This window comes from Mauremys reevesii, linkage group 3, assembly GCF_016161935.1.
Source record: "Mauremys reevesii isolate NIE-2019 linkage group 3, ASM1616193v1, whole genome shotgun sequence".
NCBI lineage: Eukaryota > Metazoa > Chordata > Testudines > Geoemydidae > Mauremys > Mauremys reevesii.
In genome coordinates this window covers 52,506,441-52,607,870 of record NC_052625.1, presented here as the reverse complement: position 1 = coordinate 52,607,870, position 101,430 = coordinate 52,506,441, and the positions used below count along the sequence as shown (strand labels likewise).

Here is a 101,430-nt window from a genome sequence, read left to right as displayed (position 1 = left end):
CATGTAACCTTTTTAAAGTCCATTGTAAGAGGCTTCCATCTTTTCTGATGTGTACATTTGTCCTACTAAAATATTTTGTGGCTATGTACTTGTCTACACATAAAGTATTCAAATACATCTCCATATAAACTGTCCTGTTAAGTGATCATCAGTTGTAATGGGGGAAAAGTTAAAACATACTCACACCCTCTCTCTGTTACATTGACTGCTGGGGATAATCCTTTCAAAGTTAAGAACTATTTAAGATGTTAATTGAGGGGAATTAAATGAAGTGGAATAAACTTGCTGGGGGGGGGGGAGATATAATAGGTTAAATTTTAACTTGAGGGATCTGATTTTCAAAGATGGGTGTCCTTAAAATGCATATGTAATAGATGTATACAATTAACCAGTTACATGTCTACTGGTGAATGGTTAATGAGCCAATGTGTACACTAGTGCCTACAAATTAAACATGTTTTCATGTGAAACAGATCCAAACTATCACCCTTGAAGTCCCTATTAACTGCAATTGTATGGAATGTCAGGTGCAGTACAGTTTGAAACCTTGTTTGTTTCAATATACAAGTAGAGCTTTGTATTTAACTAATTGTAGATGAATGTTTGTAGAAAGTCCATTCTCTCTACATTTTTTTCATCCTTCATGATGTAGCGATCCCTGAAAGACTTTCCCAAAAGTGAAACATAGGATGCTGCTTGTATAGCTATGCACAGTGGTGATCTACAATTCTGCTGTATCAGTCAGAGCTTGTTTAGCTAAAAGGTCATTTCTTGTTATGGTATTTGAATAACCTTCCTACAGTTACAAGCAGCCATTTATTTGCCTTGTATGTGGAAAGTAAAGATGTAGTTTCTGAAATTGGCCCTGCACTAGATTTTTTGCTATCCCTCTCCCCTAAAGCGGAACTATTCAAAGCTTTGTATGGCAGAGGATTCAACTTTGCTCCCTGGAATGGATCTAGCTTCCCACTACAGTAGAACCTCAGAATTATGAACACTTCAGGAATGGAGGTTGTTTGTAACTCTGAACATTGACTTAATACAACTTTGAAACTTTACAGAAGAAAAATGCTGCTTTATTTTTTAGTAGTTTAAGACAATACAGTGCTTTTGGCTCTAGTGCTGCCTGATTGTTTACTTCTAGTTCCAAATGAGGTGTGGGGTTGACTGGTCAGTTTGTAACTCTGAGGTTCTACTAGTCATACCTTTTAAAACAGAGGTATGAGGATTTCACTTGAGCTATTCCCTGTCTTCCCTTGTAGCTGTTTAACCACCTCACCCAAAGCCTAGTAGAGGCTACTGATGCTCGCAAACTAGCACCACTTCAGCCTACAGGAAACTTACTTTTTCCCTCCTAAACCATTTGCCAGGGGGAGATCCTGTAAACTTAAAATATAAATCTACCTGCCCTGAAGTTTGATTTTGAATAGTTCCATTTGTTTAAACGATTTGCTAAACTCCACGATTACACAGGCTAGATGTAAGTACTGTTAACTTCACAAGTGGCTTACATTAACCCAAATCACAATGACTAAGTGTCTTTATAGAGAACCAACTGGCTCAAGTTGCTTCCATGACAGATTCACTTGCATGCTCAAACAAGATCTAGCAAATTTATTTTGCTCTTTATTAGTAGAATTTTCCTTCAAGTACAGGGTAGCTTGTCTTTGATCTTTTTGACCAGACATCTTAAAAAGGTAAATATTTTTACAGTCCCTGTACACCCTTGGTCTACGATAACTGCAGGTTAATGTGAGGGAGAAGACAAGGTGGGTAGCATTTTACTTACAAAAATATTTCCACAGGAAATGTTTTGATTACATTTTTCATGAAATTTTAAGTCATTCAACAACTGGTTACATAGGCTACATTAATTAAAACCAACCACACAGGTACTTTTGTATTGCACATTTAAAGAGCTGCAGGTGGCCCACAGCTGTAAGAAGCAGGCTTCAAGTCCATCATAGCATATGATTTTTGCATCCCCAGAGGGTGTGTGTTCTTTAAAGTGATCTCAAATGCACATAGCTAGGGAAATATAATTCTGCAAAAATTAATATTCTGAAACCAAATCTAAGAATAAAATTAAAAGATGGTTGTCTTTTGAAGCCATTTAAAGTCCTAACTGCATGAAATGTGCTAGAGTCCAGTCCACAGAGCTGCCATCCAACAGTTGAAGTTACGGTTTTTGTTCTGGAGGATGTGTGTAGTCCCTGGGGCCTGCTGGTGATGGTGGACAAGGAGGGGCTGGTGGGTAGTCTCTAGATCCTGGTGGAGGCAAGTCTCTACTTGGAGGAGGGGGATAGTCCCTTAAACCTTGTAGGGGTAGCCGTGGGCCAGGAGGGCCTCCAGGTCGAAAAGGAGGAGGGAAACGTACATATCCTCTTGGATCAGGAGGCGGTAATGGGCCAGGAGGCAGGGGTCTCATTCCTAATGGTGGGCCAGGTAAATAGTCTCTTGCAGCTGGAGGTGGTGGACCACGAACTGAAAGGAAAGAGGGAAAAGACTGAGTGATGCTGGAAGCAGCACCTACATTGAAGTAGTGACTACACCCATTTAAGGAAAATGATACAGAAGTTTCCTAATGTCCGCCTGTTCGCATTTTAGCTAAAGAAAGATATGCACCCATCAGAAAGAGGTGCCCATAGAAACTGCAACCACAAACATTCAAGGCCACAAATGCCTGCTGGGGAGATTTTTGGGAGTTAGGAGTTTTTTTTCCACACTATTACTACTGTATAATAAACAAATGATGCTCAGCAAAGTGATACAGGAACTCACAAGATATGTCTACAGAGCAATTAAACACCTAGGACAGGATTGGGCTGCAAAATTCAAGTGCAGACAGTGAGGGCTGGGCTCTGGGATCCTCCTCCATTGCATTTAATTGCAGTGTAGACATGCCTACAAGGTGTTTAAAGGAGACACTCTCATTGCTTCAATAGGATATGGAGGAGCTACTGGAAGTACAAAGTTAAGTTAAACTCAAGCATAAGGTAATCATACCTAAGGGTAGAGGAAGGGGCCGAGACCCATAGTGCCCACGCAGTGGAGGTGGCAGTGCTCCAAATCGAACTGGAGGTGGCGGAGGTCCGGTCACTGGAGAGGTCATTATGGGTGTCCCAGGAAAAGATGGGAGACCTTTAGGACCTAGGTTCACCTGTTCAAGATGTTGGTTTGAAACTTTATTAAAAAGAATATGATTTGTGACACTAGGCAAATATACTGATGCTGAAACACCAGAACTAACCCAAGTGGCAAGAGGTAAAAACACACAAGTAAGGGCAAACAGCCAAAGAGCAGCAAGTTGTCAAACCTCGCCCAGCCCTCTGAAGAGCATGGTGTGCGCTGCCTTTTGAAGAATCCGGTTTAGGCCACTCAAACGCATACAAATTAAACATACCTTTGGGATGACTGCTCCTATGGTACAGCACAGTTCTGACTAACCCCAGCTGCTTACCCCCTTTAAAATGACAGTAGGCCCAAACATTGCTGGATGTTAAATGCTAAGAAACTACTCCTTTCTTCCTGTAGTACAGGCTGAGAAAATCTCAATCCTGATGTACTACACATTTCAGTGAATTACTCTTACAAGTTCTCCTCAAAGATAAACGTTTGCATGCAGTCCTTGACAAAAGCAATAGGGTTTTCATCATATTGCAATAAAAATCAGACACAGTTACACTAACTGAGCCATCAACAGGAGTAAAGAAACCTTTAAAAACAGAGCACCCATGGTTAGTTTTGCAGAGCATTTAGCTATTCAGCAATTTAAAACACCATGCCCTTGATTCCTCACCATCAAAGCAAAGAGTGCACCAGCACCATATCCAGCTGCCAAATACTCACTGCTACTGCTTCAGAAGATGAAGGTGGAACAGTAGATACACAGGGGGCTTCAGAGTCTTTGGGAGGGTTTTGCTTTTGTTTTTGGAAGTAAATGACAGACAGGGGATACAGACAAGATAGAACATGATACACAATTAAGAAGAGAAGTGGCAGGTACAGTGGGTCACAAGAAATGCTGCCTGAAGTGTTCTTGTGGCAGAAGAAAAGTTTTCGTCTTACCACTCCATCCATGGATGTGGAAGGTGAGGAGGTTCTTGGCCCACTATTGACCAGGGCTGCTATAGCAGGGCCGAGATCTGTAAGAAAAGCAGAAGTTTCATATGACTTTACTCTGCTTTGGAAGAGGAATCCAGGCCTTCAGTTACATGTTTCCGGTCAATAGCTAACCGAAGGGGTTGGAGGTTGCAGCTCACGTTACTCACCTGGAACAGATGATCTTCCAGACAGCTCAGGTGGCCTCCTTGGAGCTGAAGGGCCATCCACTACCATACATTAAAAGAAATATAAAATACAGAGCTCAGACACTGACTTGTTAATTCAGCTAGCTACTTCTATAACAAATCCATATCTCCTGTACACTGGCCCTTACAGATCACGAATTGCATACAGGTTCAGTGACATCACTTGGGGTAGAGAGAAAACTAAAGTTTGAGAGCAGTTTCCTTTTGAACCCTTTGATAGAGACAGAATTTCCCAGCACTATCCCCCTATGAGCCAGCAGTGGAAGTGCAGGAAACCCTTCCTTAGGCAAGGGGTTGACACTTCAGCACCTCCAGAAATAAAACAGCATAGGTTTCCAAGAATTTTCACAAGGTGTAGCATTTTGGATTACCTGCGTAAGAAATGGATTTTTTTTTTTAAAAAACAAGTGAACCCTTACAGTGAAGGTAAGCTCATTACTTAATCTAATGCGGACAGATGCCGTCTCTCCAGCCACTCTTCTGCATGTGAAAAACTCAGAGGTGTAAATGTGAAAATGTACAAGCATAACTGATGGAATCCCTAGCTGAAACCATGCTGATTAAAAACAAAAATGCCAAATGCTGCCACCAGGCCCCGCCTTTGATCTCAGTAGCACTGAGACTTTCAGACTGCAGATTCTTTTCAACAAAATTTGCATTTGGACTAACCCATACGTTAAACGACAAGCTTCAAAGCTAAAATGAAAATTAACATGAACCCGTAAACTTGTGCTGAATGAATTCTCTGGCCCTTTCTGGTTTGCCAGGGACATCCCAGAATGCATTGTTCTGCAACAACACAGATACAATTAACTATCCGGAGAATTTCACAAGACGGAAATAATAATTTCAAGAACGAGAATCACACAATCCCTTTTCGTGCTGACTGCCCCTCTCAGTGTGATTAAAGTGAGGGCATTCAATGTATATGCCAGCTTTACTCAAGTTCTCTCTTGCAGTTCACTGTCTAGGGACAATTAAGCACTAGTAAAAGGCAATATTTAGCATTTGAGTATTTCTCCAAGAGCTCCACCAACAATAATACATTCTCAACATCTCTCTCAAATAAGGCTAGACAGGCACAGAAGTCAATTGACTTGTTCAAGGCCACAAGTGGGAACACAGATTAGACCTCGGAATTCTTGTGTTCATGGCTTCCTCCCATAAATGTCTATGGCTGCAGGAGAGGTTTCACTCCTTACCAAATTCACTTCTTGAACCTTCCCTTCGTGTGGCAGAGAGGGGCTGACCAGGAGCTTCCATCATCAGTGGCGGGGAAGGACCTCCTCCACTCACAGGTGATGGCCCAAAAGAGCCATCATGGCTCAGTGGACCTGTGTAAAAGGTGCAGCAATACTTCATTCATCCAGCACAGTTATTTCACTCTATCAATATTTAGAGCAAATACACCCAGGACTTCACAATCTTTATAAGGAGGGAAGAGCAGTATTTACCTCTCCGTGCTGGCACTTGACGGTCAGGTCTGCCTGCAGTCGGTTTTACAATTAATGGTCTTTGAAGCATTGCAAGTTTTTGGTTCACTTCTATTAATCTAAAAAAAAAAAAAAAAAAAAAGTTCAAAAATAATTACTTTGAGTATGCTTGGTCTGTTATTCAGGCCACCTGCATTGTAAAAGCTTACTAATGTCTTTCAGCATGAAGATATATTTAATAGTCAAGTGAATTTTTAAAAGGTGCATCACTGATTCAAATAAATGGTATGGCTGACCTGCCTGTTTAATCTAGGAAGTGTAAGCTACTTGGGACAGGACTGCGACTTCCTTTCATTTGTGCCCAAATAGTGCTATGCACACTAGACTGAGCTCCACGAATAGCTTGTCACATGCTTACTTTTGCCTCAGGTTGGCAGCTTCTCTCTTTTCTTCAGCCAGAGCTCTCTCCGCAGAGCGGGCAATGAGCTGTTCAGGGAAAGAGCAAAACAGGTACTGTAGAAACTGAATGCACTTGGGACCAAAAAAATAAGCCACCAAAGTTTCAAACTGCTCCACTCAGGAAGCTAAATGCAAATTAAATAAATCTAACATTGCAGACTCTTTAGGAATTGTATAACAAGGGTCAGAAAAAGGAACACACTCTTACCCAATTGTCATGGGCCTTCTTCTCATGACCAGCAATCTTAGATTTAAGAAAAAGGAAACAAGTGGTTTTAGCTTGGTTTATCCAATATTTACTCTATCAAAATAATAATAAAAAGATGTAATACAATATTAAAAAGCCAACTATGACCAATGAGCAGGAATATCTTTTACCTGGTTTTTATAAGATCTCTCTGTTTTTTTCAGTTCTTCCTCCATTTCCAGAATTCTTTGCCTGTAAAACATGAAAGGTTAAAAAAAAAAATTCTCCCCAATATCCAAAGTTAGAACACTGTGAACCTCCAAGTAACTGAAATTACTTGTGAACTTTCACTTCCTCGACAGCCAACACTGCTTTTTCATCTGCAGCAGACAATTTCTGCTCCTTCTCTTGACGCTCGTACTCCTCCTGGGTCAGCTTCCTGGACGGGAGAGAGAGAAAGTTACTTCGCTATACCACACACCTAAGATCTTACAGTGAAAACTAGAAACCCGGCTGGCTGTATCTCATGCCTTCTACCTACAAGAAGAAAGGAAACACTAGAGCAGTGGTGGGCAACCTGCAGCCCATCAGGGTAATCTGCTGGTGGGCCGCGAGACAGTTTGTTTACATTTGCACAGCTGTCCGCAGCTCCCATTGGCCAGGAATGGCAAACCACAGCCACTGCGAGCTGCGGGTGGCTGTGCAAATGTAAACAAACTGCCTGGCGGCCCACCAGCAGATGACCCTGACAGTTGCCCACCACTGCACTAGAGAAACGTGTACAAAAGAGGAGAAAAATGTTCTAGACCCAGAATATTCACAGCCTTCTGAGCCAGACAAGCAAACCAAATCTATATCCTGAGAACCCAAAATCTCAGGTGCAGAGCTGATCAGGAGTGAGAGCCTCAGAGGTCTGTTCTACTAGTAGGCAGCTCAGCTCTACAACTCCCAATTTCTCTGTTTGTGGGAGAGTTTTCCCTATCTAGAGCTGTGCAGATGACAGGTGTTAATTCAACTCTATAGACAGACACTAATAAGGAGATGGACAGATTCTACACTTGACATCCAAATGGCTCAAGAAGTACAATAGTGTGTGTAAGTACAAGTAGACAAGGATTTTGGGGGTCTGGGAACAGAGCAGATAGAAAACATCCTCTCTACGCAACAGTTATTTAAGGGAACTGAAGCCTCTGGTAAACAGTCTCTCTGCCAATTACTATTATGTGACCAGTTACCAGTGCCCCTTGTTCACCTGGTGTTTAGTTCCCACCCGCCTTCTTTCTGACTCCTTTGCAATCAGTCTGAAGTATCCAAGTTACAGGCAACTCTAAAAGTAACTCTCTCAAAAAAGTATTAGCATTTAAACTGGTAGTAACTCTAAACCTAATTACTACTAGCAGCTGCTTTCAGGTGAGTGATTTCCTTATTAGTAAGGCTCAGATGTTATCACAGAGGTCATGGAAATCACAGATTCAGTGACTTCCAGAGACCTCTGACATTTTTGCTTCAGCCCCGGGGCAGCGGGACTGGAGCTGTCAGCCAGCAGGGCCCCCCACCCCCCTTGCAACTCCCAGCTGTTGCAGGCAGTGGGCCCCTCCTGCATTCCCCAGGGGGGATGCCGCCCCCAGCCGCAGCAGCAGGAGGCCCCCACAGCTCCCAGCCAGCGTGAGCAACTTCCTGCAGCTCCTAGCCATCACAGGCAGATCCCACAGCTCCAAGCTGCTGCTGGTGGGGGGGGGGAACGGGGGACGGGACCTTGTGCTCTGAGCCACCAGAGATCGGGGGAACCTTTCAGCCCCCAGCAGCAGTGGGTGCTGGACCCTCCTCTCCTCATTTTGTCATAGTTATTTTTAATAAGGGACAGGTCACAGGCTTCCATGAATTTTTGGTTATTGCCTGTGACCTGTCGTGACTTTTACTAAAAATAACCATGATAAAATCTTTGCCTTACTTATTAGCTATATTTGGAAAGACTTCCCAGAGGATGAGCGTTGTCCACTGGAAGTGTTTCATTCAAGTCAGTTTTACAAAGAGTATTAGATGGATGAGAGGATTATCCTGATTTAACAATAAATTCATTTTAAAAAAAATCAGTTTTGGAAAGGATCTGAATCCTCATGCTTCAGGGCATAAGCCAACCTTGAACCACTGGGGGCTAGAAGGAAACTTTCCCTGGGGGCAAGTTGTCCCATAACTGCCTCCTGCAGGGTTTCCTACACTCTCCTCTGAAAGAATTGATGTTGGCCACTGTCAGTTACAGGACTCTGGACCAGGGTCCATCTACTCCAATCAGGTAAGGCAATTTCTTTGGTACTATGTCCTGTTTGTGATGGCCTTATAGTACCTTAAGCTTCCATCCCTTACTGATTTTCTTCCACATAAACAGCAGAGTTTTAAACATTTGTCTCTTCCAGAACTGTGTTATTAGTCACATTTGCCCTTTAGCTGAAAGTGTGACTCAGAGTCCAGGTCATGTCCCCCTACCAAAGAAGCAGGTTTGTACTTTTAACAACATTTCTGCAACTTTAAAAAAATCCAAACGTTAACAAATGGGAAACGAATAGTTAAGGGATCTAACTAACTTCCCAGTGCTGCTTAGGGGCATATCTACACTGTAGCACTTCAGCGAAGAGGCTACTACACTGACAGGAGAGCTTCTCCTTTTGGAGTAGTTAATCCATCTCCGCAAGAAGCGGAAGCTATGTCACTGGGAGAAGTCCTCCCATTGACAAAGCGCTGTCTACACCGGGGGGCTAGGTTGGAATAACTGCGTTGCTCAGGAGTGTGGATTTTTCACATCCCTCGGTGACATAGTTATACCGATGTTAAACCACATAGTTTATAGTGTAGACCTGGCGTAATCCTTCACCACTCACTCTACCAGACATTGCCTACCCATCTTAACTTTCCTCCTAGAACCGCAAAAATAGATGCAAGAGGCAAAATGCAATGCTGAAAAGTTATTGGAAAAACTGATCACCTGTTCCTAAAAAGGAACTTCTCAGTAAGAACACCATCACAAATAAGGAGTTTGTAAGACAAACTGTTCAGAGAGAAGATAAATCAAAAGTTTTCAGCAAAACTTCCCCCCAAAGGCTTCTACTCTAGGAGCAGATGTGTGAAAAAGTCAAGTTTCTGGGGAAGCTGTGGTCATATACTGGGCTTATGACCAGAAGCTAGCTTCAACCTTATCTAAGCAGTGTCTATCACCACTCCATTAGAGTTTTGTATATAAAAATTTAACCAAGCAACCCAAAGTGAGGATAGAACAGAGAAGAAACAGTTAGATGGTGCATCTTATATAGGCAGATGGGAAAGAGTAACTACTCCACCTTTAGGAAAGGAAACAAAGCTTACTTTTGAAGTGCCATCTCCTTCTGCTGATAGAGCTCATTGAGAATTTCCACCTTCTGTTGCAGAGTTTTACATTCATTTTCAAATCGAGCTTTGGCTGTCTGTAGAGAACAGGAATCATGTTCCAGCTTTTTTATTTGCTCTGCAGGAGACAAAGAGGCACATAAGGCAGTGACAGGAACTGCTATCAAGCAAATTTATAAACCACACAGAGTATTTCACAGTAAGTGGGTCTTTTGCAGAACTCACCTTCTAGCTCATGCCTTGCTGCTATTTCATCACTCAATTTGGACTGCAAAAGATCTCTATCTTCTTCAACTATAGATAATGTTGTTTTTACCTGTAAAGAGGGAAACAAGAGTATTTTATAAACTTAGATAGAATTAAAAGTTATGTGGGAACTATTTGTTAAACAACATAATATGGTATACCCTTGAGACATCCATCATCTGCTTAATCTGATTCTTCATCTTCTCACTCCGGTTATCTAGAAGAGAAAAGTAGTTGTTTTTCTTGCTTTGTATTCTCTTCTCTAATATTGTTTAGAAAATACAGAGTTTTAAAAATATCATCTGACAAATATTTTAATACTGAAACAAAAACAGAATCAAGACTTTAAATCTCTCATATCACTGTTCCAGGACCATCATTTGGGACAAGTTTATTAGCCCTTAAAGACATTTTACTGATCCAAAGAGTGAGTTCTGATTACAATTCCACTCACCCCCAACACTCTTTAGTTCTAACATGAATTTGGTAGCTGTTCTTGTGGACAGTCTTATTCCTAGCACCTAAAATCATGGTATTCCAGCCTCCAAATTGCATAGGATGCCACGGTTAAGATTTCAATGGCACACTGGGATTTGGAAACCAGTGGAGCATCCAAATCCCCAATGCTGCTTTGAAACATCTCAGTCTAAATCTCTAAATTGAAGCTGCAAGATCTCAGCTGCTAAACAGTTGGAAGCGACCAGATTAAAATAACTCATTTCGATTAACATCTTGATTTTTTTAAAAAGGTCTACTATCTTGAAGCACTCACATTAGAAATGAATGCAGCATACTATTGCCAAGCTGAGATCTTCGTTTTCTGAAAGTTACTAATTGCTAGTCTTGCTACACTAGCCTTTAAACATGCTCCTCACTCAGGCAACTCCTCTTAAGGATTATAACAAATCCTATACTTTGACCAGTGACCATTTTAGTCCTGAAATTAGGAGACAGATTTAAGCCTCAAAGCAGAGCATAAAACAGATGCTCATAACTCATTATCTATTACCTAAACATATTCTGTACCTCTCCCTGATATGATGTGAGAGCACTACCTCATCACCTATATATGTTTAATTACTGCATGCACAAGCCAGCCATTATTTAAGATCTCTATACCTGGTAGTTCTCCATTGGCCAGATCGTCTCCTGCGTCCCATCCATTTCCTTCTCCATCCTTCTTGCCCTCAGAATCTGTATCAAGTTGCTTTAGCTGCATAATGCAGTTAGTCAAAACCTAATGAAGAAATCAAAGGAACAATAAATAGAAGCCACTCTACTTTTGCAGAGTAGTTCAGCCATTTAACATATGGAATATTTAAGATGGTTGCTCTTTAAGAAAGAACATACTTCGATTTCATTTTCCTTGTAGGCGAGTGCTTCTTCTATGTCCTTCTGAGACTTCTGATACAGTTTGATCTGTTCACTGAGCTCAGTGTGTCTCTCACTCCAGCCTTCTGCTTCTTGTAGCAGCTAAAAAAAGCAACAAGTCAACATGATTTTTGGCTTTAAGTATGTAGAGTGTATTGCCAACTTTGAAATGGTAACTGATCACCAGTGACTATGGAGAGTGTGTGCTTATATTAACTTGAGAGGACAGATCATCCTCAGACTACTTGAAAATCTAGGTGCTAGAAAATTTTCTGCAACTTGTATTGTTACATAGTTCTACAAATGTTAGTTTTCTTCACACATCGAATATTCAACACTAGAGTCAAAGTGCTCATTTGCTTCTAAATAGTAGAAATTAACCGAAGGTTACCAGCATCCCAGCCACACCCCTAACATAGTAATCAATCTAAAGAGGGGCAGAAGACAGACACACAACACAAGAGGTAGCTTTTGCTACAAAGATGGGTCACTTTACAAGATGGGTCATGTTTCAGGACCAAGGAAAAGACAGCTTCAGAATGGCCTCTTGCATTCCAATATCTAGCAAGAGTAGCAATTCTTCACAACGGCTTCACTCGGCCCTGTCCATAAGTGGTAACATTAGCGTCTGAAATTTTGCTTCTGATCAGACACCGGCCATCACATCAACATAGCAACAATTTCACAGAAGGGTTAGCAGCTGGCTCACTGGAACTGGTGAAGCTTTCACAACATACAAATGGGAATCAACCTGCCTGCAAAGCTTTGTAAGACATCTGTCAATCAGGGCTAACTCTGAAATAGTGGACTTGAGTTTTATCATACCTCTGACTCATATCAGGATGATCCAATCAACATAAGATAGCATATTCTTTCCTATCATCCTAATATTAGTAAGACCACAAAGTGTGGAAAGGCTTGGTGTATCAGTGTATAAATACTTGAAAAGCAACAGTTTAAGATCTGCATGTGCTGTGGAAACCACCTTAAAAATCCTATAAGTTTATTTATTCTAGTATTTGACAACAAGAATTTATTGCAAGAGAAATAGTTGTGGGACAATTTTTTTTTTTTTAAAACAACAAAATACTCAGTTTTCCAACAGACCTAGTGCACAGTGTAAAATATTACAGAATTCAAGGAAGAAACACAGGTAACATCAAAAGACTAGTGAGCCTGAAATGCTTACTTGCTCCTTTCTCTTTTTGAGTCTAGCATTCTCTTCCTGTACATGACGAAGCTCAGACTTCACTTTTTCTTCACTTAGTTTAGCTTCATTGAGGACTATTTGAACCTAAAAAATTTCAACATGTCATTTAAGAATTGTATGTTATGGATTATAGTATTTTAAAAAGTGTTAAAAGCAACCTGTCCCCCACTCCAAAAAATCTGGTAGGTTAAGATATGCTGTCATATTTGTGACGGTCTGGGGGTGCAATCGAGACTGGTGAGGGGTCATGTCTCTGCTTGCCCTGCAACCCTGGGTGCCTCACAATGCTTTGCTGTTGTAGTTCCCAACCTGGGATGCTTACAACCAAACTACAAGCATTCAGTTTGAAGTGTCTGTGTGGTAGACAGCCCTGGTTCAGCAGCTCTGACCCCAGGAGCCTGTCTAGGGTCCCACTCTGGCTTCCACCCACTTTTTTTTTTTTTTTTTTAAATAACAAGCAAGGTGACACCAACACACTCAATATCCTGAATTTTCCCAAAACCATTTGCTCTGTAATGTCCAGTCATTTCCTCGATAGTTCAGAGAAATAGAAGGATTGTTTGTTCCTCTAAAGACACAAAGCACACCACACTTAACTGGGATAAATACACCCTTCCATTTCAACACAGCACTGAGTTGGTTTATAGTAAGAATAAAACACATTTATTAGCATTAGAACATAGTTTAAGTGATGCCATGTAAAAGAATAAAGTTAGAAAGGGTTACAAGTAAAGCAAAAATGAACACATGCATCTAAAAGTCTAAAGCTTAATCTAGCAAGGTACAATCTTTGCCTACGCAAGTTTCTCACCTATATTCAGTTCCCAGAGATGTCAAACACCCGCCCATTTGAAGGATTAAAGGACTCCTTTTTCTCAGCTTGCAAGAGCTGTGTTCCCTTATGTCTGTCTAGTGATAGATGCCAAAGATGGCCTCTCTCCTTACTTATATCTTCCAAAGTTCAATTACTTTGTTTGAGGAGGAATAGTAACCTCATGCAGTTCTTCCCTTCCTGTGGGCTTCCCATCCCCCTGCATGTAAATGGGGTATCTACTGTTTTGTTTCCACTATGCTTAATTTACACAGAAGACAGGTAAATAGCTGCCTTCTCTCTGGTCTAGTAGGGAACCTGTTTCTCCCTGTTTTGCCACAGTCTTTAAAACATCAAGTCTCCATATTTCCTCATATATAGTGTTAAAATATATATATTTCACAATTCTATCACCCACCAGTGTGTCATTAGCATCTAGAAAAGACCTCACTCGATGCACTTTGTATACAATATTACTGTATTATAAATCAGTTGATTTAATTGTTTATCACTTGCGGTTCAACCCCCACCTTTGTACCCCAGAAAAAACTTTGAAATGAATTCTTCTGAGGGTTACTCTTCAAAGTAAAGTTTATTCAAGCTGTGAAAAAGGTGACATGGAGTCTGGTGATAAAGGAAGCTCCATACTCTTTCTTCCCTACTTGTTAGCTTAATATGTAAAAATGGACCTTCACTGTCTTTACCTGAAGACTGGGCTGGTCAGAAAATCAAACACACATTTCTTTGTCTGATGTTGACTTGTTTACTATCTTTCTCTGACTGGCCTGGTTTAAACACACTTTAATCAGAATTCCAGTATATATCCTTAACTCTTAATAACCACTGTGTACATATATCACACCAGAACATTAACCATCAATGAGTTACCAGATTTAAAAATATTTCAGAAAGCATATTTTGTACAAAGATTATTAAAACAATGTGTAAGGTGCAGTGTTCCCTCTAATCTTTCCCACCCATGTGGGGAATGAATTTTGATATGTGCACCAATATGGAGGTGATGTGTGACACATCTCCATATTAGTGCACGTAACAAAATTATTGTGGCGGGAGTGGGGCGGGGCAGAGGGGTTCAGATTGTGGGGGGGCTCAGGGCTGGGGCAGAGGGTTGGGGTGCGGGGGGTGAAGGCTCCAGGATGAGGGGCTCATGGCTGAGGCAGAGGATTGGGGTGTTGGGGGGAGGGGTGACAGCTCCAGCTGGGGATGCAGGCTCTGGAGTGGGGGTGGGGATGAGGGGCTTAGGGTACAGTGGGGCTCCCCGGGGCTACGGTGGGGAAAGAGGATTCTCCCACAGCGCTCTCTCCCAGCAGCAGCACCTGGGCTGGGAGAGAGAGGCACCTCTCCCCCGGTTGCGGCAGGTCCAGGCTGAACTGGATCAGGGTGCCTGCCCCCGGCAGGTCTGGGGCCGCGGTCCCCCGGCTGCGGCAGGTCCAGGGCTTGGGGAAGGGCATCTTTCCCCACCACAACCCTGAGCACCTGCGTGATGCTTATTAGGCAGCTGCGCAGCTTAGAGGGAACTTAGGTAAGGTGTGAATACAGGAGTGCTTAAGGTCACAATCTTAATACATGAAGATAGCTGGTACAAAAACCAGCTTCTGTGAATGACTCTGAAGGAAGATCTAGAAAGTGCTTTACCTCCGAAAGCTCTACAGAATGCAGCATGATAACTTCTTGGAGTTTCTCCAAAGACTTCTTCATTTCAAATATCTGCATAAGATAGAATTAAAGGCGACTCCATTTTAGCTTCACAATTGAAATTTAATTTCAGTTACCATTAAAGAATATATTTTTGAGGTATCTGAACATACCTGAAACTCCAACTAAACTAGATTTTCAAAGCCAGCCATCAGACTAATTGGTGCACAACACGTTGTCACACCAGGGGCAGGGGAATTTTAAAAAAAGTATTAGTTTGGGACCAAGCTTTCTAGGCTAATAGTGTTTCAGGATCAGTTTCTCCAGCCTGAAGTAAAAGGTGCAGTTTGCTGCTGCCACCTAGCAACAACTTTTGACCAAATGAAAAAGTAACACTGGAACTCAATGGAATCTGAGTTTAGCCATCTTGGGGTATGTCTACATTGCAGCTGGGCGCATGCTTCCCAGGACACACAGAGACACACTTGCTCTGCTCAAGCTAGCATGCTAAAAATAGCGATGCAGATTTTGAGAAACAGGGCTAGCTGCTGAGTACATGCCCACCCTGCTCCTAGGGTCTGTACTCAGGTGGGTAGCTCATGCAGCCACATCCAGGCTGCTGCTTTGAATATTCTAGTTCAGGGGTTCTCAAATGTCATTGCACTGCAACCCCCTTCTGACAATAAAAATTACTACATGACCCCAGAGGGGGGGGACTGATGCCTGAGCCCAACTGCCCCGGGGACGGCTGGAAAGCTGGGTGGATGACAAAGTCAAGCCTGAGACCCTGGGTGGTGGGGCTCGGGCTTTGGCCCCAGCAAGTCTAATGCCAGCCCTGGCAACCCTATTAAAATGGAGTTGCAACCCACTTTGGGTTCCCAACCCACAGTTCGAGAACCACTGTGCTTGACCAGAGCTAGGGCATGGAGACATATCCTTTGTGCCAGGAGGATCAACATGAAAAGACTTGGATAAGGGCAAGGGAGACCTTAGAAAATTTCATCCTCGTAACAAAACTGAAGTTCCTAGGGAGGTGGTGAAATTTCAGATCAGTTAGGATAACTATTGGAACATAGTCTGAAACCATTATTGCCAGGAAATCCCAGAACGCAGTCTCTCTCCTTGAATTTCAGTGTTTCTGCTTTTGGTTGAGACACGGAAGTGCAGAATCATGTGAATAAAAAAAAAAAAAAAGTCAGCCAAAACTCTACTTTGAATTTTGGGAGACGGTTTACCTCAGTTCTTTTTCTGAACTAGTTCACTCAGCCCTCCTCCCCTTGACAATTCAGGCACAGCGACCCCAAGCTAAACCCCTTTAGGGCACCACCGGCCATTACTGATATCTTACTTGGTCTTCTTTCTTCACATTCTGCTGTCTCTCTGTTTCTAGCATTGTGTGCAGGTTTCTCAATCTGTCATCTAGGAGATGGTTTGTTTCTTCAAGCCCCTTGATAACATCCTGTAATAGAAACAATTCCCAACCAACTAAAGAACGGCATTTGTATATTTTCATGCACATCATAGAAAGCATGAGGTGCTCCTTACCTTAAGTCCTGCAGCTTCATCTGTGAGACTAGTGTTCTGTTTCTGGGCCACCTTCACAGATTCCTTGGCTTCCTTAATCTAGGTGCACCAAAAGAATAAAATTATAACACAGAAGGTACAAACAACAAATAGTAATACAAGTTTTCTGCATGTTATTTACAAACTGTGTCCCAAATGCCAAACAGAGAAACATGACAGAAGACAATATGCCATGTAGGTTACAGAAATAATGCTAAGACATTAGCTGTTTATTCACTGTACAGTAAACCAATAACAGAAAATTAAAAGGCATGAAGTAGGCAAATAGTGCAATACCTTTTGGTCATATTCTGACATCTTCTCTAAGATTTCTGTTTTTTCTTGTAGGAGATTTTTAATCTTTTCAGCAAGTTGCTTTTCAGTCACTAAGGGAAAAAGAATAAATCTAATAAGTGTTCTCCACGTCCTGAGAGAAAACTCAAAGCAGCTATCACCACTTTGTAGACTGTTTTCAAGTGAGGACTATATCACAAAGCAGGGCCTTGTGCATGCCACCTTTCCATGGCACTCACGTCTTCCTGCACAACTTTGCTATAGAACGTAAGCTTTCATTTACATAAAAGGGTTGGAAAGCAACTGGACACAGAGTTAATAATTCCCCTGCCATGGGGAAACTTCAGTTGGTGCAGAGCTGTGTACCTGGCTCCTGCACATCCTTCTTCACAGAGCACAGGAAGCCTGGTCAGAGCAGGACACATTCTGCTTATGCCCAGACAGCACGTTTCCTTGGGAACCACTGCAACCTCAGACAGCTCTAGCTTATGTGGGGGTTGAGGTGGGGGCACAGATCTGCCCTGAGACTCAGGGAACTGCAAATGGCTCCCTGATAGCTGGCTCTCTCTACTGCACCAAAACTAAAATCTGTGCAGCAGAGAATCTAGGCCAAGGTTTCTACTGTCGGAGAAAAACTCAGTTCTCGCTTTTTGTTTGGGTGCAGCAAAATCAAATACTTTATTATTTCTCCAGTAATTACAATGGAGGGAGAGAGTGCCATAGGACACAGGGTCGCCCCAGTCCTGGACAGGTCTCTCAACTGGTAAACAATTACAGCAAGCCTTTATAACTTTGTTACAGACAATTTCTAGCAATAATACAGATGGTAAAAAGAAACAATTGCATTTGTTTATACATAAGCCTTTCTGCTATCTTATTTGTCTCACTACTAGAAAAAGCAAGCCTGCATATTTGGTTATCAATGCAAGGTCGTAATAACTTTTTACACAGTTCGTTCGTCTGTCCCACACTATCTTTGCTTCTACAAGTCTCACGTCATTAGGGTTACAGCTAGGCTAACTCTTGCTAACTGACTGACATGCATTAAAATCCCCTTCAAATCCTTATTAATTCTTTCCCTGCTTCCACACTACCTCTCATGGCTGTGAAGGAAATATTGAGAACATGAGCAGATCCTAAACTGGTGAGCGGTGCTGATGAGCTTTATGAAGCGGCGTTTAGTCCTCATAGGGAGTATTTCTCTGATGAAGCAACAGCCTGGAGAGGTGTGAACTTGCTCCTCCATCTAAATTGCTTGCTAAAATTATCATCTTTAGGTTTCAGTGTCAATATTATTTTGATGTTAATCTTTTGCACAGAAACATCCAGCTAATATGCTTATCCAAGTCCCAAATTGCCTCCCACATCTCCCTAGGTGTCATAAGCACCAATTCTCCCGTTTCCAGTTTTCAAAACCTCCAGCTTTCTCTGTGACAATTTCTGCAAGGACGTTATGCATCCTACCCCTCCATGGCATGGGGCACCAGTTATTGCTCCAGTAACCCATAAACTGCAGTGCAACTGCTGCCCCTCTCCTCCCCACTACACATGGGGTTTTGGCACCCAACCTCCGCCCTACTGAAGGTGGCATTTGAAGTGTTGCTTGTGGCTGCCACCTTTATCCTCAACTTGGAGGTGTGGGCTGTAGCGATGAGAAGCCCTAGTATCCAATGTTTCATGTTAATCCAGGCATGCACCTTAATATTAAAAAATAAGCACTGCCACAACACAGTACACATGGCTCATGCTGGCTTCCCCTAGCATACACAATAATTTTAACTATGTGTTCTCTTGAAAAGGAAAAGTCGACTAATACTTAGCCCTCATAACACGTGTTCAAAGTGTTTAAATGACAGTAAGAACACTGAAAAGCAAAAAGCATCTTACCTTGATACATTCTACTCTTTACCTACAGGACAAAACAAGAACAAAAGGAATTGGTCACAAAAAGAGTTATTCAAAGGCTTCTATGAATCCCTCTCCAAAGGGGGGAAACAACTGTGAGATGGAGATAGTTAGCCTTAAGTGTATGTGCCCTGAATTAGCATATTGAAAGATCTACATATATCTCTCTGTCAATTAAAATGTCAACTAACATTGAATAAACAAGCTTAGCTAATAAAAGCTTCTAGGCTAATGTCCTATTTCAGAGCCTGGGTAAAGGACTGTTTATTCAACTATTAGGAAGGCACAAATAACCCAAATTAGAATAAATTAATAAAAAATTAACTGTACAGCAAATGATCATCCCTAATTTGCAGCTGTTAAAGGGGGGGCACACAAACCTAGCTGCAATAAACTAGTTAAAATGAACTACATTTGTACAGAAATTACTATTTTCCAAGCAAATACTACTAACAAAAACAACGAAAAAACTCTCCTTCTTATGCCCTTATAAATTAACAAGACTTTGCATGAGATCCAGAATCAGTGTATTAAGCAACAAAGCTAGAGTGATGAAAAATCAATGCTGTCCCAAAACATGTTTGTTTTCCATATTATTCTACTTTACACAGTAAGAGGCGTTGCCAAATGCATAGAATTTTTAAGTGCTTATTCTCATTTAATTTAAAAGTTGCAAAATAAATTGTCACTTTAGCAATCTAATTTTAAATACTAATTCCCAAATGGATGACACTGGAAAAGTAAGTACATTTGAAGGCTGGTCAAGGATAAATACATTGCCCAGGGATTTGTTTGTGGAAAAGGGAAATGTGAAATATTCTGTGTGGAGTGGGCAAGAAGTGGGTTATGGAGGGGCTCTGCAGCTGCAATGAAGACTAGATCTCCTACCAGAGAGCTGGAAATGGTCAGCTGAGTGGTCAAATGCTTGTTATGTAGGTGGTTGGGGATTGGATCAGGCACTTAGGAGGCACAATTTGCATAGACAATTTTACTCTTCCTCAGCATTCTAAGGTTTCCATAACAACTCTGCAATCTTGGAACTATACATTAACTGTTACTGAAATTTTCACTGTGATAGTTTGATAGACTCACTCCACAAATTAAAGAATATTAGTTTCAGTTTTTAAAAAAACTGTTAAACATTAATTTAATGTTTATGATCTAGATGGGAAAGGAAAGAAAAATACTGCTTTGATACTTGTAGCATTACAAGTATTCAGCCATAAGGGCCCAACACCACAAAGTACTAAACATCAGTATGCTTGTAAACGTAAAGTGTACTCACTGAAAGGCAGGTTCTCCAGAACAGTATACCTAGAGTAGCAATTCCCACCAAGGCAGTGATAATGATGGGCTCCCATGGAAGTCCATGGAAGTCAGGCCCAGGCCGAATGTCCTCAGGCAGCGTGGCAACCAACTAAAACAACAGGGTTGACAACCATGAACAATTTTTTTTAAAAGACCTTTTAATAAAATACACAGAAAGAGCAAAAGAAGGAAAACTCAATCTTCTACTCATAAAACCAGAGGGGACTATCCAAAACCTTCTAGGGTAGTCATAACTGTCTCAAATTGCCTGAAAAGAGCTCAGTGCTAGAACAGGCCAAGGAAATGAAATTAGCCTAAAGAAGCATCTCTGGAGCCATGAAGAAGCTTGATGGTTGGGTTTGGCAACACAGATGCAAGCAATCCAATCACATTTCTACTTGAAAAAAATGTTTGAATATCTGAAGAACCGGGAAGTAATGGGCTTCTATACAATTTAACCATCAAACACTCCCTAGAAGCCACTGGCTTCTTTTTAAAAACAAGGCCAAGTGGATCACATTTGTAGTTATAGATAACTAATCAATTAGCTCTTCAGCACATGAAGTCATTCCTTTTTACATTTCCTGTCATTAGCACTATACTAAACCCTAAGAAAATATAATGAAGCTTGATAGTCTGAACATTTTCTCAGTCCCCTAGCTTCATCCTTGCCAAATGGTCTCTTCCCATCCCTGATATAAAAGTTAGGTTGGATAAGTCAATTTTATTTTAAACACATTTAGCCACTGAATCCTCTTTTTAGCCCACAACTAAAACATGCAATCTTCCATAACCTTTGAAAAATTAAATGTTAAAGGCCAAAGATCCAGCTCATCCAGAGATCTGTCTTGTTTCAACAGTCTTTTTGAATATACAAAGCACTTATGTGCAAAAAAATCATACCACCAACTCACAAGCCCAAACGAAAGACAACACACCCCAAAATAGTCCATCTAATGTTACAGCGACAAAAACCTCTACCGATTTTCCTACTTTGTTTCTCATACGTGCAAGCTTTAGGTAAAAGTGATTTGTGAAATTCTGGGAGAATGAGAGTGACCTAACAGAAAGCCGAGCTCCATGACAGCATTATAATGGGATATATGTAGCCAACGGTGATAACACAAACCACAGTAAAATGGAAAGAACAAGTAATCGCAAGAGAATTTGTTCCCTGGCTGGGAATTACTGAACACTGAGGAAACGAAGAGTCTCTTGCTTCCCCCAACACCCCAAGGCCTAGCTCTCAATAACCAGCCATCTTCTCCTTCCCGCTCCCCTCCCCCAGTGACAACTCGCCCACCCCCCGCGAGGACGGGCCAGCCCCGCTCCAGGCCTGGTTTCCGCGCTGGCCCACCGCCCGACGGGTCAGGGGAACAGGCCGGCGGGTGCTGCGGTGATCACGGCCCAAGCTCACAGCGCTCGTTACCCCGGCGGCCCCCGCCCCCGCGGGGGCGCCGCGCAAAGGGGGGGGGGGTCCGGGCCCCGGCTCGGGATCCCGGGGCGCGTGCAGGGGAACCCACGCGAGCCGCCCGGGAGGGGGAGGGGGAGGTGCCGGGAGGCCGGGGCCCCCCACCCCGGCTGCCCGCGCCCCGCGCCCACCTGCAGCAGCCGGCCCATGAGAGCGGCGTATCCGCGGGACAGGGGCCCCAGCAGGAGCGCGGCGGGGCTGGAGGGGGCCGCGGGCTCCATGGGGAGGGGGCCGCGGTCGGCGGCGCTGGGCGAACTTCGCCTCCTTCGCTCGCCTACAATAACACGTCACCTCACGGTGACCCCGGCGCCGGCCTCCGCGTCATCACTCGGCGCCGGCAGGGGAGGCGCGGGAACCCGGAAGTGGCTCCGACTCTCCTGCCTGAGCCACCGGGGGGGGGACACACCTCTTCCTCCTCCCCCTCCCCCGCCGGGCGGAGCTGGGTAGTGCGCGAGCCGCGATCCCTTGTGCTCCGCGCGCAGCCTGGCCTGGGGCTGCAATTCCCCAGCCGGCGCCCGGCCCGGTCAGAGGCCAGACGGCTCCGTGTCCTGAGCTGCCGGGCGCGTCTGCAATCGCAGTCCGCTCCCCCTGCCTAGCCTACGCAGGGGCGAGAGAGCCTCAGCCCGCGCTCTGACCGGGCTGACCTGTCCCGCCATCCCCGGCTACGCCCAGCGGGCACCGAGCAATAAGGGGGATGATTTGGTATCATTTTAATTACCCGGTACAACTTGCGTGTGGGCACATGCCAAGTTTAGCTTGTGCCTATAGATATAAAAATACAAGCTAAATAGATTTCAGAGTAGCAGCCGTGTTAGTCTGTATCCGCAAAAAAAACAGGAGTACTTGTGGCACCTTGTCTTTAAGCTAAATAGAGACAGTTTTCAAGCGATGTGAGCCCATACCCAAAAGTAGTTGGCATAACTAAACCCATTCAAGCTAAAGTGGTGCAACATCTCTCTTTATACCAGCCCTCAGAACTCTCACACCGAATTTAATTTCATGTATTCCTACAATACAATCATCTTTATAAACAATTTTCAATTTGGATTGGGTCATTTTAATGCCACGGGTATCTGCTTTTCTGAAGTCAGTCTATAGTCCCCTGCTCCCTAAACAGCTTTCTTTGCAAACAACTCAAATTTTATGCATTTTTTATACGTTTCACAAAATTGTTTTGGAGATACCTCAGGAAGCCAACTATGAATGCTCAATTTTTAAAAAAATCAACATAAAATTAAATAATTTTAAGAAGTACATGCCATACTGTACTTACAATATCTGTGAATGGTCGCATGTTTTCTTTAGCTAAAACAGCCACATCATTGAGAGTTATATGCGGTACAGCAGGATCTGCTTCTAAGTGAGGACTTTCAATCTTTGCAGTATCATCCGCAGTAGTAACTACACCTTAGTTAAAAGGAGGAAAATGTTAATTTCAGAAATATTTTAAGTAAACATACAGTATTGCCTACAGTACACCTTAGTATTTATTCCTAGGCCCTTTCTACAATATGGAAAGTTTTCTAAAATTAGTGTCCATGTGGTTGAGAGACCAAGGATTGGACCTCAGAAGTACCTGTCTCAGACTTCTGATCTAACAATGCTTCACCATGGAATTGTTGCTGTGGCAAGAGATGCATGTGTAAATTCTTTCTCCATCATTACCTGGAATTCCTACTAATAGCACTTGAAAGTGATGTTTGACCACTCCTGTTCTAAAATTAGGCTATCATGCATATATACTCACATTCAGCTTTATGACAGGTTTCAGAGTAGTAGCCGTGTTAGTCTGTATCCACAAAAAGAACAGGAGTACTTGTGGCACCTTAGAGACTAACAAATTTATTTCAGCATATGCTTTATTATTCAGCTTTATGTCAGCCAAAAACTCGGGCTGATTTTTTGGGAGTGGTTGTCTTATATCAAAGTCAGATTGGAAAGAGCGGATGATAGAAATTAACTCTGCAGAAGTTGAGTGGCAGAGGTACAGAATCCATAAACTCCCCATGCTCCCTAGTGGCTCATCTCTTGCCTGTCTAAGGCTATGTCTCCACTTCCACAGTAAGTTGACCTAAGCTACGCAGCTCCAGCTACATGAATAATGTAGTTGGAGTAGATGTATCTTAGGTCAACTTACTGCAGGGTCCACACTACGCTGGGTTGACAGGAGACAACTGTCGACTTATCTTATTCTTCTTCGGGGTAGAGTACCGGGTCGACTGGATAGCGATCTGCAGTTGATTTGGCGGGTCTTCACTAGACCTGCTAAATCGAGCCGAGTGCATCGATCCCCTGAGGGTGGATGGGGGGGTAGTGTAAACAGAGGCTCAGGGTTGGTGATCTCAGGCAGGACTACTGTATAAACTCATTTCTAAGCTTACTTTGCTTACAAGCAAATAAATAATTTTTAATTTAATTTTACATGGAAGAGAGTTGAGGAGGAATCTCTGCTAAGTTCTTTCACAAAAGGTGATGCTTCTGTTCTGTTGGTGAAAAAGCAGGATTCCGAAGGATTTAGTGTTCTTAGAAGGCAATGTTAATATACACCTCTACCTCGATATAACGCGACCCATATAACACAAATTTGGATATAACGTGGTAAAGCAGTGCTCCGCGGGGGGCAGGGCTGTGCACTCCGGTGGATCAAAGCAAGTTCAATATAACGTGGTTTCACTTATAACATGGTAAGATTTTTTGGCTCCCGAGGACAGCGTTATATCAAGGTAGAGGTGTACTAAATTTAGATGAGTCTGGCCTGAATCCGCTTTAGTTTTAGGACCTTTCACTCTGGATCCAAACTTAACAATTCTGACCCATCTCATAGAAATCTAGGAATTTTCAGACTGGCAATCTGGTCCGTATAGTCCAGTACCAGAGGCTTCAGAGGAAGGTGCAAGAAACCCATATAGAGGACAACTGTGGAATCAGCAGGCCATTAGCACAGTTTTTTCCTAACCCCTTTAAATTAGAGGTTGGTTTATGCCCTAAAGCATGAGCATTTATATTTTTCTCTCCAACATACCTCTGGCTGATCTTTAACTAAAATACCTAACATGATTTTTTACTCTTACTGTCATTACATCATAGATATCATAAGGCCCTAAGCAAAATAAGCAGTCATGAGATAAGAGGAAAGGTCCTCTCATGGATCAGTAACTGGTTAAAAGATAGGAAATAAAGGGTAGGAATAAATGGTCTGATTTTACAATGGAGAGAGGTAAATAGAGGGGTTCCCCAGAAATCTGCACTAGGACTGTGCTGTTCAACATATTCAGAAATGATCTGGAAAAGGGAGTGAACATGAGGTAGCAAAATTTGCAGAATCACTGAACATAGTTAAGACCAAAGCTGAATGCAAAGAGTTACAAAGAGATCTCGCAGATCGGGGTGACTGGGCAACAAACAAACAAAAATGGCAGATGAAATTCTATACTGATAAGTGCAAAGTAATGCACACTGGAAAACATATAATCCCAATAATACATACAAAGTGATGGGGTCTAAATTAGCCATTACCACTCAAGAAACAGATCTCTTGAGTCACTGTGGATAGTTCTCTGAAATTTCTGGCCCAGCAGACTGAAGTCCTCTGTGTAGCCACAAATAAGAGAAAGGCACAGATGGTACCATTGCAATTTACAGTGCTCAGCCATTGTGACTCAGTCCTAACCGGGACTCACTTGTAGGAGTAAAAGGACAGCTCCAGGCCCATTCAAGCCTTAGCCTCTCCACTGAGACTGCAAACAACAGGCTTGGCAATGTGGACATTTTGTCCACTGGGAATTGAATAGTTGCCACCACATTTCATATATGCCAAACAGTCATCAGACCGTCCTGTGAGCCTGGGCTGAATTCAGAAAAGGACAGGCTCCATTCCCTAAAGCCAATGGGAGCTACAGGGGTAGCACCTGCGGATGGGGCAGTGTGCAGAGCTGCCCGGCCACACCTCCACGTAGGAGCCGGGGGGCACACGACATGCCGCTGCTTCTGGGAGCTGATTGAGGTAAGCGCCGCCTGGAGCCTGCACCCTTGATCACCTCCCGCGCCCCAACCCCCACCCCAGCCCTGATCCCCCACCCACCCTCTGAACCCCTTGGTCCCAGCCCAGAGCACCCTCCTGCGCCTCACCCCCATCACCAGCCCCACCCCAAGCTGGAGCCCTCACGCCTTCCCGCACCCCAACCCCCAATTTTATGAGCATTCATGGCCCGCCATACAATTTCCATACCCAGATGTGGCCCTCGGGCCAAAAAGTTTGCCCACCCCTGGTCTAGTGGTTAGGGAGCTAGCCTTGGGAAACCCTCAGAGGGGTGTTGTGAGGATAAGTACATTAAACATTGGGAGGTACTCTCAAATACATGGTAATGGGAGCCATATAGGTACCTAAGATAGAAAGTTAGATTCAGCACACCAGTCTGAGTATTAATATTAGAAACTGCATTTGTGCTATTTTTGTAGTGCAGAAACACAGCAGAAGACTTTCTGTTGACTTCAACAGGAGCTGAATTGTGCAATTATCAGAATCACTGGAAGATTTAGGCAGGATTTGCCAGCCATAACATATTAATGTTACTTCAACCATACACCTCTTGAAAAAAAATTAAAACATCAAGAAAATTACCTGCAGCCAAATCTTCTCTGTTACTTTGAATTGGCCCCAGGGACGTATCTGCCAGTGGCAATCCCTTCTCAGTATCAAGGACTTCCTGGGTTTCCTTTTTATCCAGGAGCCCCACCTGTTCCAAAATATTCAAATCTGGATCAGGCTCCCTCAGTTTAAGAGCCTCCTCCTCCTCTTCAGTATGCTGTACTGGCCTCTCATCTTCAACTTGTGGGAACTTCTGACCAATTTCTTCAGCTGAACTTGGGCTTCCCACAAGATGGCTGTCATATTCAGTTTCTTTTACAGTATCTATAGTAGAGAGAAAAGCATGGATGTGGTATAGTTGGCTTGTCTTTCTCACTGGCAGCTGTACTGAGCAAAAGTTATTCAAAGACTGTGACTGACAAAGCCTTACCAATATCCTCCACTAAATATATTCTTCCAGATGGCTATTTTTTTGTTCTAGCATATTTTTAGGCAAATTTCAGTGACACGCAATTAAATATTTGCATGGAAGTTATGCAAGGTAAAAACACTGACCAGATGGAATAATTTAGTTTTACTGAATCTCAGTAACAAGAACGTATCAGAAAATAAATGGCTATTTGCTTCTGTTAAAAGGGCCCTATTTATCCTAGGGTTTTGTACTGCCCTTCATCTTTGTCCCCATTACTATTATCTGACTAATCAGTCTCTGGTGGACTTCATGAAGCCTATGGCTCATCTTCCTTGCCAAGGTTGGCATGCTCAGTATTTCCTCCACTCATTCCCTGTGTTTTGATGATATTGTGGTGATGGGATTCTTATCTAGATAATTTTTCAATGCCTAAGTTTAATATAAAATCATTGCACATAGATAATGGCACACAAATTACAGGAAAATGCTATGGAAGTTCAGCACCTACTACATATTTCTAAAAATTCACTACATGCCTGTATTTTTTTTTTTTTTTTGCCCTGTGTGGATGCGTCTTTCCTGCCACATCCATTCACTTCAGTCTCATATGCAGGAGGCCTGTTAATCAGAATGAAGCAGATGGTTGAGGCTCAGTAGCTGTCATCTCTCTCTCTTAGGGTTTATACGGCCAACCATCAGCACAGTATCTGAGCCCTTCCACATAAAAATTGATTAGCAATAGTGAAGTCCCAAATGGAGTCTGGGTTTCTTTCCTCCCCTTCCCCTCCTCCCACCTTACCACCCCCACCCAAGTATGCTATAAAAACTCTACTCAGAATGGGGGGGGAGGGGAGTCCTCTAGAGGCAAGCAAAAAAATCCCTCAACTTCCCCTGAGCAATTGTCAAATATAAGATCCTACCTGTACCATGCATGCTATAATCCTTCTCATGTTCTGGAATGGACACAAGAGGTTCACTCTCACTAACAGATGTGTATTTGTGCCTTAACGAATATATTAATTCCTGAACATCATCCATCAGTGCAGCTTCTTCATCCCACAAATCTATTTCTTTCACCACCTCTTCTTTATTTTCTGCTTGCCTTGCATCTAAAACATGTTCCACAATATCCATTATCCTAGATTCTGAAAATGTAAGGATCTGGTCCAAAGCTTGTTCAATATCCTCATAATCATGATTACCCTTTTGAGCAAGATCCAACTTCAACTTCATGTTGTGAAACATGGCTTCTACCCTGACAATGTGCTGGGGCCCAAGATACTTTTGTAAACGTGCCACTCGCTTTTCATCAAGAAATTTTTTTATTATAGTGAGCTGCTTCACAGCCTCTCCGTATTCTGGCTCCACGGCTTCATTTGTGGTTACAGAAGTATCAGCAGGCCCTGTCTGCTCTATTACGTTCTGAATATCTTTTAGGTCTTTCTGCACAAGATCCTCTAGGAGAGGATCTTCTGTTTGATTAAAGTCATTTTTGCTGTCCACTGTTTCAAGAGACTTGTCATTTGGCAAAGTCCTTTCATCCTCTTCTTCCACTTCAGGTGCTACTAATGTTTCTTCTGTTTCTGGAGACTCCTCATCTTCTTCCATCTCATTCAGTTTAGCTCCACTGAATTGTATATCCTCCTCTTCATTCTTGGTCTCACTCAAATCTTGCATGCTGTTCTTTCTGGCATGCTTAAATGTTGTGTTTGCTTCCTCTCCTGTTTCATCCATCTCATAAACAGGATTAGCAGTTCCTGAAATAGCTCCATCTGGTATTTCCAATTCTGGGTTTGTACTTTCTCCATCTAATTTATTACCCTGTCTATTTGCAAGCCTCTCTTTTGACAATTTTGCACTTGCAGCATTGTCATCTTCTAATAGTTCTTCCTCTGCTTGACTTAGGAGGTCATCATCATCTTCAGCTTCCAACTCTTCAGACTGAAGTTCTGGTTTTACTGTTTTTTCTCCAACTATATCATCAGTTCCAAGAGCTTTGTTTTTATTTTCATCCCCACTATGAGCAGTGTCTTGTTGGGTCATCCTCTCTGTGTCAACATCCTGTGTAGTGTCTGTGGATATTTCTTCAGTTGCTATTTCACCAATACTTTTTTCTAGCGTCTTCTTGCCTGTGTTTCTGGAAAGCTCTTGTTCTGCATCTTCCTCCGAATACCTGGTCTTGTTTTCTTGTTGCTTAGATTGCTCAACAGCTGTTTTACTTGTATGCTGATTGTTCAGGTCTTCTTCCTTTTTTCCCCTTAGTATTTCAGTTTCTTCCTTAATAGCAACATTTGTTTGATTCTCATTCTCAGGCACCCTTGTTTGTTCAAAATCCTCTCCATGTTGTTGAATATCTTGTTTCTCTGTAGCAGATGTTTCATGCTCTCTTTTGCCTTCTAAGAGGTCAATATCCCCCAGGTCACTTTGGGATGCACTTTTTTGCTCCTCCAGTGGTTCTGGTAGGAAATTAATGGATTGCTGGTCCCCAGATGCTTTTTTTCCCTTTATTTTCTTCCATAATGTTTTGGGTTTTGTATCATTTTCCAAGCTGTCCTCCAAAATCTCCTCCTCTGCCTTTTCTTTATCGTTCAATATTTTATGAAGAGTAATTCCTTCTGGGTCATCATTGATGTTGCCTACAGGTGGTTTTAAAGCTTCTTGCTTTTCTTCAATGGATAGTTTAGACTCCAGGCTAGGAATAGCGCTAGGCTCATGCACAGATGTGCTGTGCAGTTCTTCAGTAAATGATTCTGTCTTATCATCCATGAACTCTTCCTCATACTGTTTAGTTTTGTTTGTTTTTTCCTTTGGATCTTGGCCATCTACAACATGTTTTTCCTTTTTGAGAAGGTCTTCTTCTATTAGATCTTCAAGCTGAACTGTTGCTGCTGTTTTATCCTCCTTACTAACTGGGATTGCCTCATCCTCTTCCTCCTTTTCTTCCAATGAATCAGACTTGCCCACATCTGTGTCATCATTTGTTCTTGCACCCCCTCTGTGAGTTGGAAAGATAGTGTCCTCTACAGTTGTTAACAAACCCAAATAGTCTTTTTTCTCATTATTTCTTTGGGTAATTAACTCTGCGGCATCCTCAATTGTTTCATAGGGTTTATTCTTTTCTGACTCATGGTCAGCATATTTATCAGCTGAATGCTTTTCGGCTTCTGAGTCCACTGGAGTTTCTTCTTTTGTAAATGACAGCAAAGGAATTTCTTCAGATTGCTCCTTAAGATCTTCTAGCAACTCTGTGTAATGAGAATCAGTATTCAAATCTTCATTAAAATCATCCTCCTGTGATGTCACAAGGCTAGTCATCTCATCATCAGACACAAGGGCATCTGCAGTTGAGCCAAATTTTGTTTTCAAGTCCATAGACAGTTCTCTGTTTAAAAGTGTATAGGCATCAATCTCTTCACTCTCCTTATCTGATTCTTTGGCTGTACCCTGAGGATTATTAGAATATTTGGCATTTTCACTTTCTAGCACTTTTAATTTTTCTTGTAGCATTCCTTCTGAGTGAGGATGTGCAATTTGTTCTCCCTGAGACTTTTTTTCATGGCTATATATGTTGAGGTCATCCCTCTCAGATTTGAAGAGTCCCTGTACATTCTCAGTATTTTCAGAAAGAAAACTGCCTTTTTCTTCTGTTTTGGTGAGGACTTTCTTGTTTTCTTCTGGACCTGGCTCAGGAACATCAGTCTCAGAAACATCAAGGGGCTTTACAGTATCAGACCCTTCTGTCTCCTCCTCCTCCTCTTTGGTTTCTTCAACAACTTCTGTCCCTGGAGCATTTAATTCAGCTTTGCCCGTGTTCACCACAGTTTCTTCTGAAGATTTTAAAAGCTCATCCACATTATAGTTATCAAAATCATCTTTTCCTCCATCAAAACAAACAAAATCAGTTTCCTGGAACAAAGAGGGAAAAAGCATTGTCAGTTGTCAGAAATTTTTTTCTATTACACTGATGTAAAAGGTTCAAACAATTTTCTTTACCATTACATGTGTCTACACTTTTCCATTAACTGGAGACTAAATTGTGAAGTCCATAATCAAAACTTCCATTGATTCAATGGGAGTTTTCTTGAGTAAGGACTGAGTAGAAAAACCAAGTAAGGACCTTAGGATTCCAAGCAGTGGGCTAAATCCTAAGTTGTCATGAACAGATAGGGAGTCAATGGCAGAGATGGTTATATTTTAAATAATCTATCATGTGCATCTTTGAAATTGGAACTATTGTCAGTAAAATGTCAAGGACAAATTCTTCTTTATCAAATGGTTAGCATATAGCGAGGTGCCACCATAAATAAATAGTGATACAAACTAAAGGTTTGTACTTACACGATACATATGGGCCAAAATTCAGTCTGATCCTGCAACCTTACTCACATATGTATTTCCAGTCATTACAATGGCGTTACCCATGTGAGTAAGAGTTGCCGAATCAGACTGATAATCTATATGCTAATAGAGTTAAGCAAACAAAGAGGCTTTCACAGTTCCAAAGTTTTTCTCTAAGTTCCAGAAGTTCTGGGAAACAAACCTATTAATTCAGAGTTTGTATGAAACAGCCTCCATACAACCCAGCCAGTAACATTTCTTCGGGGATTCTGAGACCATTCTACGTATAGTTATTTAGTCACTTTTGTCAGAAGAAAGAATGCTTCATTTAAGACAAGTCCAGTGTTCAAATTATGGTGGATATAGACATATATACACACAATATTAGTTGACTTATTGAAAAGTAATTAGTTTTTTCCTTCTAGGGTTATTGAGATCCCAGTTAGCTCTCTCACTGATTTCACTCACAGTTCAGGAATGAGCCCTAAGTGTAATAAAGCCAGTCAAAAAAGTCAATCAAAACTTACATCTGTTGGTAGTTCTAGCTCATCACTGGTATTATAAGTATAATTTATTTCAAGTAAATCCTTTGGAAAATATCCAAATTCACTGCCAACCTGCCAGAAAAAAACAACAAAACAAAAAGAAGTTTCAATGTAAAGAAGCTTGTAAAGCCACATTAGGAAAAATGTAACTTTAAAAATTACATTTAGTAGTTAAGAATACATCAAGTTAGATATCAAACCTAAATATTTCTAGACATACAGGTTGTTACCACAATACATTGGAGAAACAGAACAGTAATACATTACACTTGACTGGTTTAATCTGAGATTCTAAACTAGGGATTGGCAACCTTTGGCACACGGCTCGCCAGGGTAAGCCCCCTGGTGGGCCAGGCCGGTTTGTTTACCTGCCCGTCCGCAGGTTCGGCCGATTGCGGCTCCAACTGGCCGCGGTTCGCCGCTCCAGGCCAATGGGGGCGGCGGGAAGCGGCAGCCAGCATATCTTTTGGCCCATGCCGCTTCCCGCCGCCCCCATTGGCCTGGAGCCATGAACCACGCCCAGTGGGAGCGGACATGACAGGTAAACAAACTGGCCCGGCTGGCCAGGGGGCTTACGCTGGCGAGCCATGGGCCAAAGGTTGCCGATCCCTGTTCTAAACATTAATTAAGCCTCACCACACCTTTGTGAAGTAGGGAAGTACTTCTACTCCCCTTTCAAGGACAGGGCCAACTAAGGCATAGGACCACATAGCAAGTTATGGGAAGAGTTTGGAATGAAACCCAGGAGTCATGGCTCATAGCACACTCTCACTGACTTCACAAATGCTCCAACCACTTCCTTGTGCACAATTAGCAAAAATATCTGTTCGTGATAAGGCCTACCTGTCTGCAAAAATGTCACATTTTTAAAGCAGACAACCAACCTCCTCCATAACTTTATACTTCTCCCTTCACATTTTGAAAAGACTTCTTAAAGCCAGCTTTTAGAAAACACAAAATTGCACCTGAGCTATTGTAAATTGCTGAACAGTAGCCTTTTATCACACTAGCATTATCTACCTTAGTATCAGTGTATAAAATGTGACCCTCTTTGCAAACACACTTGTTCTTCAGTAGCTACTGTTTCCAGGTGAGCAATAGCTGCAGGTGGTCAGTAAAGAGTAAGGTGATGTGGTGATCAAATGCAAACAGTAGGAGACAAAAGCTCTCTTATCACTCACTAGTTAAAGATCCACAGAATAATGCTCTCCCTTGGGAGCTCTGATAGCTGCTGTCAGGAAGCCAATATGAATAGCGCAGTATTGCTTCAAAGATTAGATAGCCAAAGCAATGAGAAAGTGGCAGACACCCTATTAAGAGTACAGAGTCCCTAGAAAGCCAAAATATGCTCAAGAATAAAACACTGCTCATTTCCTTGATATCTTGATGTTTTTATTGTAGGAGCAAGAAGGCAATTGCCAATATTCTTGGAGAGTGTGAGTGAATATCATTCAATTAAGGATCAAAATGAAAAAAGAACATAGTTCACTCTATCAAAATAATTAGATGGGACACATTCTGATACCAATTACACTGGTTTATAAATCCAGAGTAGTTTTAAACAGTTCAGTGAAGCTCTCTGGATTTGCCACAGTGCAAATAATAATTAGAACTTGGTCTAGGTGTGTAATACATAGATATAGTAATACACACATCAATGAATAAAATACTGAAGGGATATGGAGTTTCCTTTGTTAAATATTTACCATTTAAATCCTAAATTAAATAGCTGTGGAAACTAGTTACATAACAGTAATGTTTACAGAACTGATGATAATTTTCTGTATACGCTAAAGGGAGAAGTAACTGCTACTATATTAAAAAAAATCCTGTGTATTATATTTGAGATAGGAGCAAGCCAAGTAACAGGGAGTGTGCAATTAGCCTAGAAAGGCTAGTTCTAAATCCCTTTCCCTTTATTCCCATAGAATAATACTATCTTTTTCTTCACCAGTTAATATTCCATTTTTCAAAGACTCTTTCAAGTGCAAAAGCCGAAGCCTCAAAGTAGCTTCCTTATAGACTAATCTTAATGACAACAATTAGGCATCACAATTTCACACTACTTTACTATAATCCAAGCTTCCAAGCATACAAGTCCCTTGCCATGACCCAGTTTGCAATTTAACATGGCCTATGACAGAAAAACGTACTCCTATATATTGCCATGCATGCAAAGAAAAATATTCTTTATTCTATTCAGTAGTGATTGAGGCTTGAAAGGAAAATAGAATCTCATGGCATAGAATGGAGGGGGAAAAAATGCATCCTGCAGCCTGTCTGGGAGATGCTCCCAATTAATTGGCAGCCGAACTGATCTGCAAATGAGACATGGGTTTAAACACACTTGCATCTAGAATTAAAGAACGGGCAGTCCCTGAAGTCTGTATGTGTCTGAGGTAAATGTGCTTGTAGTGTTTCCTTATGACAGCAACCTCCAGTAGCTGATTCACAAAATGATACTGACATCTTGATACCACAGAAAGCAATCACTTTACACCACCTGCTGAATACCACGACAGAAGCCAGAAAGAGGAAATATTCTCCTGCTATGTCTGAGTTACAAGGTTCAGCTATTATTTAAAAAAAAAAAAGAAAGAAAGAAAAAAAAAGAAATCCACAAAAGCACAAACATCAGGAATATTCTCACTTACAAGGATCTAATACAGCAGGAGAGTTGGTGCAAAGAGAGGGTTAGTTTGCTCTACCTTTTTGTGCAGCCTTTGTATATCATTCAAAAAGATTAGAACCAAATGTTAAGAGCAATTCCTGAACTCCATGTGGATCTTCCAGAAATCAATTCTCTCTCACAATTCTCTCTCTCTTTGTTTTTAAAGTAACTCCATCCACAACCACGATTCCAGAGAAAGGTGGCCACAAGCCAAGTCCTTTTTTGGGGTGTGAGGAAAGGAAACAGAAGGAAACATCTGGTGCATGACTAAATAATGTTCCATCCTGCACCACAGAGTACCGTATATACTCGATCATAAGCCGGTTCGTTTATAGGCTGCCCCTCCCCCCCAAGATGGATAAGTAAAAATGGAAAATTTTTATAACCCGTTCATAAGCTGACCCTATAATTCAGGGGTCAGCAAACTCTGGCTCCTAGGCCACCAGGATAAGCTGCTGGTAGGCTGAGATGGTTTGTTTACCTCGAGCGTCCGCAGGCACAGAGGTAAACCTAAGTAAACAAAGTGTCCTGGTGTGCCAGCTGCTTACCCTGATGGGCCGGGACAGCAACTGGTGGGGAAATTTTTTGGCGGGGAGAAGCTGGGAGTCAGGGGAGTAACCCCTGTGACCACCCCCCACATGACGCCACCCCTACCCCGGGACCCCCACACTCTCCCCATCCCATCCCTTACCACCTTATCTGGGGAGGGCCAGGGGAGAAAGTCTCTGGCCTGACTGAAGCTGCTCCGCCAGGTTGGGCAGTGCGGCCGCAGCCTGCTCCGGCGGGCCAGACCGGGCGGCGTGGCCGCAGCATGGTCCAGCAGGCTGGGCCAGGCAGCACAGCTGCAGCATGCTCTGGCGAGCTGGGCAGCACGGCCACAGCCTGCTCTGGGGGGTGGGGCCAAGCAGGGCCTCCCAGAGGATTCAGGGGGCCTGGGGCAAAGCAATTTTGGGGGCCCCTTCCATAAAAAAAAATTACAATACTATATTCTCGTGGGGGGCCCCTGTGGGACCTGGTGCAAATTGCCCCACTTGCTCCGCCCCCCCCCCCCACCCCCATGGGCGGCCGTAGGAAAAATAAACCTTCTGCATCTCGGCACAAATCCAGTTTTGAGAAAACTTCTTTACAAGGTATCACTGGTTCTCAGCATCAGCTAGTGCTAAAAGGCACGAAAGCTCATTAAAAGGGTTGGACAAATATGTGCCATCAAAACCATTTCTGGATCGAAAACTAGGGGTTTTTAAAAAGCAGAAAAAAATCATGGACAATGTCTGCTTTCCTTCAAAATTTGTTGTGGTTTTTTTAATTGAAAAGCTGAAATTAGTCTGCCATAACCCGAATGTGGTTTGGGGTTTCAGAAGTGTGTGGCCAAATATCTGCTGCTTGCTGTGTTTGATTGTTTAAAGAAACAATAAAAAAAATCTGCTTAAAAAAAAATCCAAAACTTTTTGAACCACCTAAGCTTGTGACCAAACGCCTGAGCCCATCCAGTCAGAGATTTTTCCAGGTTTCTGATACTCTGCTGGCTTCCTTGACTCATATCTGTCTCCATAACTTTGGGTTCATTTAGGTTAGAATATAAGAACAGCCATACTGGGTCAAACCAAAGGTCCATCCAGCCCAGTATCCTGTCGACCGACAATGTCCAATGCTAAGTGCCCCAGAGGGAGTAAACCTAACAGGCAATGATCAAGTGATCTCTCTCCTGCCATCCATCTCCACCCTCTGACAAACAGAGGCTAGGGACACCATTCCTTACACATCCTGGCTAATAGCCATTAATGGACTTAACCTCCATGCATTTATCTGTTTCCTAGAGACTGGCTCCATGGGGTCCCTCACAAACTAGAGACGGTTACTGTGGGTTTGTCTTTAATACAGCTTATGTACCCACGAACTGAGCATTTGAGCTTGTTCCAAATCTGGAATGAGCCTATGCTGTGAAAACTGAAATGCTCAAAATAGCACATTCATGTGAATGGACATAGGGTGTTAAAATTAAATTACCCCAGGGGTTCTCAAACTGGGGGTCGGGACCGCTCAGGGGGTCACGAGGTTATTACTGGGGGTCATGAGTTGTCAGCCTCCACCTCAAACCCTGCTTTGCCTCCAGCATTTATAATAGTGTTAATTATACAAAAAAGTGTTTTTAATTTATAAGGGGGGGTCACACTCACAGGTTTGCTATGTGAAAGGGCCACCAGTACAAAAGTTTGAGAACCACTGAATTAACCCCTCTGGAGCCTCAGGAAATGTGTGTGTGGGGGGTCTCCCTTGGTAGGGTTGGGAAGGAGGTAGGTGGTGTAGGATATTGCTCTTCTCATGTGATCCCGCCTAATTTTAAATGAAGCTACCCTCCCCTAACATGAATCCCCCTATGGCACTGAAATTAAATATAGACTATAATTTGGCATTTGAGAAGAGAAAGGGATGGTAGCCCTAATGGAAAAGCTAACAGCTTGGCTCTTTTGCAAGCCTCAAACTGCTGAATGAGCTTTAGGGTAGGGAAGGCTGTGCCTCCCAAACAACCTGGCCCTGCCCCCTATCCGACCCCCACCCACTTCCTGCCCCCCCGACTGCCCACCCCCCCTCAGAATCCCTGACCCATCCTTGCCCCCTCACCGTCCCCCAGAGACCATCCACTACCACCCCAGGACCCCACCCCTGCTCCCTGTCCCCTGACTGCCCCAACTCCTATCACCCCCTCGCTGAGTCCTGACAGACCCCTGGAATGCCCACGATCCAACCCTCCTGTTCCCTGTCCCCTGATCGGCCCCCCCAACCTCTGCCCCCTCCCTGTCCCCGGGACTCCCTGCCCCTTAGCCAACCCCCCCAGCCCTGGCCTCTTACCCCTGGCTCCCCTCTCACCCGGAGCCTCAGCGTATTCGGGAGCTTCGCTCAACAGAAGCAGCGTGTCTCCGGCGGGGCCTGAGCTCTGCCCCACTCAGAGCCACGTGGTGAGGGGGCGGGGCTGGGAGCTCCACGCTGAGCTCAGCTCCCTCCGCTCAGCCTGGAGCTCGCAGCCCTGCCCCCTCACCACGCCGCTCTGAGCGGGGCGGGGCTCAGGGGCCCCGCCGGAGCCACGCTGCAGCTGTCCAGGATGCTGCTGGATGGGCTGAGGCTCCGGGAGAGGGGAGAGAAGGAGACAGGGCCGGGGAGGGAGCCTCAGCCATGCTCGTGGGGGCCCCTGCGGAGCCCGGGGTCTGGGGCAAATTGCCCCACTTGCCCCCCCCCCTCTGGGCGGCCCTGGGGCCAAGCGGCACAGCTGCAGTCTGCCAGCCCCGGAGCTGCAGCTGCTTCGGAGGCTGGGGGGAAAGCAGCATGGCCAGAAGCAGAGAGACTCTGGCCCCACCTCTTCCCTTCTGGCTTCGCTGGATGTGCTGCCTCTCCTTACTCCCTCTGTTTGGGGTAGGGGCTGTGTTCCACCTCTCCCTCTCTATACCCATTCATAAGCCGACCCCCTACTCTGGTGCTTCCCTTTTTTACAAAAAAAATTCAACTTATGAACAAGTATATACGGTAATATATATTTTTGTGGGGTAGAAATAAGTCTAACACTGAAAAACTGTTACTTTAAAAAGTGGCAGCTGTTTGAAGCTGCTCAGAGATTTGGGATATTAGATAAAATATGTGGGCATATTCTGATAAAAATGTGGGAATGATAATAAATGTGGGGTATTTTTTATTTTGGTGATATGGACTGTTCACGGAGGAGGGGCAGTGGAGGAGGATACCTTACAGAGACAGTAATATATAGAGTTAAAAACATGTGATGTATGAAGTTTGACATGGGCATCAACTCTTCGTGCTTTGAGGAAAACCTGGCAGCAATATTTTCTCTGAACTGATGTTTCAATGGAATTAAAAACAGAATTATTCTTTAACACTCTGAGCATCTTCCATTGTACTAACAACAGCGTAGATCCTACAAACCCTCCACATGCAGAATTCCCCTTGACTTCAATGAGAAATCTGTGTACAGAGGGCATCCAGGAATGAACTCCAGACTAAGATTCTATTCTTGCAACAGCTTGAAGGATTTTTGCAATCATCAACAGCATGAATAGAGGGATGAGTTAATAGACAAGTAAAGGAGCATGTAAAGCAGTGAACAAGTGCTTTAGATTTTCCAACCTACATTAATCCTTGCTCATCTGATCATGGTCCTTCAAGTCACCCATATTTATTATGGCCCTGATCTTACAAATGACTCCACTTGGGCACAGTCACTTGCAGGATGGGGACTACATGTATAAATTTTGTTTTGGAACGAGACCAGTTCTTTAGTAATTCCGATCCTTAAATACAGTTTCATCTGGTGGCCCAAAACAAGGACAGAATAACTATAAGTGGGTTAGAAATAGCTATACATTCTTCAAACAAATCAAATTCCCCATATTTAAGAGCCAATAAAATTAAAGTTTATGGTGGAAATGTGTAGTATTACATTTCAGATGATAAACTGTTTATGCAGGTTGCAATATAATCAGCTTAACTCCTTGTATGATAAATAAGTACAGTATCCCTGCAGTTACGTCTTGGTTTTATAACTCCCTCTGATCCCTACATAAAAGGGCACTGAAATCAAATTTGTCCCAAAATTTAGTAGTTGTTTTTAAAGTCACGTTTACAAAGCCCCAGTATCAACAGAAAAGGTTCTATTTGCATACATTAATTGACATTTTAAAAACATATATTAATAAGTATCCCTCTGAAAAGCTTGCAACCTAGTTATTGCAGCATTGTGTTACCAGGAGAAGCTGGAAGTGAAACTGACTAGAAACTAAAAATACAAAAATTAAACTGATTAGTCTTTTTTCATTGTTGGCTAGACATGCAGAAAGCCACCTAAATAGCAAAAAATGAATTGGATTTTTTAAATTCTTGCCAATCTAATAATGTAAGGTGTTATTTTTTAACACAAATTAGGACTTTTGATTTGGGTTTTTTTTAAGTATATTACCTCAAGCTTGACAATGTGCCTTTAAGCTACTGGTGCTAGCTCTGTTAATGAATATGGTTAAAATGTTGATTCTGCAATTTCTTGTCTGTTGAATAATCTGTGGGCCTGATCTTGCAGCCCTTGCTATCTTGAGAGTAGGAGCTGCAGGATTGGGTCCATGTGTTAGCTGTTTGTGTTTGTGGAGAGCTGGCAGCCCTGGAAACTGGTGCCATCTAATTATCCAGGTTATTTATGGCACAGTACGTGTCAGAAGGGAATTGCCAGCATGATATAATTATAAATTCTGCTTCTTTCACCACATGGCACAGCTTTCCATTTTCTTCTATGCTATTTTAATTGGATCTGACAATTACTATGAGGCTGCTTGTCCCCACCCTAAGCAACACCTCCTGCCAGTGCATGAAGCCAGTAGTCACACAATAACAGCAGGCATGGCTTTGCGAAGGCCCAGTCCAGCTTGCTGAGGCACAAGGACTTAGTTGTCAACAGCAGCATTTATCTTTGGGAGCAAAACAGTAAAGACATGGAGAAGAGCAGGGGAAAGACAGGAATAAAGAATTTAAGGGCATGACCCTGCAAGATGCTGAGCATCATTAACTGCCAGAAATACTAGTGACATCTGAGGCTGATCAGCACCTTGCAAGGTTAGACTTCTTGTATTTTTTAATAATCTTCTTTCCTCTTCTCTGTGAGTGCCCCCATTCCACAGCTCTCATGTAAGCAAAACTTCTTCCCACTGAAGTCAACAGGAGTTTGCCATGTAATGACTTCAGGATCAGGGTCTGAGAGGGTTTGCTGAAGGGGTCTTCTTTTCCTACTCAAGTGACTTAGGCCTGGTTTACACTGGGGGAGGGGGGTGAGTGTCGATGTAAGATACGCAACTTCAGCTACAGGTATACCGTAGCTGAAGTCCAAGTATCTTATTCCAACTTACCTCCCGTCCTCATGGCACAAGATCGACGTCCGCGGCTCCCCTGTCGACTCCGCTACCGCCGCTCGCTCCGGTGGAGTTCCGGAGTCGACGGGGAGTGCGTTCGGGGATTGACATAGTGTGTCTAGATGAAACGCGATATATCGATCCCCGATAAATTGATCACTACCCGCCGATACAGCGAATAGTCTGGACGTACCCCTATCATCTTTAAACAGAATAAAATAAGATGACAGCCTTGTCTAAAGGTCTGTCACAGTTTGATTATGAAAAAATTACTATCATGAGTAGTCCCCCAGAGGACCCTAAGTTTTACAAATACTTCCTTATTAAAACTGAAATAATTTTCAAAGTCCAATTTACTTTTCACTCTTTATGCTTCCCCCCCCCTTTACTTAATTTGGACAATAACAACATCTAGTCAATTGAATAATAAAATGATGAGTACATAAAAAGCCATAGGCCACCGTCCTGCAAAGACTTATTCACTTGCTTAAGTTTATGCAGTGTGTGTTGTGTCACTGAAACCAATGAGACCACACACAGCGTGCAAAGTTAAACAGATGCTTTACAGGACTGGGACCTTAGTTTCTAGTCACTTTCAGGTTCTCCTGTACTAGCACAATGTTCGGTCCGCAAACACTGCAGGGGAATTTTTTAAAAATGGAAAAATATTTCTCTTGCTTTATTTAATATATGAAAAGTTAATTCTTACAAAACCTAATGTTTGATCCAAATATGACCCAATAGCATCCCTTAAAAATAAGTGTGTTAAAATCTTGTCTCAAGTGAAAATTACATCTGCTACATTATCTCTGCTACGTAAAAAAGTGAAGTGTTTTCAGATTTTTTAAAAGGAGCAAAAGAAATAAAGATGATTGAAATGTACGATGCTAAAATGGTCAATACAACTGAAATAAAATAAGTGTTTTGCAGTACTTACACTTCCAGCCCAAAGCTCAGTCGATTTTCCTATTAATTTGTAATACACATACACTGCTTCTCCTTCTTTCAAATTTATAAAGCGACAGTCTGGACCTTTAAAATCCTGCTTTGCTTTCCCTCGATACATCAACACTGTACAAAGAAAACAAAAACAAAATACATCATTCTAAATAAAGCACAGTTCCCTGAACAGTATCTGTATTAATTAGCAGGAAAGAAGGACTTGTTGTATGCAGAATATGGGCATCTGGTCAAGGGATAAGAATATATGACTGATATAAGAGACAAAAACTTATATGGTAATATTAAGATTGTTTCATGATGTGACGTTAAAAGTTACAACCTTTATAAAGAACTTTTGAAAATGTTAAAAGCACAATAAGAAAGAGGTATTTTTATTAATAATAATTTTAAATTAGATGGATCCAAAGATGCCACGTGCTTCATGACTAATCAGCTTTCATGTTATTCAGTGCAGAAATTATACCTGTAGAGGGTGGAGGTTTGTTTTGTTTCTGAAGAGGGTTTTTGCAGGAGGAAGAGAGCTGGGGAAGCTAAAAAAAACTGGTCAAGATCATCAATTTATGAAATGCAAATTTATCAAGGCAAGTCTTTAGCAAGCCTATGCAGCCAGGCAAAGACTTTTTGTTATACAATTATTTAAAATTGTATGATTATTTGTTGTATAAAAGTAAAAAAAAAAATCAGATTCTTGCATCCTTATGCCACAACAATTCATTTTTTAAGTATTTTGGAATGCTTATTCTTGCAAATCTGTGTCAAAGATGATGGGAAATTATTTCTGCTGGACTGTCAATATGCCAAGTGTCAGGTACTTTTTCAGACTGAACTCTGGAGCATAGCATTCCCTGTCAGACAAAAGAAATACAGTAAGTCCCCTAGGGAGACTGGAAATGCCTGAATATTTGTATATTTCCAAGAACTCAGGTTGCTCCAGTTTAAGAAAAAGAATGGATCCTCTCTGCCTGGAAGACACGGTTTTGTTTACATGGAAGGGAAATTCAAACATTTGATGTTTACTCAAAATCTAAAACACAAACAATGTAATACATCAGGAAACTGGGAGGGGGACTTGGCTACCCTCAGACCTACAAGGTTAGCAAACCACTAGAAAGGGTAATAACCCGAACGCAGGAGCTTTCTACCAGCACCGAGCTCCGCTTTGACACCGGGCCTCCAGAAACCGGAGTAGTTTTTAAACACATTTCGTCCCATAAGATGAGGCAAAAGCTGAGACAGAAAACAAGAGAATGTCTCCCTCCCTAGCCAGATCCCCTAATAACCAGCCCGGGTCCTTGTCCCTCTCCCTTTACACGACACAGCAGGCGGGGAAGGCAGGCGGCGTACTTGCAACCAACTATTTGTAATAAACTAAGCAACAAGTTTCCAAGCAATCTCTCGGAAGCTGTGGGCAGAGGGAAGGGCACCAGGCATCCCTCCCTCCCCCCAAGAGAGAGGCAGCGCTGGGAGAGGGGTAACCTCAGCATCTCCCTCCCCACAAGAGGGCGCCTGGGGTGGAGCAGGGTGGTAAACCCAGCATCTCTCCCTCCCCGCAGCAGGCGTGAGCCCAGCGGGCCCCCAATCACTGGGAGGGGCCCCTGAAGATGCCAACAGGTCCTGGCCGCCGCCGAGCAGAGTCACCGGGACCGCCCCCGCGGGGACCCCAGCGCCCCGCACCCACTTACTGCTGCACTCCGGGTCGGCGCAGCGCTTGCGCTCGGCGAAGCGCCGGTCCAGGTGCTTGGCGGCCGAGCAGAGGGGCCGCTGCGCGGGCAGGAGCAGGGCGACTAGGGCGAGGAGCAGGAGGGAGAAGCGCGGCCGCGCTGCAGCCATGTTAGCAGGGCTGGCGGCGGGGGGAGGAGGGAGCGGGGCCGACACGTCAGCAGAGCCGGGATGGAGGAGGATGTGGAGGGAGGAGGGACCCGGGTGGGAGGGGGAAGAGGAAGAAATCCACCGCCTGCCCCAGAGTAGAGGCGAGAACCCCTCCCGCCATCCCAGCCCCAGAGGACAAGGACCCCTCCCCGTCACCCTAGCCCCAGAGGAATTTAGGGACCCCCTGGTGATCCATCCAAGAGACCGGCTGCTTTCACCAGACTCCTACCACGTCCATCTAACCTCAGCCACGTCCCACCCCATTTCCCCTCCCTCCTTCCTACGAGAGCCTCCTGGCATGACGCCCGATCCCTACATAGCTCCTACATGCAGATTTTAATAAGAAGGGAGCAGAGATATCATGGATACTGCATGGCAGAGGAGCTCCTTGCAGAACTTTTTTCACATTTGAAAGAGGTGGCGAGTCGTTGCTTTTGTTCAGAGCCTGGGAGTTGGGGTGCAGTGATTATTTTTTCCCTTTAAGGGCTGAATCTTTTCCACTTATGGAAAAAGTGAAGTCTTGGGGGTGGAGAACTTGTATACAGAAGTACAGAGTCCTGCTAGATTCCGAAGGGAAATTTGGTTGAAAGTACATGTAGTCTAATGCATTCCAAAAGCAAAATGTTTTCTGTTCGGAAGTAGTATTGAGCCAAAGTCACTGTCTGGAGCTAGGCTGGGTTAACAGGATAAGAGGCCTGGAGGTGGGGAATGAACTCTTTCAGAAGTAGAGAGGTCTCCTTTAACCTTTCCCCTCCTTTTCAGTTCACTGTAAGGAGTAATCCTGCCTCCCTTGGCCAGGGGGGACTAGATAACTTAACAGGTACTTTCCCTCTTCCAGTGTAAAGGTGAAAGAGGTTCTATCTGTTGTACACATTTCTGGCTGGTAGTGATGCTCAAAATGAGGCAAGAAGTCAAGCAAAAATAATGGTAACTCTTTATATTATCTTTAAGTACATTGTATCTATATACAAGATGGGTGTACCTATATAACTGTCACAAGAACACATCAACATTGTGAATATGGTACAGTAAGGAAATGTAATTCTGAAAGGTTAACAGTAGCAATGAGGCTGAAACCAAACACTGGATCTTAATACGATCCCCATCAATCCTTGCAGAAGTTCAGATCTAGATCTGAGCTTCATGACTCCATCATTGGAAAAAAAAGCAGTATCATGCATTCTGTCCTCACCCAACTTTGGCTGAGTAGGCTCCAATCTCACAAATGCTTAGGCACATAAATGTATGTGAGTAGTCCCATTGAACTAAATGCAACTACTCATGGTAGAACTTACTCAGGTAAGTGCTGGTAGGATTGGGCCCTGAAGGTGCTTATTATAACTGTTCTGTAAATTCTATTTGCATTTGCTGCTACATATTAACGTGAATTACATTAGGGCTGTTTTGTAAATAAAATACATGCTCCTTACATTGGTACCTGTACCTTGTATGCATTCTTCCATTACATTATAGTTATTTAACAGTCTAGGGCAAGAGGGCTGCAAAGAAAGTCACAGAGAATTGTCTGAAGGGTAAAGGTGGCTACATGGAATGTCTTTTCCTCCCTCCATATACTTAGCTTATCTGTAAACATTCAACCTGGCTCCTAGGCTGCAAGCAGACAAAATGATATGGTTCAGGGGGAATAGATGATGGACAATAGATGCTTGTTGCTGATTCTATTGAAGTCAATGGCAAAACTCCCCTTAGCTTCAGTGGGAACAAATGGGGGGCAGGAGGATTCAAAATCAGGGAGGGCAAATTCTGAACTGTATCCTGAAATGAGAGGGGCTATTGACCAAGTGGGGAGAAGTAGTAGATGTGATATCCTTTCATTTTAGTAAAGCTTCTTACAGTTTCACATGACATTTTCATAAGCAAACTAGGGAAATGCGGTCTAGATGAAATTACTATAAGGTGAGTGTACAACTGATTGAAAGACTACACACAGAGTAGTTATGAATGGTTTGCTGTCAAACTGGGAGGGTGTATCTAGTGGTGTACTGCAGGGGTCAGTCCTGGGTCCAATATTTTCATTAATGACTTGGATAATGGAATGGAGAGTATGCTTATAAAATTTGCCAATGACAAGTTGGGAGGGATTGCAAATACTGTGGAGGACATGATCAGAATTCAAAATGACCTTGACAAATTGGAGAATTGGTCTGAATACAAAAAGATGAAATTCAGTAAAGATAAGTGCAAAGCAACTTATTCAGGAAGAAAAAAAATCAAATGCAAAACTACAAATTGGAAAATAAGTGGCTAGGCAATACTGCTGAAAAGGATATGGGGGTTATAGTGGAACACAAATTGAGTCAGTCAACCATGTGATGCAGCTGTGAAAAAGGCTAATATAATTCTGGGGTGTATTAAGTGGAGTGTCATATGTGAGACATGGGAGGTAATTGTCCTACTATACTTGACACCGGTTAAGCCTTAGCTGCAGTACTGTGTCCTGTTCTGGGCCCCACACTTTAGGAAAGATGGGGACAAATTGGAGAGAGTTCAGAGGAGAGCAACAAAAATGATAAAAACTTTAGAAAACCTGATCTATGAGGAAAGGTTAAAAAAATGGGCATGTTTAGTCTTGAGAAAAGAAGACTGAGGGGGGACTTAACAGTCTTTAAATATATTAAGGGCTGCTCTAAAGAGGATGGTGATCAATTGTTCTCTATGGCTACCACAATTAAGACAAGAAGTAATGGGCTTAATGTGTAGTAAGGGATATTTATATTTAGGTTAGATAGTATGAAAAACGATAAGGGTAGTTAAACTCTGGAATTGACTCCCAAGGGAGATTATGGAATCCCCATAATTGGAAATCTGTAAAAACAGGTTAGCCAACTACTTGTCCAGCCACAACATGGATGTCTAGACTTGAGGACTTTTTGAAGTTCCCTCCAGCCCTACATTTCTATGAATGGGGATGCCTAGTGTCTGATGATCAAGGTGGAAGAGTTTTGTTTCTTTGTACGTGTGGGAAAATGGAGTTGGCAAGCTGTGATTTAGAGTCCTTTTAAACTAATTAACATTTGCAAAACACTTTGAGATCATCGCTGAAGCACAAAGGATTATTAATAATTAAATGCTCAGGGGGTTACTCTGTGACCACAGAAAGTGCAGTCCTTCGTGCTCTTCCATTTATTATCAGCTCTTATCTCAAACTATTAGCAATCATCACCAGTACTAATCACATTAGAATTACTGTTCATGTTCTTATCATATGCTCATGGTTATTGATTTTTACTTTATATACCCATTTCTACATTCCCTTAGGAGAACTGAGAGCCCAAAAGATGTAGCAAAGTTAATACTACATATCCTTGGAAAAATATCGATCCTATATTTTGCCCCACCCAAAAAAAGATCAGTTTGTTGTCATACCCCAGACAACAGCAAGATAAGAGAGTTTATATTATATATAAACTAACAATGCTAACAAAAAATCTCTGATGACAAGTTTGGGTACAGGTATCTTTGAGCATCCTGTTAGTTTTCTGTACTTGGCTGGGAGATGATCAAAAAACACTCAGCTGCTGCAGGATGTATCAGTAGCTGGGGCCTTTCTCTTTAAGTCAGTACTTCCCTAGCATAGTGCCTGGACTGTACAACACAGTGCTGCTGATGGTGCTATGCAGTGTAAGTATCTCTGGAAATCAGTTCATTAACCTCTCTACTTCAGGTCCCTCATCTGTAGACTGCGGATACTGATACCATCATAAAGTGCTCAGAGTTCTATGGATGAAAAGCCCTAATAGGTTCTAAGTAGTATGAAGTTTACAAATGGATTTGGCCACATAACAGTTCTGATACTCAACCTGAATTTAAATTGTTATAGTCTGAAATTCTCTTTTGAAATATATCAGGGGGTAGCTGTGTTAGTCTGTATCCACAAAAGCAACAAGGAGTCCAGTGGCACCTTAAAGACTAACAGATTTATTTGGGCATAAGCTTTCTGTGGGTAAAAAACCTCACTTCTTCAGATGTATGGAGTGAAAGTTTGAAATATAGCTTTCCAAGATTTATGTTTAAGTGACTGAAGACCCTGCCAAGAGTGAGTTAGCCATAAAATTAGTTTTTATGGAAGAGCAAACAATATACATGTGAACACTCTAAAATTAGAAGACAAATACATATGTATAAAATATTTTATTAATGTGCTGCAATGTACATGTAGCTCACAAGTTCTATAATGTCAAAACAAAAAAATGAAGTTTAGCTGACTTTAGTTTGATGTCAGAATTTCTTGTACCATAAAATTCCCATTCTGATTTTTAGCTGCTCGTTTCTGAAGACATAGCTGTTTGATAATGACCTCTCACTACTGGCTTCTGAAACATACATTTGAGTGTATGAATACAATAGAAAATCTGTAAACTATTCTTCAGGGAAAAAAAATGCAAACATTGCAAGCAACACTGGATCAAGCCCAATACTTTTGGAAGTGGTTTAGTGAAACAAGTTCCTTGATAGTTTATATCAGGGGTGGGCAAACTATGGCCTGGGGGACACATCTGGCTCTCGAGCTTCTGCAAGGGGAGCGGGGTCCAGGACTTGTCCTGCTCCAGCTGGGGAGCAGTGTCAAGGGCTTGCCCCGCTTTGCGTGGCTTCCGCAAGCAGCATGTCCCCCCTCCAGCTCCTATGCATAGGGGCAGCCAAGGGACTCCACACACTGCCCCTGCCCCAAGAGCCACCCCCGCAGCTCCCATTGGCCAGGAACTGCAAACCAATGGGAGCTGCAGAGGCGGCACCTGCAGATAAGGCAGCACACAGAGCTGCCTAGCTGTGGCTCTGTGTAGAAGCTGGAAGGGGGACATGCTGCTGCTTCCAGGAGCTGCCTGAGGAAAGCACCGCCTGGAGCCTGCACCCCTGACTCCCCCTACCCTGATCCCCCTTCTGCCCTCCAAATCCCTTGGTCCCAGCCCAGTCCCACCCTCCTGCATCCCCAACTCCTCATGCCCAGTCCCACCCCAGAGCCCAGACCCCCAGCCAGAGCACTCACCCCCTCCTACACCCCAACACCCAATTTCGTGAGCATTCACGACCCGCCATACAATTTCCATACCCTGATGTGGCCCTCAGGCCAAAAAGTTTGCCCACCCCTGGTTTATATACTCCTCATTGTTGCTTGTTGTGTTCAGATCTTAAGAAACTGGCTATTGCTGCTATGGAATACTGTAGTGTATATGTAGTCCTTTACTGCCAGCTCAGATAAACAGATTTTATTTCAATCCAGGCTACTGGTTCAGATATCTCATTATCAACTGGAACCCACACAGAGTGTTCCTAGTTCTGATGTAGTTTTCTATTCTCTGGTCAGCAAAGTTACTGCTTCAGAAGTTTTTTACTGAAATCTACAAGTAAACTGTGCCTCTAACCCAGAAGTCTTTTTCCTTCTCTGTGCCTCTCTTTTTTCATGGCTTTAGGTTTAACATAAAGCATATATAACTGAGATCCAAGTATTTAAACTTGTGTGTTATGGATACAAATATCCAGAGTCACCCTACTAAAAAAAAAAAAGTCAGAAGGACTATATAACCACATAACAGGTTTTAAGACAATCTCTAACTATTATGAAGTTAGGGAGATACTCTTTTGGGAGGTAGATTCTTACATCTGCTTATTGTGGCATTTCTTACACCTTCATCTGAAGCATGTGGTGCTGGCCATTGTCAGAGATGGGATTCTGGATTAGATGAACCAGGTGTCTGATCCAGTATGGAATTTGCTATGTGTCCAGAGCTTCAAATTTTTCATCAGTATTTTATCTGATTTTGCTGTTAGTTCCTCCAACATGTTTGGGCTCCTCTGGAAGTAGTCTTTGGTATTGGAAAAGCCATTATGACTTATTCCTCCAGCTTCTTCACTATGGTGGCATGCATCCAGAAGACTGATTTTGCCAGCCTCTTCCCTGTTGGCATTTTTGTACATAAGCACATTTCCCAGTGTCAAATATTTCTGGGATAAAAAATGTTTTAGCACTTGGACAAACACACAGCCCAGCAGAGCTGTTTAGCAAATGGGTTATAGTAGCTTTCCAGCACTGCTTTCTGTTTCAATTCTCAGACCTCCCCCACTATTTCAAGTAAACTCAAATCAACAAGTATCAAAACAAGACTTAGTAACCAGACTAAGTACATCATCCATTTTATGAGATCTTGTAGTCAACTTTTCTTTTACTTGAAAAAAAATCTACAAAAAATACAACAGTCATCTTCACATGGCAACAAGAAACACATAAATAACTATCAATCAACTGGTTAAGTTAAGCAGGCAATAAACCAAACATACAGATAGCAGCAAGAAAGTCCAGCTCTAAGCGCCCAAGTTCATTGCGGTACATCATTTTTTTTTTTATGAGCTAATCAAATTGTACTATAATCTCACAATAAAAAGATCAGCACCACTTCAAAATAAAAGATTAGTTTTTCAAAAAGTGGGGATCAACACCTGACTGTATCCTCCACACCCTGTGTGCATGTTCACAGGGTGCCCAGGACTGCGAGTCACCTTGTTACCCTCCTGTCTCCAGTGAGAGGGAGACTTGCTTGTGCTTAACTGGGTGTCATGTCAGCACCTTCACACTACCAGCCTATTATACCACCCAAACAATCTCTGGGCTTTGCCAGCCCTTACGTTGCCTTGTAGGTTAACAACAGGTGCACCCCAGTCCCTGCGCCCTTTGAAGCATTCCCCTGTAGCATTCAGCTCCTCATACACTGAGCACTCAGTAATACCAGGTATGCTGCCCCAAGGGAATAGTATACACATTAGCTTGAATAATTGAGCTCCAGTTTAGCTCCTTGTACTATACCACAGCACTTAGGTATATTTTTAGTGAAAACAAGAATAGGTTTATTAGAAAGAACAAAGATTCAAGTGAGCAGTGACTAAGGACAATGGAAACAGAAGGGTTACATATACAACAAAATCAATACATGCTTTTTAGGGACCACACCTTAATAGGCTAACCTCATGTCTAGAGCAATCTTATCTCACACATAACCCTTTTTGCAATGCTTCCAACCAAGACTGCCCGAAGTCCTGTTTTTGTAAACGTAAACATACTGTCCATTTATTTCCTAGGTGCAGGATGACAATGTGCTTTCCTTGTCCCCCAGGTATAGTCTGGTAAATCTTTGAGGTGCACCCTCCGATTATGCTCTTTTCTCCTATCTGGTCTTCTTACTGTTAAATTTCACAATTCTTCATCTGCATTTAGCTCAAACTGCTGATCAGGAATGAGACATTACTCAATTTTCATTTAATCTGCTAGATAAACGTATCTGGTCTGGCAGGAAGCCAGTTTTTCACCTCTGCTGGGAATTAACACCTTGATAAAAACTGCAGGAACATTTTCTGTACATACACATCACTCCTTACATAGTGGCAATACATATTTTACAACAAAATTTATAACCAGCATGACACTGGTTTTCCTTTGATTCCTTACACAATATTATTTGGTGAACCAGAATGTACATACCAGAATCATGATATTCTTGTAACTCCCTTTACCGGTTGCCATTCAGGAGTTCTTAGGGTCACAATCCCTTACCTCCAAACTCTGCTTCCCTGCCTGTCCCCATATACGGACACCTGTTCCTACAACCAAAGGACCTCTGTTTCCAATCCTCAGCTGCATTACTAATCCCTACAAATCCATGGACTCACTTCACCCAACCCTCTTTCCTTAAACTGTGCACAGACCTATCCCTGACTTCAACATCCTCTGCTGCATCTCTGCATCTCCCCCCGTGCCTCTTCCCTACCGATCCATATTTCAGAGAGCTCCCCCATTTCCAGTCTGCTGCACTGTTATACTCCCTACATATATCCAGAAACTGTTCTCTTTCCCCTACTTGCATCCCCCTATGCACTACCCCCACCCCATTCCAACCATACACGGACTTTCCCCCACGATCATTTCGGTCCTCCACAGCATTCATACAAAAGCCCACCAAACCTTTCACTCATTCTTATCCACTTCTGCTTCCTTGTCTGTCCCCCACACTGCCTCTTCCCCATCTTCACCTCCAAACAAGGACAAACACATTTAATCTACAGCAGCAGGCACTAACAAAACTGTCTAGCAAACAGCCCCACTCACTTCCTGTGGGATGGACAATGAAGTTCTGAAAGTTTTTGGTGTTGTACTCTGTAGTAATAGAATGAACCTTTAAACCCGCTCACCCCCACTTTTTTTAAAGCTACTATTCCTGTCTTAAAAAAGGACTATTGGACTCCTCAAAATAATGTTATATTTGTAGAATTTGCTTTTTACTGAAATATGATAGACACTTTTAAAAGGAAGCCCATTCCAGCTACACACTTGTATCATCCCATTAAAATCCTGACCTGTCCCCCCAATTCAGCCCTGTCCAATGCTCTTATATAAAGCGTAATTTTGTTAAAATCTTTAACTAATCTAATCTTCTCTCAAGAGTTTGTAATCCCAATTTGTCAACCATTCTGTTTATCATATAATACACTTGCAGAAACTTATCCATATGTAATACTAGATCGGGGTGGGCAAACTACAGCCGGGGGCCACATCTGGCGCTCCAGACATTTTAATCGGCCCTCGAGCTCCTGCTGGGGAGCAGGGTCCGGGACTTGCCCTGCTCCGGTACTCCAGCCAGGGAATGGAGTTGGGGGCTTGCCCCACTCCGCGCAGCTCCTGGAAGCAGCGGCATGTCCCCCCTCTGGCTCCTATGCGTAGGGGCAGCCAGGGGGCTCCACATGCTGCCCCCACCCTAAGTGCCACCCCCACAGCTCCCATTGGCCGGAAATCATGGCCAATGGAAGCTGTAGGGGCGGCGCCTGCGGACGGGGCAGCGCGCAGAGCTGCCTGACCATGCCTCCGCGTAGGAACTGGATGGGGGACATACCTCAAGCAGCTCCCAGAAGCAACAGCAAGTGCCACCTGGAGCCTGCACCCATGACCCCCTCCTGGACCCTGACCCCCTGCCCCAATCTCCCTCCTGCCATTGAACCCCTCAGTCCCAGCCCAGAGCACCCTCCTGCACCCCCAACCCCTCATCTCCAGCCCTGTCCCAGAACCCACACCCCCAGCTGGAGCCCTCACCCCCTCCCACACCCCAACCCCCAATTTTGTGAGCATTCATGGCCCGCTATAGAATTTCCACAGCCAGATGTGGCCCTTGGAACAAAAAGTCTGCCCACCCCTGTACTAGATACTCTATATCAAGCTATTCCAACGCAGTGGAAAGGTAAGAAGAGCCATAGGAGGCCAACGTGGTTGCACGAGGAGCTTTTTAGCTATCTAAAACACAAAAGTGACACATACAGGAAATGGAAGGAGGGGCACATCACCAAGGAAATATATATGGGGATAGTGCGAGTGTGTAGGGACCAAAAAACAAACAAACAAACAAAAAAAACCACACACACAGGAAAGTCAAGGTAAAGAATGAGTTACTGCTGACAAGAAACGTTAGAGACAACAAGGGGTTCTTCAAATATGTCAGACAAAAAAGAAAAATCAGGGACAGTGTGGGCCTGTTCCTCAATGGAGGTGGTGAGCTGGTAACAGAAGATTATAGGAAGGCAGAGCTGCTCAATGCCTACTTTGCTTCAGGCTTCTCACAAAAAATAAAATGACCGGATGACTAGTGAAGATATCAGAGACAATGAAGGGGAAGGGATGCAGATCGGGGTAAGTAAAGAACACATCACAGATCTTTTGACCAAGTTGAAAGAATTCAAAGCAGCAGGGCCTGATGCTATTCACCCGAGCGTACTAATGGAATTGGCTGAATAAATCTTGGAGTCACTGGCAATAATATTTACAAACTCATGGATGACAGGAGAGGTACCAGAAGACTGGAAAGGGGCTAACGTAGTGCCCATCTTTAAAAAGAGGAGCTGGGGAACCTTTAGTCAGTCTAACTTCAATACCTGGGAAGCTACTAGAGCAATGTATAAAATATTAAATTGGCAAATACCTGGAGAATGAAGGGGTAATCACTAGCAGCCGGCATGAATTTACAAAGTACAAAACATGCCAAACCATTTTGATTTTCTTCTTGACAGGGTAACTGGTTTGATGGATGAGGGAATACAGTGGACATAATATATGTGGACTTTGTCAAGGCTTTTGACACAGTCCTACACCACATTCTCATAAGCTAGCTAAAGAAATGTGGGCTCGGCAGAATTACCATTAAGCAGATACATCATTGTTTAAATAACCGCAAACAAAGAGTAACTATTAATGGAATGATGTCAGATTGGAAGGAGGTCTCAGGTGGTGTTCCACAAGGATCTCTTCTGTGTCCAGTGTTGTTTAACATCTTTATTAATTACCTGGATGTAGGAAGACAGCTCATACTGATCAAATTTACAGATGACACAAAGCTGGGGGGAGGCTGCCAACACTCTGGAAGATACAGCTAAAATTCAGAGGGATCTTGATAAATTGGAGAACAAAATGAAATTCAACAAAGGCAAATATAAGGTGCTACAGTTAGGCAAAAAAAACAATGGCACGGCAGCAGCACTGCTGAGAAGGATCTGGGAGTTGTGATGTATTACAACCTCAACATGAATCAGCAATGTGATGCTGTTGCAAAAAAAGCAAATGCAATTTTAGGTTGCATTAACAGAGGCATAGCATGCAAGTCAGGGGAGGGAACAGTACCACTTTGCTTGGCACTGATTAGACCTCAGCTGGAGCACTGCGTCCAATTTTGGTCACCGATGTATAGAAAAGATATGAAGAAATTGGGAAGGATCCAGAGGCGAGCAACAAAGATGGGCAAAGGGATAGAATGCAAGCCATAGGAGCAAAGGCTGAAGGAACTGGGTATATTTAGTTTGGGGAGGAGATTACGGGTCGGGGGACATAACAGTGTTCAGTACATGAAAGGCTGCCATAAAAAAGATGGAGAAAAGTTGTTCTCTCTTACCACAGAGAGCAGGACAAGAAGCAATGGGTCCAAACTACAGCATATAGCAGATTTAGATTAACTCTCAGAAAAAGCTTCCTAACTGTAAGCGCAGTAGAACAATGGAACAGACTGCCTAGAGAAATTGTGGAGGTTTTCAAAAGGTGTCCAGACAGCCATCTGTCTTGGATGGTTTAGATGAGGGGTTCTCAAACGTCTTTGCACGACAACCCCCTTCTGACAACAAAAATTACCACATGACCCCAGGAGGGGGAAACTGAAGTCTGAGCCTGCCCGAGCCCTGCCGCCCTAAGCAGGGGGGCCAGGGTCAAAGCCCCACTGCTCTTGGCAGTGGGAAAGCCAAATCCCAAGGGCTTCAGCCTCAGCTGGGGAGCCTGTAAGATGAGCCTCCCCACTCCTTACACTCAGGGCTGAAGTTCTTGGGCTTTGGCCCCGGGCAGTGGGGCTCAGGCTTCAGCCTTGGGCCCCAGCAAGGCTAATGCCAGCCCTTGGCAATCCCATTAAAATGGAGTCCTGACCCAGAGTTTGAGAACTGCTTGTTTATACACAACCAGTCCTGCATCTTGGAAGGAGGTCAGACTAGATCAGTAGTTCTCAAACTTTTATACTAGTGACCCCTTTCAGATAGCAAGCTTCTGAGTGTGAACCCGCCACCCCCTTATAAATTAAAAACACTTTTTTGTATATTTAACACCATTATAAATGCTGGAAGCAAAGCAGGATTTGGGGTAGAGGCTGACAGCTCACAACCCCCATGTAATAAGCTCGAAACCCCCTGAGAGGTCCTGATCCCCAGTTTGAGAACCCCTGGATTATATGACCCTTGCAGTCCCTTTTAACTCTATGATTCTATACTGAATGCATCTATTTCCACAGTTAATTAAATTATTCACATGTGTAAAGTTAAGTGCATGTACATTTTCAGTACTGGGGCCTCATTTAGGCCATGTCTACACTAGCATTTATGTCAGCAGAACTTTTGTCGCTCAGGGGTGTGGAAAAAAAAACACCCCCACCCCAAGGAACACAAGTTTTGCCAGCATAAGCACTCAACTCCACAGCACTATGTCGCTGGGAGATGCTCTCCCATCAACAAAGCTACTGCCACTCATTGAGCTGTTTTTACTATGTCCATGGGAGAGATCTCTCCCATCGACATGGTCTCAGGGTAAGTCTACACTTTGGACTTGTCCACACTTAAAATGCCACAGCAGCACAGCTGCAGTGCTTCAGTATAGACACTACCTACAATACTAACAGGAGAATCCGCGTAGGTAATCCACCTCCCTGAGAGGCAGCAGCTAGGTTGAGGGATGAATTCTTCAGTTGATCTAGTACTGGCTACACAAGGTTAAGTCAGCTTAGCTATACTTCACACAGGGGTATGGACCTCTGATTGACTTAGCTATGCCAATATAAGTTTTCAGTGTAGACCAGCCCTTATCCTGTACTGTACACACTCCAGTTTAACTACATGCTGCTACCGTATTTTAGCTTTTTACCATTTAATTTGGTTTTAAATTACTTATTATCATACCTATAGGACAATCACTTAGCTAAGTGATCTGAGTAATCCTACTTTGCAAATCCAAGCCACTAGGTTCCTGAATAGCTCCCTGCTAATAAATACAGGAAGTTTATATCTGTTTTTAAAGAAATTACAGGGTTATATCATAGCACATGAAAGCAGCCACCTAACCTGAAGAAGAGCTCTGTGTAGCTCGAAAATTTGTCTCTCTCACCAACAGCAGTGGGTCCAATAAAAGCTATAACCTCACCCACCTTGCCTCCCATATCCTGGGAGGGACAAACAACGCCACACACAACCTTGGGGTAACCCTTGTTCCCTCTCCCCCAGTGTCAGCACTGGCATTAGCCACCCTTTCTCCTAGACTCTCCATACCGCGAAGTGGGGCTTTTGCCTTAGCTCACAAACCAGCCCCGGGCCCTAGCTCTGCAGGCGGCAATAGATCCAGGCTCAGGCGGGAGTCCAGGGCTGGCTCTGCGTTACCCAGTGCGAGCGTCTGCGGTAACAGGCGGCTCCGCCACACACCGCCCCGCAGCGCGGAGCCGCAGGAGCCCAGTTCCGCGTCCCCTCGGCAGCGGGCGGCAGCGCTCAGCGGGGCTGCGCCTGATACACACACACGGCAGCGAGGACCGGCCCGGCCCCGCCCCGCCCCGCGCGGCCCGGGGAGGGGGGGCTGAGCCCAGCTTCACCCCGCTCGGGCAGCCAGCGCCTCCCCTGCTGGAGCGACCGCGCAGTCCGGCTCTCGTGGCGGGGGCTCCTTGGGCCCCACGCGCGGCGCCGAGGTCGGACTGGCCCCTCCCCCGTCCACTGCGGGAGCGGGCCCCGTTAGCAGGAGTAGCCCTCACGCACCGCACCTGCCGCTCCTCTCAGCGCGCACGCGCCGCACCGTCCGTCAATCACGGGCAGCTTCACCACGCCTGACTCAGCCGTCGGAGCCAACAATGCGCATGCGCACCAACGCGGCTGCTCCGCCCTGTGGGTCAAAGGTCACGCCTGAGCAAGTGCTCGGACCATCCTCTCGGAACCCAATTTTAAACCGCGATTCAGCCGAGACAGCGCAAGGTCACGTGAATTACCCCCCGGATAGACTCGGCGGCCCAAACAACATATGGCCGCCTCCCTGGAGCTGTGCGGAAACGTCCGTTGGGACCGTACCAACTTCCGGCACGTGCCGCGTGTGTAGGAGCCGGTTCGTCCACCCCCGGCGGGGCCTGGCTTTGGGCTGGTCCGTGTGACAGGTGAGCGGGGCCCGGGCCGGGCCGGGCTAACTCCGCCGGGCTCGTGGGGGGCGCTGCCCCGGGAGGGCGATGGGGCGCTTCGTGCCCTGCGGGGCCAGGGATGAAAGGGCCGGGCTCGGTCGGATCCCTGGCTCCGGCTGAGTGGGCTCAGCGGGGGTGGCTCTGCACAGCCCCAGGCTGAAAGCGGAGAGTCCCGTGACTCCCGGAGCTGTGGAGTTAAGACAAGTGAAAAAACCATGAGTTGGCAACCCTGGGGTGGCCTTGGGCATTAGGCACTGGCCTGGGACTCAGGAGATCTGGATTCAGCTTCTGGCTCTGACATGGACCCCCTGTGTGATTGGGGTAAGGCAGTCTCCGTGCCTCAGTTTCCTATCTGTAAAATGGTGCCACTGTAATAAAACTACTCTGCTTCCCCATCCTACAGCCTTCCCATCCCCTTTCCAGTGGGACTTTAAAGAGACAGTACACATCTTCATTTCATGTGTGTGAAGTTTTTTTTCAGGTGTAAAAGTTTTCCTCTCACTTTAAAGACATGGATAGTTTTGTTGAACAACTGAAAAGGGGAACAGAGGAAGAGTTTACAGAAGAGTCTGCGTGGGATGGGTCTGCAGTAAACACCACAAGCAGTTCACTTCCAGCTATCTATTTACCTTTACTCCCGCGGTACCTTCGGCATCCAAGTAATTGTAATTCTCTGTTGACTGCTTATCCTTACTAGCACATGCTGGTAACTAACACAGTAGCATTAGAGATGTCTCTGCCACTGAACTCACTGGGAGTTGAGGGCTCTCCCACGGTACAGGTTGGGGGGAGAGGGGGGGAGTGCCATAAAGATGCTATCACTGCTTTCTGTGTCTTGACACAGACCTGACTGTACCCAATTGAAAAACAAAAAACAAAAAATGCCACATTGCAAACTTATAACATCTCTAATGCTGCTATGTTAATGTATATCTGTATATACAGTACCTGGCTCCATTGGACCCCAATCTTGGTTGAGGCCTCTGTTAGCTTCTAATACAAATGCTTAGTAAAAATAGATAATGGGTCAAAACCAAAACTTTAGTACAGAAATCCTCTATATTTTGAGAGAATCTGGATCTGAATTTTGCAGCATGGATCCATCTCAAGGGCAGATTAGTGTACAGTGAATGACCTTTGTATAATTCCCAAATTTCCTTAACTCTGCCCCACAGGTGATAGTGCCGTTTAACTTTGCATTTATAGCCCTTGCTATGGTCTTTTGCTCCTCTGCTATTTTTCAGACAATATGTTTCTCTGGGTAACTTCACATCCACACAGGTGAAGATCACTTTCCATAGCTTCCAAAGCAGGTATAGTTTGTTAAGACCAAAACATAAGGGTGGCCATACCGGGTCAGACCAATGGTTCATTCAACCCAGTAGCCTCTCTTCTGACAGCGGCTGGTACCAGATAGTTCAGAGGGAGTGAACAGAACAGGTGAATCCTGTTAAATTGAGTGATCCATTCCCTGTCATCCAGTCAAAGGTATTGGGACACCCAGATCATGGGGTTCAGTTCCTGATCATCTTGGCTAATAGCCACTGATGGACCTATCCTCCATGAACTTCTTTTTTTGAACCCAGTTATGCTTCTGGCCTTCACAGTGCTCCCTGGCAACAAGTTCCACAGGTTGATTGTGCATTGTGCTGCATATTGATTTCAGTGGGTGGCTGCTGGTTCTTGTATTATGGGCAGTGGTAAATAACACTTCCCTGTTCACTTTCTCCACTCCATTCATGATTTTACAAACCTCTACTGTATCCCCCTTTAGTCATTCCTTTTCTAAGATGAATAGTGCCAGTGTTTTTAATCTCTCTTGACATGGAAGCTATTCCATACCCCTAGTCATTTTTTGTTGCCCTTCTCTGCACGTTTTCCAATTCTAATAAATCTTTTTTGAGATAGGGTAACCAGACCTGAATGCAGTATTCCAGGTGTGGATGACTGATGGATTTTTGTAGTTGCACTATAATATTTCCTGCCTTATCTATCCCTTTCCTAATGATTCCTAACATTCTGTTTGCTTTTTTAACTGCTGCTACATATTGAGCAGATGTTTTCAGAGAACTATCTACGATGCCTCCAAGATCTCTTTCTTGAGTGGTAACAGCTAATTTAGACCTCTTCATTTTGTGTGTGTAGTTGGGATTATATTTTCCAATGTGCATTACTTTGCACTTATCAATGTTGAATTTTATCTGCCATTTTGTAGCCTGGCCATCCAGTTTTGTGAGATCCCTTTTATAACACTTCACAGTCAGCTTTGGACTTCAACTATCTTTAATAATTTTGAATCATTGGAAAATTTGCCACCTCACTGTTTACCCCCTTTTCCAGATAATTTATCAGTATGTTGAACAGCACTGGTCACAGTACAAATCTTTGGAGACCTTGCTGTTTACCTCTCTCCATTGTTAAAACTGACAATTTATTCCTACCCTTTGTTTCCTGTCTTTTAACTAGTTGCTGATCCATGAGAGATCTTTCATCTTATCCCATGGCTGCTTACTTTGCTTATGAGCCTTTGGTGTGGGACCTTGTCAAAGGCTTTCTGAAAGTCCAAGTACACTGGCTTAACATGTTTGTTGACCCACTGAAAGAATTCTAATAGATTGATGAGGCATGATTTCCCTTACAAAAGCTGTATTGACTCTTCCCCAGCATACTGAGTTAATCTGTGTGTCTGATAATTCTGTTCTTTACCATACTTTTAACAAATTTGCATGGTACTAAAGCTAGGCTTGCTGACTGTAATTTCCAGGATTGCCTCTGGAGCCTTTTTAAAAAGTCAGCATTACATTAGCTCACCACCAGGCAGCAGGTACAGTGGCTTATTTAAGCCATATGTTGCATACTACAGTTAGTAGTTCTTAAATTTCATATTTGAGTTCCTTTGGAACACTTGGGTGAAGACCATCTGGGCCTGGTGACTTACGACAGTTTAATTTATCAATTTGTTCCAAAACCACCTCTACTGATGCCTCAATCTGGATCAATTCCTGACTGACTGGCAGGATTTCTGCTTCTGATGGACTTAAAATAAATGTTGCTGTTAGTTTTTGTCTTTTCCTTGTTGCTCTTCAAATGTTTGTTTGTTTGGCCTGCCTAATTATATTTTTATACTTGACTTGCCAGCGTTTATGCTCCTTTCTGTTTTCCTCAGTAGGATTTGACTTTTTGCCTCTAACTGCCTCTTTTATTTTTTTGTTTAGCCATGGTGACTCTTTTTTATTTGGGATATACATTTAGTTTGAGCCTCTATTATGGTGTTTTTAAATAGTTTCCATGCAGCTTGCAGGCATTTCATTCTTGTGACCATTCCTTTTAATTTCTGTTTAACTAGCTTCCTTATTTTTGTGTCATTTCCCTTTTTGAAGTTACTTGCTACTGTGATGGGTTTCTTTGGTATTTTCCCCTCTACAAGCACGTAAATCTAACTTCATTTTGGTTGCTGTTATTTATCGGCTCCGTACCAGATCCTGTGCTCTACTTAGGACTTTCCCCTTGTGGGTACCAGGACTAGCTGCTCCAAGAAGCAGTCATTAACAGTGTCTAGAAATTTGATCTCACATCTTTTTATCTTGCATCTCATCCTGAGGTGACATATATCCAGTCAGTAGGGGATAGTTGAAATCCATTGCTATTAGTTTTTCTGATTTTGTAGCCTCTCTAATCTCCCTGAGCATTTCACAATGCTCAGTAACGATCAGATGGTCAGTAGTATGTTCCTACTGTACTCTCATTATTTGAGCATGGAATTATCTACAGAGATTCTGTGGTACTGTTTGTTTCATTTAAGATTTTTACTGTATTTTAGTCTATGCTTTATTTCATAGATAGTGCCACTCCCACACCAGTATGATCTACTGTGTCATTCCCATATGTTTTGTACGTTGGTATTACCATGTCCCATTGATTATCATCATTCCACCAAGTTTCTTTGATGCCTTATATCAATATCCTTCTTTACAACCGGGCATTCATTTTCACCCAGCCTAGTATTTAGACTTCTAGGATTTGTATACAAGCACTTATAAAATTTGTCAATATTTAGTTGTCTGCCTTCATGTAACATAAATGAAGGGGACGCTGTTTTTGACTGTTTCTCTTCATTTCACACCTGTACTTTATCAACTTCTATTCCCTCCTCTTTATTAGGATATAGAGCATCCCCTTTAATAAATCCTCCCCTAAGGTATGTCTCTGTCCAAACCGGGTGCTCCACACCGCCGCACCTGTTGGTTTTCCCCCAGCCCTTAGTTTAAAAACTCCTTTATGACCTTTTTAATTTTACATGCCAGCAATCTGGTTCCATTTTAGTTTAGATGGAGCCCATCCTTCCTGTATAGGCTCCTCCTTTCCCAAAAGGTTCCCCTGTTCCTAATAAATCTAAATCCCTCCTCTGAACACGATTGTCTCATCCATGCATTGAGACCCTGCAGTTCTGTGTGCCTAACTGGCCCCGCAAGTGGAACTGGAAGCATTTCAGAGAATGCTACCTTGAAGGTCTTGGACTTCAGTCTCTTACCTAGCAGACTAAATTTGGCCTCTCTCCTACCTTTCCTTATGTCAGTGGTACCTACATGTACAATGCCCACTGGCTCCTCCCCAGCGCTGCTCATATATCTGTCTAGAGGTCTCCAGAGGTCCACAACCTACACCCCTGGCAGGCATTTCACCATGCAGTTTTCCTGGTGCATCACAAAACCATCTATGTTTCTAATAATTGAATCCCCCATGACTGTTACCTGCCTCTCCTTATAACTGGGGTTCCCTGCCTTGAAGGGGTATCCTCAGTGTGAGAGGCTAACATTATATCATCTGGAAGGAGGATCCCAACTATGGGATCGTTTCTCTCTGCTCCAGCTTGATGTTCTCCTTCCTCAAGACTTTCATCCTCAGCACAGAGTCTGTCAGACTAGGAGTGGAACTGCTTTACTGGGTCCCTGAAATTCTCACCTGTGTATCTCCCTGTCTCCCTTAGCTCCTTCAGTTCAGCCACGCTAGTATCAAGTGCCCATACTTAATCTCTGAGGGCCATGAGCTGCTTGCTCTGAATGCATATATATGCCACCAGTCCATAAGGCAGGTAATCATACATGCTGCATTTAGTGCAGTATAGTGGATAGCCCCCACTGTGCTGCTGGACTTCTGTTTGCATTATTTCTACTCTTGCAGGGTTTTTGTTTGTTCTGTGTGTCTGTGTTCGTTTAGGAGCTGGTTTTTTAAAACCCTGTTCTCCCTGAGTTCGTCCTACCCCCTTGTCAAGGGATCCTAAAGGGATTAAGGATCAAAGGATGGAAGACTAGAGCCTTGTTATTGGCAAAGATATAGATACCAAAGTTACAGCTGTGTTTTTGTTTTGTTTTTTAAGAAGATCACAGTCAGTAGTTATCCACTAACCTTATTTTTTCAGCAACCAGAGGTCGAAAGGCAACAGAATTTCAGGAGACTAAGAAAGCTTGTTTAAATTACATTCAGGATGCCCTGCTACAACACCAGTGGCAGAGGGCTGCAGAATTCATGACTAACTATTTGGAGACATTAGAGAATACTTCTGCTGAAAAACGGATGGCTGCCCCAGAGGTAAGTAGAAAGAAAAAATCAGTACTTTCTCCCTCAGCTGATGGAAATAATTTAAAGGGGCATTTGAGATAATTCAGGACCCATACTTATGCTTTGTTTATGTAAAATATAAATCCCTAAAATGTCAAAAAATCTAATTGTGTCAGGGATGTTTTCATAATTTTCAGGTGTCACCTCTCATCTGTTTGCACAACAGATAAGAATGTGGCCCAAATATGAATAAAGGCCACAAATCACACCAGTAGCATGTTCCACTTGAAGTATAGGTTTTCATAATCTCATCTTGAAACAGAGAAATAAGCACATTTTTCCACTGGTTCCCCTACATGTTGGTGTCCGTTTGAAAACTGCATCTTGTTTTTAGTTCTCCACCATCTTTGTCCAGTACTGCATGAACCTTCTTGCTAGTCCCTTCCCTGCTTTCTCTATGCATCTCAACAGATGGAAAGGGTAGTAAACTGCATTGGCAAAGAGCTGTTTAAAAAAATAAATTCAGTGCAGAGAACATTGGCTACTGCCAGTTTGTTGGAATTGCTGATCTAACTGTGTAGACAAATCTTGATCACAAAGATATTTGGGGCTGGGGTAGGATGTGTCCAAACAGAGGGGATGTATTTCAGTTTGCAATTTCATCTAATTATCCTTACGTTTGTTGTATTAAGGTAATGTGAGCCACCTATACCTATATTTTAGTGGGGTAACATGAAAGGAAAATTTCTTGTTTGCTTGAGTTGTTACCAGTCCATGGCAGGCACCTACTGGTTTTGGTGTGTTTTGTTGAAGTATGGGATTTTTATGACCACTTGTGAAGTTTCCATTGCATTGAAGCTTTATTTTCACTTATAGAACATGCTGGTACATTTTACTATAGCAGCAAATAATACACAATAGTTTTCTTTTGCAATTTAAACCACACATAATATGGTTAAATATAACCGCCATAGTGCAGTGATGGGAGACTAATGCTGTTCTGGCTGCTGTGCGCAGAGTGTTTTCACTTCTGAAATTTTAATTCTTTTGGAATTTTTTTTTCTCCATTGGCAGGTGATTTGGAGAATAGGAACTGAAATTTTGTGCCATCATTCCAAGAGCACTATTGAAGAGTTCAACTATTTTGCTGAGCGGATGAAAAATCTAGGAGTAAAAAGGTATTTAAAGGTGAGGATAGCCTTAAAGGGACACTTCAGAAAGAAGTATGATTTAAGTCTGTAAATTTTACCTACTGGTGTTACAAGCAACATTTAAGAAACTCTTAAGGATATTATCTCTGATAGTTAGTATCACTAATTATAGAATCAAGAGACCGCACCTTAGACTTATGCAATGGCATCATTATTTTTCCATCCCATTCCCTATGTAGCCTATTATCTTGTTTGCTTTTTGACTGTAGCTGCACATTCTGCTGAAGTCTTCATTGAGCTGTCCCCAGGTTCCTTTCCTAAGTTGATAGTTAATTTAGAACCATGTCATGTATATGGATAGCCTGTATTTTTTTCCCCTTCCAATGTGTATTACTTTGCAGTTATCAGTATTGGGCTTCCGTTACCATCACGTTGCCTGTTCACTTGGCTTGGTCAGGTCTCGTTGTAGCTTCTCAGTCTGTTGTGATCCTGGTTAATCTACATAACTTTGTCATCTACAAATTTTGCTGCCTAACTCCTTTTCCCCCCTTTCCAGATTCAGAATACATATACAAAACACTAGACTAGTCAGGAACTTTGAGGTACTCTTCTGTAAATCTTTTGGCATGATTACATTTTTCCGTTTAATCCTACTCTTTGCTTTCTGGCTTTGCCAATTTTTGATTCATGACAATATTATTTTTTATTATTTGTATTGCCATACCACTGAGGAGCTCTAGTCATGGAACAGGACCCAGTTATGTTAAGTGCTGTATAAACACAGAACTTAGAGAATCCCTGCCCCCAAAGGTTTACTTTGACTTCCATCCCATTTATAATTAGTTTCTTTACTAGACTTTTGTTAAGGACCTTTTCAAAGGCCTTTTAAAAGTCTAAGCAAACTAGCATCTGATTCTCCTCTATATACTACTTTATCAACCTGTTAAAAGAATTGTAATAGATTAGTGAGATGTGATTTTCCTTTGTTGAATCTGTGCTGGTTAGGCCCCCATCATATTGTGATCTTACAGACATTTTCTTGTTCTAGTTTATCATTTTAAACCAATTTGCCAGTTACAGATACAAGGTTTACTGGTACGATTTACCAGATCGCCACCATTTCTTTTTAAAAAAACAAAACAAAACCAAAAAAACCCTATATATTTTTAAATTACAGCACTTGCAATCTCCTTCGTTTTCAGGTTTTTATTTTGTTTAACATTTCCCAGGAATTTATCAGAGTTTATTACAGAAATTAAAAAGTGGGTGAAAATCAGTGCAAAAATTAACCTCAGTTTTCTGGGGAAATATTAGGGTTAATATTGGGATGGGAGGACTGAAAAAAATCAACCAATATAGAAACATCAGAATATTGTAAGTAAAAGCAGTTTAATGCTGTGGCTTATTTTGTGAACTGTACGTAAACACATGCATGCACGTGTGTTTGTCTCTGTATCTTCCCCAACATTGCCTTACTTTAACAGACAGCTTCTCATTTACGCTTAGACAAATTTATTAACAAAAACACATCGACCTAATGTAATTTATTGGATTTGCTTAACATAATTAGTATTTTCATATATTTGGTCAAAATTCAGGTGAAAAGCAGTTTAAAAAAAAAAAGCTTTTGTAAAACCTGGGAAATTTTTGGTAAAAATCAGTAAACTGAAAATGAAGGGCCTTATATACTTGCTATCTTCTAATTCTCTGGAATAGTGGCTGTTTTTAGTGAGGGATTGCGTATTTTTGCTAGCAGCTCAGCCACTTCATATTTAAGCTCCTTCAGAAGTGTTGGATGTATACCATCTGGCTTGTGACTTATTGCTTTATAAACTGCTTGTACTAGCACTACTTCTTTTGACACCTCCATCGCTGATAGTACCTCATATTTATTACCACAAAAGAGCAGGTCTGGGATACGTATCTTCCGCAGCATCATCTATGGTGAAGACCGATGCAAAAAAATCATTTAGCTTCTCAGCAATGTCCACACTTACCTATATCCATGCATTTTTCTCTCTCCTTTTCCTAATACTGTATTTATCTCCAACACGTCATTTAAATGAAAGAATCTATGCAAAATAACTAGGGCTGTCAATTGCAGTTAACTCACATGATTAACTCAAAAAAATTAATCACAACTTAATTGCGATTAATTTTTTAATCCCACTTATAACAATAGAATACAAATTGAAATTCACTAAATATTTTTGGATTTTTTTCTGCATTTTCAATATTGATTTCAATTACAACACAGAATACAAAGTGCGCAGTGCTCACTTTATTAGTTTTGATTACAAATATTTGCACTGTAAAAATGATAAACAAAAGAAATAGTATTTTTCAATTCACCTCATACAAGTACTGTAGTGCAATCTCTTTATTGTGAAAGTGTAACTTACAAATGCAGATTTTTTGGGGGGGAGCGGGGAGGTTACATAACTGCACTCAAAAACAAAACAGTGTAAAACTTTAGAGTCTACAAGTCCACTCAGTCCTATGTCTTATTCTGCCAATTGTTAAGACAAACAAGTTTGTTTACATTGACAGGAGATACTGCTGCCTGCTTCTTATTTACAGTGTCACCTGAAAATTAGCATGGCACTTTTGTAGCCCGCGTTGCAAGGTATTTACATGCCAGATATGCTAAACATTTGTGTGCCCCTTCCATGCTTTGGCCACCATTCCAGAGGACGTGCTTCCATGCTGCTGATGCTCCTTTAATAAAAAAAAAAAAAAAAAAAAGTCAATTAAATTTGTGACTGTGCTCCTTGGGAGAGAATTGTATGTCTCCTGCTCTGTTTTACCTGCATTATGCATATATTTCATGTTAGAGCAGTCTCAGATGATGACTCAGCCCATGTTTGTTTTTAAGAACACTTTCACAGCAGATTTGACGAAACGCAAAGAAGGTAGCAATGTGAGATTTCTAAAAATAGCTACAGCACTAACTCCAAGGTTTAAGAATCTGAAGTGCCATCTAAAATCCGAGAGGGATGAGGTGTGGAGCATACTTTTTAGAAGTCTTGAAATAGCAACACTCTGATGCGGAAACTACAGAACCCAAACTACCAAAAAAGAAAATGAATGTTTGCTCGTGGCATCTGACTCATGATGATGAAAATGAACATGCATCAGTCCGCACTGCTTTGGATTGTTATCAAGCAAAACCCATCAGCATGGAAGCATGTCCCCTGGAATGGTGGTTGAAGCATGAAGGGACATATGAATCTTTAGCGCATCTGGCACGTAAATATCTTGCAATGTTGGCTACAACAATGCCATGCGAACGCTTGTTCTCACTTTCAGGTGACGTTGTAAACAAGAAGCAGGCAGCATTATCTCCTGCAAATTGTAACCAACCTTGTTTGTCTGAGGGATTGGCTGACCAAGTAGGACTGAGTGGACTTTGTTTTATTTTTGAATGCAGTTTTTTGGTACATAATTCTACATTTGTAAGTTCAACTTTTGTGATAAAGAGATTGCACTACAGTACTTGAGGTGAATTGAAAAATACAATTTTTTTGTTTTTTACAGTGCAAACATTTGTAATAAAAATAAACATATTGTGTTGTAATTGAAAATAATATATTTGAAAATGTAGTAAACATCCAAAAATATTTAAAATAAATGGTATTCTATTATTGTTTAACAGTGCGATTAATTGCAATTAATTTTTTAATCGCTTGGCAGCCCTAAAAATAACCTCTAATTAAAATATTCCAATTCTGTGATGGTTCTAATTAAAATGTATTTAGACTATGTTGTATTGATGGCTCTCTTTTGCAGGTGTATGGTAGGAGGTAAAATTGCAGTGTGCTGTCAGGACAGTCTGATCTGTATGACATAAAAATCAATATTATAAATTGTGTAAATTGTTGTAGGTCTGTTTAGAGCATGTCTTTTACCTCCTGTGTAATGGACTGATAGATGAGGCATACCAAAACCTGTCCCTGGCAGAAGGCTGGAGGTATGGAGAACAAACAACTGCTCAGGATAAAGAATTGAAACTCATTCAAGCTTACAAGGGGCTGCTGGACTACTATAACTGGGCCAAAAAAAGAAAAGCCATGTTAGAGCTTGGTGAGTACCAGTGCTGCTGCCTTTAGCTAAAAGGAGCTGTTCAGCTCAGTCATTCTCATAAGTCACCATGGCTTGCAGGTGATTCTTGAAGGAGGAGACATGGACATAGGTTAGAACATTGGTGGTGAAAGCTGCATTCAGTCTGATTACTTGCAGCACAGAGAGCTTCTAAAATTCTGATGCATGCTTTTTATTTTAAAAAAAAAAAAAAAAGCGTTCATCCATTGGATCTGCAAAGTCTCCCCCAAAAGAACTGTTCTGAGTGGAGAGTTTCAAAGATTTTTGGTTGCTAATGGAGAATGCTTAATCAAAGGAGTTCCATCAGAAAACTTTTGTTTATAGGTAGTCTTTTTTTCTGCATGTCAGATGCCTGCCATATATGCATATTTAGAAGCTGACTTTTTCATATTTAATTGTTAATTCTTTAGTTTACCTTTGTAGAGTTGATGGGATTAAATATATTATTTGAATAAAATGGCCATTTATTTAGATTTAATTTATTTATCTATTTTGCTGCAACAGAAAATGAAGCCTGAGATAATTTAGTCAGAATGTGATGTCTATAAGGCAAGATCCGTTAGATTCAGATATAATTTGATAATTAACTTAATTGCCAGAAAACCCACACCACAAGACTGGTTACCTCCACAGTTCATTTAACTGTTGGTGGGTGAGGGGAGGTGAGACAGGAAGATGGTTACTAGTATTTTTCAGCTAAGATCTAATCCTCCCACACCTGCTCCTGAAATCTCTATTTAGTATAAAAATATTTCTTACCTTCTGCACTTGTTTTATTAATATACTAACTCTTCCTTTGTCCTTCTCATTTTTAGCACTCACTGAGCTCATTCTCTTGGGTTAAGGTGCTTTCTGAAATTGGATTCAAGGTGTCAACTTTTTTTTTGTAAAGCCCACCATCGCTTGGGTCCCGACTTTGTGAGACTATCACTCATGTAAATTTAAAAAAAACCTTTTTATCTTTTGGCAGATGGTAATTTTGCAGACTCTGTTGAACAGGAAATGCACAGTTTCTTTCGGCAGGCAGCAGTGAATCTCAAGGAGATAATTAAAATTCCTGGAGTTTGGGATCCTTTTGTGAAGTGCTATGTGGACGTAAGAGCCCTTTTTTTTCCCCCAAATATACTTAAATGCTCCTTTATCTAATCTAAGACAAAGTGGTTAGATGAAAGTGAAACATTTTCTTATGTTTGACCACTTGCAATTAAGTTATAGTTAGGAAAGGGAGACTGTGAAAATGCTACCTTTTATATGTAGTGTCTTCATGTCACATCTGCTTACATTATTTATGAAAGCAAGTTTTTATTCCTGGTGGCACTGCAAGACCAACATAACTATGAGAATACAAGCAAGAATCTACTAGTAAAATCACTAGGTACACTGATTGCAGACTTTTTTGTTACTGGTGATGGTGCCAGAATTAGAGCATGGCTTGATTATTTTTTTTCAGATCACAGGTTTTGCTGCACAAACAGATCAATCCTCTTTTAATTATCAGCTGATTGTAGTTGGATACTGAAGTCACAGAACAAATATGGAATCCAACAGTGTGATTTTCTGATTATAACTGCTTAATCAACTAACTTTTAAAATTGAATTAAACTTAAAATAGGTTTGAAACAGTTGGATTTTTCAAGAGTTGCTAATGGCACTTGATTTTCTTTGGTGCTTGCCTGGCTCACATGATTCTACCTCCACCTGGGGTCTGCTATGCTTTCTCATTAAGTTGACCACTCTCATGGAGAGACGGCAGTCCTGTTCACTGAAAAGAAGTACTGAAACAGTGACCGCAATTATTTAATATATAAATATTTAGCTGTTTAATGTTTGCAGTTATTTTAATAACTTCTAGATATGAATATTTTCATATATGTTGTGCAAAGTGAATTGCATGTAAGAGGAGCATTATTAAGAGACATTAGATTTAAATGGAAGTCTGTTAGCATTGTTAAGTACTAGTCCAGAAGCATCTAGTGTTCCTGGGCTTACTGTATTGTGCAGTTCCTCACACAGTTACAGAAAAGCGTCACCGCATTTTTCCTTAATTTTTGCTATTCTCAGTCCAGTTCCTGTTTAAATCTAAGGGAGTATTTCCTTTGCCTGCAGTAGGATTTGGATCAGAGTCTTTGTTTTCAGAGGTGCAAAGACATCGAGGATAGAATTAGTCATTGGGAGAACTAACTTCATGCTTAGAGAGGATCTCTCTAGGTTAAAGTTGGAATGCATTAAGGGTTGTATGGGGCAAGAGTATGGGGACGCTTGCAGTGGAGTTACTTCTGTCTGACCTGTAGAGGACTTAATTCCTCAGGGTTGTAAAACAAGGACCTTTCAGAAACATTAACATGGGTTTAAGAGTAACATTTTGAACTACTTTGTGTAACGATAGCAAAAGGCTCCTTTCCATCCTAATGGTGTTACTTACAGGATTGTCTAACAGTAGTTTGTAACAATCAAAAACTAGTTGTGGATATTTCTGATCGTTATTACTCTGTCAGTCACCAACAATGTACTCACATTTTTTTTTTCATAGCTATTGGAATTCTATGAGGATTATGAAGAAGTCCGGCAGGTGTTAAGCGAGTATGCTTACAATTCGAAGTTTCCTCCCAATCCCAATGCTCATGTTTATTACTATCAGTTCCTAAAGAGACAGGGTGAATCAAAGAAGACACTGATGTCTGTGCTCAAGGTACACGTTTTGGACTGTTTTAATGTTTTTGTAACTATATTTACAGAACATAAATTAATTCAATTAAAAATTTTTTTCAAAAGACTGTCCCAGCTTTATGCTTGATGACTTCAGCTGTTACAAATTTTGTCCAATATTTTTAACACACTTGGACAGAAGGGAAACCAAATTCTACCCTCAAAATATTGTGAGCCTCCTACCACCACATAGCAAATGGTGAGAAAGTTTAAAATAAACCCTTAAATCCCCCCCCCCCACACACACGTTTGGTATCACCTTCTACAGCCCTGTAAGTTTTATATTTGTGTTTTAGTGAAATGTTAGGAAATTTCTGGATCAGTCTGTTCCAGGGAAGGAGATGCTGATGTTTCATTTAATGTATGTCACAGTTATGGTCTGCTTTGTTAGTTTTAAAAAGCACACGGGCAATTACTTAGGCAGCATGCTGGATTGAGAATTTGTCTCATGGTAGTTCTCCTTTTAGATTGTTATATGGTAAATACAAATAACAGAGGTATTCCTTTGAGATTAAACATACAAATTATTTCTGAAGAGCAGAGTACCTGCCGTTTTAAACACAGAGAGTTGTTGGGGAAAGAAACTCTACATCTCTAGCACTAACATTGATCTGCCTGTGACTTAACAAAGGTTGTAAGAGGAAAAAAAAAAAGGTGTGGGGGGGACATTGTGTCTGTGTTGGCAAGGCATTTGAGGGTGAAAGATAGGTATCCGTCTGCAGACAGAAGAGGAGGGTAGATAGGACATACTTGCATGCAATAAGTTCAACACGTACACGTTCTTTTCCCTTTGTTAATACTCTTACAGATTCTCTCACAGGGGAGATGTGGACACTGCAGCTGGTGGCGTAATTTTCAGCTCTGGTAGATGTATGTACTCTAGCTTTGATCAAGTTAGTGTGCTAAAAATAGCAGTGTAGCTGTGGCAGCGTGGCTGGCAACTCAGGCTAACTGCCCGAGTACATATCTGGGATCCGGCAGCTAGCCTCCGCCGCTGCTTGTGCCAGGGCAGCTACACTGCAATTTTTAGTGTGCTAGCCCAAGCTAGAAATTACACCTCCAGCTGCAGTATAGACATGCCCACATAGACCCTGATGCAGTAAAACACTCAAGCATGTGCTTAACTTTACATATATGCTTAAGGGCTTTTCAGGATCACAATCTTAGTCTCTGGAAAAATTATTCTTTTTCTTTTGTTTTTTTACAGCCCAGAGCATCATCTGCTTCTGGTTCTGTTCTTTCTCTCGACTGTTTCACTCCATTATGTTCAACCGATCACACGGTTAACTCAATAAGTTTCCTATTGTCTAGCCTGCAGCACATGAGAACTCTTGGCTGTCTTGTTTCATTTCTTTGTATAGTGTGCACATGCTGTAGTTGCAAAGTAGAACTTATCCAGTCATTTTAGTAAGTTGTATTTTGCAGTCTGCACTGATCATAAAGGAAGTGGGATGCTTAGGTGAGATTGACAGGACACCAAAATGCAGACTCAAACTTGGAATTGATAGAGTGCAGAGCAAATAACGTCTTCTGCTGTCTTGCTTTCACACAACCTGTCTAAATTCAAATCTGTGTGTTTAGTCTTGATCAGTTGTGGGACTGATTCTCCATTTTATATGTTAACCGTTTCCAGTTCAGAAAAGGTGTTGATATAGCTTTCTGGAGCCACGTAAATAGGCTTGCATACAAATACATTGCTGTTCTAGTTTTATTTTTAAATTTAATTTACTGAAGAAAACAATTTGGTGTTTGCTGTGTTTCTGCACACTAATTTCAGTCATCCTGCCTAGCCGTTGGTTTCTCTGACATTTTCAGTGAACTGTGGAACTAAGATATTTCCTAAACAGATAAACAGTAAAACTGCCTATTACTGCTGTCCATTGGTATTTGTGCCCTCTCCACGCTAAGCTAATTTTGTTCTCTTTGGGTAATTATGAATTGATTTGCCTTTGCTCCCCAAACTTCAGTAAATTTTTTTGCTTACCATGTTTATAATATTTTTAACCACTTGGTGGCACCAAAACACTTTCATTAGTGTTCAGAGTGGTAGCTGTGATAGTCTGTATCAGCAAAAGAGAGGAGTCCTTGTGGCACCTTAGAGACTAACAAATTTATTTGGGCATAAGCTTTTGTGGGCTAAAACCCACTTTATCAAGTGCATGACGTGAAAAATACAGGAGCAGATATAAATACATGAAAGGATTGGGGTTGCTTTACCAAGTGTGAGGTCAGTCTAACGAGATAAACCAATTAACAACAAGATACCAAGGGAGGAAAAATAACTTTTTAAGTGGTAAGAGAGTGGCCCATTACAAACAGTTGACAAGAAGGTGTGAGTAACAGTAGGGAGAAATTAGTATTAGGGAAATTAAGTTTAGGTTTTGTAATGACCCAACCACTCCCAGTCTTTACTGAGGCCTAATCTGATGGTGTCCAGTTTGCAAATTAATTCCAGTTCTGCAGCTTCACATTGGAGTCTGGTTTTTGAAGTTTTTTTGTTGAAGAATTGCCACTTTTAGGTCTATTATTGAGTGATCAGAGAGATTGAAGTGTTCTCCTACTGGTTTTTGAATGTTATGATTCCTGATGTCAGATTTTTGTCCATTTATTCTGTGCAAGGGCCCATAGTCAGTGACTGGTTAGGGACTAGAAACCAGATGTCTCTTTCCAGTCCCTCACTAACTAAGGGTATGTCTACGCTACAAAATTAGGTCGAATTTATAAAAGTCTATTTTTTATAAATTGATTTTATACAGTCGATTGTGTGTGTCCCCACTTAAGACCATTAAGACTATTAACTCGGCGGAGTGTGTCTGCAGTACCGAGGCTAGTATCGACTTCCGGAGCATTGCACTGTGAGTAGCTATCCCACAGTTCCCGCAGTCTCCGCTGCCCATTGGAATTCTGGGTTGAGATCCCAATGCCTGATGGGTCAAAAACATTGTCGCAGGTGGTTCTGTGTACATGTAGCCAGGATATGACGATGGCTAGCAGTCATACTGCACTGTCTGCTGCCAGCCTAAGATGTATAAGAGAGATGGAGTGGATCAAAACAAGAAAGAGACCAGATTTGTTTTTTATTCATTTGCTCCCCTCCCTCCCTCCGTGAAATCAACGGCTGACAGTCATTTCGGTGAGGTCTGTCAGGGGCACCTTGAAAAGTTTAATGGAGATTCAGTCCTGCCTGGAATAGTGGGGGGAGGGATAGCTCAGTGGTTTGAGCATTGGCCTGCTAAACCCAGGGTTTTGAGCTCAATCCTTGAAGGGGCCATTCTGTGTGACAATTGTGTGTGTTTCTCCTTGATGCAAACCCTCCCCCTTTGTTGATTTTAATTCCCTGTAAGCCAGCCTTGTAAGCCATGTCATCAGTCGACCCTCCCTCGACACTGCTGCAGGTCCCTGTTACAGCCTCTGTCCTTCATGCCCTTGGAGATTTTTTTCAAATGTTTGAGCATTTTGTCTTTTGGAACGGAGTTCTGATAGCATGGATTCGTCATCCCGTACCTCCTGTTCGGTCCATGCTGGAGATCTTTTGCGATTCTGGGACTCCATCGTGGTCACCTCTACGGATGAGATCTGCACTCACCTGCAGATTGCTACGCTGGCCAAACAGGAAATGAGATTCAAAAGTTCACGGGCCTTTTCCTGACTACCCGGCCAGTGCATCTGAGTTGAGAGCGCTGTCCAGAGCGGTCACAATGGAGCACTTTGGGATAGCTCCCGGAGGCCAATACCGTTGAATTGCGACCACACTACCCCACACTACCCCAAATTCGACCTGACAAGGTCGATTTCAGCGCTAATCCCCTCGTCGAGGGAGGAGTACAGAAATCTATTTTAAGAGCCCTTTAAGTCGAAAAAACCGGCTTGGTCGTGTGGACAGGTGCAGGGTTAAATCGAGGTAACGCTGCTAAATTCGACCTAAACTCGTAGTGTAGACCAGGGCTAAAAGGCAATGTGGTCTAGTAATCACAATGCCCCTTTGAGGGCAATGGTTTATAGACACTTTTATAGCTAGGTAAGATGAAACTCAGTAAGATGAAGTCACTTGTCCAGAATTCCGCAATTAGTCAGTGGCCATTCTTGGTCTTTGTTACGCATTTTTAAGTTTATTTCTGTTCACCATGTGTTTGAGATGCTGAGATACTATGGTACCAAGGGCCATAAAAGTACCTAATGAGGGGAATGCTGTTTACCACTGTACCTGAAGTCTTTGATTTAGACTATTTCCATATACTATTCTTTCTACTAACTAATGCATTTTTCTGTAGTCGAATTATAAAATATCAGATAAGTACAAGATATACCTCTTAAAGCTCACCATCTGGATAAACGTTTAATTAATCTAGTTCTCTCCGACTGTCTGATGATGTCATTTCTGGTCCTAGTAGATTTCTTTACTCCAGTCATCAAAGTAAATGCATTTTGCTTTTCTCTCCATTCCTTTCTGATTGCCGATTGGTTCCACTCCTTGTGCTATTGGAGGTGGGTAGGTGGGGTCATTGTCACTCATTAATAATGGATCGTGTGGAACATCTGACTGGATCAGTCATAATGTAGAAGACTGTGCAGAGCTAGTGTACTAAGGAAACCCTGTGGGAAGAGTGAAATTAATGCAAAAGGGGGAAGTAATGAACACTGTCATCTAGGTTGTGCCGAGTCCTATGTGGGTGCATAAAAGGGAGGGTGGCAGGCACAAGGAACACACCTTGCCCCTCTGCAGCAAATTCTCAGGCTGTGCGCTTCTGCTAAGCAAGGATGGTGGACTAGTACCAACTGTTGCATTAGAAACTCCAGAGAGAATGAGTGTGGGAGAAAATGGGACTATGGCCCAGCACTAGTGTACCACCAGCCAGTGGAATTGGGTCTGTCCAATAGGAGCGCATGCAGCACTTTGCTAAAGGATGTACTGGATGCTTCCTCAGGCGGCTCCTGATAAATGTTGTGCCTGCATTGGGCACAACGCCTCTGTGAACTGCCTGCCACCAAGATACTGCGCCTCCCCATAATAGGAAGTATCTTAAAACTGCAATCTAGCCCTAAGTGTTATTTGTTGAAGTTGTTCTGTATGACTGAATTAAAGGACCAAGTTGTTTATTTTAATAAAAAACAGATATCATGGTGAAGCAGAAGTGTGGACTCTGCAAATCTTTTTGAAGATTCTATAACACAAACATTTTTTTTCCAGATTTTGCACGAGATTGTTCCCTCTCATGAATTAATGTTAGAATATAATGCCCTGCTTCAAAAATCAAGTAAGTCTTTAGATACCCGTGTTCTTTTCCTTAAAGTTATTCTAAGTACAAGTTTCCTAGATGGCTGTTGGCTTTTCCCTGTTTAAAGTAGTTTTAGTATATTTAAAAAAAAAAAAAAGTAAGGTGCAAGGAGGACAGGAGTCTAGAAGACAGATGCATTGACAGATAGTTACAAACCTCTGCAAACAAATCCTTGTCTAAATAAAAATGTGCAGACACTAATTGTCAGAGTATGTAGGCAACACAACCAAGATCTCAATATTGACTAGTGATTTGGGGTACCTCAGTGTCAGGTGCCCAACGTGATACCTTAATGAGGCCTCTGACTTTCAGAAAGGATTGATGTGGAGCACTCTGCCTGAATTCAGTATGTATTATTCATTAGATCCAAGAACAAAACCCACATTTCCTCCAAATGAATCTTATCTTTGTCTATCTGAAAATAATCTCCAGAATTGACATAGACCCCATCTCGATGTGCTAGTCACTTACAGTGTAAGTCAGACTCTTCTTTTGAATTGATCCTCTGAAATGTAGTATATTGTAGCATGTAGGCAGTGTGGTGACGGTTCTTTAATTCCAAGTTCTTTTCTTCCCTTTCCCCCAGCCTCACTTGTCTTCCTGAAAAAGTTCCCATTTAGGCTGAAGTATCTCTTGTGTTATCAGCACACATGATATTTTTGGAAAATCCATTTAGCTGTTTTTGAATTATCAGAGTTTGGCAGGGAGCATCTCATATATTAGAATAATTTTTCAGATCCTTTTTTCTGCTCTGATAACTCAGATAGTCTTGTTTAAAAATCCAAATTTGGCCAGTATGATGTTTTCAATGAGGAATGCCCGCTTTATCAAGTCTGGGAACAAAATAAATACATTGTTCCTTTCCAATTCAAGTGAACATTAAGGACCTGATCCTGTGTAGTTTTAAGCATCCTCAACCCTAACCTGGTTGCTCCCAGGGCGGCCTCTGTAGTGATTGGGAGCGGGGGGATTTGAACTGTCTGTGGACAGCCAGGAAATCCCTAGGGGAGAGGTGTGTGTGTGTGTGTGTGTGTGTGTGTGTGTGTGTTTTGCCCCGGCCCCTATCACGCTGGCCCTCACCCTCCAGGGCTCCCTGCAGCCCCTGTGTTTGTGTGTTGGACAGTCACATCCAGTCCCTTCACACTGCCCCCCTTTTCCCCTCCCCGGCTTAGTTCATAGCCTCAGAAAATCCCTTCAAACTGTCCCCTTTTCCCCCTCCCCTTATTTCATGGGGGGATGACAAACCAAGCAGGCGGGGAGCGCTGGGGGTGTGTGTGTGTTTCGGGGGCACTTGGTGGGGGGAGTTCGACCCTCAGCTGTTTTCTTTGGAGTAATATGGCCCTCCCCACATTACGAGTTGTGCAGGCCTGCTATAAAGTGAACTCCTGGTTCTACTGAAGTTCAATATCCAAAACTGTCATTGGCTTTTGGGACCAGGATTTGGGCTCAGTGTTTGTCAGAGCAGAAAGGTTGGTGCTTTTAAATTAGTGTGCTACCTAGCCTCCATGTGTGCTAAGATTTATTGTTCGTTATTGTATTTTACCATGTGTAGTGGTGAGTCACTTCTAATGAGGAACAAACATTGCTTCCTTGATCATTTACTCTGACATGCTGCAAGTGAAATTTAAGAACTGTATTCATAGCATGGGTCTGACTATAAGAGAAAAGTATCATATCTCGTAAACAGTAGTAAATGTTGTCTTGTTGGACTAGCCTGGAGGTCTGTAGGCTAACACTGGGTTGTTGTGGGGATTTGTGATTGAGTCAGTTTTTTCTCTATGGGCTTGTGGGAACTTGGAACAAACCAGAAGCAGTGTGTTCAGTCCCCTTGGGAAGGGCAGATGATCTTTGCTAACAACCACTACTGACCAGTCAGGAGCATCATTATTGAGCTCTAGGGATCTGCTGACCAGAGGCAGCAGCCAGGGCCAGTTCCAGGTTTTCTGCCGCCCCAAGCGGCAAAAAAAAAAAAAAAGCCGTGGCAGCACAATCTCACTGCTCCACTCTTCGGCGGCAGGTCCTTCGTTCCAACAGGGACTGAGGGACCCGCCGCCGAAGACCCGAACATTCCGCTCCAGTAGGGGCTGGAGTGCCATCCCTTGATATTGGCCACCCCAAGCACCTGCTTCCTTAGCTGGTGCCTGGAGCCAGCCCTGGCAGCAGCCACACTGTAAGACAGTCAGTCTAGGATGAATGAGTGAACTTGATTCTGCTGGATGGTTGCTCTTGGAGACTCTTCAATCAGCAGTCATTAAGCAGGATTAAAAGGACAGAGAGCAGCTCCAATATAAGCTATGTTCCAAAAACTAAGCAGCCATTCTTGAGTACAGATATACCTTGCCAGGTTTCCAGTAGGAGGAGGAAGAACCGGGTCTGGAATTGTGAAGAGGGCGTCACCACGGCCAGCAGAATGAAGGCGAACTAGATCTTGTTGCTGCTTGTCTGATGATTGAATGCAGGATTGTTTATTAACTTGACCGTTTCTAATTCCAGAAAAAAGAAAAAACCATAGACTGGGGCTGGAGATTATTTTCACACTCCTGGATTTTGCTGGGTGGAAGGAGCATGTGAAAGCTTGGAGCTGTTTAGCAAAACAGATTAAACAGATCCTGGAGAAGTAAGTATAGTATATCTGGTATTGCCATACATGGGGAATTAAACATTACAGTGGGTCAGTCCACGTGGAAACTAGGATATATGCACTTTGGTAACAAGAACATTGTCCATCCTCTTACATCCTCTCACAGGCTTGCCGTGTTACTGAACAGAAGAGTAAACTGGCAAGTCCTGTAGTAGTTCACGACAGTGCCCCAACATCAGGGTACTCTTTTAATACAATGTCCTATAGCACTCTGCATTCCCAAACACTGCATCTTTCAGTGACGATACTACAGTGTTTGGTCTGCTACTGTTAGAATACTGCAAGAATTTTTTTTTTTTTTTTTTTAAAAAGGTGATCATTGTGTGGATAGTGAGTTTCTGAGCCAGCACTGAGTGACATTAACTACAACTCCAAAGGAAGCCATCTCCAAGCAGCCCACTCTGGTTAGAAGTTTACTGTGATTAGAATTCAGAGGAGTGGTGAATAAAGGTGTTCAAAGGGGTGATGCTGGAGGCTTCTCTACTCCCTCAAAGGCAAACTGTGCACCTGAACCATTCATAATATTGGCTGAGTGTGTCAATGGTGCCCTTTAACATAGTATACACGTTTTGTATGTAAAAGGTGCTCCGGGTTGTTTCTAGCTCTACCTTTTAAAAACACTTCTCAAATAGTAAGCTCTATGAGACCAGGATGATATCTTTCTTTGTAAAATACCCTGTAAATGTAATGCTTTTTTACAAATAGATCTGGTGTTGAGTAAAAATAGTGTTTGGAAAGCATGTAGGCCCATGTTCAATGATTTTATGCAGCATTTATTTAAAGATCAACCAATGTTGCTAGTCTCGTGGATGGACAATTAAGATATTTTCACTTTTGACCTATTAAACCAGAAGTGTCTTGGTGGTGTTTCTGTTTAGTGAAATTTGTTCAAAAGATCAGCCTTATCTGCAGTCTCCCAGCCCGTGAGCCAACCCCAGAGTATAACCAAATGACCTGGGAACAATTCTCATATTTATTGAAAAATTACCTTCATAAAACAGCCAGTTTGTCAGTCCCTTAAGTGGCAACTGGGACAAATTTATCCCTGGCGTCACTTCAAATTTACACACCCCTTTAAACTGAAACAACTTCACGATCAGGTTTCTCGCAAACGTAGTTATTAAATTTGCTTACTACTATTGTACTAAACTGGCACACAAGCTAAAATGTCACTCCATTTTCTGTATAAAATTTAGTTTAGTTCTCATTTCAAACCCTAATTAGTGCCAGCATGCAGACTTTAAATGAGATGGTGCTGCATTCTGTAGTGTAACTCTTCCTTTTCAGCTGGCAGTGCCGCTCAGCCCTGCGGTGGCCACTACCCCTTTTTTCTATCAAATGTGTGGTGGATTGAATACCACATGCATCCCAGGCACCTGGAAGCAACATATGAAATGTGCAGCACTCGGAGCAATGCTTTGGTAACTTCCACTTTATTTAAAAAAAAAAAAAAAAAAAGATTCCTCCCGCCCAACTGAAATTTAGCTGTAACCTATTAACTCTCTCCAGCTCTGGCAAGCATCTTGACTGGATCACGGAGGAGTGGAACTCCAGAAAGGATTGGTGGCCAGCCTTCCACTTTAGCCATTACTTGGCGAAAAGAAATTGGCAGGAAAATGAAAGTCTTGCTTGTGAAAAAGCATTGGTGGCTGGAATCTTATTGGGAAAAGGTAATTTTAAATCTTCTTCTTCTTCTTCTTTACTTTGTGGAATAGAAATATTGGCTAGTTCAAGCTTTAATGGCAGGGGACATGTCTGATTTGTGTTCTGGAAGAATTTTCAGCCTTGTGATTTCAAGAAAGAGGCTGGCTTGATCCTGCAAGGGTGAATACGAGAGAGGCTCTAAAATGCTTGGTATTTGCCATTGAGGGGTAGTTCACGTCTCACAGGTCTTGCTGCAGCCATGGTTCCCTTGAAATGACACTGAGCGACATTCATCTTGGTTTGAGTGATTGATTTTATCTGCCCCTTGTTGAGTCATTGACAGTCAAAATAAGAATGAGCTAATAAACAGAATAAAATTAGAAGATTAGGAACACAAGAAGAAATATTAGCAGGGGATGCATTAGTGTTGTTAGCCCTGAAGCCGTCATTCCAGAAATACTATGAGGAAGCAACTTCCTGAGTGAGTGTTGTCTATTATTAGAGTGTCTGGGGAGATGCTCAGTACTTAAGAACTATATTCTTATCTCAATAGGACCCTAAGGAAGCTAGGCCTGTGTTGGGTGTGGTTTGCCTGGAAACTGTTTTTACGGGCATGGTTGTTTAGTTGGGTGGCTGACTCTCAGGACACAACAGATCTGCGGTGACCACTAGGATATCAGTAAGGTCACCAGTATAGGAAGATGTGTATGCTTGAGAGATACTATCATGTCATTATTCAAACAAGCTTCCTAGTACTTGAATATAAGCTGTGCATGTAGTGCTTTCCTGCTTAATGTTGTATGTCCAAACTTGCATAAAAGGAGAATGATTTGATTTATAAGCCTTGACGCTGGAGTATAGCAGTCCTCTGTCTATTAAGCCGAAGCAAGCAGAGCTATGTGAGGTGGGTAGTTTGATGGCAGTTCATGGAGCACACGTGGGAGAAGGGGAATTGAAACAGGGAAGATGGAGAAGTGGAATGGAGTGGAGCTGTTTGGGTGAATCACTTGTGACTCATCAGAGCACAGCTGTGATTTGCTTCACTAGCCCTAGGCTCTTCCAGTTCAAGTCCCACTTCTCCTCATCATCCCAACAAATAGGCCTATATTCAAGAGGCGCAGAGTCCTCATGGCTGTGAGGAGCTGCAGATAGTATAAGCTTGTAATCAGACTTCCAGATAAAAATCCATGCTGTCGGGATGGGGGATGACTGTAGTGGAAATGGCTGGTCCCTTGCTCCCGCAGAGCACTCTCACCCTGGAACTCTGGCAGAGGACCTTCTGTGGATTCCCAAGGAGGGCTGCACAATGCCATGGAGGCAGCACTGCACCTTCTTCCTTGCCCCCGAGAGTGAAACCTGTCTGAGTAAGGTCCCTTCTGCCCATAGTAGTAGAGTAGGTGGTTGAGGCATTAGTCTGAAGTTTGTGAAGTAGCTGGGATTTTCCAGCGAAAGGCAACCTTTAATGGGTTGGCTTTTCCATTACTAACACCTTCCAGACTGATTTTTGATATCAGGAGCCCACTTTTACTTCCAACAAATGGCCACTGAACATCTGGCTGTTACCAGTAAATGGGCAGTTAACTAATTTAGTTCCAGATGTAGGATGACTTTCTTGAAGCCCATTAAGCTAAGGAAGCAATCTGCACATGTTGAAGAGCGAATAGGGCACAAAAACTTTTTTTGCACTCTTAAGTCCTAATATATCTGAAGGGCATTACAAAATTAGACTTGCCAGAAAAGCCCAATGAAATGTACAGTTACCTACACCTAACTTATCACTGTCTTTGAGGATGTGTGGGAGACTTTCTTGGTCTAAATATTATAACTACTTATTTGGTAGTGGTGATATACCTTATGCATGCACATCTTATACCAGTGACTCCTATTATAGAAACTTTTCTTTTAAGGGAACATTTGTACTCAGGGAAATGCCTCTTGTGCAAATTAAAAGCATTTTGTGTTCTTCAGTTTGTATCACAGTGTGGTTTATAATATCATTTCATTTTTGTTTTAGATTGCAAATACTTCAAATATGTTTCACACCAAGGCTGCAAAGCCAAGAAGGAAAAATTTCAGACAATGAAGAAATTTGTGAAGAAACACAGCTCTGCCCATTTGAGAGCATCTGGTGTTTTGGATTCCTGCACACACCTTTGATGTTTACAAGAGGTCTTTAAGGTCCTCTTATTAAAAATGCTAAATTATTTTCCCAGCTTTTCTGTGGGGCTTTTCTTGACAGGTTCTCACTACAAAGAACTTTGAGAGTGGATTGTTAGCTCAGTACTAGACTCAGCATATTGCTGGCCATATTCTTGGTTTGTATTCTTATTTATAATAAAAGGGGAGTAAATCCATTGGTAAGAGAATCTGCTTTCTTTAATATTTTAGTCCATATTTGTTTGTGTGAGATTTAATAAGCAGAGCTGATGCCTCAAGAACATATTTGAAAGGTATTTAGTTGTGGAAAGGTAATTGTGGAGCAATGTACCTATGGCTTGCTGATATTGAGACTGATCCTGCTCCCATTTAAGTCAAAACGAGTTTTGAAATTGCTTAAATGGGAGTGGAGCAAGGCCATGTTTCAAATCTAGTCAAATTGACAGTGACATAAAATAGTTAATGTCTGGCTGTAGCAGGAGTTTTCCAAGTCATGTGTTCCCATAGGGGAACTTCCCACCCTCTCACTTGTTATGCTACAAGAAATGCAGTCTGAGGAATACTTAAACAAGTAAGCAAGACATGTTGCTGGTTGACACCATCTAGGGATTATCTTCTATACTGAGAAATCTATGGAACCAATTACTAGGAAAAAAGTGTGTGGAGTACATAGGCTTAATTAATAGTGGTTTATGGTAAGGCTTGGCAGAATTGGTGGTTTGGTTTTTTTTTTAATAATGTCACTGGCTAATATCTATTTTGAAGCATTTTTTCTATTTTTATTGATTTAAATTTTCACAGTTGCAGGAAATTGGTGGGGGCGGGGATGGACAATAGATTCATAGACTCTAGGACTGGAAGAGACCGTGAGAGGTCATCGAGTCCAGTCCCCTGCCCTCATGGCAGGACCAAATACTGTCTAAACAATCCCGGATAGACATTTATCTAACCTACTCTTAAATATCTCCAGAGACGGAGATTCCACAGCCTCCCTAGGCAACTTATTCCAGTGTTTAACCACCCTGACAGTTAGGAACTTTTTTCTAATGTCCATCCTAAACCTCCCTTGCTGCAGTTTAAGCCCATTGCTTCTTGTTCTGTCCTTAGAGACTAAGGTGAACAAGTTTTTCTCCCTCCTCCTTATGACACCCTTTTAGATACCTGAAAACTGCTATCATGTCCCCTCTCAGTCTTCTCTTTTCCAGACTAAATAAACCCAATTCTTTCAGCCTTCCTTCGTAGGTCATGTTCTCTAGACCTTTAATCATTCCTGTTGCTCTTCTCTGGACCCTCTCCAATTTCTCCACATCTTTCTTGAAATGTGCCCAGAACTGGACACAGTACTCCAGTTGAGACCTAACCAGTGCGGAGTAGAGTAGAAGAATGACTAGGAGGCAGGTCAGACAATTATGTAATAGCTAGACACAGATTAAAAAAAGTTAAAGTTTGATAACAATGAATATACAAAATAAATAACCATAAATCAAACTCTAATAGGTTTTCAAGCAGCATTTTTCTTACTTTGCACATCTGTAAGTTTACGTTATCATTAAGGCTAAGATTTTGTCAGTTATTTTTAGGAAAAGTAATGGACAGGTCACGGGGAATAAACAATTCACAGAGCCCGTGACCTGTCCGTGACTTTACTAAAAATAACTGGGGGGGGGGGACGGACTGACAGGCTGAGCCTCCCACCATGGCAGGGGCACAGCCCGAGCTCCAGTGGGTGGTGCAGCCATGGGGGATGCACGTCCCCCTGCTCCGGAACTGACCGCAGTTGCAGGACAGGTGCACGGCCTCATCTGCAGCCCGTGTCAAGCCCTAGCCACAGCCTTGGGAAGCCTCACGGGGGGCACACGGCCCCTGCTGTTGCCACTGGGCAGGGGTGCACAGTCCCTGCTGCAGCCCCCAGCTGAGTCATGGGGCTGGGGCGCAGCCATGGGCGGCGCGCAGTCCCTGCTCTGGAGAGGGCTGCAGCTGCAAGACGGGTGCGTGGCCCTTGCTGTAGCCGCTGCCAAACCCTAGGTGGAGCCAGGGTGGGTGAGCAGAGTCCCGCTCCAGAGTGGGCCACAGCTGCTGGACAGGGGCACACAACCCTGCTGCAGTCATCTCCCCCCAACCGCGGGGCAGGGGCTGCAGGGTCCTGGTTCCAGCCATCTAACCCCAGTTGCAGGGCAGGGGCCCTCATTCCCCCCTCCAGCCCTGGCTTCAGTTGGTGACAGCTGAAGTGGAAGAAGTCACCAGAGGTCCAGTAAAGTCACGGAATCTGTGACTGCGGTGACCTCTGTGACTAAATTATAGCCTTTGTTATCATCTATGGAAATATTTTTTCATCGGTTTGTGTGTATGACTTTTACAGATGTTTACGATAAAAATCTGGTCCCTCCAAACCTACTTACAGTACATCGCAGAACACACTCATCCAGCCAAAACTCTATGAAGGTGTGGCTTGGTAGCAGATTATGTGAAGCTTTTAGAAAATTGAATCAGTCAGGAACATGGAAAATCAATAACTGTTTGCCATTGTGGACCATGTGTTGAACTGTAGCATAGTTGAACTGGGGAGGGATAGCTCAGTGGTTTGAGCATTGGCCTGCTAAACCCAGGGTTGTGGGTTCAATCCTTGAGGGGGCCATTTAGGGAACAGGGGCAAAAATCTGTCTGGGGATTGGCCCTGTTCTGAGCAGGGGGTGCACTAGATGACCTCTTGAGTTCCCTTCCAACCAGTGGTTTCCCCAGGAATTGAAATTAGGGGGGGTGTTCAAATTTACAGGGGGGGTGTCAGGACCAATGAGATATATAAAAGAGATATGAATAAAGTAAATGTTTTGTTAGGATTATGCAAATTTAACATAAGAATAATGCAAGTTACACCAAAATACATAACAGATCTAGATTTCTAAAAAAATATACATTTTTTAAAAAAGTATTTAATTTAAATTGACTTTTGAAAAGTAAGCCATCATGGGGTAAGAGGAAAGTCCTCTCATGGATCAGTAACTGGTTAAAAGATGGGAAACAATGGGTAGGAATAAATTATCAGTTTTCAGAATGGAGATAAATAATGGTATCCCTGAGGACCAGTGCTGTTCAACATATTCATAAATGATCTGGAAAAATGGGTAAACAGTGAGGTGGCAAAATTTGCAGATGATACAAAACTATTCAAGATAGTTAAGTCCCAGGCAGACTGCGAAGAATTACAAAGGGATCTCATAAAACTGGGTGACTGGGCAACAAAAATGGCAGATGAAATTCAGTGTTGATAAATGCAAAGTAATGCACATTGGAAAACAATCTCAACTATTCTTACAAAATGAAGGAGTCTGAATTAGCTGTTAACACTCACAAGAAAGAGATCTTGGAATCATTGTGGATATTTCTCTGAAAACATCCACTCAGTGTGCAGTCAGTGATTCCCAACATTCTGTTTGCTTTTTAAAAGAACAGGAGCACTTGTGGCACCTTAGAGACTAACAAATTTATTTGAGCATAGGCTACAGTCCACTTCATCGGATAATACAGACTAACACGGCTGCTACTCTGAAACCTTTGCTTTTTTAAGAAAGGGATAGATAAAAAGACAGAAAATATCATATTGCCTCTATATAAATCCATGGCACATGTACACCTTGAATACTGTGTGCAGCTCTGGTTACCCCATCCCAAAAAAGACATACTGGAAATGCAAAAAGTACAGAGATGGGCAACTAAAATGATTAGGGGTATGAAACAGGAGAAGAAATTAAAATGACTGGGAATTTTCAGCTTAGAAAAGAGACGACTAAGGGGGGATATGCTAAAGGTCTATAAAATCTTGACTGATGTGAAGAAAGTGAATAAAGTAAATGTTTTGTTAGGATAATCCAAATTTAACATAAGGAAAATACAAGTTACACCAAAACACATAACAGATCTAGATTTCTAAAAAAAATATATAATTTAAAAAATGTATTTAATTTAAATTGACTTTTGAAAAGTAAGCCATCATGGGGTAAGAGGGAAGATCCTCTCATGGATCAGTAACTGGTTAAAAGATGGGAAACAAAGAGTAGGAATAAATTATCAGTTTTCAGAATGGAGAGAGATAAATAGTGGTATCCTTGAGGGGTCAGTACTGGGACCAGTCCTATTCAACATATTCATCTGGAAAAATGGGTAAACAGTGAGGTGGCAAAATTTGCAGATGACACAAAACTATTCAAGATAGTTAAGTCCCAGGCAGACTGCGAAGAGCTACAAAGGGATCTCACAAAACTGGGTGACTGGGCAACAAAATGGCAAATTAAATTCAATGTTGATAAATGCAAAGTAATGCACATTGGAAAACAATCTAAACTATATATACAAAATGAAGGAGTCTGAATTAGCTGTTAACACTCAAGAAAGATCTTGGAATCATTGTGGATATTTCTCTGAAAACATCCACTCAGTGATTCTGTTTGCTTTTTTAAAAAGAACAGGAGCACTGTAGATCTCTGAAAACATCCACTCCATGTGCAGCAACAGTCACAAAAGCAAACAATGTTGGGAATCATTATGAAAGGGATAGATAATAAGACAGAAAATATCATATTGCCTCTATATAAATCCATGGTACATGCACACCTTGAATAGTGTGTGTAGATCTGGTCACCCATCCTAAAAATATATATATTGGAATTGGAAAAGGTACAGAGATGGGCAACTAAAATGATGAGGGTATGAAACAGGAGGAGAGATTAAAGTAACTGGGAATTTTCAGCTTAGAAAGAGATGACTAATGGGGATATGATAGAGGTCTACAAAATCTTGAAAGTGAATAAGGAAATTTTATTTAATCCTTCACATAACACAAGAACTAGCAGTCACCCAATGAAATTAATAGGCAGCAGATTTAAAAAAACAAAAGTATTTCTTCACACAATATAAAGTCAACCCAGGGAACTCTTTGCCAGGGGATGCTGTGAAGACCAAAACTATAACAGGATTTTAAAAGAACTAGATAAATTCCTGGAGAACAGGTCCATCTGTGGCTATTAGCCAGGATGAGAGGGATGCAACGCCATGCTCTGAGTGTCCCTAGCCTGTTTGCCAGAAGCTGGGAGTGGGGACAGGGGATGGATCACTTGATGATTCCCTGTTCTATTCATTCCCTCTGAAGCACCTGGCCTTGACCATTGTTGTAAGACAGGGTACTGGGCTATCTGGACCACGGGTCTGACCCAGTATGACCATTCTTATGTAAAAATTAATTATAATAAAAATGTTTAGTACAGAAACTCCCCAGCATAATGACCTCCCAAGATAGCAACAATGTGAGATAACAACCTTGGCAAATACTGCATTTTAAAAATCTTGGCCTACTGGGAAACATATTTATATAAGTTTCCATTCCCAGTCACAAATCTAGCATTCTGGAGCAAAGTGACTAAAATATAGTCCAACCATCAAATGTTTATTTAACATGCCCCTCACTTTTCCCTCCTCCGCACTCCACTCACCAGTGTTGTCCTTGGTCAGTGGAGACTCAGAGTTCAGAGGTGCTTTCACGTGAGTACACCTTCCAGGTGGGGGACAAAAGGCACAGTTCGCTCTGGCCATGGCTGTTCGTTGTGCCACTGTTCACTCCACCACTCTGTTGCCAATGGCCCTGCACAGTCACCTTCTGCTGTCACCTACCACAGTGACCTAGTTGGTCTCTTGAGGTTCCACCAGCTCTCAGTGATTTCAGCTGAGCCCTCAGTGCGGGAACCTCGCTGCTAGTGCAGTCTGGGCTGTCTCTTACACAAAAACACTGTACCCACAGGAACACTGTCCCCACAACAGGACTAAGCACTTAGACCTGATTGTCAGTGATTTCAGCTGCAGTGGTCACTTAACAAAACAAGAGACTATCTATGGAGCCTAATCAGCTCTGTCTTTAAACAGTGGAGAGGACAGGTTCCCACCCTCTCTTCAGACCAAAGGTCCATCTAGCTCAGAATCTGTCTACCGACAGTGGCCAATGCCAGGTGCCCCAGAGGGAGTGAACCTAACAGGCAATGATCAAGTGATCTCTCTCCTGCCATCCATCTCCATCCTCTGACAAACAGAGGCTAGGGACACCATTCTTACCCATCCTGGCTAATAGCCATTTATGGACTTAGCCACCATGAATTTATCAGTCCTTTTAAACATTGTTATAGTCCTAGCCTTCACAACCTCCTCAGGTAAGGAGTTCCACAAGTTGACTAAGTTCCACATCACAGACTAAGTACAGTTCTACTGCCCTTTATTCATCAATAAGAACAACATTTCATCCCCCCTTCCCCACATTCAAGTGGTTAGCCAAAATCTATCACTTGGACAACACAGCTCTGTTTGCTGGATACCTAGGTAGATTAGGTGTGAATGTAAATATAATCTGTCCCTGAAGCCTTAGCCCCCAGCTCATCACTAGCTGTCAGGGAGAACTCATTTAGACTTTGCTTACAAATCATCATTTGAAATTATTAGGTTGGCCAACATCACCAAAATGAATGCACTGATACTGTCATAAAAAACAGCTGTATAAGGAAGCAAGGAAGCTAGTCTATGTTCATACTTTTCAAATCTATTATACTTTTTCAGATACACATATTTTATCATACACTGTATAAGCTTTTAAAGTGTGTATTAATGTTTCAGTTTAAATTCAGATTTCCAAACTAAATTGGTATGTAACTAGCTCACAAAACTGGGGGGGGCGTGTTGGGAAAATTCAGGGTGTGTGTGTAGGGAAATCACTGCTTCCAACTCTGATATTCTATATCAGAATCTGGTCACACTGAACATGGTTGCTATATCTTTAATGTAAAAACCACTAATACAGTTCAGCATATCCAAACATCATTTTCCCAGGGCATCTGTATGTATGTTGTTGACTCATCCACATCCATCATGCTACATTGAATGGTTGCATAAATAGACTGGGAAAGTCTTTCCATATTGCTTCAGTGGCTGGTGCTATAGACAGAGGTTTGTGGATGTTTTTTCATGTGATGCTGTGCTCTTTAAGACATCATATTTGGAGATACAAAGGCGGTAGGACTGTGTAAGATTTTTCCACTCTGCAGAAGAAACCTTATAGAACTTGTTTGCAGTCCTGTTCGTGGGCAAGACTGAACATGGAACACCCTGTGACATACTATACCTTGGGGGAGTGTCTTGTAAAAGACAGTTACCTTTTCCGTAACTGATGTTCTTTGAAATATGTTGCTCATGTCCATTCAATATTAGGTGTGTGCGCTCCCCACATGTACCAGTGCCAGAAGATTTTCCCTTAGCAGTATCCATAGGGGACCATCTCTGGTGCCCTCTGGAGTGGTGCCCACCTGGTGCGGTATAAGGGGCGCCACCAGTTTTCCCCCACCCCTCAGTTCCTTCTTAACAGAAACTGACAGTGGGGAAGGGCAGGTTGTGGAAGGGACATGAGCAACACATCTTGAAGAACACCAATTACAGAAAAGATAGCTGAGGAGAAGTCCCTGCTGAGGTGATCCGCTAGCATGTTCTTGATGCCAGGGCATGTTCTTGACACCAGCGAGATGACAAGCTTCCAGATGGATTTCGTGGCTGATGCAGAAGTCCCAAAGACGGAGTGCCTCTTGGCAGAGAGTCGAAAAACGTGCTCCCCGTTGCCTGTTGATGTAGAACATCGAGGCCATGTTGTCTGTCAGGATTCTCGCCACCTTGTCTGGCAGGTGAGGTAGGAAGACTCCGCATGCCAAGCGGACAGCCCTGAGCTCTTTGACGTTTATGTGTCTCCGGGGACCACATACCCTGGGCCTGGAGGTCGCAAAGGTGCGTGCTTAGGATGGTCATGCAATTGGTCAGCCATCTCAGTGAGGCGAGTACCGTCGGGGGAATGGTAACGACCTTGTCCAGGTGATCTCTGGACTGGGAATAGACCGTTGCCAGCCATTGCTGGAGGGGCCACATCCGGAGCCTAGCATGGTGGACAACATATGTGCATGCTGCCATGTGACCCAGCAGATGCAGGCAAACCCCAGCCATAGTTGGGGGGGAATGCGGAGACCTCCGCGAGGAGGTCCGTCAACATCTGGAACCTTTCTAGTGGCAGGAATGCTCTGGTGCAGGTCAAGTCGAGCACTGCTCCAATGAACTCTATCCTTTGCACCGGAACTAACATATACCTTTAGTCGTTCACCAGTAGGTCCAGGGAGGGGCATGTGGCTTGCAGCACTGCAACATCCTCTTGGACCTGAGACCTGGAGTTGTCCTCGACTAGCCAGTTGTCAAGGTACGGATAGATCTGGATACCCCGATGTCTGAGGTAAGCAGCCACCACCAACATGCACTTGGTAAACACTCTGGGTGCTGTCACCAGGCCGAACGGGAGGACTGCAAACTGGTACTGGTGGGGGCCCACTGTACACTGGAGGAAGCGTCTGTGACCTTGAAAGATCGCTATGTGGAAGTATGTGTCCTTCAAATCGAGGGCAGCATACCAGTCTCCCAGATCCAGGGAGGGCATGATAGAAGCCAAGGAGACCATGCAGAACTTTAGCTTCTTTAGAAACTTGTTGAGGTCCCTCAGGTCCAGGATGGGCTGCAGACCGCCCTTGGCCTTTGGGATTAAGAAGTACCGGGAACAGAACCCCTTGTTTCTGTATGCAAGAGGAACTTCTTCCCCCACACCCAATTGCAGCAATCCCTTTACCTCCTGCACAAGGAGACTCTCGTGAGAAGGTTCCCTGAAGAGGGACGGTAAGGGGGTGAAGTAAACTGTAGGGCATAACCCTCTGCCACAGTATTGAGGACCCAGCGGTCTGAAGTTATAGCTATCCATGCGGGGAGGAAAAAAGAAAGGCAGTTGGAGAACAGTGGGACAGATGGATCCGGGGTAAAGTCTGGTAGTTCGCCCTTGAGGGCACCCTCAAAACACTCGCCCCCTGCTTATTGTGGGTTGAGCCCGACTGGGCAGAGGGAGGAGGCGGGTGGCCCAGGCGGCGCTTGTAGCCCCTACTCTTCTTATGGGGGCGCTCCTGGCAGGGTTGACTGCGTTGGCCCTGAGATTGCTGCGGTTTGAACCGCTTATGGGCTAGACCTGGAACGTACAGCTCCAGAGTTTTCAGGGTAGTGCGGGAGTCCTTAAGGCCATGCAGTTTACTGTCCGTCTGTTCTGCAAACAGGGCCTGGCCATCAAAGGAGAGGTCCTGCATCGATTGCTGAGCCTCCATTGACAGACTCGAGAGGAGCAGCCAGGACGTCCTTTGCATGGAGATGGCCGAGGCCATGGTGCGAGCTGTGGAGTCTGCTTCCTCCAAGGCTGCTCGGAGGGTTGCGTTCGCTGCTGCTGTGCCCTCTTCAAGGATCGCCCAGAATTCCTTCTTGGACCCTTCAGGCAGCGAGACCTTGAATTTGGCCATAGACTGCCATGTATTGTAGTTAGAGCAGCCAAGGAGGGCTTGGTGGTTGGCCACTCAACTGAAGACTGGAAGAAGCATAAATTTTTCGCCCAAACAGATCCAGTCTCTTTGAGTCCTTATTCTTGGGTGTAGCCCTGGGCTGACCCTGCCTCTCCCTCTGGTTAATGGCTTCAACTACAAGGGAGTTTGGGGCTGGGTGAGTATAGAGATACTCATGGCCTTTAGCTGGCACAAACTATTTGCACTCAGCCCTTTTTGAAAGGGGTGGTAGGGAGGAGGGGGTTTGTCATAGGGCATTAATTATTTTCGATATCCCCTTGTGTAGGGGTAAAGCCACTCTAGTGGGTGCCTTGGAACAAAGGATGTCGAACAGTGAGTCTGACAGATTCTCAAGTTCCTCTGTTTGGAGCCCCAAGTTAGAAGCAACCCTCTTCAAAAGCTCCTGATGACCCTTGACGTCGTCTTGTGGAACTGGGTGAGGGGGACCCGTAATCGTTTTGTCCGGCAATGATGAGGATGAAGCCAGCGCCGAGGGATCCACCACATCCCCTGGAAGTCCAACTGGCCGCTCCACTAGGTCCTCGTGGGCCGGGGGTGGGGTGGGAGAGATGTGTTTTCCCCTGTGAGGCCTCCACCTCTGGCGGAGGGTGGGATGTTGGCCTATCTGAGGCCCCCACCACTGATCGGGCAGCCTGGGAAGGCTGGGTGAACCTGCATGGATTCCAGGGGTACCACATGGCTGGCCATTGGCCCGAAGGCCATGCGGTCAGTTGCAGTGCCAATGAGGTTGACGGTACCACTGATGCCAGGGCCTATCCTGCTACCAGGGACTTCTGATTAGCACCAGAGTCGTAAGCAGAATGGATGCTGCAGAGTGACAATGACCAGCTGGCCAGGTGCCCCTCCTCCCTGTGGTGCTGGCTGCTGTGCTTCAACGCCGACCTGTCTGATTGGGACGAGTTCCTCCCGTGGGACCCCAGAGATTTTCGGCATTTGGTGGATCAGCATCGGTAGACCGATTATCTACGCCTCACGCTGCTTGACCTGTACTGGGATCTAGAGTGGGACCGGGATCTGGAGTGGGCTGGTTGTCCATAGAATCTCCCCAATCGAGGGGATTCGTGTCTTGGTGATGGGCGGGTGACCGGTGATACCGTTCTGTCGATTATTCGCAGGACCAGTGCCGAGATGTTGGAGACCCGATGGGTCTGTCTTGACACTCATGCCAGGGGCCACATGCCTCCACAGGTCTGTGCCAGGTTACCGGTGAGCCACACCTCGAATCCCGCTGTCAGTGCCCAGGCTCTGGAGTCCGAAGAGGGCATCTCTGAGCCTACCTTCCAAAGTCTGAGGCATGACAGCTCCATGCAGGTGAATGTTGGCGGGATGTCCCCCTCAATTGGGGAGCAGCACTGCTGAGGTGGGGACACTTGGAATGGTCCCAAGGCAGGTTTACCCCTGGGCTTGGGTACCCCTGGAGCCGTGTGGGCGGCACCGGTAGCGTCAGGATCTCCTGCAGGGCCTCGGGCGTCAACGGGACTTCGAGTTGACAGAGGCCCTCGTCACTGTCCAGTGTGGCAGGCATAGTACGGGAGGGGGTCGACCCCTCGACATGAGCTGGGGCCCGACTCCCTGACGGCGGTGTTGAACCACCCAGTATCAATCTTGGCTCTCCTCCGGCCCTCTCCTTTCTCTTACGGGAAGTAGGAGATCTTCCCCTCGCGGACCTCTTGGGCTTCTTGGCCAGGGAGGGAGATCAGTGTTGGCTTGTAGACAGCAGAGGCAGGGACCTCCGTACACATGCTCCAGTGCCGGGGTCAGCGCCAACTCCATCAGGAGTGCCCTAAGATGGATGTCTTTCTCCTTTTTCATTCTGGGTTTGAGTGACTTACAGATGCAACACTTGTCACTTATGTGTCCTCCTAGACACCTTAAACTGCCACATGTCACTGGTGGAAAGAAGGAACTGAGGGTGCGGGGAGCCGACAGTGCCCCTTATACCACAGCATGTGCATGCCACTCCAGAGGGCTCCAGAGCCGGTCCCCTACAGATACTGCTAAAGGAAAATCTGGCACCGGCGCATGTGGCAAGCACACACACACCTAATATGGAATGGACATGAGCAATCACTTGAAGAAGAACTCCCATATTCCTCATTTTTATATAATCGTAATCTTACCTTACGAGGCATGCTTTATATCTGGGGTAGGCAACCTATGGCATGCGTGCCAAAGGTGGCACATAAGCTGATTTTTGAGTGGCACTCACACTGCCCGGGTCCTGGCCATGGGTCCGGGGGGCCTCTGCATTTTTATTTAATTTTAAATGAAGCTGCTTAAACATTTTAAAAACCTTATTTACTTTACATACAACAATACTTTGGTTTATATATTATAGACTTAGAGAGAGGGACCTTCTAAAAACATTAAAATATATTACTAGCACGCAAAATCTTATATCAGAGTGAATAAATATAGACTCGGCACACCACTTCAGAAAGCTTGCCGACCCCTGCTTTATATGTATCAGGGGAAAGGTTATGTTCTGCTGAAAGTCATTTCTCTATCCATATATGTGTATCATTAATGCATATGAAGTTATGAGAATTGTATTGTATGGTTGTCTCTAAAACATGCTGTAAGTTGGGGAATCAGCCAGATATTAACTCCCCAGAGGCAACAGCAAGGAAAGTAACCAACACCCAGTGGGGTGTCAAACAACCATTGTCCAGCAAGGAACTACAATTCAATGACTCCCTTGCATGAGGCTACACCAGGGGAATTGCTCAACCTTGCCTTTAGACTCAGCAATGCCACCAGACATGCCTGGACTTGTGCTCCCCAAGCACATAGGACTGAGGGTATAAAACAGACAGTGGCCACGTGCTGGGCCTTTCTCCTTCACCTACCTACGCTGCAAGCAACAAGGATGCTCTAAAGACTCCAACTGAAAGGACTTGTCTAGATTTCAAGGATGAAATCTGTGTTCTATGAACTGCAATATCCAGTGGGGTGAAAAAATTGCTTAATCTAGTTGTTGCCCAGTCTAATAGAGTTGAGAATTTTTAGACTGCGTTCTTATATTTTATTTCTTTTGGTAACTAACTCTGACTCTGCTTATCACGTAAAATCTATCTTTTGTAGTCAATACATTTTTTAACTGTTTATCTTTACCAGTGAGTTGGTATGAAGTGTGTGGCAAATCTGCTCAGGTTTTGCACAGGCTGGTGTATATCCACTTTCCATTGATGAAGTGGCGAACCTATTAATAAATCTGCATTGCTAGTCTTGAACAGTGCAAGATGGTATATTCCTGAGGTGCAAGGCTGGGAGCTGGAAGGATTTGGCTGGTGCCTTTCTCTGTGTGATTCATGAGTGGCTCTGGGAGCATTCACGCAGTATAGCTGGGTGTGGGGCTCCATGTGCAGTTGTGCTGAGTGATAACAGCGCCTGGAGGGGTTTGCTGCTGGTCACTAGCAAGGCATTGTGAGAGACGGCCCAAGCTGGGGAAAGTTCAGGGGGCACCATGGTCCCACGGTCCCAGGCTGTACCCTGGGGATTCCTTCACACACCCCTCTTCTTAGGACCCAAGTGGTAATATCATATGGTCATGAACTATATGTGAAATCAGCCATGATACAACCTGGTTACAACTTGGTAAAGGTGTTAGATTCACATATTGTTTATATTAAAATAAAACTCATACAATTACCTTTCATACAGTAGTTACTTAGAACTGTTATTGCTAACAACCAGTTCTTACAACTTACAGGTGTATAGGGTCTTTCCTCTATATTATAACCTGTAAAGCATTTTTTGGTGAATCGCCTCCCCCACCCCTGGGGTGAAAGGAAGAAGTTCTTTAACAATGCAATAGCAAGTGAATAATGATAGAACAGCATGTCCAACTGAAACTGCATGGTGAGTGTAGATAGGCAGAATGTAATTATCCAAGTGGGAATTTGGCCAGGAGTAATATTGGCTCGTGGGAAATGTGCTAGCTGATCTTTAATACATCAAATGGTCAGGACCTTAGCTTTACATTTCAACTGAAAGACATTTCATCCCTGCCAAATCCAGCACTAAAGTGGACATTAATTCAGTTGTGACTTAGTAGTAAGAATGCTAACACCACTTTTTACAATACTCTGGGTTTTTGTTTTTTCTTGGCAGTCTCCAAATCAAGATTTGATCAGGCCTTATTTGTGAAATCTGACAAGGTTACAGGTCAAAGTTTTATATGCATTGCTAGCATTAGACTTTCATCAGAAGAGCAGAACTTCTGAGAGACAAAGTTTAGGTTTATTCTACATATCCTAGCTGGGATGAACTTCTTAGTGTATAAGATTCATAGAAGTTATGCTTGATTTTTCTTTAGAAATCACAGGTAACAGTAGTCAAGCTAGATAGACTTGAAGAGAGGGTTTGCAAAATTCCGTGGGGTTAGGCTCCGTTTCTCTCCCAGGATCTCATCAGCATTGTCTTTCAGGGTTAGCATGCTTCTGGAATGGTCCACACAAAGGTACTTGCTTCCCTTAAGGCTAGTTTGTCAGCCTGCTCTTTTTCTGGCCTGTGCTTTCTTCTGGGGTCTTGCACATCAGGATAGCTCTATCTTTCTTTGGCTCAACAAGAATTGAGAGGTGCATATCACCCATTGGAAGAGGCAGGGTTTCCTATAATCCTTCTGACTAGTAATTGTCTCCTGAAATGAAAAGTATTAATCGGGGGAGGGGGGTTTAAAGAGCTAAGATTTTTAACAACTTAAGCCCAGTAACTTCCAAAGAACAGGAAAAATGGCATTTGATTTTAGGCTAATCTAAAAAAAATGGCTAAATCTTTCTAGAATATTTTTTTTAAAGTCTCTTCTTGTAGACCCTGCTATCTGACCTGTTTGGCAGGTGATGGAGTTCTTAACTAACAACCACAAACCCTTCAGAGCTCTAGCGTCACCTGGGGGAAAATATGTGCACTACATGGTCTACTAATTTAGGAAAAAGAAACATGAAACAAAGCATCAAGGAGTGGGGTGGAGGTGAAGGAAATAAGAGGGTAGAGAACAGCTTGATGGTTTTCAAGTATTTCTGCACTAAAGTCATTAGTTACACCAGTGTGAAACTAGGCTAATTGAGAGGAGAATTTAGCCCTACCTCTGTCTTCATTATTTAGGCCTGATTTTCATCTCAATTACAACAATTCAAATCCAGAGTAACTCATAAGAATGGCCATACTGGGTCAGACCAATGGTCCATTTAGTCCAACATCCTGTCTTCGGACAGTGGCCAATGCCAGATGCTTCAGAAGGAATGAGCAGAACAGGGCAATTATCGAGTGATCCATCCAAGCATCTGGCAGTCAGAGGCTTAGCCATTTTGGCTAACAGCCACTGATGGACTTATCCTCCATGAACTTACCTAATTCTTTTTTTGAACCCAACTATACTCTTGGCATCCACAACATCTGCTGGCAACAAGCTTCACAGGTTGATTCTGCGTCGTGTGAAGTACTTTCTTTTGTTTGTTTTAAACCTGCTGCCTATTAAGTTAATCAGGTGACCCGTGGTTCTTGTGTTACAGGAAAAGGTAAATAATACCTTTTTCTCCACACCATTCATGATTTTATAGACCTTAATCATATTCCCCCCTTCCCTCCCCCACTTGTCTCTTTTTCAAGCTGAACAGTCCAAGTCGTTTTAATCTTTCCTCGTATGGAAGCTGTTCCATATTCCTGATCACTTTTTTTGCCATTCTCTGTAGCTTTTCCAATCCTAATATATCTCTTTTTTTGAAATGGGGCGTGCAATGGATTTATATAGTGGCATTGTGATACTTACTGTCTTCTTATCTGTCGTTTTCCTAACAGTTCCTAACATCGTTAGCTTTTTTTTGTCTGCCTCTGCACATTGAGCAGATGTTTTCAAGGAATTATCCATGATGACTCAAGATCTTTCTTGAGTGGTAACAGCTAATTTAGACCCCTTCATTTTGTATGTATAGTTGGGATTAGATTTTTCAATGTACATTACTTTGCATTTATCAACATGGAATTGCATCTGCCGTTTTGGTGCCAGTTTTGTGAGATCTTTGTAACTCTTCACAATCACCTTTGTACTTAACTATCTTGAGTAATTTTGTATCATCTGCAAACATTAGCACCTCACTTTTTATCCATTTTTCTAGATCATTTCAGAATATGTTGAACAGCACAGGTACCTGTGCAGATCCTTGGGGGACCTCACTATTTGCCTCTGCCACTCTGAAAACTGACCATGTATTCCTACATTTCATTTCCTGTCTTTTAAGCAGGTATTGATAAATGAGAAGACCTTTCCTCTTATCTCGTGACTGCTTATTTTGCTTAAGTGCCTTTGGTGAGGGATTGTCAAAGGCATTCTAAAAGTCCAAGTACAATTTACTTCAGTGACTATACCTTATGTAAATGAAATCAGAATTCATCCTTTTTGTTTTCAGTAATAACTCTGTTGCAACAACCACGCTTGTATCTGTCTGTTCTCAGATTTTCTAAGGTGTTTAGAGTAATGTTTTTTTCCTAATAAAAGCTTTTCTAATCACTAGCTGCTCCTAGCTCAAGTTTTGGAAAGATTGCATTTTTGAGGGGTGGGGGAGAGGGCAGAATTTCTTTTAGAAGAAAGCTTGCTGTTTTTGAACGTTTTAGTAGAAAGAGAGCCTGAACCATGGGCCTGGTGCAAGACATAAGGCCTGAACCAACATTAGTTAGCAAAAGTTATGCTATGAGCAAGAGTTAGGCCTTGTCATAAAACAGATGCTTGCCTGCAAGTTGACTGTCCGGTACATGAACTTGGCACTGGTATTGCTAACATTGCTAAAACACACTGAATGTGTAAACACATTCCAGCAAGCTAGGACAAGAACACCCCAACCTAGCAGATGATCAGATGGTTTGATAGAAGTGATGAATAGTGATGTTTTGCCTGAAACAGCAGGAGTAAAAGTATGAGGACAGGTGCTGAAAAGGGATGGTTACTCTGAAGCATCAGGCGAGAGTTACAAGGGGAGGTAACAAGTATGTCATGGAACACGTAAGATGATACATAAATTGTTTATTCCAGATTGTTTATCTTAATCCATAAATGGTGGGATGCCTCACCTTAACTCTTCGTCCGGCCTGAGGAGGATTGGAAACTCCTGCCACTTACTGAGCTGAGTCCATTGTCACGGGCATACATGTATTAAGTGTACCTGTAGCACTTATAGGGCACTAATACTGTGCATTGTCAGTAATAAACCGGGCCGAGTACCTTTGCCGCAACTGAACTGGACCTGTGGTTGTCTGGGGCAGTTTGATCGAGGTTTGCTGCCTCAGCTATCTGTACAGAGCTGGTTCAGTTCACAGTGAGAACACACACATTCAGCCAACAACTGACACGTGCTGTGAAGAAATCTCCATGTCCTGAGAAGAAAATATGGTGATATCTCTTCCTTGCATCATGTTTTATCTGGCCTTTTCTTCTAGGAATCTTATACCATTGTCAAAATATCATAATTAGAATAATTACAGATAAGAACATGCTGCCAATTTCAGATCTGGAGTAGACCTTACCGTATGATGGGGGTATTCAGATCAATGATACACTGAATAAATCATGAATATGAACACTATGTTGAAGAACACAGGGGAAGTGTTGAAAATTTGCAACCTGGACCTGTGATGGGTTCCCTCTGGGATGCCACCTGGAACGCTGGATACCACTGAGCTCCCCTGACCCACCAACCTGGGATCCTTTTACACTGTACTGCCGTGACGAGCTGTCCAGCCCACATACAGATAGGGACACACCCAGCTGCAGTTACACACAGATGCTGTGACCAGCCCTGCTTGGGAAGGTTCGAGCTAGGGAACTTCCCAGCTACTCAGGCACGCCCCTACTCTGGAGTATAAACCCAAAATTATACTGTCTTTCACTGCACAGGGAACTGTACAGCATAAGCTTGTGAAATTTGCCCCCTCCCTTAAAGTGGAGAGGAATACACAACAGCTTTCTGCCCCAAGTTATTACTCCCACACACTGGTTTTAAACAAAGCAAAAACAAGTTTATAAACTACAAAAGAGGGATTTTAGGTGATTATAAGGGATAGCAAACAGATCAAAGCAGATTACCTATCAAATAAACAAAAACAATCTAAGCTTAATATCCTAAAGAGATTGGATATGAACAGCAGATCCTCACCCTAAGAGATGATACAAGCAGGCTACAGATTCTTAAGGGGCTAGCTACGCTTGCTTACTGCTTAGAATCCCCCAGGTGTTCCATTCACAGGCTAAAAATCCCTTTAGCCTGGGTCCAGCACTTCCCACAGTTCAGTCTTTGTTTCCAGGAGTCCCTTTAGGTGAGGAGTCAGTGAAGAACCATGATGATGTCACTCCTCTGCCTTATATAACTTTTGCATATGGCAGGAACCCTTTGTTTCCAAGCTTGGTTCCCACGCCAGCCAGTGGAAAAATACTGATATCCCAAGGTGGAGTACAGCACCAGGTGACCTGGTCACATGTCCCTGTAGTGTCATAGCAGCCATTTCTTGGAGGTTGTCTGCAGAGTCCTCAGGAAGGCTCCCCAGGTGGGAAATAAGCTTCTTCTAAGGCCTATTGTTCTCCCTAATGGTTCATTAACTTTAATGGGCCCTTCCTAGCCAGCCATCTAGACTGAGAGCCTTTTGCCTAGTGGGCATTCCCCCCATTTGTAAACACATTTGTAATACAGATACATAGTCAATATTCCTAACTTCAGATACAAAAATGATACATGCAGACAAACAGGATAATCATATTCAGTAAATCATAACCTTTCCAATTATATCTCATATTACCTATATTGCATAAAATACATCATAATTATACCATAATTATATAATAGCTCTATGAAGAATATGGGGTGCAGTGTCACAGGACCTATCCAATTTTATTTCTATATGATAATACATTTATGAAGTGTTCCTGCCAAGGTACTTCCAGTGTTGCAAAATGAGCTAAAATGAAATGACAGTAAAATAGATCCTACAAAACTCAGTTGCTCTGAAGAAGCCCTTCCTTCACAAATAGGCCATATAATAGAAAAACCAACTCAGCCAGGGAATCCCCATCCTCTGAACAACTCCTTTGCAGCCAGAGATACAGTATGTGTCAACAAATATTCCATTTTCCTTCCCATATTTTTTTAAATGGTAATCTGATAAACTTGATCACTATCTAGGTAGAGCTTTACATTTGTGATGTTTAGCTGCAGTCTCTGCATTTTTCTGCTCTGCATGATGTTATCCCATCCCCATGTGCCAAGCCACTGCCCTCACTTCTGAGTCCCTCATAAAAATCCATCTCCTCTTCTACAAAGCTTCTACTTGGAGCGGTGCACTCTGGGCAGCTATCCCACAGAGCACCTCTTTCTCTTTTGCCGCTAAGAGTTGTGGGAAGGCAGAGGGGGTCACGGGGCCTCCTGGGTCCAGTCCCAATGCCCTGTGATGCATTGCTTCGCATCCCAGCAATCCCTGTGCTTCCATCCACATTTGGTGCCATCTTTCAACGGTTTGTGTACTGTGCACCCTGCCTCTTTCAGGCTGCAGGAATGGATCCCGAACTGCTGACCAATATGCTGCTCACTCTGACCAACATGTCACGAGTGGCAGTGGAGTTATGCCTTAAACTACAAAGTCAAGAGGAGTGCGACATTTATCTCGCCACACGTAGTAGCTACGACACGAGATTGCTTGTGGCTTTCACGGAGGTGCTGACCATAGTGGAATGCCGCTTTTGGGCTCTGGAAACAAGCACTGAGTGGTGGGATCACATTGTGATGCATGTCTGGGATGACGAGCAGTGGCTGCAGAACTTTCGCACAAGGAAAGCCACATTCATGGGACTGTGTGATGAGCTCGCCCCAGCCCTGCAGCGCAAGGACATGAGAATGAGAGCTGCCCTGTCATCAGAGAAGCACGTGGCGACTGAACTGTGGAAGCTGGCTACTCCAGACTGCTACCAATCAGTCACTAACCAGTTCAGAGTGGGAAAGATGACCATTGAACTTGTGTTGATGGAAGTGTGCAGGGCCATTAATGGCATCCTACTTCCAATTCTGGCACCAGACCACCTAGCCACCAAGTACATTAATCGCAAGAGGTATTTTTCAATAGTTCTCCAGGCGCTTGTGGATCACCATGGATGTT

The 101,430-nt window shown here is 43.0% G+C and overlaps 2 protein-coding genes across 9 annotated transcripts; one reads left to right on the top strand and one right to left on the bottom strand.

Moving 5' to 3' along the window:
• Positions 1–961: 961 nt before the first annotated feature.
• On the bottom strand, positions 962–56,337 carry MIA3 (MIA SH3 domain ER export factor 3). Of its 4 annotated transcripts, none has more exons than XM_039528971.1 (29): positions 42,702–42,876; positions 40,994–41,127; positions 31,468–31,557; positions 27,523–30,508; positions 26,224–26,514; positions 22,876–23,009; positions 20,109–20,240; positions 18,806–18,827; positions 16,922–17,010; positions 16,607–16,684; positions 16,410–16,520; positions 15,062–15,133; positions 12,574–12,678; positions 11,364–11,486; positions 11,133–11,250; positions 10,175–10,230; positions 9,993–10,083; positions 9,747–9,885; positions 6,727–6,828; positions 6,581–6,641; positions 6,411–6,446; positions 6,162–6,229; positions 5,765–5,862; positions 5,513–5,644; positions 4,272–4,331; positions 4,069–4,145; positions 3,850–3,921; positions 3,007–3,160; positions 962–2,484 (listed from the first exon to the last, which is right to left on the bottom strand). In XM_039528971.1, the coding sequence occupies exons 1-29, from the start codon at positions 42,847–42,849 to the stop codon at positions 2,180–2,182; spliced, it is 6,084 nt and encodes a 2,027-aa protein (XP_039384905.1). In that variant the 5' UTR covers positions 42,850–42,876; the 3' UTR covers positions 962–2,179. The 4 variants fall into 4 exon arrangements, with proteins under 4 accessions (XP_039384905.1, XP_039384909.1, XP_039384908.1 ...); XM_039528975.1 differs by lacking the exon at positions 42,702–42,876 and adding an exon at positions 55,834–55,910 and having other exon boundaries at positions 1,054–2,484; XM_039528974.1 differs by lacking the exon at positions 42,702–42,876 and adding an exon at positions 56,205–56,337 and having other exon boundaries at positions 1,056–2,484.
• Positions 56,338–56,362: 25 nt separating this feature from the next.
• TAF1A (TATA-box binding protein associated factor, RNA polymerase I subunit A) lies at positions 56,363–82,041 on the top strand. 5 transcript variants are annotated; one of them, XR_005595803.1, is made up of 11 exons: positions 56,363–56,588; positions 57,080–57,268; positions 62,029–62,198; positions 63,243–63,356; positions 67,204–67,402; positions 68,391–68,515; positions 69,951–70,109; positions 75,315–75,381; positions 77,896–78,019; positions 78,356–78,447; positions 79,331–79,489. XR_005595803.1 is itself a non-coding variant. In XM_039528991.1 (11 exons), exons 2-11 carry the CDS (start codon positions 57,121–57,123, stop codon positions 81,842–81,844), a joined length of 1,410 nt encoding a protein of 469 aa, XP_039384925.1. In that variant the 5' UTR covers positions 56,366–56,588; positions 57,091–57,120; the 3' UTR covers positions 81,845–82,041. The 5 variants fall into 5 exon arrangements, 4 of the variants coding, with proteins under 4 accessions (XP_039384927.1, XP_039384925.1, XP_039384924.1 ...); XM_039528991.1 differs by lacking the exons at positions 78,356–78,447; positions 79,331–79,489 and adding exons at positions 79,553–79,713; positions 81,702–82,041 and having other exon boundaries at positions 56,366–56,588; positions 57,091–57,268; XM_039528990.1 differs by lacking the exons at positions 78,356–78,447; positions 79,331–79,489 and adding exons at positions 79,553–79,713; positions 81,702–82,041 and having other exon boundaries at positions 56,367–56,588.
• Positions 82,042–101,430: the final 19,389 nt, after the last annotated feature.

What these genes read in the sequence shown, in the direction of transcription:
- MIA3 (XM_039528971.1), bottom strand. Translation starts at nt 42,849, where the DNA reads ATGGCTGCAGCGCGGCCGCGCTTCTCCCTCCTGCTCCTCGCCCTAGTC. An exon ending in AAGGAGATGGCACTTCAAAA is followed by an intron (nt 6,829 to 9,746) that starts GTAAGCTTTGTT and finishes TCTCCCGTCCAG; the next exon opens with GAAGCTGACCCAGGAGGAGT. An exon ending in AGAAGGCCCATGACAATTGG is followed by an intron (nt 6,230 to 6,410) that starts GTAAGAGTGTGT and finishes TTCCCTGAACAG; the next exon opens with CTCATTGCCCGCTCTGCGGA.
- TAF1A (XM_039528991.1), top strand. Translation starts at nt 57,121, where the DNA reads ATGGATAGTTTTGTTGAACAACTGAAAAGGGGAACAGAGGAAGAGTTT. An exon ending in GCGGTACCTTCGGCATCCAA is followed by an intron (nt 57,269 to 62,028) that starts GTAATTGTAATT and finishes TTATTTTTTCAG; the next exon opens with CAACCAGAGGTCGAAAGGCA. An exon ending in TGGAATCTTATTGGGAAAAG is followed by an intron (nt 79,714 to 81,701) that starts GTAATTTTAAAT and finishes TTTTTGTTTTAG; the next exon opens with ATTGCAAATACTTCAAATAT.